Raw genomic sequence first — 143,616 nt, forward strand, 5'->3', positions numbered from 1 at the left:
TGCCAAGATGAGCTTTCTGAATCAGAATATCCAGGGCAGGGGTCTCTCTAATAAACTCCGCAGGGATTATAATGGATAGTAGCCAGGTCTGGAAACATTTGACATGGTCAAATCTCAATACTTTTCCTAGGGAAGTTGAGGCCCAAAGGGGCCTTGAGCCTCACATGAATAGACATAGAATAAGAAATCTTATCTTCTGACTTGCAATTCAATGGTCTTTCCATACCAAGACAAGGATCTTGCAGGCCTCAAAAGAGGTGCCCATCATTTATTTATTTTAATTTCCTTAAAATCAGAGTTACCAATAAACGCAGTTTAAGACTCAAATACAGATAGTTTTACAAGGCTTGTATGAAAAACAGTTCTTTGCCCGGCTCTGCCATCTGCCCCTCCCCAGAGGCAACCACTTCCAACTTTATCCAGCTGCTTCTTTTGGTGTTTACTCCCACCCATGGCATTGTTTGCATTTTCATAATGAGTAACATGCATTGCTTTGTTATTTTTACTTGGTTTTAATAATACCATTAGGATGAGTTGCCAGGTCTGGCCCTGGACGGGGATGCGCAGGCATTGGGCAGTGCTCAACAGTCACTGGGCACAGGCCACCAACTCCTCCAGGGCTTGCTCTCGGTGGTTGCCATGTACCAGCAGCACCTCCTTGATCCGATCCTGCTGGAAGCCCATGTCACTGAACTGTTCCCAGAGGCGTAGGAACTCCCCTGCCTAGGAAAGAGTGTCAGAGGAGGGCGCTGGGGGCTCTGCAAGGGTAGCCTCAGCCCTGGGGAGCCCCCATCCCAGTGCCTGCAGTGCCTGGTCTCAACAAGCTATTGTCCCCCCAGCCAGGGACCTGACCCTGGGCAGCACCTTCCTCTCCCAAGGAAAGAAGGCCCAGCCTGGCCATGGGCTCTGGGGTGGGGGCAGGAAGAAGATGGCTGCACAGTGTGCCCAGAGCATGTGCAGCTGGGGCTGTCTCTGTGCCCCAGACACAGCCGGGACTCGAGATGCAGCCTCTGCCTTCCTTCCTCCTTTGACCCTAGTGCTCGAAACTTCACCTTTCCACCCTCTCTCCTCCTGGGCATGTTGCCCATGCTTTTGTCCCCCTCTGCCCCTGTGAAGAGCTGCTCTGCAAGTTGTACACAGGACTCCAAGCATCCAGCAGGCACTTAGAATTTAATATTGGGCACAGCCCTGTATGCATTCTGGATGGGTGGCAAACTCCCTGATTTCAAGCATCTTGGCACTGCCTGTGGCTGCTATCTGGGTGTCTGACAGAGTGGGCATTCAGTAATACTTGTGTTGATTTAGTTAAATAAAACAAGCCCCTGCTCCTCTTGGCCTCCTGTCTCTTCCCCACCTTTTCTGGTTCTTCTGTTCCTCCTGCTTTAGCTCCTTCCCCCCGGGAGTGAGCAAGCAGACTTTTTCCTGAGGGGCCCACAGACTGGCTCTGTACCCTCGTCCCTCTCATCCCCTGTGACCCTGGCAGGAGGCCCTGCTGACCTGCCTCTCGGAGAACTGGAACATCTCCATGGCTTCCTCCACCAGGCCTTCCTCATAGCCCTGACACAGCAGCCGGTCACAGGCACTGAGGTAGCTGAGAAACTGGGCGGGAAGGGGGCAGAGAGGGAGGGGTGGTGAGAAGAGTGGCAGGGCAGCAGGTGGACGGGCACTCCAAGGGCCTGAGCTCAGGGCCAGGCTAACTGGGCAACCCACCTCGTGCAAGGTGGCTCCAGAGACCTGTGAGCCAACAGAAAAGGAACAGAGGCCTCTTCTGACAACCTGGGGACAGGTAGACACTGGGTCCTTACCAAGCTAGGGGCTGCAATCCAGGAAAAGTCCTATCAGGGTGGGATAGAGTGTTCCCAGAACCTAAGTGGGGAGCAGGACAGGCTTCAAACAAAGCGGTGTCACCTACCACCCCAGCATTCCTACACACCTGCACCACGCACCCTCCCTGGTGAGCACTCACTTATATGAAGGTACCTGTTTACCCATCCACACTTGTGCACTCCCGCCCCTCCCCCGGACACATCTGACATATGGGACTCTGTGAGCACCTATTGTGCAACAGTCCCATCCCAGTGCTGGAAAGAGGTGCAGAGAGGATCCCATAGGGCTGAAAACCTGTTAAAGTCCTCAGGGGCTACTTTACCCTTATAACAAGCTGCCTCCTTGCCAGGACTCAAAGCCCTGCTCACCTGCCCACAGCCTCAGCTCCTCCCTCACCCCTCCAGGCCTCCGCATATGCAGCCCCCTCAGCCAAGCCCAGACGCTTTCCCCTTCCTTGTCCCTCAGTCCTTGTCCCCTGTGCTTCCCCCGTACAGCACATCTCACTCTGTAATTGCTTCCCTTAAGCTTCTCATCTTTCTCATCCACTAACTTCTCCTTCTACAAGGGAAGGCTTATTTTAGTCTTATTCACCACTGTATCTCCAGCACCCAGTATGGCAGGAGAAGAAGCTCAATAAATGTATGCTGTGTTTATAAAATGAAGAACTACATTAAGGAACCCACAGCTTAGTGGGGGAGATAAACCAGATACGGGACAGTATCAGTGCCAGGCACATCAAGGCAGGATTTATAGGCAGTGGGTGCCAAATGAAGTCTCCCGACTGTAAGAATTATGGATATGTGAGGAAAAGGAACTGGTTTCTGCAGACCTTCAGAGCTAGGCTGAAAGCACAGATCATCTAGACTAATCATTTTCTAATTGTTTTAGCTCCTAAACTATTTGCCCAAGCATAAGGAAGCTTCAACAGGAATAGGATAAGATGAGAGGTGCTTTGGGAGAAGTGGGGCCAAGAGGCCTGGGAGCCTAGAGTCCAGCACTCCTGCCTGGACATCTAGACCTTGCTCTGAGGATGTTTTGAAAAATCACTCACCCAAGACCAAGTTAAGGAAGCTGAAGTCCAGGTTAGCAAGGTGGCTTGCCCAGGGTCCCAGAATTAAGGGCCAGGTCACTCACCCAAGACCAAGTTAAGGAAGCTGAAGTCCAGGTTAGCAAGGTGGCTTGCCCAGGGTCCCAGAATTAAGGGCCAGGTCACTCACCCAGCCTCTCAGTTAATACCTTGCCCATCAGAGGGATCAGCTACTAGAGGATGGGCTTTGAGCTGGCTTGATAGAGGACAGGATTTCTGAAGGGGAAACCTTCACTTTCAGGAGGGCAGGCAAGGCAGATGATGGGTGCTTCCCTTACCTGTGGCTCACCTGCAGCAATGGTTCTCAGGAGCTTTAAAACTACTGATGCTGAGGCCTCATAGCTCCCAGGTTATGATAAAAATTGGTCTGGGGATAGCCTGGGCATTGGGATTTTTTTATAGCTCTCCGGGTGATTCTAATGTGTACCGAAGAATCACTGAACAGGGACAACTGACCTCAGCCCATACCACGTCTGGATATCAGAACTATCTGCAGATGGTTTAAAAATATAGGCCCCTGGGCCCACTTTGGATCCACTGACTGGACCCTTCAGGAGAGGGCCTGGGAGTCTGCATTTTAAAGATTCTGCTGCTTAGCCTTCTGGCAGGAATGAAGGAGTGACAGACAAAGCTTATCTTTTGTGTCTCTTTTCTCTCCCTGACTTTAACTGCCCTGTCTTCAATACCTGAAGTCCTCCCTCCCAGGCCATCTGATGTTTATCTTGGCCCAAAAGGATTTACTGCAGTGTGTCCTTCAATGGGAGAAGGAATCTGACCGCACAGGAGTAGAATTTCACAGAATGAAAGAGATACTTATTTGGTGGGAGAGGAGAGATGAAGTCATCCAAAGGCCCCTTGGGCCTACCCTTCAGGCCTGACACCTGACTGCCTGCTGGAGAAGAAGACCACCCAGAGATCCAGGGGACCAGCCAGGTGGTTAGTCTATATCTGAAAACATAGTGTTCCCAATGCAGTGAAATCTGTCCAGCCCACCCACTGGGAGCCCAGTACCCTATGCTAACTCTGACTAATCTTCAGACCTCCACCATGATGGTCTGAGACTTCTGCCTTGTCATAGGGCCTGTAGGCACTTGAAAGGCATGTCAGAGCCCACTATGGACCTGGCCCCTCACAGCCCTCTTGGCCAATTTCTTGGCTTTTCAGTGGCAGCTGAAGGAAGGTAAGAGCAACTTTAGATCTGCTCTTAAATCTTGTATCAGCCTGGAATGCTGTCCTCGGAGGTTCTCACACAGAAAATGAGAGGAAAAAGCACTGCACCACCAAGATTCAGAGTTAGGCCAGTCTGGCCTCAACCTTGTTGCTGCCATTGACTGGCTATATGAACCTCTCTGGTCTCAGATTCCTCATCAAGAAAGTAATAGCAATCAACTGGGTGCTGCAGCTCATGCCTGTAATCTTAGCACTTTGGAAGGCTGAGGCAGGAGAATCTTTTGAGGCAAGAAGTTTGAGACTAGCCTAGATGATACTGAGACCCCCATTTCTTCCCAAAATTAAAACATTAGCCAGGTCAACCCTTTGGATGGCTCAAGCCCAGGAGTTTGAGGTTGCAGTGAGCAATAATGATGCCATGGCACTCTAGCCCTGGCAACAGAGTGAGACCCTGTATCAAAAAAACAAACAAACAAAAAAAAAAAACAAAACAAATTGGCCAGTTACAGTGGCTCATGTCTATAATTCTACCACTCTGGGAGGCTGAGGTAGGTGATTGCTTCAGCTGAGCTCAGGAGTTCGAGACCAGCCTGAGCAAGAGCGAGATCTCATCTCTACTAAAAATAGAAAAACTAGCCAGGTGTGTTATGGTGGGCCCCTATAGTCCCAGCTACTCAGGAGGCTGAGGCAAGAGGATTAATTAAGCCCAGGAGTTTGAGGTTGCTGTGAGCTATGATGCCACAGCATTCTAGTCTGGGAAACAGATGAGACTCTATCTCAAAAAAAATAAATTATTTTTAAAGTAATATTAACCTTGCATAATTGAGAAGACCTAATTGTAGAGTCTCATTACAGGGGGAGGGACTGGTGTGAAAAACTGTATAATAAATGTTAGCAACCCCTCCCCCACTCATTTTAGTTACATGGGGGTCACTATGTTGGAAGTTTTCCTTCAAAACAGGGCATGAGCCATGAACCCAGAGTAGAGCAGAGGCAGGAGTGGGTGGGCAAAGGGGCCAGGTACATTTCTCCACCTCACCCCAACCTGGAAGCAGCACATCCTGCTTTGGCTCGTTTCAAGATCATTGTCCTTCTGCCATTCCTCCCCCAAGAGCAGGAGCTGTGGACCTTAGGGATCTACCATTCAGCAGTCATCAGTGATTATGGAGAAGGTATACAGCCCTTTGATGGTGGGTAAGGACAGAAGAAAGAGGAATAAATGCCAGCTACCCTGGGACTCTTTCCAGCCACAAAGAGTTCTGATGTTTAGAAAACACCACAAAGGGGATGTTACATTCAGGTGGAGTGATGGAAGTGCAGGCAATGGCAGTCAATGTCGCCTCCAAACCTCTCTGCTTACAGTCCTCTCATGCCTTCCTTTTGCCTACTGGGACATTTATCGGATTCTCAGCTCAGCCTTCAAGATACATTGGCCCTCCAATTCCTCTTGTCTTATTTCACCCTAGCCTGCCTCATGCATCTTCTCCTCCAGCAAGACTGGTCAGATCAGAGGCTCCTAAATACTTCCTTCCTGCCCCTTTGTTCACACTGTCCCTCCTGCCTAGAGTATCTCTTCTTCCTTCAAAGTCAGATTTTATATATTCTGGAAGTCCAGCTCAATGCTTGCCACTTCCAAAAGCACTTTCTTTTCTTTTTTATCCAGCTGCAGGAATGTGGTTAATGAAGCCTTTTTTTTTTATTAATATTAAATCATAGCTGTGTACATTAATGCGATCATGGGGCACCATACATTGATTTCATAAACAGTTTGACACATTTTCATCACAATGAAGCCTTTCTTGATCACTAGAACCTTTTTGTAGTAAATTGAGAATGACCAAGAATTATTTGAAGTCCCTCCCATCAAGAGGTGGAGTCTATTTAAATCCGGAAGCCAAGCAAATGACTGTAGTGGTGAACCCAGTAATCCCAGCTACTTAAGAGGCTGCGTGGGAAGATCTTTTGAGTCCATGTGTTCAAGACCAGCCTGAACAACATAATAAGACCTCGTCTCTTTAAAAAATAAATAAATCTGGGATGGTCCAAGACTTGCTTTGATCAATAGAATAGGGTGGAAGTAACTACGTAATTTCAGCCTAGGCCTCAAGAGGCCTTGCAGTTTTCACTCTTGCATGCTTGGAACTAAACGGGCTAGTTTGTTGAAGATACATGGCCCAGGCAACAAGTGTCACCAACCACCAGACCTTGAGTAAGGTCATCTTAGACCATTTAATCCCAGTTGAGTCACCAAACCGTACTCACATTAGAGACCCCAGGTGAGATAAGCTCCAGTTTCAAGGTCACCTAGCTGAGCCAACCCCCAAACTGCCAATCAAGAGAATCATGAGCAAAAAGTGGTTGTTGTATTAAGCTCCTAAATTTTGGGGGTAGTTTGTTATACAGCAATAGATGACAAAAATACCCCTGTTGCATTCATACCCCTACTGCTTCTCCACATCTTGTCACTAATGCCTTTTTAAAGGCCTTTTGGGGGTCCTCATTCCCCTGCAGATATGCTAACATTCTTTGCTTATATTGGGGGAAAAAGTCTGCTTTCAAATATTGGAGTGGCTTAGAGTGCTACCCTTTCAGGCCAACTTGAGTGTCCACCATTCTTCCAATAAACTCTTTGAGAATAGAACCTGGTAGACTCTGTAATATACTTTCCATATACTCATTTATTTAAAGATTTTTGCTTCAAATGCTGAGAGAGCTGGGAGATACCCTTCAGAGATTTCCTTAACGCCACAGATCCACTTCTCCCATGCAATACCTTGTTGAGGCAAGGGTGTAAGGGTCTGACCATCTCAGCCAACCCAGGGCAACTCTGAAGGGCCAGAGATGTTCCAGAGCTGTGGAGGTGGCTGATGCTATCACTGGGCCCGCATTACTGCTCAACATTTCCCTCTACCTACTCCTGCTTTATCCCATCCCTTCCACAGGGTTGATCCCAAGGACCTCCTTTCTTTTTTTTTTTTTTTGTGGTTTTTGGCCGGGGCTGGGTTTGAACCCACCACCTCCGGCATATGGGACCAGCGCCCTACTCCTTGAGCCATAGGCGCCGCCCCCAAGGACCTCCTTACTAAATATCCTGTATGCCAAACTCCATCTGAATCCGTTTTCTGGGGAACCCAACCCACAACACCAGTTTGTATGTACCTCGGTTTTCTCAATATCACCTAGTTGTATATAAATACCCAGAAAGTACCCAATAAATATTCTTGATTAGATGAGTGGACAGGTAAATGAAACAAGAAAGACATGGATGTAGATATGAATAAAATTATTCAATGAGGGAAGTGGTTAGAGTGGCACCATCCAATATGGTAGCTACTAGCCACATGTAGCTATTTGAATTTGAATTTAAATCAATTAAAATTCAATAAAATATAAATTCAGTTTCTCAATCACACTGGCCACATTTCTAGTAACCACATATGGCTAGAGGCCACTGTTTTGGACAGCATAGATATAAAATATTTATCTCATAACAGAAAGTTCTATTGGGCAGCTCTGGAGAGATTTCTTGGCTATTCAAAGCTCCAGCTCCCCTGTATCTGGGGCAGAGGTCAGGACAGGAGTAGAATACTAATACTCCTCAAGTGGGCATGGGGATTCCTGATAAAAAAATCCTACAGAGGAGGAAGCATTCAAGTCTAGAAACTTACAAACCCTAATGATTAAGGCCAGGCTAAGGTTCTCTAAGAGAAGAAAACAAAACTTCCAGTTAAAGATGAAAACCATATGATCACTTACTTGGCTCCAGTTTCACAGCCCCTTGGCTCTGGGTGCCCCACTCACCTGGCCCAAGCTCTGTCTCCCTGTCTTCTGCAGAGCCACAATGGCCCTTTGCAGAGGATATCCCAGGGCCACCACTGGCCCAATGAGGTCTTGCTCCTCCTGGCTCAGGGCCGACAGCAGGTCAGCTGCAGTATCGGGGTGTGATCTGTGTTGAGAGGCTGGGGTGCCTTCCCAAGAGGTGGCAGGCAGGTGTATGGGCTGAGGTACTGAAATTCAGACAGGCTGGACATGTCAGTTACCAGAGGAGGGATACCCAGTTGGGCTGGACATTTAAAAGGTAGCTTTGTTTACCCCTTTCTACACAGAGTAAGGAGCTGATATCGTAGAGGGTTGGAGTGGTGTAGACCCTGCTCTCCACTGTTGCTCAATTTACTCATCTACAGAATGAAGGCAACCAGAGAAGCCACCTCACAGGACTGGTAAGGTCCCACACCTCCTGGACCAACTCTATTTGTCCTCGGTTTTGATCCCCTCTCTTCCAATAGTGTCTGGCAGGAAATCATTGTGCTGCGAACATTCCTTTACCTAGCCTCCCGCTCCCTCAGCTTACAGCAAACCTCTCCCAAAGGGACTCTATAGAGTTCAGTAGCTTTCATTAATCCAACAGACATTCATTGAGCACCCCCTACAGGTTAAGTCTGCTGGGGGGTGCTCTCGAAACAAACAAATTGCGATCCAATCCCTGCCCTAAAAGAACTCAAGTTCCATTGGAAGAGACAGACTGGATAATGACAATGCTTGTGACACACGTCCTAAGAGAGGCAAGGGAGGCACGGAGGGAAACAGAGGGAACTGGGGCATCTGAACAGGGATTACTTCAGGCAAAGGTCTGCGGGAAGGACGGAAGGGCGTGCAGAGTCCTCACCGCGACTGTGGGCTTGTGGCTTCGCAGCGGGGGCATGGCACCGGCCGTGGAGGGCCGTGGGGGCGGCTCTGAGGCGCTGGGGAGCTGGGGCGCGGGCCCGGGTGGTGGCGTGGCTCCGGAGCACAGGCTAAGCGCCCGGGGACCGCGGAAGCAGTGCAGGAGCGCGCCGGGACGGGCAGCCAGCCTGCCCTCGGAGAGCCGCCGCCGCGCCCCCGCCAGCTCCGACCTCAAGGTGCGCAGCACGTCCAGGGAGCACAGGCGATGGCCCCGGACGCCACCCGCTTGGGAGGCGGGGTGGGGGCTCCAGGGGCCCGGCTCTCCCTCGCTGGCAGAGGAGGCTTCTTCATTCTCGTCGTCGTCATCCTGCTCCTCGTCTGGCCACTCTGGGGGCCCAGCTTCTGGGTCTTTGATTGTAACAGGAGCAGGCGCCAGCCGGTATTCGGGACTGACCAGCAAGAGCCAGGCCGGAGGGGCTGATGCGATCCCCAGGTCACCGCACTGGTACGGGCAGGATCCCCGGACCGCGGCCTCCACCCAGAAGAGCGCCCTCCTCTCCAGGCTGAAGTCATGCTGCGGAGAAAAGGCAACGGCGATTTGGGGAACCTAGTTCAACCGGAGACTCCACAGGTCGGGACAATTTCCGATTCTGAACCCTGGGTATCCATCACAGCCCACCGCCGACACCACCCTTTGGTTTTAGCTAATCCCGTGGCCCATTTGTATCAATAACAGTTAATGGCAAACTCTGGCATGAAATACAAAGTGAGGAATTAGTAAATGCTATGAAATCTAGTGAAATCCAATATCTAACTCACTTTGTCAATGTGTGGTTGAACAATAAACAGCTGCTTTAAAATATTCTTCAATAAAACTTGTACTTAGCCAAGAAGCTTTCACCTGACCTCAGCACCTGGTCAGTCCTGGAGCTCTGTGCAGGCAGACAAACCTCCCTATAAGTAATACCTGTCCTGGGCGGCGCCTATGGCTCAGTGAGTAGGGCGCCGGCCCCTATATGCCGAGGGTGGCGGGTTCAAACCCTGCCCCGGCCAAACTGCAACAAAAAAATAGCCGGGCCTTGTGGCGGGCGCCTGTAGTCCTAGCTGCTCGGGAGGCTGAGGCAAGAGAATCGCTTAAGCCCAAGAGTTAGAGGTTGCTGTGAGCCGTGTGACGCCACGGCACTCTACCCGAGGGCGGTACAGTGAGACTCTGTCTCTACAAAAAAAAAAAAAAGTAATACCTGTCCCCATACGCTTTGCTGCCATGTGAGGTTACTTTGGGGCCCAGGAAATGTGATAATTGCTAACCACTGTTGAACTCTACTTAGTTTGTTCTAGTGTCATTCCTATTTTCAGATTAGGCAAATGAGGATCAGAACTTTTTTTTCTTTTTGTTTTTTAGAGACAGAGTCTCACTTTATCACCCTCAATAGAGTGTTGTGACATCATAGCTCACAGCAACCTCCATCTCCTGGGCTTAGGTGATTGTCTTGCCTCAGCCTCCCAAGTAGCTGGGACTACAGGGGCCCACCACAACGCCTGGGTATTTTTTGGTTGGAGTTTGTCCAGGGCCAGGTTCAAACCCACCACCCTCAGTGTATGGGGCCGGTGCCCTACTCACTGAGCCTCACTGGGCCTGAGGCTCAGAAAATTTAATTTGCTGGACAGGTTGGTGTTGGGTGGCTGAGCTGGTCTTCTGTCCACAGTACTACTTTCTCCATCCACAAATATCAGGCCACCTAAAAAAGCAATCTGGAATCCACATAACCTAACTTGAGAGTTTATACATGAAGCAAAAATAAAATATTCTTGTTTCCTACTTTAAAATTAAGAACAGAAAACACAAAACTCCATTGAAAATATTTTTAAAGGGCGGCACCTGTGGCTCAAGGAGTAGGGTGCCGGTCCCATATGCCGGAGGTGGCGGGTTCAAGCCCAGCCCCGGCCAAAAATCACAAAAAAAAAAAAAAAAAAAAAAAAAAAAAAAAAGATTTTTAAAAATTTAAAGGCAATTTTCTCTACCATCAGCTAAAGAGAGAGATGCTCTGAGAACTGGTGTTTGGGGTGAGGGACAGGTGACAATCTCAGAACTATTAAGGCATACCTGGAGAGAAAGAGCCCAAGAAAAAAAGAGATATTCAGTGGGTTTAGAGGAATAAAAAGATACGATTCAATAAAATACCAACACTTGATTTTGGAACTAAGCAAGATGATTCTAAAGTTCATGTGAAAAACAGGAATAGGTAGAAAAACTCTGGGGACAAAAGTATAAATGAGGGTAGGTGGCTGTACTAGCTGTTAAAATATGTTATAAATCCTCAATAATTAAAACTAGGGTACTGGCAAAGACAGATTAAAGGTACATAATAGAAAGTCCAGAAATAGACCTTAATATATGGGAATTTAGTAAATAATAAAGGTAGCATCTCAAGAAATAGGAAAAGAAGTGACCGGTCAATAAATAATATTAGCTAGCTAGAAAAAAATATTGGATCCATTCTCACACTATACAAGGAGGAATTCCAAAAGGATAAAAACTTTAAATATATGATGCGAAACCATAAAAGTACTAGGAAAAAACAAGAGAGAGATCCTTTATAATCTCAGATGGACAAAGCCTTTCTTACCTTGGATCAAAATCTAGAAGCCATTTAAAAAAAAAAGATAATTTTACTACTACTACTACTACACACACACACACACACACACACACACACACGGTCTGTGGCAAGGCAAATACACCCCATAAGGTCAAAAGACAACTGACAAACTCACACTCATATCACAGACAAAAGACTGACAAACTAACACTCATATCTCAAAGAACTGACTTCACTAATATAGAGAGTGCTGAGAAATAGATAAGAAGAAAACCTACAGCTCAATAGGAAAACGGGCAAAAGTATGGCAGTCCACAGAAAAGAAAATACAAATGGCTTTTCAACATGTGAAAAACTGCTGAACCTCACTCATCAGAAAAGAAAGGCAAATTAAAACTACACTGATCCTGAATGAAGGACCAGAGATAGTAAGAGAAACATAAAAAAGGAAAAAAGAAAATAGAAAAAAATTATAAAAAAGAACAACGAAGAAAACAACCTACCCTGAGGTTGCCTACCTTTTGCCCGTCTTTGTCTAGTCCAGTGGTTCTCAACCTTCCTAGTGCCGCGACCCTTTAATACAGTTCCTCATTAGTAGCAACGAAAATAATTTTATGGTTGGGGATCACCACAACATGAGGGACGTTATTAAAGGGTTGTGGCATTAGGAAGGTGGAGAACCACTGGTCTAGTCTGATGACGCTTTGTTAGGGAGTCTGGGAGGAAAAGGTCCTCTCGTAACACTGGTTGGAGTGTAAATCAGTATACCCCAAGGAAGGCAATTTGGTGATGTACTCAAATTCAAAAAGACACTAGCATATGGTCATTAGTTTCCTGCAGCATTATTTGTTATGTCAAGACTGGGAACAACAGGGATGTCCATCAAGAGGGAACTAGTTCAGTAAAGTATTGTATGTATATCAATATAATGTAATACTATGCAGTGAAAAAAAACTGAAACTGCTTTCTATGTACTGATAAAGATCTTAAAATACATTAAGTAAAAAAATCAAGAACTGTATATAAAATATTATCTTTTATGTAAAAAAGAAGGAAATGGTTGTATTTGATTATATATGCATAAGAATCTCTGGAAGAATATATTAAAAATGAATAACAGAGGTCACCAGTGAGGGGGTGGAAGTGGGGAACATAGTGGATGGGAAGATATCACAGGGAGGCTTTTCGAGTAAACCAAGGACATGCAAACCGCATGTGGGAAAAACTACCCTTACCCTGTTTTTGTAAATAAAGTTTTATTAGAACACAGCCATAACCACCCATTGTGGTCATATTGTCTATGTCTCTTTCTCCCCACAATGGGAGAATTAAGTCATCACTACAGAGTTTTTTTTACCATTTAGACCTTAACTAAAAATGTTTGTTAACACCTGCTCTACACCATTTTGAGATATATACATTTGTTTTATATTATGTTTTATGTATGTATGTATTATATATGCTATATATATGTTTTAAACAAATTTATGGCTTGGTGCCCGTAGCACAGTGGTTATGGCGCCAGCCACATACAAAAAGGGTGGCAGGTTCAAACCAGGCCCAGGCCAGCTAAACAACTGCAACCAAAAAATAGCCGGGTGTTGTGGTGGGCGCTTGTAGTCCCAGTTACTTGGGAGGCTGAGGCAAGAGAATCACTTAAGCCCAAGATTTTGAGGTTGCTGTGAGCAATGCCAAACACTCTACCGAGGGCGACATAGTAAGACTCTGGGAAGGCAACAGGGTGGAGGTAATGAACTCGGGCTTTGGGATTTGACAGACTAGTGTTGGAATCCTCTGTCTGTGTCATTCCTAAGCCTTGTAGTTCTGTGGGTCACTTGGGTGGGAGCTTTGATTTCCTGTGCTATGATATAGGAATACTTAGCTTTAGCTAAGAGCATCATAAAAAAGAGAGAGAACAAATGTATGCAGAGCACCTAGCACAGGCTGTTCCATAGTGGGTAATAAATGGTAACTGTTGTTTTTCCCTTTAGGCCACTGTATGTTCATCTGACAATCTAATTACCATCTTTAACATTGTTGCTGTAACATAATTTGCATATCTTGCAAGTTCCAAATGCTAGGAATACATCCTGGTGAATTTAGAGGATTTACCAGGGAAGGCTGTAAATCATACACGGAGTCTTTTCTATTTGTTGGTTTGGCCCAGCAGTAAAAGAAGTGGAGTCCTAGGAAGAGCCAGGGTCAGCATGTGGGGATGGCCTTGGCAGAAGGGTGTCCCTTTCTGCTTCTAGGAGAGGCAACCTTCAGAATAACCTCTTAAGTGTGGCTTGAGCTCAACAGGGAGGGAAAAGCTGTGATAATCCAGCTCTACTGCAGGCTTAGTAAGGCAGCTCCTCTTCTGTGCCAGAGTGAGAGCCCACAGCACAGGCTACCAGGGGAGAGTGAGAGCTCCTGCCCTACAGAGCGTGGGCCCCTAAACCTTGTGCTCTGAGCGTTACGAAGCTTTTTTTCAGTTCTGGAAACCTTCGACCTCAGGAGCCTCAGTGCAACTCTGTGGTCTCTAGATGAAGCAAAACCATGCTGGTGTTCTCCTGCACCACCAGCTACTCAGGCCCCTCTGCATACCCCTCCCCAGCCCTCTCCTTCCAGCTATCTGCTTTCTGCTCTGACTTACGACTTCCCTGCACCCTCTCCCTTATCCCCCCCCCTTTTTTTTTTGCCTTCAAACCTTAGCTGTCCTGTCTCTCTCATATTCTGAGTCCTACTCTTAGCTAACATGAAATGATGTGGTGTCAGGAACTGCATTTTAGTCTTGTCATTGCCACTAACTTTACTTTTTTGAGACAGCAACCTCCAACTCCTGGGCTTAAGTGATTCTCTTGCCTCAGTCTCCCAAATAGCTGGGACTACAGGTGCCCACTATAATGCCCGGCTATTTTTTGGTTGTAGTTTTCATTGTTGTTTGGTAGGCCCAGGCCGGACTCAAACCCTCCAGCTCTGGTGTATGTGACGGTGCCTTAGCCACCACTTGAGCTATAGGCACCAAGCCATTGCCACTAACTTTAGAAAAATCATTTCTCTTCTGTGTACCTCAGGTTCCTTATAGGCAAAATGAATGAGAGTCAAACCAGATTCTCACATTTTTCTATGAAATAGCTTGGAGACAATGGAGAGTAAATTCACAAGAGTCTGAGGACCCAGCCAGCCCCAACGGGCCAACACCAGCTCCAATTCTTTGCTTTTTTAAAATCATGCAAATTTTGCATCCTGTCCCATGATATATAAATGAAATAGCCCCCCCACCTCAAATCTTCAGGTAAACTTGACCCTCCAGGAAGTTTAATTGCATTTATTCTGAGGTTACTCATGATAGATGACATACCCATGAAATATGCATATCCCAGTGGGTGGGCCCCAGAAGGCATGAGGTGCATCAAGACTACCTCCAGGGCAGATGAGCTGTGGGTCATGGAATAGTAATCTCTTCTAATGTGTCTTAGCCCAAAGTAGTAATTCTAATGGTGAAATTTTAGACTTGGCAGCAGGTTGGAAGAAATGAATTGGAGCATCCTTGCAACGACTTTCAGTCATTTCACATAGGCAGCCTCCCAATTATCCTAGGCTTAAAAACAAGACCCACTGAATAATCCTCATCACCCAGCCACCAGCCTTCTCCACATTTTCATCTACTGTTTCCAAACTCCATAGTCTATACCAGGGGGGTCCTCAAACTGCGGCCCGCGGGCCACATAAAGTGGTGTGATTGTATTTGTTCCCATTTTGGTTTTTTACTTCAAAATAAGATATGTGCAGTGTGCATAGGAATTTATTCACAGTTTTTTTTTTTTAACTATATCCGGCCCTCCAACAATCTGAGGGACAGTGAATTGGCCCCCTGTTTAAAAAGTTTGAGGATGCCTGGTCTATACAATAGCAGGCCTAGGAAATCAAGGAACAAGAACCCATGGGGCTCAGCCTCAGACCCACAGACCCAGCAGGTAGAGAGACACACTTACCATAGAACCGAGCAGAAGCTCCCCGCAGGCCGGGACACTGAGCTCTGGCTGAGGGAGAAGCTCCGTGTCTATCACAAAGCCCTTGGGCACCTTGAAGGGAACACCGTCAAGGGCATTCATTCTGTCAGAGGACTGTGGAGATAGATGGCTGAGCAGGCCTTGGGTAGGGTGCCTGGTGGCAGGAAAAGATTGTCAAGTTCTGAGGACCAGGCTCAGGCCTCAATGGCCTCACTGCTCTTCTGTGTGTTTACTTAGCTGAGCTCCAAACAGGTGGAAAGGAAAAGTGAGCTAGTCAGTACTGCATAAGGGAGATAATTAATAAAAACAAGAGCATTCACACTGACAGAAATCAACAGTTTCATTGTTTTTCAAAATGTCCACAGCACTTGTCCTAAAGCATTTCATCAAAAGAGTTGTCACCCAAATGTTTAAGAAATAAATAACATTGGCGGTGCCAATAGCTCAGTGGTTAGGGTACCAGCCACATACACTGAGGCTGGTGGGTTCAAATCTTGCCTGGGCCAGCTAAAGGAACAGTGACAACTGCAACAGAAAAATAGCCGGGTGTTGTGGCGGGTGCCTGTAGTCCCAGCTGCTTGGGAGGCTGAGGCAGGAGAATCACTTAAGACCAAGAGTTGGAGGTTGCTATGAGCTGTGACCCATGGCACTCTACCCAGGGTGACAGCTTGAGACTCCATCTCAAACAAACAAAAAAAGAAATAATATCAATGTATATAATCTCTTTCAGAGAACAAGAAAATAAGGAATATTTCCTTTCTTCCTTCCTTTGTTTTCTTTCTGTCTTTTTTTAACATAGGATCTTACTCTAAGTCTAGTTGTCCAGCTGGAGTGCAGCAGTATGATCATAGTTCACTATAACCTCAAACCACTGGGTTCAAGGGATCTTCCCACCTCAGCATCCTGACAAGCTTGGACTGCAAATGCACACCCTATCTGGCTTATTTAATTAATTAATTTATTTATTTATTTGGACAGAGTCTCACTCTGTTGTACAGGCTAGAGTGCCATATTATTAGCCTAGCTCATAGCAACTTCAAACTCCTCAGTTCAAGTAAGCCTCCTGTCTTAGCCTTCTGAGTAGTTGGGACTCTAGGCGCCTCCTAGTTAATTTTTCTATTTTTAGTAGAGACAAGGTCTTGCTCTTGGTGGTGTCAAACACCTGACCTCAAGAGATACGCCTGCCTCAGCTTCCTAAAGTGTTAGTATTACAGGCATTAGCCATCATGCCTGGCCACACCTGGATAATTAAATGGGATCTTGCTATGCTGCCCAGGCTGGTCTTGAACTCCTGGTCTCAAGTGATCCCCTAGCTTCAGCCTTCCAGAGTGTGAGCCTCTATGCCCAGCCTGGAATAGTTTCTAACTTTTTGGAGTTTAGCATAACCTTGATACCAAACTTGCTAAGAAAATTAGAAGCCAATTTCTTGTGAACATAGATGTAAAAATATTAACAAAAATAATATGGCTCATGCCTGTAATCCCAGGTCTTTGGGAGGCCAAAACAGGAGGATTACTTGAGGCCAGAAGTTTGAGACCAGCCTGGGCAACAATATTCTGTCTCTAAAAGAAATAAAAAAATAAGCGGGGCATGGTGGCACACCCCTGTAGTACCAGTTACTCAGGAGACTGAGGCAGGAGGATTGGCTGAGCCCAGAAGTTGAAGGCTGCAGTGAGCTATGATTGTGCCACTGCACACCAGCCTAGGCAAAAACATAAATAATAATTATCTAAAAATAATTATTATTATAGATAGAATAATACAAACCTGACAAGCCGAGTTTATTCTGGGAATGACAGTTTGGATTAACACTCCAAACTCAGTCAATGAGAATAAAGATAAGTATCAGTAGAATAAAAATGAAAAATTATATAGTTATATTAATACATCTCCATAGATACAAAAACATACTTAATAAAGTAAAATGTCTACTTGTGACTTTAAGAAACAATAAACAAATCCTTTTGGCAAATTAGGAATACAAAAGAATTTCCTTAACCTACAAAAAAGGGTCTCTAAAAGTCCTATGGCAAACATCCCAGTTAAATGAAATAGTGAAAGATATTCCCAAGATTGGAAATGAGACAATGATATTCCTGTCATGTCTTCTATTCAACATTGCACTGGAGGTACTGGCCTGTGCTAAAAGGGAAAGAACATAAAAAACAAGGATTGGAACAAACAGAGATAAAACTACTATTTATAGATGACATAATTATATATGAAGAAAATTCAAAAGAATCTATGAATAAAAACTCTTAGAATTAGTAAGGTAATTTGCTAAAGTCATTGGATACAAGATCAATATTAAAAATCAATTATAGCTCTATATAAACAATAAACCTTATAAATATATCCTTTAAAAATCTCATTAGATATTGAAATTTTAAAAAGATATGGGGGCACCTGTAGCTCATTGATTAGGGCGATGGCCACATGATCCAGGGCTGGTGGGTTCGAACCCAGCCCAGGCCTGCTAAACAACAACAACAAAATAGCCAGGTGTTGTGGCAGACTCCTGTAGTCCCAGCTACTTGGGAGGCTGAGTCAAGAGAATTGCTTGAGCCTAAGAGTTTGTGGTTGCTGTGAGCTATCATGCCACGGAACTCTGCTGAGGGTGACAAAGTGAGACTCTGTCTTTGAAAAAAAAAAAAGTAAAAACAAAACATAACAACAAATCACGAGATGGGGAAAGATATTTACAGTACATCTATCTGAAAAGGACTTGCATCTAATACATGGAAAGAATTTATACCAAAAGAAATAGGCCTGGAGGGCAGCGCTTGTTCCGGAGGTGGCGGGTTCAAACCTGGCCCTGGCCAAAAAAAAACCAAAAACTGCAACAACAACAAGAAATAGGCCTGCAGCTGTGGCTCAATGCCTGTAATCCTAACATCTTGGGAGGCTGAGGCAGGAGTATTGCTTGAGGCCAGAAGTTTGAGACCAGCCTGAGCAAAAATAAGATCCCTTCTCCACAAAAAATTGAAAAATTAGCAAGGCACTGCGGCAGATGCCTATAGTTCCAGCTACTCTGGAGGCTGAGGCAGGAAGATTGCTTGAGCCCAGGAGTTTGAGGTTGAAGTGAGCTATGAGGGTGCTACTGCACTCTAACAGGAGCAACAGAGGGAGACTCAGAGTAAAGATGCAAGCACTTCACAAAAGGGTATATTCAAATAGCCAATACATGATAAGTTAACTTCATTAGTCATCAGGGAAATGCAAGTAAAACAATGAGATACTACTATACACATATACAACCATAAATGGTTATTAAAACAGCGTTGATGAGGATGTGGAACATCTGTAACTCTCATACACTATTGGTAAGAAAGCCAATTGGTATCAATCAACAGTATCTACTAAAGCTAAAATATATACAAGAATTAAAAACTTGGCTTGGCACCTGTCGCTCAAGAGGCTAAGGCGCCAGCCACATATACCTGAGCTGGCAGGTTCGAATCCAGCCTGGGCCCGCCAAACAACAATGACGGCTGCAACCAAAAAATAGCTGGGCATTGTGGTGGCGCCTGTAGTCCCAGCTTGGAACTTGGGAGGTGGAGGCAGGAGAATCACTTGACCCCAGGAGTTGAAGGTTGCTGTGAGCTGTGGTGCCATGGCACTCTACCCAGGGTGACAGCTTGACGCTCCGTCTCAAAAAAAATAAAAATAAAAATAAAACCTTGCCAGGTGCAGTGGCTCACACCTTGCAGTTAGGCTGCTGAGTTGGGTGGATTGCTTGAGCTCACAGGTTCGAGACTAGCCTGAGTCAGAGTGAGACCCCCATCTCTATGAAAAACAGTCAGGCATTGTAGCAGGCGCCTGTTAGTCCCAGCTGGAGTCCCAGTCCTCCCTACTTGGGAGGCTGAGGCAAGAGAATTGCTTGAGTCCAAGAGTTTGAGGTTGCTGTGAGCTGTGACACCACAGCACTCTACTGAGGGTGACAAAGTGAGACTCTGTCTCAAAAAATAAATAATCAAATCAAATCAAATAAAAAGAATTAAAAAGTCATTCATATATCACTTCTTGGCCTTTTGGCTGAGCTCAAGCACAGTACTGTTCTTACTTCAGTAATACACAAGCCAGAAGTTTGATTTTTGATACTTTAAACCACATTAAATATTGAGCCTGTTGCATTGAAAAAAAAAGAAAAGGAAAGCCAGGTGCAGCCAGAATCACGCCTGTAATCCTAGCACTCTGGGAGGCCCAAGTGGGTGGTTTACCTGAGCTCCCAGGTTTGAGACCAGCCTGAGTCAGAGTGAGACCGCATCTCTAGAAATTGGCTGGTGTTGTGGCAGGTGCCTGTAGTCCCAGCTACTTGGGAGGCTGAGGCAAGAGAAATTGCTTGAGCCCAAGAGTTTGAGGTTGCTGTGAGCTGTGATGCCACAGCACTCTACCGAGGGCAACAAAGAAAAAAAAAGGAAAAACTCATTCACATAGAATTTAAGCTCTTGAATGCCTATAATATATAATTAAATCTAGACTCCTGGCCACAGTCTGGTATTCTGCAAACAATCAGGATTTAGCAGGCAGTGCCTCTGGCTGAACACAATCTGTCACCCCTGCCAGGATGACACAAAGCCCAGCTTCTAAGGTCACTGTGGTCATCCTTTTCCCCACATGAGAACACCATGTGGAGAGGAAGTGTGAGTAATCTGAGTGCAGAGAAGTCAAATGAGGGCAGGAGGAGGGTAAATCCCTTAATTCCCTCCTCTTCTCCCCCCATCTGTCCAGTCTTGGCAGTGTCTTACTGTGTATAAGATTCGAAAGGCTTCTCCACCCCATGCCTAAAGCAGGTGTCACTGTATATCAGGAAGCAGCTTTTTATGTTGCCTTCATGATACAGGACCAGACAGGTTCTAGCGTAACCAATAATTAATCTGCCCCATCAGCCAGTTCTTGTACAGGGGACGTTTGAGGGTGTTATAGGAGATACAAGAAAGTTCAGTAAGTTTTGGCATTCTCGGATCTATTATTCACATTTTCAGCTATCATTTGAATTCTGAGTTATGGGGAAAGGCCACAGTTCTATTGAGACCAAAGATGAATTGCTCATCTACTTAGCAGGTATAGGGCACCCTTCTCCTCCATCTTCAACCCAGAATCTGCATGTTAATAGGACTTCTTCACTCAGCCCTATTCTTGTTTTGGGGATAACCTAAGGATTTGGGGGTTTTGGCAACATCTCTCTTAAGAACAGAAAGGGCTACAGGGAAAGGTGCGATCTAATTAGAGCATGTTTTAACCATGTGCTAAGTACAAAATGAGAGGTACAGAGCATTAAGTAATAATACTATGTATTCTCCAGAGAAAAGAAAAGAAGAGAAAAGAAGTGCTCTAGTCTTAGGGGGGGTTGGAGAAACTTCAGGAAACAGATGGAATAGTCTATGAGGGAAAGAGTCAGATGGACAGCAAGACTCTATCTAGGGAAGAAAAAACTTGAGCAAGGGGGCAAAGGCAGGAACCTACAGGGCAGAATGAGGGGGTGACATCTGCTTGCCTCAAGTAAATGGTCTGCCAGGAAGAAGTCCGAGGTAAGCCTGAAAGGGTAGATTGGGGTAGAGCTGGGAAGGACTTTGAGCTTTCCACTGAGTGCTGACTATTCAGTAGGTGGTAAAGAAAGCTTGAAATAGGCCTGAGGGTGTAGGGTGGGGTGGGAATATTAAAAAAAACAGGTGGAGCATGCTTCCGCAAACTGTATATAACTCAGGACTTCTCAAACACCAGTCCATGGGTCTGTGCCCATCTGGCTGCATCTGAGCTTGGGCATTGGGAGTGGAGTGGAAGTTGTAGTAATTGGTCTAGGTGGGGCCCAGGCAATGGCATTAGTACTTTCTAGATGACTTCATCCTTACTCATAGCTTCAATTACCTACCAATGATTCACAAATTAAATTCTGCAGTTCTCTTCTGAGATCAAACTCATAAACATAAATGCCTACAAGGCATCTCTCTCGAGATGTCTCAAACTCATCACATGCATAGTGAATTGATTTTTCCCTCTCCAAAACTGCTCCTATTCCTCAGGGTTTATCTCAAGGAATGGTGACATTGAAGTAGGTGCATGAGGACTCACCTGCACACACACACAAACACACACCTCTCCTTTTCCACCACCCATCTCAAAGTGCGCCTCCTCCCCCTGTCCCCTGTCAAGTTTTCTCTCTCATATCTCTGGAATCCAGCCATTTCATGCTATCTCCATCGGAATCCAAGCCCCTATTATCTCTTGGCCAACTGGTCTCTTTATATACTCTATTACTATAATTCTGTTCCACATGCCAAGGCAAGAGTGATCATTTCAAAACACATAACTAAGCCACTTCCTTGCATAAAACCCTTCAATAGGTTCCTGGCTACTTTCAGAATAAAAATAAAACTACTGAAGCTTTTGCAATGTCTCATCCCTGATACCTCTCCTCTGATCAACTGCCATCATGTCTGGGCCCACCACAGAACCTCTGTGTATGCTATTTCAGATACTATGTTCTTCCTTGTCTCTTCCACAACTAATTGAAAGCTGTTCATTTTGCAGAGCTCAGCTAAAACATCACTTTCTCAAAAAAGGGCAGCACCTGTGGCTCAGTGAGTAGGGTGCTGGCCCCATATACCGAGGGTGGCGAGTTCAAACCCGGCCCCGGCCAAACTGCAACTAAAAATAGCCAGGCATTGTGGCGGGTGCCTGTCTTCCCAGCTACTTGGGAGGCTGAGGCAAGAGAATCACTTAAGCCCAAGAGCTGGAGGTTGCTGTGAGCTGTGATCACAGCACTCCACCAAGGGCAGCACTCCACCAAGGGCAGTTTTTTTGAAACTCTTGTCTCAAAAAAAAAGCTTTCCTTGACACCCAAACTTAATTAGGTTTACCTAGCACAGTGGCTTTCAGGAATTTTTCTTTTTTTGGGACAGAGCCTCAAGCTGTCGCCCTTGGTAGAGGGCCATTAACATCACAGCTCACAGCAACCTCCAACTCCTGGACTCAAACGATTCTTCTGCCTCCACCTCCCAAGTAGCTGGGACTACAGGCACCCACCACAACACCCGGCTATTTTTTGTTGCAGTCATCATTCTTGTTTGGCGGGTCTGGGCTGGATTCCAACCTGCCAGCTCAGGTGTGTGTGGCTGGCACCGAGCCAGGAGTATTTTTCATTTTGGGGACTATAGGTGTATACTACCACTCAAGAATTTTTTTACTGTGACCTAACATATGTGGCATGAATAATGATGAATCTCACCACTACTATACGTTACATAGGTATTTTCTACTATATTAGGTTTGGGAAAAAAAAATTCTAATTGGGCGGTGACTGTGGCTAAAAGGAGTAGGGTGCCGGTCCCATTTGCCAGAGGTGGAGGGTTCAAACCCAGCCCCAGTCAAATAAATAAATAAATCTTGCTGCTCAACATTAAAAAAAAAACCAATTAAAAAAATTCTAATTCATAATCTCATAAAATTATGCCTTTCCTTTAAAGCATTCAGCATACTTTTAATGATTGTTGGATTCCTCATAACCTGTATTTTCAGTGAGGTTAGGGAGTATTTGGCATTTTGCTTAGCTTCAACAGGAACTTAGTAAATACTTGGACAATGAAAAATATACATTGGTTAGTGCGTACTTTTCCTTGTAGCACTTATTACAACTATAACTAATGACTAATTATCTGTATAATCATTAAGTTTCTCTACTCTAGACTCAAACTCCACGGGGCAGGAATCCTTTTGTTTTTTTCCTTTTTATGTCCCTAGCATCTAACTGCAGTACCTGGAAAATGGCAAATAAAAAATCATTTCCCAAAAAGCAGTTCAAATCCTGGTGTCCAGATTCTGGTAAGCATGGATTTAAAGTTGAGCAAAGCATCTATTGTTCTGCACAGTCATGCACTCTAAGACCACATGCCTCAAAGACCTCAATCTTTGCTTCAGAGAGTATAAGAAACCAAGTTTATTCCAAAAGGCAAAAGGAACCAAATTCTTCATGGGTGGCCAGAGGTAGCAAGTCAGGAACTGCTGTGTGGACTCTTGTAAAGGTAAAATAGCTCATTATACGGGAATAGTTTACTGGTTCTAAGCATTAAGAACAATTTTAGTTGGAAGTATCATATTTAATCACTATTGCCTAAATCACTACTAATACTTCATAGCATTCACATTCCTTTTATATTCATAGCATATTTATACTTGTTTAAATGGAACAAGATATACTTTGTACTTACCTTGCAATTTGCAGAACTTCCCCGTGGACAAAGCACGTAGAAATGAATTGCTTCAACAGATGGTATAATCCTAGCTAAGCTTCTTGCGTGAATGGCTTTCGAGTGGTTAAGTTAGTTAGCTTGTGTGGGCAGCAAATTCTTTGACATCATAAACTTAGCTACTTGGGCTAAATACCCTTAGCACTAATATTTAACATAACTAATCTCTTTTTCTCATAGCTTTCTAACCTCTCCTGTATTTACCTAATGTATTAAAAATATACGCTTTTGTTAGAGTTTTCCACAGTACAGGGCTTTTCTTCTAGAAAATAAAATAGTCTTACACATAGGATGTGGTTAATCAACATAATTAGTTAACTTTCTGGTTAGTCTATGAATGCTTTTATTTCTCTGCTTTTATTCTTTCATGTTCAATATATAAACAGTGCAGGTAAATGTATAAAAAGGACATGATTTAGAAAAGAGCTAGACTCATCAGAATTGGAGTTCCTAGTTCTGTTAACTGAAAGGAATAAGAATTGACCAAGAATACCAAGCACTCCTATTGTGAGGGCTGTATGTAGTCTTATAAATGGCTTTTCCACTGAAGAGGAACCAGCACTTATTGGAGATTGATTCTAGGTCTGGGGCAGGAAATATACTTGATAAGCTTGGAACAAAATATTGGGATTGTGTGGAAACTCAGGAGCTGAGTTGAAGACGCTCCCATTGGCCAAAGATGAGACAATCAATAAAGGTAACAATGGCCTAAAAAAAAAAAAAAATACAAGATACAAGGTCATAATGATAATTAAAAACAAAATCCATTGCCTACCTTTAAAGAATGGCAGGGAACCAGGTCATTATTTTGAAAATTAGCAAATAAAAGGAATTAAGTATTTATCTCTTACTTTTTCTATATAAATTGTACTCCAGGATAATCACATAGCTGATGGTTAGTTTATCTTCTTAGAATTATTTCAGCTAATAACTGAAGAATAACAATTAAACTCTATTTTTCAATCCCCCAGGGAATTCATGAATCTAGGTCTTATCAGTGCCTGCTAACACCACAGAAAGGGACAACCAAACATTAGTACCTCCTGAATGGACAGACACATCTGTGAAGTATTTGTACCAGAAAATTCCAGCCTAAGGTGGGGGACCTGTGGCTCAAAGGAGTAGGGCGCCAGCCCCATATAGCGGAGGTGGCGGGTTCAAACCTGGCCTCCGGCCAAAAATTGCAAAAAAAAAAAAAAAAAAAAAAAAATTCCAACTTAAATGTTATCAAGCTTCTAGGTCAGTGCTCTACAATGGAAACAGAACATGAGTCACATTATGTAATCGCTCATCCCAAACTAGTCACATTTCAAGTGCTCAATAGCTGTGTGTGGCTACCATATTGGTTTAAACACTAACTTATAAAATGGGAATAGACGGATACAGTATCACAAGGATGCAATTGGCGACACCAAGCCTGTGGGAACCCTTCAGGACAGCGGTTCTCAACCTGTGGGTCACGACCCCTTTTAACAATGAAACTACATCACTGGAGAACCACTGCTAGGAAAACTATTTTGTCAAGAAATGAATTGCAAGAGGAAAAGAAAGAGCAACAGAGTACGAGAGGGCACAAGAGGCAGCAGGAAGGGGATCTGGAGATCATTAGAAATTTAATACACGTCAACCAACTACGTATTCATTGTATTTAGATTAGGACTTGAACAAAATGTAAAGGATTTATGAGATAGGGAAATGTGAACAATGACTGGGTATTTGTGATATTAAGGAGTTATTCATTTCTTTAGATGTGATAATGGTCCTGTGGTTAAATTTTTAAAAAAAAACATCTATAGTGGTGGACATAAAGTTTGTGTTCAATTTAAAATAGTTGAACATAGTAAACTGCACATAAACTTTATGTTCACCCTGTATAGATTAAATAATGTCTGGAATTTTCTTCAAACTAATCCAAACTAATCCAGGGTGAATGGTAGATATATAGATAAAGTAAGATTGGCTATGAGTTGATAATGATTTGAAGTTAAATGATGTATGTGGAAAAAGTCATTATACTCTTCTCTTTACGTTCGAATATATTTGAAATTTTCCGTAGTAAGTTTAAAAAGACTGGGGGGGGGGGTAGGATTACAATGACATTGCTTACATTCTTGAAAGTTCAATTCATTAAAGACACCATTAAGTCTCTAAATCTGTAGAGAACCAGTGGCTACTGCCACTACCACTATACACAGGCAATAAACCAAGAAAAATTTACAAAACAAAACCCAACCAAGTAACAAAAATAACATTTATTTTATTAAAATCTTGCAGAGGCCAAACAAGAGGGAAGAGGGACTGATTTTTCCCCACCTGTGGCTAACTGCGACTGCCTTCTCCTTAGGTTCTGCTGCCTGCTGTTTTCCTCAGTCTCTGCATCACACTCCCTTGTCCCCATCAATGCAGATGCCTCAGAGGCAAGGCTGTCTGACACCAAATGTACATCATACAATTTATCTCTTTTACTTCTACTCTTACTGCATCTCATCAGACAGTAAATGGTCATGATTCTAGTATTCTAGAATACAAAAAGGCACACAGGACTGTGGGGTTACGTGAAAGTAATCATATCATATTTTAAGATTAACTCAAACATACATGTGGCTCTCATTCTTGTTAACTCTATAAAGCATAACGTATGAATTAAACAATGCAAATTAAAAGAAAAGAACAAAGACATTTAGTATCCTGCCCCAAGAGCTTCCAAGTACATTTGGAACACAGTAATAACGAAAATTGATGGTCTCCCTTCTTGCTTAACAGAACTGGATTTTGCAAAGTTTGGTGTTCAAGATTCACCTTCCTGTAGCTAATCCCTATTTAATCAATTTGAATTTTGGAGTGAAAATTTGTTTCATCAATATGAAAGTAGTATGTTAAATGATTTGAAAGGCAACAAATTGGGGACAAAGGCTCAAAGCAAAAAATAAAAATGATTTTTATTATCTTTTTAGCAATATAAATAATTTGCAAAAACCAAATCAAAACAGAAAACAAAAAATGACATTATGATTGATCATCTCCAAGCATGACAGCATTTATTATTACCGAATATAAAAAATAAATTTTATTATTTTCACTTGTTTCTTCCCTAGCTTTGACTACCTGGATGCTTTTGGAAGAAAACTCCCTAGACTGGCTCCTACAACGTGACTGAGTGAGGTTAAGATCCTACTGCCACAGAGAAAACAATTTCTATCCTCAGGGATTCTGAATAGCTAGACCCCTACGAACTTTTAAAAAGCAGGGGCTTTCATTAGGATCCTTCTTTTTTTTTTTTTTTGTAGAGACAGAGTTTCACTTTATGGCCCTTGGTAGAGTGCCATGGCATCACACAGCTCACAGCAACCTCCAACTCCTGGGCTTAAGTGATTCTCTTGCCTCAGCCTCCCGAGTAGCTGGGACCACAGGCGCCTGCCACGCCCGGCTATTTTTTGGTTGCAGTTTGGCCGGGGCTGGGTTTGAACTCGCCACCCTCGGTATATGGGGCCGGCACCTTACCGACTGAGCCACAGGCGCCGCCCTCATTAGGATCCTTCTAACATGGAAAAATAAAGCCATTGTCCATTGAAATATCCAATTCAGGTATAGGTACTCTTCAGATTTTTGAAATTCACATGAATACTAAAATTAGGCCACCATCTGTTCTGGCAACCCAGCCTGTAGCTACTGCCATCTTCCTAACTAGCAGCCCTCCAAGCTGTACCAAAACTGAGATTAACAAAACCCAAGATAAAGCATTCTGACCTTTCCTCCTGAGGAAAGGGCTCTTTGGGTAGGAAGGGTAAGGAGGTTTTATATCAGGCTTGCTTTCACACTTGTTATTGGTGGAAGGGTTGCTAATCAGTATACAGTAACTATCTGAAAGAACTGAGCGTACCCCCCCCCCCCACCACGCAAGGAAGTTAGAGTAAGTTAACAAAGTCATTCTACACTGAGCCCCTTAAAACAGAGGCAAATCAGTGGTAATAACCTCAGTTCACCTAAATCTTTTCCTGAAGAACCACATTAATCTCTTGATTCAAGAGGCACATCTGGCCAGCACAGAGCAGATAATTTCAGGACAGGACATAATTTCAGGACAGGACAATGCCACATGGAGTTTAGAAGTTGCAGTTTAGTGTACAACACAAGATGGCAGCATCACTAGTGTTTACAGCTGGAAAGAGCGTTGGATGGACCACATTCCTGGAGCATCTTTACTAATGGAGCTTAATAGCAGTTGCCCAGATGTCGTTGCTGGGGAGCGGGGGAAGGACCCATCCTTGGGGAACGAAGTTGCCTTTGGGATGATCAGATGGCACCAGGTATTGATCCCAGTCATGCCTTAACAAGAACATTGTAGAACAAATGTTTATTTCTGTTTTATTCCAAACGAGATGTGCAGCAATTAAGTATTCTATTTCTAGTACTTAGTTTTCAAATGACTGACATACTAATTTGCTATAGAACCTGACTTATAGAAATGATGCAAAAGATATTTCTTAAACATACACATAAAGGGGAGGAAAAACTCTGAAGCATTTATAACTTTATGGATAATTAAATAATTACATAGTCAACCCTCATTTTTAGCAGAATCTGTATTCGTAAATTTACCTAGTCATTAAAATTTACTTGTAACCCACAAGTCATTACTTGTGGCGCTTTTACAGTCACTTGCAAATGTGCAGAGTATTAGAAAATCTGAGTCATCAAAACGCACCTTCTCAGCTGAGGAAGACAACACTCAGGTCTCTTGTTTTAGTTCCTAGTGCAAACTAGTGTCCTTTTCAGTCTATTTAGTGTCATGTTTTTCACATTTTTGTGCTTTTCATCCATGATTTCACTGTTTACAACAGCCTGAAGTGTAGTGTTCCTAAGTGCAAGAAGGTTGTTTGCTTAGCGCCTGTAGCTCAGCAGCTAGTGCAGTCAGCCACATAGACTGGGACTGGCAGGTCTGAACCGGGCCTGGGCCGGCCGAACAATGACAACAACAATGACAACAACAACAACAACAACAACAACAACAACAGCAGCAGCCAGGGGTGGCACCAGTGGCTCAAAAGAGTGCAGGGGTCCTCAAACTATGGCCCGCGGGCCACATGCGTTGGTGTGATTATATTTGTTCCTGTTTTTTTTTTACTTCAAAATAAGATATATGCAGTGTGCACAGGAATTTGTTCATAGTTTTTTTTTAAACTATAGTCCAGCCCTCCAATGGTCTGAGGGACAGTGAACTGGCCCCGTTTAAAAAGTGTGAGGACCCCTGGAGTAGGGCTTCAGCCCCATATGCCAGAGGTGGTGGGTTCAAACCTAGCCCCGGCCAAAAATTACAAAAAAAAAAATTAGCCAGGCATTGTGGCAGGGACCTGTAGTCCCAGCTACTTGGGAGGCTGAGACAAGAGAATCACTTAAGCCCAATAGTTTGAGGCTGCTGTGAGCAGTGACATCACGGCACTCTACCAACGGTGACATAAGACTGTCTCAAAAAAAAAAAAAAAAGGTTGTGATATGCCTGTGTACAAAATGTTAGATGAGCTTTATACAGGCATGAGTTAAATATTGTAATATAATTGTGAGTTCAATGTTAAACAATATACAGGGTATCCTAAAAGTTGCCCTACTTAGAGAAGATGAGAAATTGTAACTAAATGTAATTTTATGTGCAAAATATATAAAATACTATAAAATATTCTATACAGGTGGTCATGTCTTTATAAAATCTAGTAATGAATATTTTGTAAATAAAGGCACATTTAGCTACAATTTTCCATCTTCCCTATGTATACCAACTTTTGGGACATCCCATATATTGAATGAGGTATCTTTAAACAGAAATATACCTAAAACAAGGTATTAATCAGATGACAAAAATGTTGTGACCAGAGGCTCGCAGGAATGTACCTAACTCTAAGTTTCCTTTAGGAGTGATGGGTCCATATTCTGTAATTCAGGGTTTGTAAGGCCATTACAGAATACAGCTGCCATGAAAATGAGAATCGACTGTATTTATATTTAAAACTAAAACTTATCTATTAGCCAAAAATAAAGCTTTTCCTAGAACATAAACTTGGTATGCTAAAGAGCATTCTTTCATGAGAATCACCAATTACTGGGGTTTGGAAGGGACTTCAGAGGTCACATTGTTTGGTGATTTTTATAAACCATAAAGACCCCTAAGGCCCCAAGTGTATGTTTGTGGGGAGTCTAGAAACAACAAAGTGCTTCCAGGCCACAAGAGATTTAAACTACCTGGGGAGCCCATTCAATTTGTTATACATACTAATTTCCCAAAAGCAGAATTTGGGAAGAGTGCTCCTGCTAAAGTTTGAAGGTCACATCCTAGTCATCAACTTTATTTTACAGATGGGGAAAGAGAGATCCAGAGAGCTGAAAACTTTACCCAGCTCATTAGTAACTGCAGATTCAGATGAGACTCCTTGTTCCCAGGTTTCTGGGCTTTGACTTATAAAGAGCTTAGAAGTCAGCATGGTTCTCAAACAGTTTCCATAGCAGGGACACAGGGGAAGGTTTTCCTTTCCTGGGTCTGTTTAGTATCAGATGACAATGTGGCATAGGAAGCCAGTGCTTTAAATCAAGAGAACAATTACAACATGAGATAACAGAAAAGGGCAAGTCACAGCCTGAGTTTCAGTTTCTTCACCTGTTAAAATACAGACATCTATATTTTGGATAAAACAAGATGTAGGTAACAACCTCAAAACTTGGAAACGTTATACCCATAAGGAACTGTTAAAAAGATACAGTAATACACCTCAACAATATAAGCATTTCATCAAGTGCTTCTTGCACCTAAGGGAAAGGTGACACCGACAGCCAGTCCTTCTGACCTTATCTGGATGAGTGAAGGCAGGGAGTGCTCAGCTTGGAGGTAATACTGTCGGAAAGGCTGCAAGAGGTGAGCAAGTGGGAACTCGTCTGAAAAAGAAAAGGTACAATATGGTGTCATCATACTTGGTATCTAGAGTATGATACAGGTAAGGGGACTGAGCCTATGATTGTGACAGTATGATCAAGTACATTTCATCTGCATCCATGAGTTCCACAAATCTCAAATCTGAAGGTGTCATTTATTGCCTACCACTTCTTAGCTTAAGCTGAGATCATCCATGATGAGAACAGTTGTCAATCTAGTATTTTCCTTTTGTCTACTGGTTACAGAGAAACTTACCTGGATCCCCAAATAACTTGGACTCGATTTCACGTTTCTGAAGTAAAAATTTCTCTTTTTCTTTTCTCTGTTTCTTTTCTAATTCTCTTTTCCTCTCTTCCTCTTGTTCTCCTTCTAACATAACCCTGAGGGCTCTCTCTTCAGCTTCATACAGTTCAGAGCGTTTTTTAATGAGTTTTCTTAGGCGCTGAAGATGATGCTCAAAAGTCTCATCTGCTGAGGCTGGAGGACAGACACCTGCATAAAAAGAGCCAAGTGGCATTTTAGATAGAACTTGTTCTTATCCTCAAATGCATGTTCTAATGAGCAGACTCAAAGTCCCATCTATTGGCATAAATTTGCTTAGAATTTGGAAATTCTGCCCAATCTTTAAGACTCAATCTGATCTTTTCTTTTTTTTTTTTTTTTGAGACAGAGTCTCACTTTGTCACCCCCAGTAGAGTGCCAAGTGTCATACCTCACAGCAACTTGATTGGGCTCCAGCCAATTCTCTTGCCTCAGCCTCCCGAGGAGCTGGGACTACAGGCACCCGCCTGCCACAACACCCAGCTATTTTTAGAGACAGGGTCTCACTCTAGCTCAGTCTGGTCTTGAACTAGTGAGCTCAGATCTGCCTGCCTCAGCCTTCTAGAGTGCTGGGATTACAGGTGTGAGCCGACATGCATGGCCAATCTGATCTTTTTCAGTCTACAATTACTCTGCCCCTACTCCAACTTTCCCTAAGTCTTCCTTCTGGATCATACCACTTAATTTCTTTTTTTTTTTTCTTTTTTTGGAGACAGAGTCTCACTATGTCACCCTCAGTACAGTGCCATGGAGTCATAGCTCACAGCAACCTCAAACTCCTGGGCTTAAGCGATTCTCTTACCTCAGCCTCCCAGGTAGCTGGGATTACAGGCGCCTGCCACAATGCCAGGCTATTTTTTTTTTTTTTTTTGTAGTTGTCATTGTTGTTTGGTAGGCCCAGGCTGGATTCAAACCCTGCCAGCTCCAGTGTATGTGGCTGGCGCCCTAGCCACTGAGCTACAGGTGCCAAGCCACACACCACTTAGTTTCTGACTTTGTTTCCAATGGATTTGATTCTCCACTTAGGGCAATGAGCTCACTAAAGGAAAAAACTTATCTTAACTTCATTGGGAAATTCCCTTGGTATCAACTTCTCGACCTAACTAATACACAATTCTCTCTCTGACTGAGTCTGAAGTTTGGGAAGGCAAACTTGGATGGTGAGGAAGAAGTATACTTAACCACATTGACCTTACAGTCTGCTGCTGACAGCAGGGTTGACCAACTGTTTGCCTGCTTTTAGCACTAAAAACCCCATGTCCTGGGAAACCTCAGTCCCAGGAAAATTCAGATGGTTGTCACCCTGATTAGATGTGAGGTCAGCTAACAGTACTGCCAACATGGCTAAAGCCACAATTGGGAAAATTTGATTATAAGCTGGTTATTAGGTAATAATGAAGAATTACTGCTTTGTGTGTGTGTGTGTGAGTGAGTGAGAGAGACAGATAATGGCATCATAGTTGATTGTGGGTATTTATTTATATTTTGGAGACAGAGTCTCATTTTGTTGCCCTTGGTAGAGTGCTGTGGCACTGTAACTCACAGCAACCTCAAACTCTTTGGGCTCAAGCATTTCCCTTGCCTCAGCCTCCTGAGTACCTGGGACTACAGGAGCCTTTTACAACGCCCAGCTATTTTTAGATAAGGTCTTGCTCTGGCTCAGGCTGGTCTTGAACCTGTGAGCTCAGGCAGTACACCCGCCTCAGCCTCCGGGAATGCTAGGATTACAGGCGTGAGCCTCTGTACCTGGCCTGATCGTGGGTGCTTGGGTGTTCTATATTTTTGCATGTGTAAAATTTTCCATAAAATTTCATAAGGAAAGAAATCTAAATTTAATGAATACTTAAATGGACTACAGTTGGGCACTCACTACGGTGATGCTGAAGCTGCTAGGTGCTGAAGCTGAAGTGATGCTGAAGCTGCTAGGTGACTGAATGCAAAGTAATGTGGATGTGATCTGGCCAAGTGCGGTGCGAATCCTAGCACTCTGAGAGGCCGAGGTGGGTGGATCGCCTGAGCTCACAGGTTCAAGACCCACCCTGAGTCAAAGCGAGACCTCACCTCTAAAAATAGCCAGATGCTGTGGCCGGCGCCTGTAGTCCCAGTTACTCAAGAGGTTGAGCAAGAGAATTGTTTGAACCCAACAGTTTGAGGTTGCTGTGAGCTATGATGTCATGCTCTAACAAGGGTGACAAAAGTGAGACTCTGTCTCCCCCTCCCCCCCAAAAGTTGATGTGATCTATCCTGTTAGTCCTTGAGGACTGATTAATTGATTGACTAATTTCTTTATTTAGAGACAAGGTCTCACTCTCTCTCAGGCTGTAATACATAGCTCAGTGTAGCCTCTAACTCCTAGGCTCAAGTGATCCTAAGAAGTTGGGACTATAAGCTTGCAGAGCCATGCCCAGCTACTTTTTAAATTTTTTGTAGAGATGGGATCCTGCTACATTGTCTAGGCTGGTCTCAAACTTCTGATCTCAAGCAATCCTCTCGCCTTGGCCTCCCAAAATGCTGAGTCCTTGAAGATTTTTAAAGGAAAATGTATTTATTACCCAACCATTTTAACAATACCAGCTACAACAATGGTTCTCAACTGTCCTAACGCCGGACCCTTTAATACAGTTCGTAGCAAAGAAAATAATTTTATGGTTGGGGGTCACCACAACATGAGGAACTGTATTAAAGGGTCGCAGCATTAGGAAGGTTGAGAACCAATGAGCTGCAAGGAAGAAAATTCCCACTACTATAATCATTTATTTTCCCATGTTCTCTTGTTGTCCATATTCAACATAATATGGACGTAATGTCCACATCCCCATGTTGATTCTCTACATTCTTTTCCAGTCTTCATAACTATTTAATAGCTCTACCCTATTTCATCAAATCAATGTATCATAATATATATACATAAGCTCTCTACTCCTGGACACTTAAGCTATCCCAAATGTCCTATTACCATTTATTACTACAATAAATACTCTTAAGCATGTTATTTTTTTCCTTCCTATGGATTATTTCTATAAGGAAAATTCTCATGAGTGAAAATGTTATGGATACTTTCAATATTACCAAAATGTAGCACTAAACTGCTTCCTAAAAGACCTATACATTTCCACAATTCCCTAACACTTGACACAGAGAAGATAGTATTTCTTTAATGAATAAATTATTTTCAACAGGGTTTTAACAAATTATGCTGCCACCTGTAAAGTACAATATTGCCAGCTTTTAACATTAAATTTTCAATTTTGGCTGCAAAATGGCACAAAACAATGGTTTCAAGTTTCTGTTTTATAGTTCTGTCAATTGTGAAATTTTAGTCAGGAAGTAGAATTCTTTTCTACTTCAACCACTACAGCTGAGTGGTTATGGAACTCTCTCATTTTCACCTTTAAGGCTAATATTTCTCCGTTACCATTTTCTCGTAACTGCCTTATTTGAACAAGTTTACAGTCATTCATTCTCAACTATGGAAACTCTAAAACTCAAATTCATCCAAGCATACATGATATTTTTATACAATGACAAATTTAAGTTTTCACTCTGCTGCTTGGTAATAATTTCATGCTTTTGTTTTATTTCTTTACCTTTACAGATAGTAAATATTTTAGGATTTGTTAAGCCATTCAGTCTCTGATATAACTACTAAAATATGCTGATACAGCAAAAATACACAAATATTCCATCAGCCCTTAGTGGGTACAGATCCAATGAGGAGATGTGGCTTGCTCCCATCTCAGACTGCTTGGACTGGGCCACCCATCCATCTCTCCCTAGTCAACTTATTCCCTTGGAAATGGCACTCCTTACCCAGTCTTCCTTTTGACCCCACGTACTGGCACCATCTAGGTTCTCCCCACCTTTACCACTCACTCCCCTAGACCTGCAGCTCCTAGACATCAAGGCCTTCACCTCTATTCCTCTTTATCCACAACATACCTGGGGGCCTTGTCCAGTCTTTGGACCTTTGCATGATCAGAAAAATACTTTCCACCTCCGAAGTCTTCATCACAGCTCACAACTTCAAACTCTTAGGCTTAAGTGATTCTCTTGCCTCAGTCTCCCAAGTAGCTGGGAATACAGATGCCTGCCACAACACCTGGCCACATTTTTGTTCAAGTTGTCATTGTCGTTTAGTGGGTTCGAACACACCTGCCCTGACGTGTGGCCGACTCCCTAGCCACTGAGCTATGGGCACCGAGCCACACCTCTAAAGTCTTAATTATTCTCTTCTCTTACTACAACTTTCTCCCTTTCAGTTCTTTTAGTTCCTTCTACCCAAAGTCCTATTTGTCAGCTTCACCAGAACTTCCAGATCTGATATATCAGATTCTATCCTCCTTCCATTTCTTCTTCCAAAGCTGTGGTCATCCCATAAAGCAAAATCCCAACAGCACTATGCTCTGTGCAGACCTGCCAGCTGCAGAGTGCTCCTAGAAGAAGTCATTTGACGGTGTGGACCGGTACCAATTTACAGGTATGTCAGCTGGACCCACTACACTGCCCTGCAACCATCTCCATGGGTTTTAGGTTGGCTCTGATCCATTCTTCATAGCAGTTATTTCAAACCTTCTCTGCTCTCCTGAAGCCCTACTTTTCTACTAATGCTTGGCAAACCACATAGCCTGTTTTCCAGAGAAAACAGTTCAGCAGGCCAAAAATCCCTCAACTTTCTGCTTCACTATCATCTCATCAACTCATCCGCATCACTATCCTCACCTCCTTCATTTTCATGCTTGTGGAAGATGGGTCCTTCTCCACCTCAATCAATCCCTCCACCTGGGATCTGAATCTCCACCCTTATGTGGGACCATAAGCCATCGACTATCCCTCCTGCTTCTCTCCAGCCCTTCCCCTTCTACTCATTCCTTCCCTTAGCATTTGAACTTGCTCAAGTTTTCCCCTATCATACATAATACCTCTTACCACCACTTCCACCACATACTGCTTGATATCGATCTTGCTCATTTCTTTTCATCACAGGCAATCTCTTGATAAGTTGCATTGTTTGCTTTTCTTATCTCTTATTCTAGTCTGGCTTCTACCCTCTTCACTCCACTGAAATGCCCTAGCATAAGTCACTAATGACCTGCTGGGTAATTCTCAGGGATGGCCTTTATATTACTTGATAATAAAAATAGTAATATGAAACACACATGTAGCATTTACTATGTACTGGACTGTTTTAAGTACTTTAAACACATTTCCTAATTTATTTATTTATTGAGACAGAGTCTCACTATGTCACCCTTGGTAGAGTGTGGTGGCGGTCACAGCTCACAGCAACCTCAAACTCCTATACTCAAGCAATTCACTTCTTTAGCCTCCTGACAGGTAGCTGGGATTACAGCTATTTTTTAGAGATGGGGTCTCACTCTTGCTCAGGCTGGTCTTGCACTTGTGAGCTCAAGCAATCCAACCCACCTCAGCCTCCCAGAATGCTAGGATTTCAGGCGTGAGCCACCACACCCACCCCTTACCACATCATTTTGCATTCAAGTCAATTAACTCCACAGAGGATGCTTATTTATTTTTTTTTATTGTTGGGGATTCATTGAGGGTACAATAAGCCAGGTTATATTGATTGCAATTGTTAGGCAAAGTCCCTCTTGGAGGATGCTTATTTTTATAGATCATAATTCTGTAATTTCTTCCTTCTTTTGGATCAAAATGAAGAAGTCCAATATTGAGAAATGTTGGACAATTCACTTGGCAGTTTACTGAGCAATCATCTCACAGAGAATGTGGAATGAAAGAATATTAAATAGTAGCCCTCAGGTTCTGCTTTCTGGTAAGAGAGATGGGTAGACACAGCAGACACTAACTCCCCTCTAGGACTTACAAGTGCCCTAACAGTACCGAGGTCATCTGATTCTGAGGCCTGAAAATTTGAATTAGCCACTCTGAAGGCTGGTGAGGAGAAGCCAATCACTTAGCTAGTGAAGGAGCCTGAGTGAACACAAAATGGTCACGTTCCAACAAAATTTCATTAAGGGTTTAAAACAATCAGTTTTGGCTGGGTGTGGTGGCTTACACCTGTAATCCTAGCTCTCTGGGAGGCCAAGGTGGGAGGATCCCTTGAGTTCAGGAGTTCAAGACCAACTTGAGCACGAGCAAGACCCTAGCTCTAATAAAAATCCAGAAGTTTGAGGATGCTGTGAGCTGTGATGCCACAGCACTCTACTGGGGCAACAGAGTGAGATTGTCTGAAAAAAAAAAAAATCAGTTTTCATTTACATTTTAAACCACATAGGGAAAATGATTTGCTAGAGTGGCATTTGCTAATTTGGGTACTCTTAAATATCTCTGCTGAATGCCAAAAGCCTACAATCTACTACTAATAAATAAGGCAGCAGTATATAGTACAATTCAGGTGCAAGTAAGAAAGAATAGGTCACCTTAGCCCAGACCCAGGAAGGATGAAGATGTTGTATCTGTGTTTGGTTTTGAAGGATAGTGAGATCTTAAAATGGCAAAGATGAGACTGAGGGCTCACAAGAGTAAATATCTAGACAGGCAAATGGAAAACACAACTGGGTGATGTCTAAAAAACCAGCATGGCTGGAACAAACATTTGTGATGAGGCTTAGACTATTTGGCTATGGTATTCAGTGTTTTCTCCAGAAGCAAGAGGGGACCAGTGAGGTCTACTGAGTCTAAAAGTGACATGCAGGGAAGCTAGAGATATCCATGCAGTCTACAAGGCACTCTCTGCTCTGTCCAACAACTGATACCTTTCCAAATTGTAGTAATTCAGGTTTAAAATGTATCTGAAGGAGCATGTAAGTTTTCAAAACTATCTGGTACATCAAGTAAGGTAGGAAAGCTTTTAGCTTGGTGCATGGGCAAAGTTGACCAACCACAGCAAGCACATTCAGAAAAGTGTGCACAGGAATGCCTAAGGTAGGAACAATGAATCAAGAGGAAGACAAATGCAATGGGTTGCCACATCTGTCTCTCTTTCTAACCCTGGCTAACAAAGGCTAAACATCTGAGGCTTCCTGCTTCAAAGCTTTTGAGCTACTGCTGACAAGCCCAGTTATACTGCAGGGTGAACACAGTGAGGTTTCAAATACTTTTCCTTCAATAATATTTGAGGTAGGGAGGCACCAGGATAGAGAAGAAATGCAAACCCCCAGTTACCTTTCCTTGCTGCAGCCTCTTTCCTCAGTTTCCTCAGTTTCTCCAAAGCCCGAAGAATGTCTACCATTCTTTTGGTGTCTGCTTGCTTTTTCCTCACTTCAGATAATACACCATCAGCAGCAGCTTTGAGTTCCTGCTCCTGGAGGAGAAACAAAGTCCCTGAGACCTAGTATTAGGACAACTTCACAGTAGAGAAAAGCTTCCTGGTGGTTACATTTCAAAGAATCAGGGATAAGAGAGACGCTACTGAATCCGTATCTCTTATTTCCAGGGACTTACACAACTCCCCTCGTCCCTTCTACTGATGGTGCAACACTCATCTTAAAGGAGTACGTCTCCTCTCTAAAGGTTCCACATGAGCACTGCTTTTGTTTCTTCCTGAGTGTTTCTCAAAGTATGGTCCAGGAAATAGCTGTTTCCAATTTACCTTACCTTATTTAACTGGGACTCTTTTGTTAAAAATGCAGATTCCCAATGAACATAAGAACGGGGTTGGAAAGGCAGCTAACTCTCCAAAGGTCTCTTAATGACAACCTATGCATAGTAGAAAAGTAGAAAAATAACTAACTGGGAATGGTGACACATGTCTGGAGTCCCAGCTACTCAGGAGGCTGAGGCAAGAGGATCACTTGAACTCAGGAGTTTGAGGCTGCTGTGAGTTGCAAGGATGCCATGACACTCTACCTAGAGTGAAGGAATGAGATGTTTAAAAAAATAGAGAACTTTAGACAAGAGGATCCTCTCTACTACCTATAGTAAAGATATTGGAGACAGAGTCTCATGAGGAGTAACTTGAGGAACTGGGTTATTGAGTCTACATGTGAACCAACTCAAGAGAGTAGGATAGTGATCTTCATTTTTATTTATTTTTTGAAACAAGAGTGTTAGGATTACAGACCTGAGCCAATGTGCCTGGCCCTAAAGTTCTCTCTTCCATCTGTCAAATAAGTGTCTCATAAGTCCACCATTACAGCCAACACAAACCTACTTGGATTACTCTCTCTGCCTGGAAGTGTGCGTGTTGCCGTCACCTGGCTTTGATATTTCCCTCAGCTCAAATGTCATTTTAGCATTAAGAAACCTTTACCCCAGTACATCAGATATCTCTTCTTTGGGCTTCTATAGCACCTACAGTCGAAATCCTAACCCATACCGTGCTTTACTGACACAATCTGCCATGGGCCTCTAAGCCCCTTAAGAACAAGACTGTATCATAATCATTTCTGTCCCCTCCATCCAGTGCTAGGCCCAGCACAAAACAGGCCCTCATTAAATGTCTGCTGAACTATCCCAAATTCCTCAGGTTAGTGTTGCCTTTCCAGGCATTCTCTTTTAAAACAATGATATTCCTGATTGTGCAATGACAAGGTTTCCCATCAATATACATCTTTACAGCAAAGTTATTTTAGACTCCAGGGCAGTAGCAGACAGAGACATTTGCTGACTGTAGAGAGGGGAGGGAGGAACTACGAGAACTCCAGAGGCACTCAAAGTCAACAAGAATAACTTAAACAACTATTGGAACAATTTTTAGTTTCACCCTGGCCCTACATAAGAACTTGAGATCAATAGGCTTTGGAATCAGACAACTTGGGCTCATATTTGGAGTGAAACTGCCCTAAAGTAGTTGTATGATTGTTGGCAAGTTAAACCCTCCTTGCCTCAATTTTCTAATCTGTAAAATTGGGATGATCCCTTCTACTTCTCTGGGTTGCTAAAAAGATTAAAGATCTGGGCAGTGCCCATAGCTCAGTGGGTAGAGCGCCAGCCACTTACACTGAAGATGGTGGGTTCGAATAAGGCTAAAGAAACAAGGACAACTGCAACAGAAAAATAGGGCATTGTAGCAGATGCCTGTAGTCCCAGCTACTTGGGAGGCTGAGGCAAGAGAACCCCTTAAGCCCAAGAGTTGGAGGTTGCTGTGAGCTGTGACATCACGGAACTCTACCCAGGGCGACAGCTTCTCCAAAAAAAAAACAAAAAGATTCAAGATCTGGTGTTTCCAACTTTAGCATAGCTACTTTATAAAAAATGCCCAGCTGTTTACAAGTTTTAAGCCATATACCTCCAGGTTCTGCATGGTCACTTGAGGCCAGGAGTTTGAGACCTGCCTGGGGATCAATATAGGGGAGCCTCCATCTCTACAAAAACTTAAAAATTAGCCACAGTGCTGTAATCCTAACACTCTGGGAGGGCAAGGCAGGTGGATTACTTGAGCTCAGGAGTCAAGACCAGCCTGAGCAAGAGCAAGATCCCGTCTCTATTAAAAATAAAAAAACTCGCCAGGCATTGTGGTGGGCACCGGTAGTCCCAGCTACTGGAGAGGCAGAGGCAAGAAGATTGCTCAAACCCAAGAGTTTGAGGTTGCTGTGAACTGTGATGCCAGGGCACTCTGCCCAGGGTGACAGAATGAGACTCGGTCTCAAAAAAAAAGCAAAACTTAAAAATTAGCTGGGCATGTTGACACACACCTGCAATCTCAGCTAACAAGGAAGCTGACATGGAAGGATTGTTGGAGCCAGAAGCTCCAGACTTCAACAAGCTTGGTTGCACCACTATACTCTAGCCTATGCGGCAAACAGAGCCTCAAGCTGTAGCCTCAAGCTGTTGCCCTGGGTAGAGTGCTGTGGCATCACAACTCACAGCAACCTCCAACTCCTGGGTTTTAAGCAATTCTCTTGCCTCAGCCTCTCAAGTAGCTGAGACTACAGGTGCCCACCACAACGCCCAGCTATTTTTTTGCTTGTAGTTGTCATTGTTGTTTGGCAGATCCAGGATGGATTCAAACCTGCCAGCTCTGGTGTATGTGGCTGGCGCCTTAGCCACTTGACCTACAATCGCCGAGTCAAGACTTGTCTTTTTAATACCACCACCACCACCTATCAGCCAATGAGATTATATATATATCCCTTGGGGAAGGGCCCCCAAGCTCTCTATATTTTGTATTCTTCAAATCACCTAGAGCAGTACAAGATGCGAGGACCCAAACAGTTGTTAGTCTTGAAAGTTACTTTAAGTGGACAGAAGTTGGAGCAGGAGAGGAGCCCTGTTTTTCCTGCAACGCCACCGTATAATCCTGTATTTTTATGTTTACAAGAGTTTACAGTGCATCCGAAGCATTTGTTTTGCGTGTCACACATCACCAACACGCAAATAACAGAGAGGTATGACGTGGCAAAGCTATCTATCATTTCATTTTACAGCTAAGGAAACAGAGGCTTAGCCTGGGAAATGGCAGCTTAAAAATCTCACGCAGCTTGGTTCCAACCATCTCATCCCTAACCCTAGGCGCGTTCCTCCATTCTCACCCGCTTCTTCTCCTCCACCTCCTGCACACACTTGACCCTCCAGCGGTCAATCTCCTGCTCGCGTTCCGCTGCCCGCGCGGCCTCCTCCTCCCGCTCGGCCTCCCGTTCCCGGGCCCTCTCGCGAAGCCTCAGCCGGCGGCGCCGGACCCTCTCCAGCCTCCGCCGCGCCTCGCCCAGGTAGGCGGCCTGGGTCAGCGGTTGCAGCCGCTCGGCCAGTTGGGCACGCAGCGGCGCGGCTTGGGCGTGCAGCAGGGCCCAGGCGGCGCCGTCCGCCTCGGCCTCCCGCAGGGCCTGGCTCAGGCCGCGCAGCCGCCGCACCAGGCGCAGTACCTCGCGCACACGCGCGCGCACTTCGCCTAAGCTGGGCCCGGCGTGAGTGCGCTGCGGCACCCGGCAGGCCCGTCGCGGGGTCCCGAACACCGCCTCCAGCCACTGCCGGTCGCGCAGGCGCTGGAGGACCGCGTCCCCGAGCACGTCCGACGGCGGCGGCACCTCAGGCCAGCGCGGGCTCCATGGTGGCCCTGGGCCAGGAGGCGGCGGCCGCGGACGCTCGCCGGCGTCGGTCCCCGGGAAGGGCCGGCACTGGGGCTGCGGCGGAGGCAGTGGCGGCGGCGGCACCGGATAAAAGGCGCCGCCGCCGCCTCCACCGGAGGCTTCCGCGGGGGCGCGGGGCTGCAGAGACAGCGGAGGCTGGAGGAAGGGGGCGGAGGCCCCCGGAAAAGGGCCGGGCCGCTGGGGAAGAGGCGGCGGGAAAGCAGTGGAGGGCAGCGGCGGTGGCGGACAGCTAAAGGGAGCGGGAGGCGGCGGCTGCGTGGGCGGTGGGCCCGGGCGTCCCGGGGCGAAGAAGGGAGGCAGAGCCATGTTCTCCGCAGAGGTGCTCTTGAGAAACCACAGAGATCTCAGCGGCTCTTTAGGTCGGAAGTGACGTGTGACGACGCGCAACGTCAGTACACACGCCCCGCCCGAAAGCCCGGTGCGTAGCTGAGCATTGGTTCAACCTTTAATCCGTCAATTCGTAAATACTGTTATTTGGCGGTGGGGGGGGGGCGCACACCTATCCCCCTCCCTCCTCCCCTCTCTCCGGTCCCTCATTCCTCCTCCTCCCGCTTTGAATAGAATTGAGTTTTTCTCTTTATGTGGGCGAGTATTAGATCATCTACTGGCTTCATATAACAATTGAGTACATTGGATATTTGCTTTTCCATTCTTGTTACACTTACCTAAGAAGAATGTGTTTCAACTCTATCCAGGTTAATGCAAAAGATGTAAAGTCCCCATCCTTTTTAATGGCTGAATAGTATTCTAATATATATAAAACACAGTTTGTTAATCCATTCCTGGGTTGGTGGGCATTTAGGTTGTTTCCACATTTTGGCAATTGTAAATTGAATTGTGATAAACAGTCCAGGGCAAATTCCTTATGATAAAATGATTTTTTTTCTTTTGGGTAAATGCCTAGTGATGCGATTGCAGGCTTAAATGGGAGGTCTAATTTGAGTTCTTTAAAGATTCTCCATATTTCTTCCCCAAAAGGTTGTATTAGTTTGCAGTCCCACCAAGAGTGTAAAAGTGTTCCCTTCTCTCCACATCCACGCCAGCGTCTGCAGCTATGAGATTATAAATACTGTTTTTACTGAGCATCCTAAGTGTAGAGTTGCTTGTTCCTCCTACAGAGAGACTAAGAGATACAGATATTTTCTTCATGAAATTACCTATCTAGTAAAGAAACCACATTAATCAGGTACTCGTGCAAATGTGGAAGTGCAATGGTGAATATCTGGCAAAGAGGTTGAGGAAGGTTGCAGAATTTGAATCTTCAGCTAAGAACTAAAAGATAAATGTGAGTTAGAATATTTAGAAGGAAGCACAGTCCAGATAGGAACAATATGTGCAAAGGTCCCTTAATAGACAGGAATAGTCTAGTGGGAGGACTGACAGAATGCTAGTTGTGAATGAAACATAGAAAGGCTGAGGGGAGTTGCATGATCCTGGGGAGAGGGACAGAAGCCATAATGTCCAGGGTCTCATATCTTAAGAACAAGAAACTATTGGCTTTAAGCAGGAGATGAAGGGTAAGCCATGCCACATAATTATATTTTTAAAATTAAACTCTTATTTTGAGACAATTGTAGATTCATATGCAATTGTAAGAAGTAATACATGGAGATTCTGTGTACCTTTAACCCAGTTTTCCCTATTAGTAACATCTTGCAAAACTGTAGTACAATGCCACAACCAAGATATTGACATTGATACAGTCAACATACTGAACATTCCCATCACTGCCAAGATTCCTCATTTCCCCTTTTACAGTCACACTTTCTCCTTAACCACTAGCAATCGCTACTCTATTTCTGTAAATTTTTTTGGTGGCTCACACCTGCAATCTTAGCACTTTGGCAGGCCAAGGGGGTAGGATTGCTTGAGGCCAGGAATTCATATCTGAGCAAGATCAAGACCCTGTCTCTACAAAAAATAGAAAAATTAAGCAGACGTGGTGGTGTGTCTGTTTTTTTCTTGTGTCACCCTTGGTGGACAAGAACCTCAGCAACCTCAAACAAACTCTTGAGCTCAAGCGATTCTCTTGCCTTAGCCTCCCAAATAGCTGGAACTATAGGTGCCTGCCACAACGCCTGGCTATTTTTTGGTTGTAGTTGTCGTTGTTTAGCAGGCTCGAGCTAGGTTCAACCCCACTGGCCCCAGTTGTATGTGGCCAGCGCCCTAATCCCTGAGCTATGGGTGCTGAGCCGTGGTGGTGTGTTTGCAATCTCAGCTACTTGGGAGGCTGAGGCAAGAGGATCACTTGAGCCCAAGAGTTTGAGGTTATTGTAAGCTATGATGACACCATGGCACTCTGGTTTGGGTGACAGAGTGAGACCGTCTCAAAAAACAAAACAAAACTATATTTCCTAATTTGCATGTTGCTGACAATGCAAATTTAGACCCAATGGACTAGTTTTCCAAGTTGCAAACTCTTAGAAGCACACTCAGTGAGATGTGTGGAATTTGTTCCCAATGAAACGTATTTCAGCCTTGATGAATGCATGGTGCCTTATTTTGGTTGTCACAGGTGCAAACAATTTATTCGAGGAAAGCCCATTCCTTTTGGCTATGAGTTTTGGTGTGGTGCAACATGTCTGGTCTACATTAGCTGGTTTCAGCTATATCAGGGTAAGAATCCAAATACTAAACGTGAGGAATGCAGAATTTGTGTACTACTTGTTCTTCAGTTTAGTGAGACACTTACAGAGGCACACCCTGGAGAAAACCATTTTGTATTCCTTCACTTTTTCACCAGTATTGCACTTCTTGATAAGCTCACTTCAGTGGGACATCAGATAACAAGTACAGTGGGAAAAAGACTGCATTGACAAAATTTCATTGGAATCACAGGTATTTCTGAAGAAAAAACAAGGCACATTCTATTATTAAATTGATGGCAAAGGCAACGTTGTCTGCAGATGGAACTTAAACAGTATTGCCACTTTTGCCTCATCTGGTGCTGGTATCAATTCTGTCTTGTCAATTGCTATTCCCAGAAACAGAAAAAGAAGATCCAAGATCAGCAGCCAAAGATGATCAAAGTGTATAACCATTTCATGGGAGGCATAGCATAGACAGCTAATGGCAACATTGGTAAGTATTAGACATCAATCCATGGAAAGACATGGTATTAAAGTCCTCTTTTGTTCTGTTAAAATTGTTCTTACAAAATGCTTGGCAACTGCATGAAACATAAGAAGCCAATAGATTCTCTGGAATTTTTCTCGACATGTGGTATGCCATTATCTGGAGACCCCTGGTCATCTTCTAGAACCTAGCCAAAGAGGACGACCTTCTCAGAAGTGTGACATTGACTAACATTATGACGGCATGAATCATGTGATAGTCAAACAGGGAAAGCAAACTTGGTGTGCTGAATGTCATAAGAACACCACTTTTTGGTGTGAAAAATGTGCTGTTGCCTTACATGTGAAGTGTTCTGTTGAGTATCACACTGTCCTAGGTGTCACCACCTCTTGAGATAAGAAACATGATTTATACATTATGTACAATGTATCCCTAGCTTTTGCCTAGCGTTCCATTTTTGGGACACACCATAACAATGTAATATAATAAATTTTTTTCTCTTCAAATTCTTGTTCCTTGAATTTTTCTGGGTAACATATATGAATTTCATAAAAAAAATGAAAAAATTTCATCCTCCAGCATAAATGGGTTAAACCCTTCTAATAATGCTCCACTTTCTGCAAAAAATTGAACACACAAGGCGTTCTATTGTTTAAAAATATATGGAGCAGGCCCAGTGCAATGGCTCACACCTGTAATCCTAGCACTCTAGGAGGCTGAGGTAGGTGTAGTGTCTGAGCAAGAGGGAGGCTCATCTCCAAAAATAGCTGGGCATTGTGGCGGGGGCCTGTAGTCCCAGCTACTCAGGAGACTGAGACAAGAGAATCACTTGAACCTAGGAGTCTGAGGTTGCTGTGAACTGTGATGCCATGGCACTCTACCAAGCACAACAAAGTAAGACTCTATCGCAAAAAAAAGAAAAATAAAATAAATATATAAAATTATATATATATATCTATATATATTTATGGAGCACCAAATATACAAAGCACTATGGTAAGTGCTGGTAATAGACTTAATAAAACAGTCTTGATCTTCACCCACTAGGGTGAACTTACAGTGTAGTTGGAAAGATAAGTGACTAAGCCTGGGAGATTTGATATAGGACAGGAAATAACTACAAAGGTTGGGTGACAAAGTAGGTAGATTTATAGATGGTAGGTTGATGGGTTCTATCTGATGAATTCTCAATGAAATATGAAGCAAGGTCTTTAGCTGGATGCAGAAAGGAGACTATTAAATGGTTATTTCAGAGTATTAACAGGAAGTCATATTTGTTGCTTATCTCTCCCTATTTTGTTGTTTTATACTCTGAGATTTTAATTCTCATTATTCTTTTCTGACATAGTCCTACATTTTCTTACAGACCCATCTGGGCCACTACCTTCTATACCACCACACCTGAAAGCCATCTGACCCCACTATTAAAATGCACTGAAATGTGTTTGCTTCCTCTATCAGACTAGTAAGCTTCTTGAAAATCCTGATCTGTATCCCTAGTGTCACATTCTGTGAGGGACATTTAAGTAAGGATTTTCATAAATATTTAATAAACTGTAGAATCTATAATTAGAAGAGTTTATTAGAGGCATGGGGAAATATGAAGGATTACCTCTAGAATAAAACAGATTAGATGGCATCTGTGCCCTTTTAAAAATGACACTGCTTTGGGCAGCTCCTGTGGCTCAAGGAGTAGGGCGCTGGCCCCATATACCGGAGGTGGTGGGTTCAAACCCAGCCCCGGCAAAAAAATAAATAAATAAAGACTATTAAAGGCAAGAAAATAACAATAAAGCTTATTTAAAAAATAAAAATAAAAAAATGACACTGTGGCTGTCCTTGTTGCTGTCACTGTAGAGTGCTCTTGCACCGGTGCCGTATGGACACATCACCACATTGGCTTTCATTTAGACCTCTTGTTTTATTCAAATGCCAAAACATAAGTTTCAAGATACAAATTGTAGTTAGACTAAGTTGTGTTTGATTTAAAAACATTGATTATGCTTTGTTAACAACTTCCAAAACCAAACGTAAATTGTTGTGACTAAAATGTCTCCCAGTCCATTTCTGGAGGATTACCCTCAACATACTTAGAAGCTATTCTGATTGTCACTCTACAAAAAGGAAAATGATGCTATATGAGATAAAGATAATGAACAAAGTTACAATATGAAAGACTTCCTGAGAAGATCTTGAACCAACATTAGGAAGACCAAGAAGGATACCTGTTTCTGTGCCGTATTGTAGCAACTAGGCTTAAATACTCTATAATACACATACAAAGTGCATTTACGGTCCTATCCCAGACATAAATAGGTTCCTTACATCCCTTTTTTTACATCATAAAAAGCCCAACTTTCAACAGGATTTAGAATTTGCTAATAGCTTTAAGTTCTTTTCCTAAGAAAAAGCAGGTAAAAGGAAAACTCAAGAATCTATAAAACAAAAAAATACTTAAATATACTCTGATTTATAACAATTATAAATGAGACTGAACTGAATAATACAGAAATCTGTATCATTACAGAGGAAAGGAAAAATGTGTAAAAGATACCCAAACCCAAATCTTAGTAATTATGGAATCAAATATTCATTTTTAAGTCCCAAATTTCCCCTCTTTTTTGTTTTGCTAAATAATGAAGGTTAATAACTTGTATGTTAGTGTGACACATTCACTTTGGCAAATAGCAAAACAGATTTTCTTTAATGTTCTATGAAGCCAAAGAATTAAACTGTTCAGCACCAAAAAACAAAACAAAAAACTAGCTCTTTAGGTAAGTAAACAATATTAGGATAGTTTATTTAGGTCAGCACATGGCTGTTGCTATGACTGATACTGCATGCTATTTATAGAATTAGATGCATAATCTTTTCCTGAAGATTTAATTCCATCTATTCACTTCCATCCATTCACTCATGGTACCAAAATGGATCAAAGATGGCAAATAAATCAGACAAGCTAATAAGAGAATGTCGCCTTTTTTAATAATACCATTTGGGAAGTTAGTGTTATGCATCAGCAAGTAAGACAAAGAATATAACTAAACAAATCATCAGAATATGTTTCTTTAGGGTTATTTTTTTATGAAATTTTTAACAACTTGAAAACTACCTGGTCCAAGTTTTAAGATGAATAAATTCTGATATTTTCAGGAAACAAACTTAAGTAGAAAAAGGTAACACTAAAGAATGGTATCCCAACATTCATTTTTAAAGAATTTATTTTCCCATTTGTAGAGTAACATTATTGTAAAACCCAGTTATTACAATACCTGCATTGCTTGAAAGAATTCCTAAGAATTTTGTTAAAGCATATTTTTAAAAAACTGAACCAAAATAACGTACATTTCTGAGCAATGTATCATTAAAGTCCACCTAATGTCCTCTGTATAAATCAATGTGATGTTACAATAATATACGTGATCTGATTCTTATCCCAAAGGCTTCTCTGACCATGTATGATAGCCAGACAGATCCAAATGCCTTTAATATCAGACTGCAGAGACAGTTATGATCCTAAACAAAAGAAGGAGGGAAAGCTTTCTATACAGGAGAGGAATCTGACAGTTTAGCTGTTTGCAGCATCTGCTTGGCGAGGCCATCCTTCTTCTTCAACCCCAGAGTCATACTCCTCTTCAGAGGATTCTTTTGTTGGAGCCCTATAATAAAAAGCCATGTTTATTTCTTTTGCAAATAAAAATTGGAGATAAACATGATTTCTAGACCTAAAATAGTAAATGAATCCTCATGGCTAAAAAAGCCCCCAATTGCTCAGTCTGTCCCTGAACTGCTCCTTCAAAAAGAATTCTTTTTAAAGCCAGCAAAATAGAAAATATTCAGAGCATTTTAAATATTAAATTTGCATACTGATTTAATATGACAAACAGATTACACAACCAAGAATTGCAAATAAATTTCCCAACGTTTTCCTGTACAGATTACTAAATTAAATGAACAACAAGGCTTCAATTATGAAGGCTTAAAATCCTTTTCTCCAAAAAGTAAAGTAAAATCTGTTTTTGCAACTCAAATGTATTAATTAATTTAGCATATGTATATGATAAAGAAACTGACTTCTGACCAAGTTTGACCTGATTCAAATTAATCAAAACTATGATTTAGATGATAATTCCTTTTAAAGTCACACATCAATGTCATTAAACAATAAAAGATCATATCTCTCTAAATAACCAAGGCTGTTCAAAACCAATCAACTGCCTCTAAAGATTTCCTGGAAGATAAGTAAGCATAAAACATAAACTTTGTGACTGAGTTCAACAGACACCTAACTTCTGTGTAGATAACATTACATTAATAATATCAAGCCCTGGCTCAGCACCCGTAGCACAGTGGTTTATGGCGCTGACCACACACACAAAGGCTGGTGGGTTCAAAACCAGTCCAGGCCAGCTAAAAAACAACAATGGCAACTGCAACAACAACAAAAAAATAGACAGGCATTGTGGCAGACGCCTGTAGTCCTAGCTACTTGGGAGGCTGAAGCAAAGGAATCACTTAAGCCAAGAGTTTGAGGTTGCTGTGAGCTGTGATGCCACAGCACTCTACCAAAGGCGACATAGTGAGCCTCTGTCTCAAAAAAAAAAAAAAAATAATAATAATAATAGTATCAAGCCCTGTTCAATAAATACTTATTGAATAACTTAAGGTTAGTAAACTACAGCTTGCAAGCCAAATCTGTTTTTGTAAATAAAAATTTATTGGAATACAAATATACTAAGTTACATCTTGTCTATGGCTGCTTCTGTGCTATGAGGATAGTACTGCATAGTTGGAATACAGACTTTATGAACCTACAATATTTATCTAGACCTTTATGAGAAAGGGAATGAATGAATGATCCCTGGAATGAATAAAGTGCAAAAGATGTGCAAATTTATCAACTGGTATGATAGTACTGGGAGAAAAAAATCATGATAAAAGTTTTAGCCTTATGAAAGATATAAAAAAGTCATTCATAAATTTAGAGAATTAGCAGTGAAATTAATTTTAATCCCACTTATATTATTTTCTGTCTCTTTTGATACTTTCTTTTAGAAGAAAAAAGTAGAGAATGATTTTGAAGAGGAATTTTCAAAAAGGCTATTATTTTATAAACTCAAATTAGACTTTTCTACAGAAAACTTAAGATTATTCTTTCCCTTACAAACGAAAGAATTTTTATGCAATTTAAAATGACACACCAATAACTCATAATATTAAGAAGCTGATTTCCTTAAATTTTAGATATGTTCTGGCTTAAAAATATGCTTTTCTGTGGTGGCTCACAGCTGTAATCCTTGAGGTCTGAGCTCACAGGTTCGAGACCAGAGCGAGACCTCGTCTCTAAAAATAGCTGGGCGTTGTGGAGAGCACCTATAGTCCCAGCTACGTGGGAGACTGAGGCAAGAGAATCGCTTGAGTCCAAGAGTTTGAGGTTGCTGTGAGCTGCAAAGCCACAGAACTCTACTGAGTGTGACAAAGAGAGACTCTGTCTCAAAAAAATAATAATAAATAATATGCTTTACCGAATGTATCCTGGTTCCTTTTTTCCTTCTACCACTTCTTTATCAACCTCCACACAAATGATATCAGAATTAGGGACTTCAAACATTGGTTCTAGTAACAGCTTTTCCTAAAGAGATAAAAAGTAATCAATCACATGGAAAACAGGTTACAAACCAAATTCTATAAATCACCAATTGAATCCATTCACTCAAGAAGTATTATCTAGTCTCTACTATACACTAGGAACTGAATGTTGAAGTCAATGTAAAAGCTTTTTTTTCTTTTTGAGATGAGGTCTTGCTGTATTACCCAGGCTGATCTCAAACTCCTGGGCTCAAGTGTTCCTCCTGCATCAACCTCCTGAGAAGCTGGAATTGTAGGAGTAAACTATTGCACCCAGCTCATATTCTATATAGTAAAATAACTTTAAATTCAAAGCAGTCCTTCTATAAGGGAAGGCTATTGTCAGCAGTGGTATCTTTTTTGTCAACATGTACATACAAAAAGAGTGTATTTTCAGACTCGAATGTTACTCAGAAAAACTTTAGGATAAAATACGGTACTTGAAATCTGTATCATGATAAATTGTAGTCAGTATTTGTACAAGTCTTTTCTCATCTAAGCTATGCAAAGGAACTATCACAGGCAACAAACAAACAAGAATGGGACTTTTAATGTCTGAGAAAAGAGCTCCAGGGACTATGTAGCATTTCCTGAAATTCTCCTTCCTATAATCCTGATTTTCTATTTCATTAATTATACTATGTGTATGTCTTTTGTTGCCAACACCTTCAATTTCCTTTTTGGAAAAAAAGCAAAGAAACCACCAAACTCACAAAAACCAAGAAACAACTTCAGACCAAAAATCACATATACACATATATAGGGGAAATGAGAGATTGTAGCTATGTACCTTTATTTACAAAATAGTCACTACAAAATCTTACAAAATATCTTTCTACATGCTGATATATAAATATAAAAATATTAAATATAAGATAAAATGTAAGTTTGTTAATTTTCCTATGTATGGCAACTTTTGGGACACCATGTATTTCCAAAAGAAAAACAGGGAAGCTTAATAATCTCAAAACACAGGCCAAGGCAAGGTACAGTGGTTCACACCCATAATCCTAGCACTCTGGGAGGCTAAGGCAGGTGGATTGCTTGAGGGTAGGCGTTCTAGACCAGCCTGAGCAAGAGTGAGACTCCAGCTCTACTAAAAATAGCTGGGCATTGTAGTCAGCACCTGTAGTCCCAGCTACTTGGGAGACTGAGGCAAGAGGAACTCTTGAGCCCAAGAAACTGAAGTTGCTGTGAGCTATGGTGCCACAGCACTCTACCCAGGGTGACAAAGTGAGATTCTGTCTCAAAAAAAAGCCTCAGATCAAGAAATAATCTAAAATTCTTATAAATAATGCCAACTTACCATTATAGACCGAAGGCCTCGTGCACCTGTTTTTCGTTCTAGTGCCAATCTGGCTATAGCTTTCAAAGCATCCTCAGTAACATTCAGCTCACACTACAAATACATTAAAAATAAATTAGAACTGAGATAATTTTTTATAGTATTTTCATCATATAACCATATAGCATTTGATCTATTAGCTACTACTACTTATCACCACTGATGGTCGTCTTAGAATCATAGAATTTTAAAACTAAAAGGAACCAATACCCTAACATCATAGCTAAGAAAATAAGTTTCAGAGGATTAAGTAAACTGACTCAATAGGACTAAGAAATATAGGCAAGGTCAGAATCTCTATGTCTTGCCTGACCCTACATCTTTTCAGACTGAAGTATTACTTATATAGACTTTATTACCTTCTTCCTAAAAAATCTTCACTGGGTCTCTACAACTACATTTTAAAGAGTGTTACTACCCCTCTTTCATTCCACATAAAAAGGTAAAACTTCTGACAAGTCTCTTTAAATTACCACAAATTTCCTAATAGTAGAGTTCAAATATTGAGAATTTAATGTACAAAAAAAAAATCAAAATACTTTGAAACAATAGATTTCATAACACCTTGCTATTTAATAACTTTGGTTATTAATTTCTACATCCAGAAAATGTAATATTTAAGTAAAGTGTCTATTTCTCATGGCATTTTAGAACATTGCCTTCAAATAAGCACGTTTCAGGGCCAGGCACAGTGGCTTTCGCCCATAATCCTAGCACCCTGGGAGGCCAAGGCGGGCAGATTGCTTGAGCTCAGGAGTTTGAGACCAGACTGAGCAAGAGTGAGACCCCGTCTCTAAAAATAGCTGGGCATTGTGGTGGGCACTTGTTGTTCCAGCTACTTAGGAGGCTGAGGCAAAAGGATCACTTGAGCCCAAGAAACTGAGGTTGCTGTGAGCTATGATGCCATCACACTCTACTGGGGGCGACAAAGTGAAACTCCGTCTCAAAAAAAAATTTTTTTTGTAAATGGTCTACCTTAGCGGTAAAGATGAAGACAATGTTTTGGTGGTGGAGACGCAGACCAATTAGGCACCAAATGCATGGGTCAAGGTGAAGAATGATAAAGGGGTTTGACTTTAGGCAGTGGCAATGAAAAGGAGACTGATATTTAGAGACACTAAGTTCATAAAACCCAAACCATTTGCTGTCTGACTGGATGTGTAGGCTAGAGTGACCTCCAGGAGTCTGGCTATAGAGATGTAGATGTGAGAACTAATAAAAGTTTATGTAGAAAAAGGTATATAAAAGTGTGTGTCTCAACAAAAGCATTTAGAATTTTTTTTGAGACGGAGCCTCAAGCTGTTGCCCTGGGTAGAGTGCCACAGCATCACAGCCTCCCAAGTAGCTGGGACCAAAGGCGCCAGCCACAATGCCTGGCTATTTTTTGGTTGTAGTTGTCATTTTTGTTTGGCAGGCCTGCTGGATTCGAACATGCCATCTCTGGTATGTGGCTGGTGCCTTAGCTGCTTGAGCTACAGGCGCTGAGCCAGCATGTAGAATTTTAAGGCTGAAAGGACAATCCTGTATGTCTCACTTGAAGGGACTGGGGTAGGTTGATGGAATAGTTTCTCTCTATATACATATATACCTGGGCTTTATGCTATAATGGTGACTTTAATGCAAAAGAAATAAAGGCAAATTCTGATGTAATGCAATGTTCCTTCCTTGATTCCTAGATCTGTATTTAATGAGGAATAGACTGGTATTGTAGATAAGCAGGACACCTTTTCAATTTGTCAGGCTAATTTATGTAGAATTTCAATAGAAAGAAAATCATAATGAACTAGGTATAGAAAATAAAAATCTAACCTTATCCATGCTGAATAAGGCCTGGTACTGAGGAATAACAGCATTACGTGGCTCAGTCAGTATTTGTACAAGTGTTTTCTCATCTAGACTATGCAAAGGAACTACCACAGGCAACCGTCCCACAAACTCAGGAATCATGCCAAATTCAATGAGATCTCTGGCTTCCACGTGACGTAATAACCGATCTTTTTCTTCAATGTCTTGATGAGTATTTGATTCTCCACTTCGATTAGCAAGGTCTGCAGCAGCTGCAGCCCTTCTGCCTTTTCCCAGATTAGAAGGTGTTCCAAATCCAAGATACTGCCAAAGAAATGATGCATAAAATGATCAGTCTATTATCAGTCACATTTTACAAAGCAAGAAAACAGGCTTAGAGATGAAATACCTTGACCAAGGTCTTGTTTCTCTAAGTGGCAAAGCCAGAATTTGAACTCATATCTGTCTGCCTTCAGAACTGAGAACCTAATGACTATATAATAACCAACCCTCAGAGAATGAATTCTAATAAAATTAGATAAGAACAAAAAAAAAAATATGAAATTCCCTGCAACTCAGATAATGATGCATCAGGGTTCATCCAAGACTTTTAGACAAGTGTGGCTTCTAAAAGGTTTAAAAAATATAAAAACGGAGATAGGTTTGGTTTTTTCTTTTTGTAACCAAAGACAATTTTATAATACTGTGAACTAGAGTAGTGTCTTTGGAATAAGTAACCGTATGAGAAAATTATCCAAAATGTCTTAAGTAACTACTGAACATTCTACTAAAATCATAATTTGGGGTTGTACACATCAGCCTATGAGTTAGATAATTAGATTTTATATAGAACTTATAAAGATGACATCAAAAATCTTAACTTTGCAGAATAAGGGTAGAGATACAAAGGTGTATATAAAGGTATATCTTGCTTCAATCAACATGTACCTCAAGGATCTGAAGAAACAAGTCTCGGTCCCAGGTAAAAGCAGGGCTTGTAAGAATGCTTAAGAAACATCTATAAAACTGGGAGGGATCACAATCTTTCCCCCTAAACCGCAAAACGCTTCCCTCCCCTATGTGAATGTCAGCAGTGATTTAAGATGGACTCTATGAGCAGAAGCAATGGAGATTAGCTGCTTATTGGGCTCCGGGGAATTTGTATCTCTACCCTTATTCTGCAAAGTTAAGATTTTTGATGTCATCTTTATAAGTTCTATATAAAATCTAATTATCTAACTCATAGGCTGATATGTACAACCCCAAATCATGATTTTAGTAGTATGTTCAGTAGGAGGAATGAATAGAAATTTAACTGATATTGCATCTATCTCAAATAATAAAAGAACTCCTCAGATAAAATATTAAATTGAACTCATCAAGTTAAACTTGAAAAATGCCTATATAGAGAGATAATATTTAGAAATCTTCTAATTTACTACTCTGAAATTTTTTTAAACTAGGAAAACAGTTAAAACCACACTTAATGCCACCTACAGGTCTTGGAAACTGTGATTTTAAGGCAAAGATGTATAGCAGATCCATGAATAATATCATGTCCTTCTAATGTCAAGGAGAAAAAAAATTGGTTTTGTCATTCATCATTTTAATTAAAGTCACAGTTTCTACGAACCTACCAACAATGTTAAGTGAGGACTTACTACTGTTATGTTTTGAATCTGCTCTGAGAAAACCAAATTCCTAAAAATCCACGAATGAGAGCAAGCAGATAGGAGAAAAAAACTGATCCTTTAAAATGTTCTCTCTCCTTCTAGCAACCCCTCACAAAAACTTACCTTTTCATTTTTCCTCCTGCTTATGATTCTGTCTAAACCATTGAAAGCACCAGATGCAACAAACAGAATGTTTGTTGTGTCAACTTGTACTGTTTCTCCACGTAGCTTTCGGGAATTCTTTTCTGGAACATTGACTATTGTGCCTTCTAGTAGTTTTAATAAACCCTAAATAAAGAATGAATGATTTATATGCTCACCATATATTATAATAAATCGTATTATTTATTATATTTATTTTAGATAATGGGATTCAATGGGGAAAATAATATGTGATTATGGTCAATGAACATAATTAATGAAAACCCTCATTTCTATAACTAACATGAAAAATCAAATGCACTTAACACATTAGTAATTAATAAATTTATTTGAAATGATTACAGAACTCCTGAAACATCATAGCTTAAGAAACAGTAAACCTAAGAGGTTTGTCTGACAGTAAAGACCTAACTCTGACATAAAGACAGAATTATGACAGGGTAAAAGAAGAGAACCCAAATGTGGTGAGGACATTCAAAATTTGGAGGTAGCTGAAAATTTGAAAATGTCTTTTATGTAAATTTAAATTCTATTTTACTTCTACCTGCTTCCTTAGTGCAGCAAGCAGCACTTCAGTCTCATAAATTCTATTCTACTCTTCCCTAAACTTTGAGAATACCTATATTTCAAAATGCCTTATTAAAAAATTTATTGAGTAAATTTTGTTAAATGTTATCATACCTATGTCTCTTTCACTTTCAAAGAAAGTGAAGAAAGTGAAGTACTAAACATACTTTAGTAGTTTGTTAATAATCAGGTACCATTAAAAGGTCAAGCTGTTCAACAAATTATTGTGATTTCAATTATGACTCTACAAGGAATGAAACACTATTTTATTTTTATCTTCTAACTAAATGGAAGGAATAAAAAACATGTACATAGTTCATTCATGTCTAGTAAGAACCAGAACTTTCTTCAAGAGTCTTCTAGAAATGTTTAACTGGGCCTTTGAGGAATAAAAACAACAAAGATTAAATTTCATTTTTTCTGTTCTTCAAAATATTTTTAATTTCCTAAGCAAGGTAATTTGTTATTGAAAATCATCAACAACTCTCTTTGAGGATCTGACCTATTTTAAAATGGTATGTGAAATTTGGGGTAGGAGAAATAAACAAAATAGAATCTAATTGAATGTGAAACCAAACGTACAATATTTGGGAGAGGTTGATGTATTCCTTTTAGTGGGCTTGAACAAAATATTCAACTGCTTACTTGCTGAACGCCTTCTCCACCTACATCCCGTAACTGATGAATGCCTGGCACACTGCCAATCTTATCTACTTCATCCAGAAAGACAATTCCTATAATTTAAGGAGGATTCTATTTATAATATGAAAAAGACACAAGATAGCTTCAGCTTTAAAAGACTTGACAGCTAGAGAGCAAGGTTATTCAATCTTTCATACTTAACATATGCAATGGCTCGATATTATAAAAATGCACTCCTACCTCTCCCATTCATCATTTTGTACAACTTTTTAATAATTTATTTTACAGAATATCACTTAGGTATGATAACCAAATCTCTTTGACAACCGTTTCCTATACCATTAAAGTATCAAAGTTCTTAATAGTGTGAAGCAGGAGATATACAAAGTACTAGTACTGGCAAAGCTTACTCTTTTCTCACCCTACACTCTTGTCTTAAAGCAATTTGAACAGGGAGCTATCAAACTTTTCATGTAAACAAGGACAGATGACAGATGGAGAAAAAAGAAATGCAGTATCTATAACACACTGTAGGTCAATAGGCTAAATGGTTTCTAGACTCATCGGGCATTCTCCTGCCCTTGTCCCCACCTCACCCATTCCCTAACCCAAGCATTAGGAAAGGAGACTGGAGTGGTTATGGTCAATGAGCATAAATAATGAAAACTCACATTTCTACAACTAACATGAAAATCTAATGGCCATTAATAGTTCATATATTTGAGTTAGAATTAGGAAAACAATGGTAGTATTAAGGACCTAATGGAAGAGAAATTTGGTGTCTTTTCACCCTAGCAGCCACCTTATGACAGTTAAGGCAAAGCAACATTTCTGGCTCTTAATCAGTATACTAGAAATTATGTAACATGGGTATTTATATATAATTGCAGAATTTTAGTCCTTGACTCAAGAATTCTATTATCTCTCGATATTAGACAAAATCTGGGGACAGACAGGCTATGCTGAAAACATACCTTGTTGTGCCTTTTCTACGTTATAATTGGCATCTTGGAGCAGTTTGGCAATCACAGACTCAATATCTTCACCTACATATCCAGCCTGAGTCAAAGTTGTACAATCACAGATAGCAAAAGGGACATCAAGGCATTTAGCTAAAGTCTGTGCCAGCAGGGTTTTACCTACAAATAGAAAGAGTAACTAAAAGTTTATTAAAAACATATTGGCTTAATTTTTCAACAAAAATGCAAAATAAATTTGAGTAGTATGTAATAAAAAGTTCTTAACTGTTACACTCTTTTTCTACTCTTATCTAGGTCTAGTTGTTTATTATTTTATTCCTGTTCAGATGTTGTAAATTGGCCTGAAGGGCAACACCAATGCCTAAAATTTAGCATGAAGCCTATTCAGGAACACTGATAATGTATCCCAAAGTAAGGTCAGAATCCAGGCCCGGCGCTGTGGGTCACACCTGTTATCCTAGCATTCTGGGACGCTGAGGCAGGTGGATTGCTTGAGCTCACGTGTTCAAGACCAGCCTGAGCAAGAACAAGACCTTGTCTCTACTAAAAATACAAAAAACTGGCCAGGCGTGGTTGCTCATGCCTGTAATCCTAGCACTCTGAGAGGCTGGGGCAGGTGGATTGCCTGAGCTCAGAGCATTGAGCCCAGCCTGAGAAAGAGTGAGACCACACCTCTAAAAATAGCCACATGCTGTGGCAGGTGCCTGAGGCTGAGGCAAGAAAGTACTTAAGCCTAAGAGTTTGAGGTTGCTGTGAGCTATGATGCAACATCACTTTACTGAGGGTGACAAGTAAGACTCTGTCTCAAAAATAAATAAATAAAATAAATGAATGTGGGTGGCACCTATGGCTCAGTCGGTAAGGCGCCGGCCCCATATACCGAGGGTGGCAGGTTCAAACCCAGCCCCGGCCAAACTGCAACCAAAAAATAGCCGGGCATTGTGGCGGGTGCCTGTAGTCCCAGCTACTTGGGAGGCTGAGGCAAGAGAATCGCCTTAAGCCCAGGAATTGGAGGTTGCTGTGAGCTGTGTGAGGCCACGGCACTCTACTGAGGGCCTTAAAGTGAGACTCTGTCTCTACAAAAAAAAAAAATAAATGAATGAATAAATAAATAAAAACTGAGGCAAAGTTGCTGTGAGCTATGATGATGCCATGGCACTCTACCCAGAGTGACAGCTTGAGACTCTTTCTCAAAAAAAAAAAAAAAAAAAGCAAGCCAGAATCCCCAAATCATTAAGATATAGGTTACAGAATCATTTATATTCTATTTTTTAAAATGAGTAATAAATTTTCTCAGAAAGGTATTTACCTGACCCAGTTGGTCCAAGCAGCAAAATATTACTTTTTTCAAGTTTTATGTCATCATGAGAAGAATCCAATACTTCACCTCCTCGTTTTTCCTGAGGTATCTGTTGATTTACTTGTTGCTGCATTGATGCTCCTAAAGCATTACCATGTGGGCTAATTCCAGCAATCTGAAGCAATTCTGAAAAAATGCCAAAGGAATTACTTGAGCATGATTTAAATTTACTTTAAAAAATACCCCATAAGGCTTGGCACCTGTAGCACAGTGGTTACAGCACCGGCCACATGCATGGAGGCTGGCGGGTTCGAACCCAGCCTGGGCCAGTTAAACAACAATGACAACAAAGAAAAAATAAATAGGGAATTTTCCAGAACGCTCGGTGGGAGGCAGAGGAGCGGCGGCTGCCCGAGCAGTGCACAACTAAGCGCTCCTTTCCGCTCCACTGCGTGGGCCTCTGCCCTCTCACCGGCTGTAGAAAATGGTGAAAGAAACCACTTACTATGATGTTTTGGGAGTCAAACCCAATGCCACTCATGAAGAATTGAAGAAGGCATATAGAAAACTGGCCTTGAAGTACCACCCTGATAAGAATCCAAATGAAGGCGAGAAGTTTAAACAGATTTCTCAAGCTTATGAAGTTCTCTCTGATGCGAAGAAAAGGGAATTATATGACAAAGGAGGAGAACAGGCGATTAAAGAGGGTGAAGCAGGTGGTGGTTTTGGTTCCCCCATGGACATCTTTGATATGTTTTTTGGAGGAGGAGGAAGGATGCAGAGAGAAAGGAGAGGTAAAAATGTGGTACATCAGCTCTCAGTTACCTTAGAAGATTTATATAAAGGTGCCACAAGAAAACTGGCTCTGCAAAAGAATGTGATTTGCGACAAATGTGAAGGCTGAGGTGGCAAAAAAGGAGCAATAGAGTGCTGTCCCAATTGCCGAGGTACTGGAATGCAAATAAGAATTCATCAGATAAGACCTGGAATGGTTCAACAAATTCAGTCTGTGTGCATGGAGTGCCAGGGCCATAGAGAACGGATCAGTCCTAAAGATAGATGTAAAAGCTGCAATGGAAGGAAGATAGTTCGCGAGAAGAAGATTCTGGAAGTTCATATTGACAAAGGCATGAAAGATGGCCAGAAGATAACATTCCATGGTGAAGGAGACCAAGAACCAGGATTGGAGCCAGGAGATATTATCATTGTGTTAGATCAGAAGGACCATGCTGTTTTTACTCGACGAGGAGAAGACCTGTGCATGTGTATGGATATACAGCTGGTTGAAGCATTGTGTGGCTTCCAAAAGCCAATATCTACTCTTGACAACCGAACCATAGTCATCACCTCTCATCCAGGTCAGATTGTCAAGCATGGAGATATCAAGTGTGTGCTAAATGAAGGCATGCCAATTTATCGTAGACCATATGAAAAGGGTCGCCTAATCATCGAATTTAAGGTAAACTTTCCTGAAAATGGCTTTCTTTCTCCTGATAAACTCTCATTGCTGGAAAAACTTCTACCAGAGAGGAAGGAAGTAGAAGAGACTGATGAAATGGATCAAGTAGAACTGGTGGACTTTGATCCAAATCAGGAAAGACGGCGCCATTACAATGGAGAAGCATATGAGGATGATGAACATCATCCCAGAGGTGGTGTTCAGTGTCAAACTTCTTAATGAGGCCAGTGAATGACACTCATGCTGGCATTTTTTTGCAGTAACGAATGAGTGAAGGACTGTAATCATAATATGCTCACTACTTGCTATTGTTTCTGTTTTAATATTCAACTATAGTAGTGTTTTAAAGGTTAAATGAAGAATAAATGCAAATATAAAAGCTCTGAAAAAAAAAAAAAAAAAAAAAAAAGAAAAAATAAATAGCCAGGTGTTGTGGCAAGCACCTGTAGTCCCAGCTACTTGGGAGGCAGAAGCAAGAGAACGGCTTAAGCCCAAGAGTTTGAGGTTGCTGTGAGCTGTGACACCACAGCACTCTATGGAGGGTGACATAGTGAGACTCTAAAAAAACAAAACAAAACAAAACAAAAACATAAAACCCTACATGGAAAAGTAAGCATCTATTTTGAAAAATTCAAATATTTGACATTCTGTCTTACCCCCCAAAGGAAGAAAACTCAGCTCATCTAGTGACAAAGATATACACTTGATGATTATACAAGAAACCTCAAAGAAGATAACCCAACTATAGCACAAGACTATGGGGAAAGGGCCAAGGAAGGGGAAGGGAGGGGGAAGGTTTTGGTGGAGGGAGGGTAAAGGATGGGGCCAAATCTATGGTGCATCTTAGAATGGGTACAGGCGATTGCACTAATGTACACAGCTATGATTTAACAATAAAAAAAAAAAAAAGAAACCTCAAAGAAGAAATGGATCCCTCTCACCCTCTTTATTTCTGTAAATGTGTAAGAAGAATACTCCACCTAATGGAAGACAGCACTGGGAGAACAGTGCTAGGAGTCAGCTTTAGGTTTAGGCTTTCCTTTTGTCTCTAGTTGTATGACTTAGCTTAAGTCATGTAAACACTGTGTTTCTGTTTCTTAATCAATAAAATAGCCAATAATACTTCCTATTAATTTCAAGAACATGGTTGGAAGGTATAAGAATAAAAGGCCGTTGATTTGGAGGTACTTTAAAAGATAAACAAAAGGGCCAGATGCAGTGGCTCATGAGTTGGAGACCAGCCTGAGCAAGAGTGAAAATCACCTCTACTAAAAACAGAAAAACTAGCTAGGTGTAGGGGCAGGCATTTGTAGTCCCAGCTACTAGGGAGGCTGAGGCAAGAGGGTAGTATTGCTTAAGCCCAGGAGTTTGAGGTTGCTGTGATCTGAGGCCACAGCGGCACTTTATTCTGCCTCAAAAAAAAAAAAAAAAGAAAAGAAAAACAAAAAACCAAGATAAACAAAAGCACATATATTTTTTTGAGTACAAAGGAAAAGCAGCAGGACTGTAGAAAAAAGGGAAAACAATGAACTGAGAATTAGGAAACTAGGGTTCTAGCCTCAGTTATGTTTCTGCCTGGTTATGGGACCATGGTTAAGTCATTTACCTTTCCTAAAATTGCTTCTTTACCCATAACATGAAAATGAGACATATGACCTTCACATTCTCTTCCATATCTAAAAATGATTCTGTGAGTCTATCACAGAAACCAAATATGGCAAATATCAGTATCTCTGGCCCTACATGAATCTGTGATTTTCTTGGATCTCAATGGCTCTTTCTAGTCCTTTACTAGAGACGTAACACTTAACTAGATGGCACTGACATTGCTGGTGAATTATATCAGTTTATCAGCTGGGTCTCTGCAAAAATAAATCTTTATTCTCATTTTCATTGGCTCAGGGAAAAAAAATGAAATAGTCTTTCAAGAAAGAGTAACCAGATTTGTAAATATCCAGATTGTTCCTGGTTCTCAGCATTTGAGGTTTTTGTGATCATATCAAACTTGTTTATCTTTTCTGGATTTATTTTTGGGTTGTTTCTAAGAAATGGGTAAAGAATGGCCAGGCAGTCCCAATACTCTGGGAGGCCGAGACTGGTAGATGACCCGAACAAAGGAATCGGAGACCAGCCTGAGCAAGAGCAAGTCCCTGTCTCTACTAAAAATTGATAAACTAGCCAGATGTTGTGGCAGACACCTGTAGTCCCAGCTACTCGGGAGACTGAGGAGTACAGCTTGAGCCAAGAGTTTGTAGTTGCTATAAGCTATGATGGTAGGGCACTCTACCCAGGGTAACAAAGTGAGACTGTCTCAAAAAGAAAAAGAAAACTTAGTCTGCTATCCGAGACTAGTTACATTGTCATTAGCAAGTTTTGTGTGTGTGTGTTTTTTTTTTAAATCTCACCAAATCTGGTTAGGAACCTGTGACAATACATGAAGGGGCTTTGCTTAAGCTTAGCTCTTCCCACCAGGAAAAAATTATTTAGACAGAGTTTGGAATAAGTGAGGCTAGCAGGCCCAAGGCTTGCTTCCCTCTTTCTGACACCCACACACAAGATTTAGATTAATAATTTGAAAAAAATTGAGAGGCATAATATTAACTATAGTAGTCTCATGATATATGTATTTAACTTACTCAATGATTCAAGTTAAAAAAAGTAAATAATTTAAAAGATATAGGTAACGTACATCATTCTATTCTCTGAAGATGTGCCCCAGAGTAAACTTGAGATGACTCTCCTAATTGTTCATTTAGTTCCTATTCTTGCATATCTGTCCCACTGTGTAAGCAGCTCTCTATAATGAGAAGCACTACGAGCAAGCAGGCTAGTATGCTTTGCACAAAGCTTGCCAGCTTGTAGCCATGGACAAGTTACTTAAAATGTCTGTGCTTCAGTGTTCTTATCTGTAAAATGAAGGTAAAAAATAATATTTTCCATCTCACAGATTTGGGATTTTGGAAACATTAAATCAATTAACATATATAAAACATTTAGAAAAGTGCCTGGCAGATAGTTTTACAAGTGTTAACAGAAGAAACTACAATTATTATTGTTATATTTCTAGTGCTTAATTATTTGTACAACACAGCCCTTAAATCAAAGTCAAATACATCACCTGATGCTCACCTTAAGAAACAACATTATGTTCCAATAATGGGGGGAAAGAAATAGTTGTGTCAATCTTTCTAAAAGTTGTATGCTGGTTTCTAATGTGTGATTTCTAAAGAGAGTTAAAAAATAATTTTTTTGGCCAGGGCCGAGTCTGAACCTGCCACCTCCGGTATATGGGGCTGGCGCCCTACTCCTTTGAGCCACAGGCGCCTCCCCAAAAATAATTTCAATTATATATAATTTGGGTCTAATGCCAAAAGTTAGGTCCTAACTTTAGGACCTGAAATCCCATATAAAACAACTAAACCACAGAAGACCATAAATTATATTTAAGCTTTTGAAATATTTGTTTCCAAGTCATCAATATAATTACAAATTGCTTTTACCTAAGTTCTTTAATATTGTTAACGTTGGCTTGGCGCCCATAGCTCAGTGGTTAGGGCGCTGGCCACATACACCAGAGCTGGTGGGTTCGAACCTGTTCTGGGCCTGCTAAACAAGTGACAACTTCAACAAAACAATAGCTAGGCATTGTGGTAGATGCCTGTAGTCCCAGCTACTTGGGAGGCTGAGGCAAAAGGATCGCTTAAGCCCAGGAGTTTGAGGTGGCTGTGAGCTGTGACACCATGGTACTCTACCCAAGGCAGTGAGACTGTCTCAAAGAAAAAAAAAAAATACTGTTAACATTTTAAGTTACATCACTACATATATGACATGTCTTTCAAAATACTCACTATAGACTTTCTTTACTAATTCACATTAGTTTCACTAGCTATAAGCTCAAATTTATGAGTATGATATTGACTGAATATTTCTATATATATTTATTTTTATTTTATTTATTTATTTATTTATTTTTTGCAGTTTTTGGCTGGGGCTGGGTTTGAACCTGCCACCTCCAGCATATGGGGCTGGTGCCCTACTCCTTTGAGCCACAGGCGCTGTCCTTCATTATAGTTTTGATAATAAAATAAAAATTATACATGTCCCTAAAGTTTATTATTTAGGCCGTACATGCTTATATGTAATCTAACTGTTTCATTTTATTATTTAGGCCATACATGCCTATATATAATCTAATTGTTTCATTTATTATATTTCTCAATTTTACTATGCATGGTATAATCAGCATTAAAAATTTAAAAATAACTGAAGATAGTTTTATTACATGTTATAAAAGTCATGCCAGAGTTGGTAAACCAATTACATTCTCATGGCTCATCCTATATATATGACACACTTCAAATAGTAGATATTTAATACTCCTTGGTGCGGTGGCACCTGTGGCTCAGTGAGTAGGGTGCTGGCCCCATATACGGAGGGTGGCGGTTTTGAACCCGGCCCTGGCCAAACTGCAACAACAACAAAAAAAAAGTTGGGTGTTGTGGCAGGCGCCTGTAGTCCCAGCTACTTGGGAGGCTGAGGCAAGAGAATCACCTAAGCCCAAGAACTGGAGGTTGCTGTGAGCTGTGACGCCACAGCACTCTACTGAGGGTGACAAAGTGAGACTCTATCTCTAAAAAAAAGTACTCCTTGGTGCAAGGGCAAATGTAAAAGTATCATACTTAGCCAATTTTCTTTTATTATTTCAATTATTAAAACAAACAGCAATGTGAATTCTTCTAAGACACCCTGGAACCTTTATTCTCTGTGCAGCAACTATGTCTACCTAACAAAGGAGTGCATGTAAGAAATCAGAATGGCTACCGTCCTTTGTGTATCAAGTCCTTCCACACCCTCCATCAGACCATGTAATATTTACAGAGGTAATTCAGGGCTGGGAACAATGAATTAAGGCTTATTCATGATTTGGAAGGCAATATACTTTTCATAAATACCAAGAAAGAAGAAACTCTGGTTTCTGGCAAAGAGTAACTAGAAAATAATATGCCTTGCCTCCCCAAAATTCCTATCACTTACAAGCAGGCCAACTCTAATTATAGTTTGGCAAAAAAAAAAAAAAGATATAAAATGCATCCTATAGATTTAAAGAACCATATATTCTATTAATGTCCATATTCATAGTGGGAAACTATATATAATACTTGATATTTCCCTTAAGTTAGGCTTTAAGAAGTATCACAACAGAAAAGATAAAATCAAGTATCTGAAATAACCCAACATACACAAATGACACAAATTAGTTACAAAAAAACTATTCCAAAGTTATATGTACCATGTATGAGAAACATATTTAGATAATATATATCTTTCTTGGTAATACCTAAGAAAATAAATACATGTCTACTATTATTACTGCTGACACTTCACTGAGGTCAATGTCAAAAGAAAGAATGATTACAGATGAGGACCTGAGTAGACATCACTTACTTGTAAATCTGTACTCATCCTCCCGTCTTCTTATTTCTAACTCTAAGAAAAGGATGAAAATGGCAACATGAAAATATTACACATTTGTTTGGTTTGGGGAAACAAACAATAAGTATCACACTTCCTGCTCTCTTCAAAATATATTTAAAGGATATGTTCATTAACATTTTTTCAGCTTTTCACATTATGAAATATATATGCTACATCCTTTCTATATTAAAACAAAACCATGCTCAATGATGGTTGTCCAATACTGACATTTGTCAAATGCAAAATTACTATCTATTTTAAGAAAAGAATATAATTTAAGTCTTCCATAAGAGTTAAAACCCCCCAAGGGTGACGCCTGTGGCTCAAGGAGTAGGGCGCCGGTCCCATATGCCAGAGGTGGCGGGTTCAAACCCAGCCCTGGCCAAAAACCACAAAAAAAAAAAAAAAAAAAGAGTTAAAACCCCTCATATATTAATATCATAACCATTTGCTCTGTCTGCACTAGAAGATCTTATGTATTGATACACTGCAGGGACCAAAAATCATTCTGCTCCATGATTAGACAGTGCTTTTGAAAAAGTTAGTTTAAAAATGAAGGTTCCAAGACTTCCATTAGTTATGACTTACACTTTCTAAAAATAAAGTAATTGATGCTATCACATAACTATTTTGCAGTAAGTTCAGCAAGTGAACGAGTATCCTCATAGAAATCAGTTATATGTTTAGTAGCTACCAGAGATAACCAAAAGATAGTGTAGTTTTATAAATTTGAGGATTTAGCAAAACTTCAAATTGTACAATGACTAAAAGAATCTATAATAGATTGTGGGCCTAAATCAGAAATCAGGGCTATCTGGTCAACTTGAAATATTTACATTTTACTTATTCACAGATTTTTTAAAAATATCATTCTATTAATGAAACACATAATTGCCCACAATAAATTGAAATTGTAGTATATTGGTATATTAGAATCTATCATTAATTGGAATTGCACTTTCAATTACTTACAAATTTTCCTTTAACCTTGCACTCTATAGCTAGGGCCCGAAGAGGAAAGATGGCTAGGCGTGTTAATATATTAAAAGTTAGCACCTCTACATATCTCTGACATAGGCGAATGAAATTCTGCATCCTGAACCCAAAGAGAAGAACTCAGAGTTGTACAGAACATGCAGTCATCTATCCATGGGGATCTAGTGGTAAAGTCTATAATTCAAAGATATTTCAATCTCTACTTCAGTGGCTTTCAAACATTTTTTATAGAGATCTTCAATAAGAAATACTTATTACTTTGTGATTCAGAACCCATGAACACATAACTAAAAAGAGAAGTTTTAAGAAACAATGTTTACCTTAATCACAAGTAAATGTACTCTGGTATTCTCTATGTATACCTATTAAATATTTTTCAGGCTCAGCACCTGTAGCTCAGTGGCTAGGGCCATATATCCCGGAGCTGACAAGTTCGAATCCAGCCCAGGCCTGCCAAACAACAATGACCACTACAACCAAAAAATAGCTGGGCATTGTGGCGGGTACCTGTAGTCCCAGCTACTTGGGAGACTGAGGCAAGAGAATCACTTAAGCTCAAGAGTTGGAGGTTGCTGTGAGCTGTGACGCTACAGTATTCTACCCAGGGCAACATAGTGAGACTCCATCTCAAAAAATAAATAAATAAATAAAATAAACAAACAAACAAATAAATATTTTTCAAAGAAATGCTAGTTGGCAATCTACCAGAGTGATTTCATGACCCCCTCTCATGGGAAGTGACCTCCACTTTGAAAAATGCTGCAGTAAAAGTATTTTAAAACAAAAGCAAGGAGTTAGTTACAAATAAATTATGTCTAAGCATAGTAATCTTTATTTAGGTCAACTATCAAAACACTAACCTCTAGGTGTTAATGACGTCTGCTTCTCAACTTCTGCTTGCTGTCTCAAATTAGCTGGGATATTATTATATATTCTCTTATAATGATTGTACACAGCAACTGAAAGCACCTTCTTAGCAAATGACTGGCCAACAACATACTTGTCGAGGTAGTTGTAAATCTGAAAAATGATTAAGTGTGAGTGATTTACTATGAGCTCTGATAAACATACACATTAAGAAGTTAAATACTGAAAATACCTGCTTACAGTTTTAAATTTGAGCAACAACTGTCATTAAAAATAAAATGACAAGGGCATAATATATTATATAGCAATGATTCAGAGGCCCTAAACACTAAATGAACAAAAACATAATTCATTTGTTTTCCTTCTTGTGGTATGCTAGGTTCTGTTCTATAAATAATGCAATTGATACTGTTTTTAAAGTTAATATTAAAGTCTCTTACACATGCCACCATGGGTCTAAAAGTATCATCATTAATATAGATCATTAAAATAAATCCTTCCTATACTTAATCATGTAAATAATATTCTTCACAAAGATAACATATTAGAAAACTAACCTTTTCAGAAACAGGCATTATACAAAATCAAAAGCCATTCTATAGTTGGCAGTGGCTCACGCCTGAAATCCTAGCACTCTGGAAGGCTAAGGCAGGAGGACTGCTTGACCTCAGGAGTTCCAGACCAGCCTGAACAAGAGCAAGACCCAGTCTCTACTAAAAATAAAAAAAAATTATCCAGGTGTTGTGGTGTGCACCTGTAGTCCTAGCTACTTGGGACGCCAAGGCAGGTGGATTGCTTGAGCTCAGGAGTTTGAGACAAGCCTGAGAAAGAGCAAGCATCTCTAAACTGTAGTCCCAGGAAGATCCCAAGAAGATCACTTGATCCAAGAGTTTGAGGTTGCTGTTAGCTGTGACTCCAGGGCACTCTACTAAAGGTAACAAAGTGAGACTGTCAAAAAAAAAAAAAAGTAGGGCGCCGGTCCCATATGCTGGAGGCGGCGGGTTCAAACCTAGCCCCAGCCAAAAAAAAAATAAAAAAAAAGTAAACTATACTAAGCTAAAAACTATACCTTCTTGGGGGGTGGAGGTGGTTTCTGTTGGAATGCCAATTTTACAGCTTCGGCTGCTGATTCAGGTTCTTTAATTATGCTTTTCTTTGAGTCTGCTTCAGATAGCACAACAAAAAAATGATGACATTTTTCACACTTGACAAAACGTGTGGATGCTGTAAAAGAAAACAGAGGTCAGTAGAATAAAATAAAAAACGTCAGTAGCACTTAACATATAAGACTCACTATAATCAAAAGCTCTGCACTTGACAAAAAGCAGAATTACAGATTGCTCCGCTAGCCGTACAGCCTCACTGACACTCCAAGTATACTACAAAGATATAGGAGTTCAGTAGACTACCTTTTGTTCATTTCCTCTAGTTTCTTTCATTTTGTGACATACTTAAAAGAATGATTGAAATTCTTAAACTTTTCATTCATTAGAGATAATTTTACAAACCATTTTGAGAATACTGATTAGTCATATATTTTACTGAAATACCTGAATAAACAAACTATAAAAAAAGTACAAATAGGTTAATCTATTTTTCCAATATTTTATTATGAAAAATTTAAAAAATACACAGAAGTTAAAGAAGAAAATCTGTTTCAATAACTAAAAATGTAAAAAGGTATATTCTTTAGGTTCTCTCAAATCTATGAGTATTTCAAAATTCTGACTTGGTAAATATATAGTTATTTCATATCTTCCTTGTTTCATCTCTAACTAATTCACTAGTCCCTATTTCTATGACCAAAAAACCACTAAGAAACAAACAAAATAATAACTTCTCAGTCATACTGATTTGATTTAAAGGTAATCATACAAAGCCTGGGCCCAGTGGTTCACTCCTATAATGCTAGCACTTTGGGGAGGCCAGGCAGGTGTACTGCTTGAGCTCAGGAGTTTGAGACCAGCCTGAGCAAGAGTGAGGCCCCATCTCTACTAAAAATAGAAAAAAGTGATGATACATGCCTATAGTCCCAGCTACTTGGGAGGCTGAGGCAAGAGGATGGCTTGAGCCCAGGAGTTTAATGTTAACTGCTGAGAGCTATGATGATGCCACAACAGTCTGCCCAAGGTGACAGAGTGAGACTTGGTCTCAAAAAACCAAAACCAACCAACCAAAAAAACCCCAACTTGTGGATAAATTCTAATAGCAAACTTCAAACTGTAAGAGGCCTCATGTATGTTCAAGAAAGAGACCAAGTTATTCCAAATGCCTGCAATTAACACAAGCCCAGATACGTATTTACCATTTCCCATCATTGGGAAAGATGGTCAATGCCTTTATGAGGCACCATTTTACAATTGCTACTGGTGAGAAACAGGGCGAGGATTAAAGGGCAAAGATACCTCCAATCTAGTTCAGGCTGTGTGACAGGAAAATCTGGCCCAAGAACAAAATATTTCTCTAGGAAATTAGGTCAAAGGGAAAGAGATTAAACACCAACAAATCATATCCCTTTTTGCTTTACTGTTGAAGGATTGCTTAAATTCAACTGGAATTTACAATTTTACACTGAATCAAGTTCAACATATACTCAAGTTCAAGGATTTGACTTGTTTATCAAAATACTACCTTGGGAAAAAATTACAACTATTGCAATGCATATTTTTTTTTACTCCTAAAATTAAGGGGCAAAGATCTAATTTTGTTAAATTACCAGGGGATAAATAGACCTCTTCCCTTGAAATGATTACTTCACCTAATCTATACCCTTTATATAAAATACATGGCCTGAAGGCTCGGCGCGGGTAGCACAGTGGTTATGGCATTAGCCACATACACTGAGGGTGGCGGGTTCGAACCTAGCCAGGGCCAGCTAAATAGCAATGACGATGGAAAAAAAAAAAAAAAAGGGCAGCACCTGTAACTCAGTGGGTAGAGTGCTGGTTCTTTTTTTTTTAATTGTTGGGGATTCATTGAGGGTACAATAAGCCAGGTTACACTGATTGCAATTGTTAGGTAAAGTCCCTCTTGCAATGTCTTGCTCCCATAAAGTGTGACACACACCAAGGCCCCACCCCCCTCCCTCCGTCCCTTTCTGCTCCCCCCCCATAACCTTAATTGTCATTAATTGTCCTCATATCAAAATTGAGTACATAGGATTCATGCTTCTCCATTCTTGTGATGCTTTACTAAGAATAATGTCTTCTACTTCCATCCAGGTTGATACGAAGAATGTAAAATCTCCATTTTTTTTAATGGCTGAATCGTATTCCATGGTATACATATACCACAGCTTGTTAATCCATTCCTGGGTTGGTGGGCATTTAGGCTGTTTCCACATTTTGGCGATTGTAAATTGAGCTGCAATAAACAGTCTAGTACAAGTGTCCTTATGATAAAAGGATTTTTTTCCTTCTGGGTAGATGCCCAGTAATGGGACTGCAGGATCAAATGGGAGGTCTAGCTTGAGGGGTGCTGGTTTAAATTTACACTGAGGGTGGCTGGTTCCAGCCCGGTTTGGGCCTGCTAAACAACAACAACTGTAACAAAAAATAGCCGGGTGTTGTGGAAGAAAGACTACCTTAGTTAAAACCTTTTTGTTAGATTGTTTAAATGAAAGTTCCTCACAATTCTGTACAAGGCCCACCATAAAATCTCTAAACCACTGCAGAGAAGTTTAATTCCAACCCCAAGAGACACAGCAATATAGTAAGCCATCAAAAAGTATTATACTCAAAGACTATCTGGGACAGAGCACAGTGGCTCACACCTATAATCCCAGAACTTTAAGAGGCCACGGTAGGAGGATTTCTTGATTTAGAGAGAGGCCAGGAGTTGAAGACTAGCTGGCACAACAGCAAGACCCCATCTCTACAAAAAATAACAAAATTAACCAGGCATGGTGGTGGCATGAGTTAGAGTTGCAGTGAGTTATGAAGATGCCACTGCACTCGAGCTCTGGTAACAAAGTAAAACTCTGTCTCAAAAAAAAAAAAAAAAAAAAAAAATTTTTTTTTTTTTTTAAGTATTACACACATAAAAATAACTAAAGGCTCTACCAAAAATAAAATTCATGGCTTGGCGCCTGTAGCACAGTGGTTATGGTGCCAGCCACATACACCCAAGGTGGCAAGTTCGAACCCAGCTGGGCCAGCTAACCAACAATGACAAATGCAACAAAAAATAGCCAGCTCGGTGTTGTGGCAGGTGCCTGTAGTCCCAGCTACTTGGGAGGCTGAGGCAAGAGAATCACTTGAGCCCAAGAGTTTGAGGTTGCTGTGAGCTGTGACACAACAGCACTCTACTGAGGGCAACATAGTGAGACTCTGTCTCAAAAAAAAAAAAAAAGAAAAGATAAAATTCATATGTGTCAAGTTATTTTTTTAAGTGGGTCAAACAAAACTAAAAAATGCCACATATTCTATAAGTCCTATAATAAAAAATGTCTTAGATATTATTTCTAATAATTATCATCAATTTGATGATTTTCTTTCCTTTTTGAGACAGAGTCTCACTATGTTGCCTTTAGTAGAGTGCCATGACGTCACAGCTCATAGTTACCTCAAATTCTTGCGCTTAGGTGATTCTCTTGCTTCAGCCTCTCAAGTAACTGGGACTACACCCACCCACCACAATGCCTAGCTATTTTTTTGTTGCAGTAGTCATTGTCATTTAGCAGGCCCAGGGCAGATTTGAACTCGCCAGCTTCGGTGTATGTGGCCAGTGCCCTAACTACTGAGAATGGGCACTGAGCTTTATTTATTTATTTTTTTTAAACAGAGAGTCTCACTTTGTCACCCTCAATAGAGTGCTGTTGCATCATAGCTCACAGCAACCTCAAACTCTTGGGGTCAAGAATAGCTAGGACTGGGCGGTGCCTGTGGCTCAAGGAGTAGGGCGCTGGTCCCATATGCCGGAGGTGGGGTGTTCAAACCTAGCCCCGGCCAAAAACCAAAAAAAAAAAAAGAATAGCTAGGACTTCAGGTGTGAGCATTGCGCCCAGCTAGTTTTTTCTATTTTTAGTATGGAAGGGATCTGGCTCTTGATCAGGTTAGTCTCAAACTCTTTAGGTTCAAGTGATCCTCTCCCCTCAGCCTTCCAGCCTGCTATGATTACAGGCATGAGCCACCATGCCCAGCCTTAGTTTTTGTATTTTTAAATAATTAGAGAAGGGCCTGTAATCCTAGCACTTTGGGAGGCTAATGAATGGATTGCTTGAGGGTAGGAGTTTGAGATCAGCCTGAGAAAGATCCAGACCCAGTCTCTACCAAAAACAGAAAAACCAGCCCGGCATTGTGGTAGGTGCCTGTAGTCCCATTTACTTGGGAAGCTGAGGTAAAAGAAACTCTTAAGCCCAAGAGTTCAAAGTCAGGGTGACAAAGTAAGACTCTGTCTCAAAAACAAAACAAAACAAAAAAACTCTAGGGAAAAAAAATAAATAGGGAAAAATCATGACAATGAAAGTTATATGAAATTCAAACCTTGGCTGGCTCAGTGCCCGTAGCACAGTGGTTATGGTGCCAGCCACATACACCAAAGCTGGCAGGTTCAAACCTGGCCCAGGCCAGCTAGCCAACAATGACAATTGCAACAAATAATAGCTGGGCGTTGTGTAGTCCCAGCTAGTTGGGAGCTGAGGCAAGAGCATTGCTTGAGCCCAAGAGTTTGAGGTTGCTGTGAGCTATGAAACAATGCCAGGGCACTCTATTAAAGGCGACAGACTGAGACTAAGTCTCAAAAAAAAAAAAAAAGAAAAGAAAAGAAAAATGAAATTCAAATCTCAGTGTCCACATTCAAAGATTTATTGGGATACAGCCACACTTATTCATTTACATTGTCTATCACTGTTGCTGATTAGAAGAGTTACAACAGAGAGCATATATACGGACCACGAGGCCTAAAATAGTTATTTGTCCTTTTACAGTAAAAGTTAGCTAACTCCTGCTATATGACATTTAAAAAGAAAGAGCTACCCAGAAAGTAAAAAATACTTGCAAATCATGTATCTGGGTAAGGGTCTGTATACATGTATAAGGCCAGACACAGTGGCTCATGCCTATAATCTTAGCACTCTGGGAGGCCGAGGCGGGTAGATTGCCTCAGCTCACGGGTTCAAGACCAGTCTTAGCCAAAGCAAGACCTCATCTCTAAAAATAGCCAGGCATTATGGTGGGCGCCTGTAGTCCCAGCTACTTGGGAGTCTGAGGCAAGAGAATCACATGAGCCTGAAGAGTTGGAGATTGCTGTGAGCTGTGACACCATGGCATTCTACCTAGGGTGACAAAGTGAGACTCCATCTCAAAAAAAAAAAAAAAAAAAAAAAATTACATGTATGAAGAAGTCTTCAACTCAACAATAAAAAGATAACTCAATTTAAAAATGAACAAAGGAGTTAAACAGACATTCCTCCAAAGAAAATATACAAATGGCTAATAAGCATATGAAAACATATTCAACATCATGGGTCACCAGGGAAATGCAAATCAAAATCACAATGAGATACCACTTCACAACTACTATGAATAAAATAGATAAGTGGTGAAGAGAAAGTGGAGAGATTGGAACTCTCATACATTTTTGACTGTAATATGGTATGGCTGCCATGAGAAACAGTTTGGCCAACTCTGTAAAAACTAAACACTTACCATATGACCCAGCGATTCTACTCCTAAATATATACCCAAGAGAATTAAAAACGTATGTCCATACAAGAACATACACAAATGTCACAACACCATTACTCAAAATAGCCAAATAGTTGAAACAATCCAAATGTCCATCAAACAATGGAGTGTTTTTCCGCCATAAAAAGCAATGAAATACTGATACATGCCTTAACACAGATAAACCTATAAAACGTGCTAAGTGAAAGAAGCCAGACACAAAATGCCACATATTATGTAATTCCATTATAAGAAATATCTAGAATAGACAAATCCACAGAGACAGAAAGAAGTTATTGGCTGCCAAGGCTAAGAGAAGAGGAAGGTGCACAGTGACTAAGGGTAGTGGGGTTTCTTTCTCTGGTGATGTAAACTGTTTTGGGATTAGTGGAGACAATTATACATGTAAAACTCAGTAAATATATTAAAATCGCTGAGGGTGAATTGTATGGTATGTGAAAATCTCAGTAAAAATAAATTCTAAAAAAGAAAGGACTAGGTCCGTATGTACAGTCGTCCCTCAGTATACACAGAGACTGTTTGCAGGACTGTCCCACTGTGTCCAAATCCACACACATTCTAGTCCTGCAGTTGGCTGTGCAGAACTTGCATATACAGAAAGTTGGTTCTCCATATATGCAGGTCATCTGCATTTGGTTGAAAAGCTGTATATAAGTGCCCAGTTCAAACCCACCTTGTTTAAAATTCAACTGTATTAACATACATAGCTTTCAAAATATTGCTTACTGAAAACAATTTGCAAAAATATGAATAATATATCACTTATACTTTTAAAATAATCATATGTTAAATAAAAATAAAAAAATAGTCATATGTTCAACAAAGATACACTACAGAAACTGTAGCTTTATCTATAAGGTTCTACTCTTTATAAAGGAAGACATGCATTCCTCAAGTAATTAAAAATATAGTAAAGCCTCCACAGTTGACCACCGCCCTACATTGACCACCTCCTTTAGTTGACTTAATTTTCATAGACCAGACATGCGCCATATGTAAGTGGCACAGTAAGGCTAGTTCCTTATGCTGATTACCTCTGTATATTGACCAGTTTCACAAAGTCCCTTGGATGGTCAAATTACAGAAGTTCTATTGCAATTAAAAATCCCAAAAGGCCATTCATAAAAGAACTACAAGTGACAAAAAAAAAACAAAAAAAAAAAACAACCCTAAGACATTTATAAACTAAAACATAAATAAATGTAAATACAAACAAAATACAGGTTGAGTAGCCATTATCTGAAATACTTGGGACCAGAAGTCTTTTGAAGTTCAAACTTTTTTGGATTTTACAACATTTACTGAAATATATACCAGTTAAGCATCCCTATCTGAAAATTCAGAATCCAAAATGCTCCAATGAGCATTTCCTTGTTGGTGCTCAAATAGTTCTAGATTTTGGGGCACTTCAGATTTTGGATTTTCAGATTAGGGATGCTCAACCTGGAAGCAACCCCTTGTTATAGGTAGGCAAAATCAAGGGAGGAAAGGCTTAATGTACTGCTGGGGCCTGCAAGTAAAGCTCACATTTATCTAAATCAGTCATTTTCAACCAATGTGCCATGAAATTTTTTAAAGGATCATTAATTAAATTATTTTCAGAAGTTCAAAGCAAAGTACATTTTTAAACTTTTTTAAAAAGTATGCTCTTTTCTTTATTTTATTTATTATTCCTTTTTTTTTTTTTTTTTTGAGACAGAGTCTTACTCTGCTGTCCTGAATAGTGCTGCGGCATCCTTGTTGCTCACAGCAACCTCAAACTTGTGGGCTCGAGCAATCCTCTTGCCTTAGCCTCCTGAATAGTGGGGACTACAGGAACCCACCACAACGCCTGGGTATTTTTTTTTTAAGAGACAGGGTCTCACTCTTGCTTAGGCTGGCCTCGAACTCCTGAGCTTAAGCAATCCAAACCACCCGGATTGGTGTAAGCCACTGTACCAGCCTGACTGCAGGGTTAACACTTGGTCCGGTTTTTGTTTGTTTGTTTTGTTTTTTGAGACAAAGTCTCAAGCTGTCACCCTGGGTAAAGTGCTGTGGAGTCATAGTTCATAAGCAACCTCAAACTCTTGGGTTCAAAAGATCCTCTTGCCTTAGTTTTTCTATTTTTAGTAGAGATGAGGTCTCGCTTTTTTGCTCAGGCTGGTCTCAAACTTGTGAGCTCAAGCAATCCACCCATCTCAGCTGCCCAGAGTGCTAGGATTACAGGCGTGAGCCACCTCACCCGGCCTGGTCTGATTTTTTTATTGTTGTGGTTTTAAGATAGGGTCTTCGCTCTGTCACCCAAACTGGAGTGCAATGGTGGAATCATATTCATTTCACATCTTTAGAATCTTATTAATCTAAGGAAGGAGTTTGAGAATCTCTGTTTAATAGTTGGCTTCAGTGATTAATATCATCTGACAAATTTTGAAAACACTGCATAAAAGAAAAATAAATTTAATAAGTAGATAGTTTACCTCTATAGAATCTCCAGTTGTCGAAATGTTAAGGGATAAACATTTCTGAACAGCAAATCTTTACTACTAAGTGACCTTAAATGAGTTACTTAAACCCACTAAGTCTCACCTTCTTTATTTATAAAAGTGAGAATACCCCTTGTCCTGACAAAAATAAGGTAGTAGAATAAAATTATATATGTTAGCATTTATTAAATTTTAGTTTCTTTCTCTTTCTACTGTAAGAAATTATTCTTAAAGTCTGCAAAGTTAGAAATCTTTCTCTGAAGGGAAAAAAAAGGAAAATTTTTGACTAAAAAATATATATGACACTGGCCCTTATAAGTTGAGCAATTCTCAGTCTTCTCAGAATTTTATTATGTCACATCAAAGTTGTCTAGTTTTATCATCCAGTTCTACCACTTTCAGTTTATATTGTGATTCAAATAAATTTTTGTTCAGACTTGACCCTTTTTTTTGGTCACCCTCAGTAGAGTACCATAGCATCACAGCTCACAGCAACCTCCAGCTCTTGAGCTAGGGCGATTCTCTTGCCTCAGCCTCCCGAGTACCTGGGACTACAGGCATCCGTCACAAAGTCCGGCTATTTTTGTTGCAGTTGCCACTGTTGTTTTAGCTGGCCGTGGCCGGGTTCAAACCCATCACCTCGGTATATGGGGCTGGCGCCTTACCCACTGAGCCACAGGCGCCGCCCAGACTTGACTTTTTTTTACAACCTTTACTACGCAAAACCATGAAGAGAACCTCTAATATTCTAGTATGGAATTGAGCTACTTTGAAGTCCTTCCAAAATATAAAAACATGCTACCAATAGTACTTTTTCATATGGCGGCCAATTAATGGTAAAGGTGAAATTACCACTAAATTCTCAACATTAGGGCTAGGATATGGAGAATCCTCTCCAGTTAATCATTAGAAACTGAAGTCCTTGACAATCAGCCCTTTCACAACTGGATTATATAACAGGGTGTCCATAAAGTTCATGTGTGATTTACTATGTTAAACTATTTTAAGTTGCACGTGAACTTTATGTCCACCCTGTAAATGAAGACTGACATGATGGTACAATATAATTTACCCTTGAGTCATTAGTATTAATTCTAAATCATGCAGTCTGATTATCTATTTGGTTCATTAAAGAAAATACCTACAGCAGCATCTTTACATTTCAGAGTTACTGACATTAACAGCAAAAGTAGGATACTTGATTTTTCCCTTCTCTTAGGGTCTGAATTATTAATAATTACAAGACTCTTCCCATAATTGCATAGTTACTTCCCCTAGTAAGCACTCAGAGAAGAAAATTATCTCAGTATTTGAATGACTGACCTTCCCAGCCATATGAGATGCTCAACAGGTATTTCAAGAATGTAGTAATAAATATAGAATAAGAAATCTTGGTTCTCCTACAGCCCAATAATCACACACAATAACTCACAACATCCAAATTTGAAATAAACACATGTAAGCAAAATAGAGCAACAAACTTTGCTTAAATTCCCTCTCATACTACAGTGCAATTATTACCAGTACTGAGAACTTTTAGTATGTGGTGAACATAAGAATCATGTAAATTCATGTAATTTATATTTTTATATAATATGCAAATTTATGCCTACATAAATGTATGCATTATATATTTTATACAAGTATATATTTCTTTTTTTTTTTGCAGTTTTTGGCCAAGGCTGGGCTTGAACCCACCACCTCTAGCATATGGGACCAGCGCCCTACTCCTTTGAGCCACAGGCGCTGACCTCAAGTATATATTTCTGTGCATTTAATGATTTATAGAAAATGTAGGGAAAAAGAAGAGTAGAAGTATTAATACTTACACACGAAGGTCTCTACATGCGTGCACAAGTCACCACATTTAGGACAGCGCAGCTGGTTTCCACCTTTCCCAGAATTCCCAGAGCCTGACTTCTTATTGCTTCCCTCACTCACTGATTTCTAATGTTTGTGAAGGAGAAAAACAGAGTGTCAGTTATTAGTTTCAGGCAACCATTTTATATGTAACTTAAATGCAAACAGTATTGTTTGTAATTAATCTTAACAACTTTTTAAATGTCTAGAATGAAATTATTAGTATTGTTTATATCTATTATCACTGGTGTCCAATGATTTTACCACAAAAATCTAATCAGTTCTAGTAAACACATATTTATCTGCAGTCCTCCTTTACATAGTATGTGCCAGTATGTGTAACGAATAACTTTCAGAGCAGGGCACAGTGGCTCATGTCTGTAATCCCAGCACTCTGGGAGGCTGAGGCAGGCGGATTGCTTGAGCTCAGGAGTTCAAGACCAGCCTGAGCAAGAGCAAGACCCCCGTCTCTAAAAAATAGCCAGGCGCTGTGTAGTCCCAGCTACTTAGGAGGCTGAGGCAAGAGAATCACTTGAGCCCTAGAGTTTGAGGTTGCTGTGAGCTATGAGGCAATAGCACTCAACCCCTCAGGGCAACTGAGTGAGACTCTGTCTCCAAAAAAAAGGTTTCTTTCAGTGACTCAATGAGCACTAGGAAAAAAAGTTACTAAAGGCAAAAAACTACATTTCAATGAAATTGAATTAGTCGTTGTTATGGCAGGCAGTGACTCAACAATTTTATATTCTACTTTTCTCTCCTCTGAAATGGGAATAATTTTACCTACTTCAGAGAGCTGTCATTAGGATTAAGTACTGAACAAAGTGCTTTGCCAACTAGGGCCTGGCACAGTGGCTCATGACTGTAATTCTAGTACTTTGGAAGACTGAGTGAGGCAGGAGGATTGCTTGAGCTCAGGAGTTCGAGATCAGCCTGAGCAAGAGTGAGACCTGTCTCTACTAAAAATAGAAAAATTAGCTCGGCATTGTGATGAGAGCCTGTAGTCCCAGCTACTGGGGTAGCTGAGGCAGGAGGATCGCTTGAACCCACGAGTTGGAAGCTGCTGTGAGCTACTTCTAGTCTGGGCAGCACAGCGAGGTTCTGTTTCCCCACTCCCCCCAAAAAAGGAAAAAAAGGAAAAAGAAAGTATCTTGTATTTTGTTTAGTTGGCAGGGTTGTCCAACCTTTTTTCTTTTCTGCCACACATTACAAGAATAAGAACGGTCTTGAACTACACATTAAATACACAAAAACTAACAAAAGCTGATGAACATAAGAAAAGGTCTATGTATAATTTTTGATATCCCCCACTGAAGATAAGCAAGAGTCCACAAATAATCTGTATGCAGCCCATGGGCCACAAGTTGGACAACCTGGTAGCACATAATATTAACTCAAGCGTCAAATTCACATAATGAAAAAAATTCATGAGAGGTCACTGACCCAATACAACCACCAATCATCTATTTACATGCTATAGAGGAGCCCAACATTAAATTATACCAGAAATCCCAGATTTTTAAGTAGACGATAAAGTAGAGTTTACACTATCATGAGTTATATGAGTTGTACAAAAGCCGGAAATGACAATTATTCCTAATTTAACCCCACTGACTACACAGATTATTTAATGACACATCTTTACTAATTTAGAATGTTAAAAACTTTAATTCCTGCTAAGTGTAAAGCTTATAAAAATATTTCATGTTCAAACCAAAACACAAAATTACATAAAATTCTCTAGCTTATTCTATATATCTCATATTTCCTACATAAAACATATAATTATGCCAATAAGATACATAGTACTACTACTACTACATTTAATTATTTAAAGGAAGAAACTCAGGCGGCGCCAGTGGCTCAGTGAGTAGGGCGCCGGCCCCATATACCGAGGGTGGTGGGTTCAAACCCGGCCCTGGCCAAACTGCAACAACAACAAAAAAATAGCCAGGCATTGTGGTGGGCGCCTGTAGTCCCAGCTGCTCGGGAGGCTGAGGTAGGAGAATCGCCTGGGCCCAGGAGTTGGAGGTTGCTGTGAGCTGTGTGATGCCACGGCACTCTACCGAGGGCGACAGAGTCAAACTCTGTCTCTACAAAAAAAAAAAAAATTAATAAAATAAAATAAAATAAAGGAAGAAACTTAGAGGGCAGCGCTTGTGGCTCAGTGGGTAGGGTGCTGGCCCCATATACTAAGGGTGGTGGGTTCAAACCCGGCCCTGGCCAAACTGCAACAACAACAAAAAAATAACTGGGGGTTCTGGCAGGCGCCTGTAGTCCCAGCTGCTCGGGATGCTGAAGCAAGAGAATCGCTTAAGCCCAGGAGTTGGAGGTTGCTGTGTGCTGTGACACCACAGCACTCTACTGAGGGCGATAAAGTGAGACTCTTGTCTCTAAGGAAAAAAAAAAGGAAGAAACGGGCGGCGCCTATGGCTCAGCCGGTAAGGCGCCGGCCCCATATACCGAGGGTGGCGGGTTCAAACCCGGCCCCAGCCAAACTGCAACCAAAAAAAAAAAAAAAAAAAAAAATAGCCGGGCATTGTAGCGGGCGCCTGTAGTCTCAGCTACTTGGGAGGCTGAGGCAAGAGAATCGCCTAAGCCCAGGAGTTGGAGGTTGCTGTGAGCTGAGTGAGGCCACGGCACTCTACCGAGGGCCATAAAGTGAGACTCTGTCTCTACCAAAAAAAAAAAAAAGGAAGAAACTAACATCTGCGTATATGCGCCAATAAAGATAAAATAATTACCTTATTTCCATCACCAGAACCATCTTTACTTATCCCATCTTTTGAGGCAAAGTATGCTGGTGTTTCTGTAAAGGTTCTAAGAGGAGCCCTTCGCAGAATCTGAGTTTCAAAGGTCCCAAGCCTTCCTAAAACTGATATATGAATGCGACCACAAGAAATACCTGAAAATAAAAAGAAATATAGTAGTCTACACATCAAATATTGACATGCCTCAATAAATCCCCTGAAAATAAAAATCCCTTGAGTAAAAAAGGAGGTTGAAAAAAGCTATAGTATTCACAGCGGTAGCACAAACGGATAGAGAAACAGTGACACCATCAGAGGCAATGGCCTCTCAAAAATAAGCAAGGTGGCTGGGCAAGGTAGTTTACATCTCCCAGCACTCTGGAGGCAGAGGCAGGTGGATTGCCTGAGCTCACAGGTTTGAGACCAGCCTGTGCCAGAGCAGACCTTGCCTCTAAAAACAGCTGGGTGTTGTAGGGGATGCCTATAGTCTTAGCTACTCCTTAGGCTAAGGCAAGAGAATCACTTGAACCCAAGAGTTTGAGGTTGCTGTGAGCTATGACACCACCACACTCTACCCAGGCCAACTGAGTTAGACTCTGTCTCAAAAAAAAGAAAAATTAAGTCCCTCAAACAACTCAAAAGCAATTTCGGTTATATAACTCCAATTTTCTGACACGGTTGTATGCACTGTTAGAACTAGTTTCTTTAGTTATTTATGACCCTAGGTCACCCATTCCAGTGCTACTAAGTACAAAAGTGAATCCACCAAATTCTTCAGGAAAGATTCAAGTAAGTGGAACCAAATTCTCCCATCTGTATATAAACTGACAAAGAACACAAAAAAATGATTGAAGGTTTAAGACTATCCCAGTCCCTAATCTATACAATATAAACATTTTGCTTAACACTAAATTTGAAAACTAATAAAATCTCTAAATGGGGAGGTCATAGAAGTTCAGACCTTATAATTCTAGCATTTTGGGAGGTCCAGGCAGGTAGATTGCTTGAGGTAAGGAGTTAGAAACCAACCTGAGCAAGACTCCATATCTATTAAAAATAGATAAATTAGGCCAGGTACTGTGGCTCATGCCTGTAATCCTAGCACTTGGGAGGTCGAGGCAGGTGGACTGCATGAACTCACAGACTCAAAACCAGCCTGAGCCAGTGCAAGACCTCGCGTCTAAAAATAGCTGGGTGCTGTGGTTGGTGCCTATAATCCTAGCTACTCAAAGGCTGAAGCAAGAGAATTGCTTGAGCCCAAGAGTTTGAGGTTGCTGTGAGCTACGATGCCAGGGCACTCTACCCAGGGTAACAAAGTGAGACTCTGTCTAAAAAATAATAAAAATAAATAAAATGACTTTTTTAAAAGTTAAAATATGAAAGCCTATGAATGATAATGTAATAAAATAACATATTTAATCTATTTAACAAGTATAACTTTTTTAAAACAGGCATCATTCTATTAAACAGAATGAATGTTCCCGAAAAATATAACTTTTTTTTTTTTTGAGACAGTCTCACTTTGTTGCCCCTGGTAGAGTGCCGTTGCGTCACAGCTCACAGCAACCTCAAACTCTTGGACATAAGTGATTCTCTTGCCTCAGCCACCCAAATAGCTGAGACTACAGGTGTTCAACCACAAGACCTGGCTATTTTTTGGTTGTAGTTGTCATTGTTGTTTGGCAGGCCCAGGCTGGATTCGAACCCACCAGCTCCGGTGTATGTGGCTGGTGCCCTAGCCACTGAGCTGCAGGCGCCAAGTCAAAAAGTATAACTTTTAATGGAACCATTATGATGTATTCACAAAATAAATGACAACCGTAAGAACACTTAACATAAGGTTATTTGTTCTTGTATATTTAGAACAAAACTTAACCTTGTAAAGTGTATTATTAAACAATATTATTCCCATTTACTTTACAATAAAATAGATCATAACTCTATAATAAGATAGAGGATCTCTCTCACCCAGGAGTTTGAAGTTGCTGTGAGCTATGCCGCCACTGCACTCCTACTCAGGGTGACAAAAAAGAAAAAAAGAGGCCTGGCGCCTGTGGCTCAAGCAGCTAAGGCACCAGCCACATACACATGAGCTGGCAGGTTTGAATCCAGCCTGGCCCGCCAAAATGACGGCTGCAACCAAAAAATAGCCGGGTGTTGTGGTGGGCGCCTGTAGTCCCAGCTACTTGGGAAGTGGTGGAAGGAAAATGGCTTAAACCCAGGAATTGGAGGTTGCTGTGAGCTGTGATGCCACGGCACTCTACCCAGGGCAACAGCTTGAGGCTCTATCTCCAAAAAAGAAAAGAAAAGAAAAGAAATTAAAAAGATCAACAAAAAATAAGTCCTTTTTAAAAATGCTCAAAGAAAATTATCCTCAAGACTTTCAAGCTCGGTGCCTGTGGCTCAAGCGGCTGAGGTGCCAGCCACATACACCTGAGCTGGTGAGTTCAAATCCAGCCTTGGCCCACCAAACAACAATGACCGCTGCAACCAAAACATAGCCGAACGTTGTGGCAGGCGCCTATAGTCCTAGCTACTTGGGAGGTGGAGGCAGGAGAATCGCTTGAGCTCAGGAGTTGGAGGTTGCTGTGAGCTATGGTGCCACAGTACTCTATCCAGGGCAACAGCTTGAGGCTCTGTCTCAAAAAAAAAAAAAAAAAAAAAAAAGACTTTCAGAGAAGGCTGGACATCGTGGGTCATGCCTGTAATCCTAGCATTATGGAAGGCCAAGGAGGGAGGATCCCTTGAGCTTAGGAGTTTGAGACCAGCCTGAGTAAGAGTTAAGACCCCAACTCTACTAAAAACAGAAAAAAACCCTGGGCATTGTGGTGGACACCAGTAGTCCCAGCTACTTGGGAGGCTGAGATAAGAGGATCTCTAGAGCCCAAGAGTTTAAGGTTGCTATAAGCTGTGACACCACAGCACTCTACCCAGAATAAAGGAGACTGTCTCAAAAATAAATAAATAAATAAATAAAATGAAAAAGACTTCCAGAGAAATAAAAATTATGAACATAATCCTTCTCAAGTCTACTTAAATAGAAACAAAAAATTTACAGACATTTCTAAGACTACTGTGATTTGTTGCTGACAATAATGGAAGGAAAAGCTATATTTCAATTAGAGATTAGTGAAAATAAAGTTCACAGACTCTCTGAATTCTATCCATGGACCCACTGGGGGCCTGTGAAGGTCAGGTGAAGAACCTCTGAAAGCCAAGAAAAGGAAGTATTTTTTGTAAAGGATATTTCACAAAATTAGTTGGCAACAACTATACAAGACAGTTAAACTATTTACAAAACTTTATTATACAAATAAAGTTTTCTGAGTTTCAGAACAACTGTTTTTAAAAAGAAATATTAGGGGCGGTGCCTGTGGCTCAGTGAGTAGGGCGCCGGCCCCATATGCCGAGGGTGGCGGGTTCAAACCCAGCCGTGGCCAAACTGCAACAAAAAATAGCCGGGCATACTATGCAGCCTTAAAGAAAGATGGAGACTTTACCTCTTTCATGTTTACATGGATGGAGCTGGAACATATTCTTCTTAGTAAAGTATCCCAAGAATGGAAGAAAAAGTACCCAATGTACACAGCCCTACTATGAAACTAATTTGGGACTCTCACATGAAAGCTATAACCCAGCTACAACTTAACAATAGGGGGAAGTGGGAAGGGGGGGGGGTGGAGGGAGGGGGATCGGTGGGATCACACCTGTGGTGCATCTTACAGGGGTATTTGCGAAACTTGGTAAATGTAGAATGTAAATGTTTTGGCACAGTAACTGAGATAACGCCAGAAAGGCTATGTTAACCACTGTGATAAAAATGTGTCAAATGGTCTATGAAGCGAGTGTATGATGCACCATGATCATATCAATGTATACAGTTATGATTTAATAAAAAAGAAAAAATAGCCGGGCGTTGTGGCGGGCGCCTGTAGTCCCAGCTGCTTGGGAGGCTGAGGCAAGAGAATCGCGTAAGCCCAAGAGTTAGAGGTTGCTGTGAGCCGTGTGACGCCACGGCACTCTACCCGAGGGCGGTACAGTGATACTCTGTCTCTACAAAAAAAAAAAAGAAATATTAGAATAAGATACATCCATGTTAGGGTTATTAAGAATCAAGAGCATATGGCTCGGCGCCTGTAGCACAGTGGTTACGGTGCGGTGCCAGCCACCGGGTTGAACCCAGCCTGGGCCAACTAAACAACTGCAACAACAATAAAAAAAATAGCCGGGCATTGTGGCAGGCACTTGTAGTCCCAGCTACTTGGGAGGCTGACATGAGAATCTCTTAAGCCCAAGAGTTTGAGGTTTTTGTGAGCTGTGATGCCACCAATAGTTTGAGGTTGCCATGAGCTGTGATGCCACAGTACTCTACCGAGGGCGACATAATGAAACTCTGTCTCAAAAAAAAAAAAAAAAAAGAGTCTAAGAATCAAGGGAACAATTAATTCAATTTTTATTTGTTTAGCAGATTGAGGCCGAATTTGAACCCACCAACCCTGGTGTACGTGGCCGGTGCCTTGCGCCATAATCACTGAGCTACGGATGCTGAGCCTAATTCAATTTTTAAATACTTGACTTCCTATACTGAGTCTTGAAGTAAACATTGTTCAAAAGTATAATTTAGCTTAAAAGATAAACCATTCCATCTTTTCAAAATAGAACGAAAAAACAAATTAAAAATGATCTATTTTAGTGACAATATTTAGGTGTGTAACAGTTGATGAATGGCAAATCAAGTTAAATGCTCAAACACTTGGCCTCCCACACAAATTAGAAAAATAAATTCAACAAAAACACAAATATGCCCCAAAGTGAAATGTTTCCTCATTATGAGAGACTGATAAAAAAAAAAAAATGCTGATTAAAAAATGTTTTGCTAAGGGCCAGGCACGGTGGCTCATGCCTGTAATCCTAGCATTGTGGGAGGCTGAGGTGGGTCAGCTGCTTAAGCTCAGGAGTTCCAGGTTGATATGAGCTATGATGCCAGGGCACTCTACCCAAGGCAACAGAGTGAGACTCTCTCAAAAAAAAAAAAAAGAAGAAGAAAATTAGGCGGCACCTGTGGCTCAAAGAAGTAGGGCACCGGCCCCATATGCTGGAGGTGGTGGGTTCAAACCCAGCCCTGGCCAAAAACTGCAAAAAATAAAAAAATACAAAATAAAATAGAAGAAAACAGAACTTTAGAGCAGCTCTGAAATCATCCCTTATATTCTTCATACTCACTATACAGAAAACTTAATTTTTAAGAAAACTATTTGATGAAATTCTTAATTCTACGTTCATAAATAAGAATAATAAACTTCTAGCCTAAGTTCAATCCTGATTTTCCTCTTTTCCTTTCTCTTTTTTCTTTTTCTTTTTGTAGAGACAGTCTCACTTTATGGCCCTCGGTAGAGTGCCGTGGCCTCACACAGCTCACAGCAACCTCCAACTCCTGGGCTTAAGCGATTCTCTTGCCTCAGCCTCCCGAGTAGCTCCTTTCTCTTTTTTCTATGCATCTTAAATAAAAATAACCCTCCTTCCTGTCATTAAGTCCTTAAAGAAAATATCACTAATTATTGTATATCTATGCATAGGTTCTACTGTAGAAAATAAATATTTTCAGGGTTCAATCTTAGCATGGTGATAAAAAAAGAAATATTCATATTTCACGTAAGTAAAGCTTAAAAATCTTAATGTGAATACCGTGTACTATTTCACTGTCATGTAAAATATCAATTATATAATGATGCTGGGTTCTATCTCATATTTGAAGCTTAATTTACTCCTTTACAGTGAAAATGATACTTCTCTGTCTCTGAAAACCCTTTGCAAACATTAAAATTGATATGCAAGTAAATAATTCTTAAAGCATTAATTTGTGTTGATTTACCCAATCATAAATATATTTCAATTTTAAAAGGTTATTCTGAGAAAAAGAAAAACTGCTTATCTCCTATAATTCATAAAATTTTCAGGGACTCTTGGCTAGAATAGATCAAGAACTTTCTCAAAGAAGTCTTCCCTGTGTGCCAAAGAGAACACACAAATACTTAATGCACTCCCAGAAACTGTATTATTCTTTTTTGCTTTATTAGATTTAAACATGAAGGTAAGGACTTATTCACCACTCCAGCTCTAGCACCAAAACTGGCATATGGTGGGCCCTCAACAAATATGTCAAATAAATGGATTAAAAATCTGTCACTTACTTGGCTGGGTGTGGTGGCTCATGCCTGTACTCGGAGCACTCTGGGAGGTTGAGGCAGGAGGACTGCTTGAGCTCAGGAGTTCAAGACCAGCCTGAGCATGCATCATGAGCATCACGCTCAGGCTGGTCTTAAACTCCTGAGCTCAAGAAGTCTTTATATTTCAACAGCCCGACTCCTACTCACAAGCCTTGTGGCAGATACCTATTGTCAAAACTACTTGGGAGGCTGAGGCAAGAGAATCACTGAGCCCAAAAGTTTGAGGTTACTGTGAGCTAAGACACCACAGCACTCTACTGAGACTCTGTCTCAAAAAAAAAAAATCTGTACTTTATAGTGTTTGCAAATCAAATTATTGGAATCAGGACATTTACTTCTTGAGGTTTAACAATGTTTTAGGATTAAATTTACACCCTTACATTTATCATTTTACAAAATGCTTCTGCCCACATTACCTCATTTAATCCCTCACAGTAGTAATTAGCTGTTAGGTTATACACTTAGTAAAGAATAACGATTTTATAATTAACCTACAAGTAAGAGGGAGCTTTTTTTATTTATGTAAGGGTCACAAGCTGATAAGCCAAAATAAAACAAACTTGTCTAGAAGTTAGTGATTAAAACAACCTCTGGTCTCCTAGTCTGACCTGATATTCATAGATTTGGGGAAGAGAAAGATGGTTTTCTTTCCGGAATCTCTTGGCTGGGGTGTCACTGGTTTCACAGTTCCTGATAAACAGCAAAGGTAAACAAAACGCCACTCTTAAGAAATCATCTCTAAATGTCAACTTGGGAAAGCCAGTAAACTACTGCTGATACACCCAAGTACTTCAAAAAGAACTACGGGAGTTTTCCCAGTCTCCTCGTCTGCTTTCTAGCGATCCCCCGAAGTTTTCCCGGCTCCGGGAAGTTCTGTGAGCCCCGTTTGTGTCTTGGAGACAGCTGCCGCACAATGACAGACACAATGACAGACACAATCTCTCGCGGCTTGCGTCTGGGATCGCCGGCTGAGTTCCCAGAGGTAGCGGGGAACCCCAACAGTGACAGTTCCCCCCCCCTCCATTCCCCGACAGGCCGATAAGGAATCCAGTCAAGTTACGGAGAACCTCAGCCGTGGCAGGCGGCGGTCCCCAGCAGGGCTAAGTGGCATCCGGTGACAATTTTAACGAAAAGGACATTTTGTGCCTCTTTCTGAGTTTCTGCGAAGTGGCCACATTACAGCCCCAAAGTCCGGAGGCCTGAAAGCGAGCTCAAGGTGTTTACTTCAAATTTTAGACACAACTGCTCCAGAGTTTGGCAGAACCCCATCCCAGCGGGAGGGAGCGTGTTAAGTGAAGCGCCGCGCATTCCCCCACGCCCCTTCCAGGGGATAGGCCTCGTGCCCTCCCCAAGGTCCCCCGATCAGCGGGTCCACTCTCCCAGGGCTGAGGGCCCAGAAGTGGGGCTATTTGTTACCTCTCTGCGCGGAGGCGAATGAGGAGGTAATGAGCCGAGCGGCCGCCGCACCGCACGTACAAGCGCCGCAGCTGGACATCTCCACGGGCCTAGGCCGGGGCTTCGCCCCCCGAGGATCTTTACGTTTCAGCAGCCCGACTCCTACTCGCAAGATGTGTTTTCTTGGTTCTGAACCCTCCCGCTGGCCCTAGGCCGAGAGCAGAGTTCACTAGCCAGGCCTTCGCGCTCTGGGTGCCCCACCGCTGTCTACTCTCTAGAGCAGACTCTTAACCCCACTCCCTTCCCCTCCTTCTCCTCCTCCCCCCACCCCCCCTCCTACCGGGCCCGGGGAGCCTGCGCGCGCCTGCGTCCTAGGCCCGGGAGGGGGCGTGGGCACGCGCCGCGTGGGCATGCGTATACACCAACGAGAAGCAAGAAGAGGTGGTAGTGACTTGGGCACCAATGAGAGAGCTACGGCAAGCGGCTAGCCCCAACTAGGACGACTACAGGTCCCGACACGCAATTTTTCTGGAAGACCCTTTTTGGTAGGGTGAAAGGTTAGCGCGAGACGCGGAGAGATGCATGCTGGGAGTTGTGGTCCCAATCAGTCATAGTTAAGCTATTCTGCGGCCAATTTCCGTCGGGAGAAGGGTTGATCAAAATGAAAACAAGTGGGCAAGGCACGGAGGCTTATGCCAGTAATCCTAGTACTCTGGGAGACCCAGGAGGACGGATCCTTTGAGCTCAGAATTTCGAGACCACTCTGGGCAAGGACGAGATCCTATCTTTACTAAATATAGAAAAACTCAGCCAGGCGTTGTGACCGGCTACTAGTAGCCCAGCTACTAAAGAGACTGAGGCAGGAGGATCGCTTGAGCCCAAGAGTTTGAGGTTGTAGTGAGCTATGATGATGCCCACACTGTATCCAAGACTACAGAATAAGACTCTCTCAAAAAAAACAAAAAAACAAAACAAAACATAGTGGCTTAGCTAGTTACAAGGGGAATCTGTAAAGTAAGTTGGTCACCACTACATTCTTAAGCTTGACTAACTTCCTTCCCTCCTGTTTCCATATCCTGTGTTCCTTATCTTCTCCTTATCCTTAGTTTCCTAACTATTAATGTGGAAGTAGTATTTTACCTAGCTCTCTGAGCAACAATTGTTGGGTAGGGAGAGCTCCCTCTCCTTCCTCTCCAGGCCTAGTGGTGATAAAGTTGCCAGTTGTTGCTAGTCCCTGGGTGCTTTACAGTCTTTTGAAGGTATTCCTAAATCTGATAACACTCTGGCAAACAATTCCTTTAATAAGCCTTTCTCTGTTACCCTTTGAGCCCTTTGCAGGGCCTGCTTCCTCTGCACAGGTAAACAGATCGCTGCACAAGATAGAGGATGGTGACAGAAGAATTAAACCCTTCTACTTGGGTTGGTGAGGGAACCAAGTAGAAAAACCTTCCCTTCTTCCTCCCCATGTCACCCCAAGACCAACCAGAACAGTTCTGCTTGTATCTGTTTTATTATTGGGGTTTGTTTGAAAATAGAGTTTTTCTGCATTAAAACAATGCTTGAAATTCACCAAACCTTGGACAAACCTCCCCTTTTAGAAATGAGCCAAGAGAGTCATAAGGATCCTAACACCCCACTCCCACCTTCTCTTTCAATTATATTCACATTTACTTCTTATTATGGAAATAAAAGAAGTAAATTATTTTATTTTATCCATAAAATCTATGGATCACTATAAAGAATGCTTAAAAAGAGTGTAATCAAGGCTTAGCAGGAAACACTGCTTTGGGAAGCCTTCCCTTTCTGTGTCTATCCTAGGGAGTTGACTTCTCCTGTCAGTCAACAAATATTTATTGAGCACTCACTGGTATTCATTATTTTGAATAAAATGTTCTTTCTCTCATGGAACTCCCATTCTCGCAGGGAAGGACAAAATAGTAAATGAAAATATATGCCAGTGGTATGATGATGTAGGAATAACCTCTTATTATTGTGCAATATATCCTTACGTTATTTCCAGAATGATTTAACACATAATATTATTTATAGGTTAATGTTTTGTGTATTTAGCTTTGCATTCCCCATTGGATTATGATCTCTTCAAAGGCAGATACTTCATTATATACTTGGGCTGATTCATAGTAGGAATTCAGTGAATGCTTGATGAAGTACTTACCTTCCAACAATCTTTTGCTTGGCAGAAACCTGGGAATTTGTCTTCATAAAATCCTACACATACGCAGAGCAAATTGCAATTGACCAACAGATGATTGTTAATAGACATAAATTATACAAATTTATACAATGATTAATCCAAGTTACTGACTGCCCCAGAACCAATTCCAACAGATTGCCTGATTAGCATAATATAGACTTTGCCCTAGAAAGTACAAAACAGAGGGACGTCTACATAACTCAGTTTAACTTTTTCTCAGCAAAGTGAACAAGGGTCATGTGGCTTTGACATCAGGCAAGTGATGGTTTCATCACACAGGCAACAGAACTTTGGTAGTTAAAATTCATCTCCCTAAAACTGCTCTCTGAATCAAAATTTATGTGAAGTATATGGATCAGCACCCAACAATCATGGATTGGGACGCTAACTTTGTGTGCTAGACTCTTTGATGGTATAACGCTGGAGGACTTATGCCATGGAGATAAATGGATTATACTTGTACCAAGACTTCTCAAGTATTGAGATGTACCAAGAGTTCTCAAGTATTTGAGTAGAGATGAGTGTCAAGTTTAAACAAAATAACATCTGTGTTGGGAATGGTTCAAATGTTAGGGATCGTTCTTTAGGAACCACTTCGGCTGTCTGACAAAGGAGTATTTTACAAGTGTTATGTTCCCTGACCTGAAAATCACAGGTTGAGACAGTGTTCTTGCTCCAAGTTGTATCTGGGTAGCATGAAATGGAGCACAGCTTAATGTCTGGGCAAAGAGTGATGGGACTCCAGTGGCCTGCTAGGACTTCTCTGTTACTTGGCACTGTAGAGATAATCTCTGAGCAGGTTCCTATCAGCTATCCTCTCAAATTCTGAATTCAGAAGCACAGAGCCATTCAAGATTTCCCCTGTGATAAAATGGATCCTCTAACAGGAAACTGATGGCAAATACCTGTGGTCAATTTTTTTTTTTTTTGAGATGGAGTCTCACTCTGTCACTCTGCTTAGAGTGCTGTGGCATCATAGTTCACAGCAACCTTGAACCAAGACTTCTCAAGTAGCATTTGAGTAGAGATGGCTGTCAAGTTTAAACAAGTTTCTTGGGTTTAAGTGATCCTCTTGCCTCTGCCCCCCAGTAGCTGGGACTACAGGTTCTTGACACAATGCCCAGCTAGTTTTATATTTTTTAGTAGAGATGGGGTCTTGCTCTTGCTCACGCTGGTCTCCAGCTCCTGAGCTCAAGCAATCTAAACAATCCACTTGCCTCTGTCTCCCAAAGTGCTAGGGAAAAAAAAAAGGACTGAGAAACAGAGTCTCAGTCTGTCGCCCTGGGTAAAGTGCCCCTGTGAAATAGCTCACAACATCAAATTCTTGAGCTTGATTGATTATCTTGCCTCAGCCTGCCCAGTAGCTGGGAGTACAGGTGTCCTTCACTATGCCTGACTACTTTTTCTTTCTTTTTTTTTTTTGAGAAAGAGTCTTATTTTGTGTCATAGCTTTGCTGTGTCATAGCTCACAGCAACCTAAAACTCTTGGGCTCAAACTGTCCTCTTGCCTCAGCCTTCTGAGTAGCTGGGACTACAGTGGCCCACCACAGGGTCTCTCTCTTGCTCAGGCGGGTCTCAAACCTGTGAGCTCAGGCAATCCGTACACCTTGATCTCCCAGAATGTTAGGATTACAGGCATGAGCCACCTCCTTCAGCCCAGATAGTTTTTCTATTTTTAGTAGAGATGTAGTCTCACTCTTGCTCAGGCTGGTTTCAAACTCCTGAGCCCATGCTATCCACACACCTTGGCTTCCCAGAGTGAAGACATTTCTTTTTCTTGACTAAACACTTTTCCTTCATATCAGTAAACATTGATTGCCCCTGGCCAGATAGAAATGCTTTCAAAGCCAGTTTTTTGTTTTTGTCTTTGTCTTTGAGATAGAGTGTCACTTTGTCACCCTTGGTAGAGTGCCATGGCATTAGTCTAGTTCACAGCAACCTTGAACTCCTGGGTTCAAGCAATCCTCCTGCCTCAGCTTCCCAAGTAGCTGGGACTACAGGCATGAACCACCACACCCAGGTAATTTTTCTATTTTTAGTAGAGACTGAGTCTCACTCAGGCTGGCCTTGAGGGTTCTTCCTGCCTCGTCCTCCCAGAGTGCTAGCTAGGATTACATGCATGAGTCATTGCACCTGGCCCATGTCCCTAGTTTTATCTCATTCTCATAACCACCTAGTGAGGTATTGTTATCATCAGCATTCCAGTTTTACAGTTGAGAAAATTGTGACACAGAGGACTTAACTGATTGCCCAGGGTCACAGCAAAACCAGACATCAAACCCAAGTCACCATATAGTTTCCATTTCTTCCTTATAGCCTCCTCCAAAAGCTGGCAAGATTTTAGAGTTCTTCAGAATCTCTGCTCCCTATCCAGAAATATCTCACCTCAAGGACTAAAAAGCCCTTATTCTATTAAGGCAGTGATCCACCATCCTTCCTTCTCTTAGATTACTTGGGTACTTGGGTACCCTAAATGTCTGGATTGTAGGGGGAAAAAATAATTACTTGAGGTATTAGTTAAGTACACCTGGCCACCTCCTCTAAGGGTTTTGATAAAATAGTCTTAAGTGGGAGTCAGGAATCTATTATTATTGCAAAATGGTAGAATCAGGAGCTGGTAAGTTTTTTTTTTTTTTTGAGACAGTCTCATTATATCGCCCTCTGTAGAGTGCTGTAGCGTCAGAGCTCACAGCAACTTCAAACTCTTGGGCTTAAGCGATTCTTCTGCCTCAGCCTCCCAAGTAGCTGGGACTACAGGTGCCTGCCACAATACCCGGATATTTTTTGGTTGTAGTTGTCATTGTTGTTTGGCAGGCCCGGGCTGGGTTTGAACCTGCCAGCTCCCGTGTATGTGACTGGTGCCCTAGCCAGTGAGCTACAGGCGCTGAGCCTATGGTAAGGTTTATGTGCAGGAATAAATAGGGTATGTTTCCACTGTGGTGACGGAAGCCTGTGCCTTTATTTCTCAAGGTCTCTTTTTTTAGGGTTCCCTCCAACTTCCACCACTTTTTCCCTCAGGGAGCCACTGTCCAATCTTGGTATTGTGAAGAGATCAGGGAGGCTACAAGAAGGTGCTTATCCTCCAGGGCCTGTCCTTGGGGGTTGGAGGTGACCTCAGCATGAGGCCCTTCCTTGTCTTTCATCCTGATGTTCAGGAAGATGGTCAGCAGATGGCACTAACTCAACACAGTGTCCCTCTTTGAATTTTGGGCTATAATTCTTCAAGCCAATCTAGTGGAATTTTTCTTTTTCTTTTTTTTTTTTTTTTGGAGCTGGAGAAGGGTGTTTATTTGGGCTTTATTCTCAGGGGGAGATGGCACTGTGCGGTCTCGATGATGCAAGTTGTTATGTGACCTGTTGGGGAGGGAAGGGACAAGGGAGAGGGAGCAGAAAACGAGTTTTCTAAGAAAGGAATCTAATGAGTGCATGGCGTGTCCGGTTAGCATGAAGAGAGGTTTAACACTGCTGCTTTCTCTTCAAAGCCTCCACCAGGTCATTCTTCAGAGCTTCTTGTTTTGATTTGTCTGCAAAAGTCTGCACAGACCTCAGCCCATTGACGATGTCCTTTGTTTTTCCAAAGTGGATCTCATTCAGCGTACTTCTGATTTTATTTTCCATATCCTCTACCAGGCGCCCAATATTGGCTATGTGTGGGGAGCAGTCGCTCACGGTTTCATCTTTCTCCATCTATCTGGTAAGGCTGCCTCCGAGGTTCATGGTGCCAGAGCCGGATTTGTTGGTCTGCAGCCACAGCATCACCGTGGAAGTCAACTTGTAATGAGTGGTACGACCACTGGACTTCTCCTGCACCTCCACCACATGGATGGAATCCCAGCAGCCTTTGATCTTCTTGGATCCATCTCCAGCCTTCTTTATGAGGATGACTCCAGCAAAGCCATGATCCAGATCCCAGAGGTAGACAGATGAGACGCCACCTTCAAAATACAGGTCTCGGTACTGGTCAAAGGCATTGTTGGCTTCTACCTCCAGCTTTCTCAGTCGAGCAGATGGCATGGCCCCATCTTCCAAAGGAGGGTCATACTTATTACTCCATGGTGACCTGTAGGAGTCTCCATCTCTGTTGTAGTCACACAAAAAGTAATCCTTTCCCACCACCTTGTCTCTGGCAATTTTCAGGGGCTGGTCAACAGAAGACAGGAGATCTTCACACAGACCCGGGACCAAGTCGATCAGGTCGCTGAGGTTCTTCTCAATTTGCTGTGGAGGCAGGCACCTCATTAGGTCCAAGGCACAATCCAGCTGATGATCACTCACATCCTTTCTGTGTGTCTTCTCTCCAGTACGTGGCAGGATAGGTTTCTCAGGGCTCTGCACTCTTCTCCGCTCCTTTCCGCTCTCAACTCCTCTCTGAGCTTCAGAGTCCTCAACTAGATGACAGGAATACCGTCATTGAAATAATAATCATGGGCTGAGTGTGGTGGCCTCACCTGTAACCCCTGCACTCTGGGAGGCCAAGGTGAGAGGATCACTTGAGCTCAGGAGTTTGAGACCAGCCTAGGCAATATAGTGAGATTCCTGTCTCTACAAAAAAAAAAAAGAAAAATTAGCTGCAAGTGAGCTATGGTCATGCCATTGTACTCCAGCCTGAGTGACAGAGTGACAGAACCAGTCTCTAAAACCAAAAAAAAAATTTTTTTGAGACAGAGTTTCACTCTGTTGCTCTAGGCTAGAATGGCATCACAGCTCACAGCAACCTCAAACTCCCGGGCTCAAGTGATCCTCCGGCCTCAGCCTCCCAAGTAGCTGGGACCACAGGCACCCGCCAGAACACCCTGCTAGTTTTTCTATTTTTTTAGTAGAGACAAGTCTTGCTCTTGCTCAGGCTGGTCTCCTCTAGTGGAATTTTTCATGTGTCAAATCTTGAAGACAGTCCTAAGAAATAGTTATTCCTATTTTTACATGGCACAGATGTCAGGAGTTACAAGGATTGGTATGAAAATCCTAGCTGGGTCACTTACCAGCTCTGTGACTTCTTGCAAGTTACTTAACTCCATAAGTGTGTTTTTTTCCAACTATAATTTGGGGTGCTCTCAACCTACTAAGGTTAATGTGCACAAGAAATGATTCTTTGGCACTTACTTTAGTAAGTAGGTGCTTACTAAATAATAAAGATCTTTTTTTCCCGTGTAATGTTGTGATTTATGGCTTTCCCTTTATGCCTTTAAAAAAATTCCTTTTTAACTTGTACTGTTTAGCCAGATGGTTAAAGATCTTACCCTACTCCATTAATACTTTAGTGTTATGAGGAACTTGCTTGATTTCAGATGAAAAACTTAAAAAGAGATGAAAGAGAATATAAACTCTTGATTTATAAGTCCTTTTCAAGTTGCGATTCACTTGCATTAACCATAATATTAGATAATAAAAGTGATACTTACTTCGGTAACAATTATTGTCATTTAGTATTTGCTAGCAATATTTACTTATACACAAGCATCCACTGGGCTAGGGATGTAAAGTAGTACCCATGGGTAAATTATAAAATAATGAGGAAATGTGGAGAAAAGGCTTCCACGCCACCAAAATAGATATTGTGTTGGCACTTCAAAATTCATGTACTTTACTCATTCCCAGGCCTTCAGAATCTCATTCTGTAAGTCTCTTTACTCATTTAAATACTGATTTGGAACTTATTTTGTGTCTGTAATCACCATAAGTATTAGTTAAACTCAGTAGTTAAAAGATTTTCAGATTGGATAAAAATAACTAAAATCCACCTATAAAGCTGTTTAAAAGAAACACATCTTTTAAAAATAACAGAAGGTTAAAAGTGGAGAAGTATAAAAGGAGGCCAGGTGCGGAAGCTCACACCTGTAATCCTAGCACTCCGGGAGGCCAAGGCAGGTGGATTGCTTGAGCGAAAGGAGCAAGGTCTTTCTCAGCCTGAGCAAAAGCAAGACCCATCTCTACTGAAAGTAGAAAAACTAGCCAGGCATTGTGGTGGGCACCTGTCATCCCAGCTCCTTAGGAGGCTGAGGCAAGATGATCAGTTGAACCTAGAAGTTTAAGGCTGCTGTGAGATATGATGCCATGGCACTCTAGCCTGGGGCAACAGAGACTCTCTCTCTCTCTCTCAAAAAAAAAAAGCAGGCTTAGCTCCTGTAGTATAGTGGTTACCGCAACAGACACATACACCAAGAGTGGTGGGTTTGAACCTGCCCCGAGGCCAGCTAAACACAATGACAACTGCAATAAAAAATACCTGGGTGTTGTGGCAGGTGCCTGTAGTCCCAGCTGTTTCGGAGGCTGAGGGAAGAGAATCGCTTAAGCCCAAGAGTTGGAGGTTGCTGTGAGCTGTGACACCATATTACTCTAAAGGGAAACACAGTGAGACTCTGTCTCAAAACAAACAAAAAAAGGAAAGAAAAGAAAGCAGTATAAAAAGATACCCTGAGCAGGCTCAGAGCCTGTGGCTCAAGCCGCTAAGGTGCCAGCCACATACACCTGAGCTGGTGGGTTCGAATCCAGCCCGGGCCCGCCAAACAACAATGATGTCTGCAACAAAAAAACAGCCGGGCGTTGTGGTGGGCCCCTGTAGTCCCAGCTACTTGGGAGGCGGAGGCAGGAGAATCGCTTGAGTCCAGGAATTGGAGGTTGCTGTGACCTGTGATGCCAGGGCACTCTACCCAGGACGACAGCTTGAGGCTCTGTCTCAAAAAAAAGATATCCTGAGCAAATACTAAAAGAAAAGTGAGAGCTATGTAATTAGATAAAATAAGCTTTCAGACAAAATGCATTAAAGGAATAAAGAAGATAACTACCTAATGATAAAAAAAAAAAAGTCAACTCTAGGAAAGGCACCCCCCCACCAAAAAGAAAAGATTCAATTCACAAGAGGCATGAAAATTCAGTACTTAATATGCACTCATTAAAAGAGCCTCAAAATGTATAAACCTCAAATTGAGGACACACTGGGAAAAATTGCCAAGTGCTCCTTCTATTCGAAGATTTCAACACACTCCTTATTTCTGAACAGAGAACAATTATGCTTGAGTTAATGATCCTATATAGAGCACTGCACAAAATGATTAAGGAACATATATTTTTCCAATTACACATGCATACAGCAAAAATTGCTAAGTTATGAAGTTATGAAATAACTACTAAGTCATAAAACAAGACTCCACAGATTTCAGAGAATCAGTATCATAAAGATCTTTGTTTGATAAATTTAAAATACCCTCATGTTTGCAGATAAAAATCCCTAAGATCTCAGAACCCCACAATGATGTGCTCTCTATAGCCTTACAGTATTCATCCTGTGGGATGTCTCCCAAACTCACAAGGACTCCCCTTCTTTCAGAATTACTTCCGCCTCCCTAGCAACCTTGACTGTGTAATAGGACTGCCCTTTGGGCCCCACCCACCAGCAAGGCCATAGTTGATTGGATTAGAGGTGCCAGCTGGGCCAACTAGAGTCTTTCTCCAAGGAATCTGATGGGGTAATAGGATTACCCTTAATTAAAACTGGACCAATCAAGTTTGGTTTCCAATGCAGAGCTCTTCCTTGGCTTGAGGGAATGTTGGAGTGGGACGTCTTCTGCAAACCAAGAGGAACAGACAACTTATCTGTAAGAGGAAACAACAGTTCCTGAAGAGAAGAGAGACCACACAGTGAGAAGGAGAAGCTGTGAGACAGACTGATCAGAGAGACGGACCAGAGAGAGAAATAGCATCTGAGAAACAGAGCATGTAGAGCAAGGTGGAGTTAGAGACTGAGAGAGCAAAAAAACCACTGAGTGTGAGAGAGGTTAGGAGAATCAAAACCAGAGTAAGTGACAACCTGGATTCTGATGACTCTGCAGTTCCTGATTCCAGTCCTCCTGGAGGTTAGCTGGCACCCCAGTTATTATACTTACAATCGGAAGACTTCCAGTACACAGTCTCATCTGCACTCTTTATCTCTAACCAATCCCTTTGTCTAAAACCCGACTTATTCCTGCACTGCCTCCAATTTTGCTTAAGTCCTCTCAATCCTTTAAGACTGTGCTTGTCTGGATATCTTGGTGACATTTTTCTCTATCACTCTAAGCTGAGCACTCTTTGGGAAATTCCTGTTTGTAAGCAGAAGCAGCCTGACGGAGCCCTGTATCTTCCTTCCTGTGCCCTTCTTTCCACCATCCAGTGTCCATCTTCACACAATTCACACCCAGGAATGGGATGATCAGCTCGTGAACAGGCTGAAACCAAAACTCCCAAGACTTTTCTGCGATAAACATTTTGTCTACGCATTGTGCAGTCTCCCACAGGAGAACACCTACTGAATCCGAGGTGGTTTGGTGAGGGAAAGGCATCCTGGGAACTATGCTCTTAGCCTGACTGAAAACCAAGGAAAAGACTTTAAAGATAATCTAGATTCTAAGGTAGAACAGCCCGTTTGTTTACAGGTGAGGGAGTTGAGTTCCACTTCCCTGTGAGTTGGAAGGAGACTGCTGGTCAGGTTGAAGCATCATGCTTCTTAGTCCCTGAATGGCTGGGGTATCCCTGCTGCAGATAGCTGCACGCTGACTCTACAGAGGCAGTCAGACTTACAAAGTGATGAGAGTTGCTTGCTGGGAGCAGTGGGACAGTAGTTAAGTCTGGAAGTGGGTCAAATTGCAATCACAAAGCCACGAGGACTCAGTCCTGTATATGCTAGCTTTCTCTGTAGTCATGGGGGTGTGGTGCTCAGCCAGAGACTTTCTAATTGATTACAAACCGAACTCCCAGAAGCTGGGCAGATGATAGTACAAATCTGGCCTAGGCCAGAGGTGGCTAATGGAGCTGGACTGGGCTGGCCAAAGTATCAGGGAAAACTTTTTGTCCTGATCATAAACAGTGCTCTCTTCTCTCCCTTAGTCTCCTTGGCCTGTTTCTTTCCTGACAGATTCTGGAGGTGTTGGGATAAAGGAGTGAGTGAATCGCACCCAAACCCACACCCGACTGCCCTGACTACTGATGCCTCTGAGATTGCTCTGGCACCACCCACTGGCCTCTGATTTATCATTTTAAACCAAATACTTTTTCCAAAAACAAAACCATGCCCCTTTGGACCAGTTGCTTTACTCCAAGGACACGGGCTATTACACACAACAGGGATCTGGAAAAGCTGAGCATCTTTAGAACAGTTTAAAAAAAAAACAAAACTCTGTGATTTCTGAGTGAGGTCAGCCAGCCCAACTGGAGATGGCAACAAGCTAATTGGGAGGAGCCAAAGGACCACTTGGCCAGCTTGTGAGGTCCTTAGCCAAGCCATTGTATAAGCTCCACGGTATTGGAAAGAAAAAAAAAATGGGACATGTTTTCAGTCTTGCTCAGAAGCCCAGAATATGCTCACAACTCCAGGAATCTCTCCTTTTCTCTACACATGGAAAATATGATCCATGAGAACAAACTTGATTGCTGGAGTGCATGCCTAGTTGCCCCGCCCTGTAACTTAGCGGGGGCAGGACTCACACTACCTTGGGACCCCTTTCCCGAGTCCCCTCTTGTCCTCTGAGCAGTTAGCTCACTTTAATGGTTAAAGGATAGGACAGTGGCCTCAGAATCAAATTATAGAATGTGCATTTATTGACAGGTGCCCTCAGCTACACTGGGATTCTAACAAGAACACAAACAAATGTAAAAGAAAACAAACTAATACAATTAGCAACCTAGCATGATTATGGATATCAGGAGATGCTCTTTCCAGACAGTAGAGGAACTATGATTACCCTACATTCAATAGTTTAACTTTGAATTCTAATTCAAATTCAGCAAAGAAATAAATAAGTTATTTACATTTCAAGTAAAAATATTGTATTTTATTTATTTTACCACCGTTTAAATGTATGAACTGTGATTGAGGCCTTGCTTACGTCTTGTGGAGCAAAGCCGAGACGTATGCTTTATGTTGGTTATTTGATCTTCAGCATCAGATTATCATTATGGTAGGGGTAGGCAAAAACATGCTAAAGGACAAGGAAGTACATTTGCATTAATGGCATTACATGAACAATGAAAGCTGCAGGGTTTTACCAGTGGCCAATTTCATGTTTTTCTTTTAAAGAATAGCACAGAGGGGCTTTATTTTGACATCTGGGGCTCGTCAGTATCATGGGACAATAACAGTAAATAAAGGCATGAAAAACAAGCAAACTGCACCAAAACAGATGTGCTTAAATTAACCAAGTGACAATCTGTGCATCAGTCTCACAATGGCTGTCACGTGAGGGGAGGAGACGAGTATGAAGTACCACAAAACTTAGTTGCCCAGGGACTGTTGAGTAACTCCAGGAAATCTCAGAGAGGCCATCTCTCTGCGCCAGCGCTGGCCACCTCTGCTTCCCTGCTGCTGCCTCCTTGAGGGCACTCTTCCTTGGGCAGTACCTGCAGAAGGGGACCGGACCGGGGTGCTTTGAAGGTACTGGAAAGCACTCTGCCGACCCACCTGCCTCTCAACACAGTTAAAAGTGAGGGCTACTCCTACATTACTCTTCATGATTCTGGAAGAGCCATCAGATGTGCCATCAAAGCACCGGCCAAGTGCGATCTCCTTGGCTGTGTGAGGGTCCTGGTCAGTGACAGTGTAGATGCCATAGTTGTGGCCCAGAGGGTCCAGGGGTGCCAGCATAGTGTACTCACTGGTGTCATTGTTAACTGCTAGTGGTAGGTGGTTGACTAGGTACTCATGCAGCATGGGATTCACACTGGATCGATGGCAGCTGCCCTGGGGGATGACCTTCACCAGTGTGCGGTCCACGCGGTCCTGGTCATAGAGCATCCCACTGCACTTGAACTCTAGACAGGCAGCTGAGACGTTGGGCCGGTACCTGTCCCGAGTGCTCCTCACATCCCGGATTCCATACAACTTCCCCACCGTCCGCCGGTGGGTGCCCCCCATGTTGCGAGATCGCACATTCACCTCCACTGGTCCCACTATCTTCACCTTAATGTAGCAGGCCCTAAACTCCATCGGCTTAGGCCACCATGCCAGGTAGTCTTCTGTCCAGCTCATGGGATCATCCTCATTGAAAGGGACTGTGTTGTAGTCATACCGATCCCCCTCAATCTGGTAGAAACGGAAGTGGGCTGCACTGGGTGGTGCCTCTTCACATGCTCGGAGGTTCTCAAAGGCATAAATGGGCCCATTGCTTTCTTCAGCTGAGTTAGGCGTTGGCTTGGCTATGCTGATCTGGAAAGCTGTCTTTTTAACCCGTGGGTCCTCATGATCTGTCCGACGATACTTGAGCTTGTTGAGGTAGGGCCAAGGCACTCCAATTGCATTTGGATTGAATTTAGGAGAAGACTCCACTGCTTCCAGTTCCTCCCCAGCCAGGCTTGCTAAGACATAGGCAGAGTAGGCATCTGGGGACTGGTCGTCACAGAAGGCAGGCAAACAGGCACCATTGGGGCCTGTGATGACACTGTCAAAGCGGCCCCAGGCCCTGGGGTTGGAAGAGAAGCCAGCTCTGGGCTCCAGGTTGATCACAGAGACTACAACCCCCTGGATCTGTTCACTGGGCAAGAACCTCTCACTCCGGTATGCCCTTACCTTGATAAAGCACCTCCTGCTTTCAGGGACATCCAGGTTAAAGAGCCTTCGCTCACGGATCTCCATGTTGCCCACCAGGAATGTTCTCTCTTCCCTTTTGTTCCTCCTTTGGCTTTCAAATTTGAAATCACTTTCTTCCTCCCACAGCCCTGTGTCTGGGTTGAGTGACCAGAGTTTCATGGTGGGTACATGCTCTGGCATCTTGACCTGGGTTGAGTCAAGGTGGACCTTTACCTTGCCAACATTAAGTGGCTCTGAGGTGACCTCATCTGTGAAGTCCACAGAGAACATGCCATATGTCCGAAGGGGAAAGGTGTCTCCTTCATCATTGATGAAGTTCAGGTCACTCTGGGTAGCTGTGGCTGTGGAAATGTCCCGGGGATCCAGGAAGGTGACACTGGCCTTTACTTTTCCTGTGTAGGGCTCCCCATTCTGCCTGTAGAAACTCCTGGATGGGATCTCCAGTTCACCCATGGGATCTTCACCAACCACCTCCCCCAGGGGGATAATGTTTGTCTCCATAGCCTCCAAGGTGATAGACTCTTTCCGCCGAAGCATTTTGATTTCATGGAACACTGCGCTCCCCTTCTTGTTGAAGGGCAGCACTTTGGTGGTGTTGACGAACTTCTGCAGCCTGTCCACAAATGTGAGCACCAGCCTCTCAGTGTCCTGGGGGACATGGAGGGTGAAAGTCCCTTTGTAGCCAGTCATACTCACACGACTGTTGCCCATGTACACATGGCCGAAGCGCATGGGTTCCCCATTGTCGGCAGCACTGACATGGCCCCGCACAATGCTCTGGGTCTCCGTACACCGCTGGCAACTACACTGTGTAGCCACCTTGGTGGGCAATGTGTAGCCACTGCACTGGATCTCTTTCTCCTCTGTTTTGGAGATCCCACAGCAGTTCTCCACAGCATCCTGGCACCTGATTCCATTATCCTGCTTTCCTGCACAGATCTTGATAGGGCAGTGGCCCACGTCATAGTAGTAGGAGTTGGTGGCATTCTGGAAACAATCATGGGGCAGCCGGATGAGGTAGCTGTCAGGGGTTGGGTTGCAAGGAGTCTCATCAGGTGCTGCGAAGAGAAATGATGTGGCTATTAAAATATAAGTTCACATTCCACACAAAGAGTGCCTCAACTTCACCTCTCTAAGGTGCTCTATGGTTTTCAAAGGCCTGTGTATCCATAACTGATTCTCACAGAACTCTGTGAAGGAGATGGAACAGCTATTACTAATCACACATTATACACAGTGGGGGAAAGGGTTGGTTGCTAAAACCACCAAAGTAGTGGTTTTACCTCAATGGAGGGGTCTTGAAAATTTGTGAAGGCATTTTGGATTACCACCAAAATTGGGGGTGCTACTGGCATATCATGGGCAGGAGTCACTGATGCTCTACCTACGTCCTGCAGTGCCTGACACTGTTCTGCATAAAGAATTTTTTTGCATCCTGAGTGATCTTTACGTATCACAATAGACATTAATGTAAGTGAAACTTATTTAAAATGATTAGAGCCTAGTAATTTTTATTTTTTTGAGACAGAGTCTCACTCTGTCATCCTGGGTAGAATGCCATGATGTCATCATAGCTCACAGCAACCTTGAACTCTGGGGTTCAAGGGATCCTCCTGCTTCAGTTTTTCTATTTTTAGCAAAAACAGGGTCTCACTCTTGCTCAGGTTGCTCTCGAACTTCTGAGCTCAAGCAGTCTACCTACCTCGGCCTCCCAGAGTGCTAAGATTAGGTGTGAGCCACCGTGCCCAGCCAGAGCCTAGTAATTTTTGCATGGTTTTAACCATATACTGAAGTTTTCAAGAATGCACCTACCATATGAATGAACTAAGACTGTACTTTATTTAGCTTGGAACAATAACCAGAATTTGTCCCTTATCTCAGGAAAATCACATCCATACAACAACATGAGCTAAAGACCATGAATGCCAAAATGGCACTTCTGTATCTATCAGCATTTGTAGCTGTCACACTTATAGTGACTCTGGATTCAAGTGCAAGTGTATAACCTCTTGGTTTGTCTTCTTCTATCATTGTGCCAAAGCATTTAGATATTGAAATGCATATTATTCTATATTAAAGTTTTTAAAAACTTCTCTTTTATGTTATAATTAGAACCATGTGCATATAAATTTGGGAATTATATGTGGTTATTATTCATAAATTTAACTTCAGAATAGTAAAGCAGTATTAAAAAAATAACTGTAGCAATGGCTCCCGCCCATAATCCTAGCACTTTGGGAGGCTGAGGCAGGAGGATCCCTCAACCTCAGGAGTTCAAGACCAGCCTGAGAAAGAATGAGACCCTGTCTCTACTAAAAATAGAAAAAAAAAAAAAAAACAAAAACAGCCAGGCATTGTGGTGGGCACCTGTAGTCCCAGCTACTCGGGAGGCCAAGGCAAGAGGATCTCTTGAGTCCAAGAGTTTGAGGTTGATAAGACCTATGACACCATGGCACTCTATGCAGGGTGACAGAGTGAGACTGTCACTAAATAAATAAAATGAATAAGAAATAAATAAAATAGGGTGGCACCTGTGGCTCAAAGGAGTAGGGGCGCCAGTCCCATATGCCGGAGGTGGTGGGTTCAAACCCAGCCTCGGCCAAAAACTGCAAAAAAAAACAAAATAAATAAAAGAAAGAAAGAAATAAAATACAATAACTGTTGTAGGAGACCAAGTACCAGGCTTATAGAAGAGGCCACTGGTTCTTAAGGAAGGCCCTGGGAGGGAGACAATCTGCTAACTAGCAGATGTTTTGCAGCCCAGAGACAAGCCCCCAAGCAACTGCATGTGTCAATGATCACTCGTTATCAAGCAGGTGTTATACTTTGGACATTTGTGGTGCAACTGGGTGGGAGTTGAGCCAGTGGGGAATGAGCACATAGCGATCATTAAGCACCTAGCTCCAGTACGTGGGCCCCCACACCTGTTGTATAATGCTTCAATAAAAGGCCACAACAGAGGTTACTTGGGGCTCTCCCTGCACCTAAGGAAAGTCTACCTCTTGCAAGCATATACTTTTTTTTTTGCAGTTTATGGCCAGGGCCGTGTTTGAACCCTCCACCTCCTGTACATGGGGCTAGTGCCCTACTCCTTGAAAGCATGTACTTCTAATCCTGTTTTTACTTGCACGGTGATGGGGTGCCACAGCAGGCACCAACAAACTGTAACAAACCCGGCTGGTGTAATGGCTTGGGACCCACTGCTGAGAGGTTCCACTTCTCCTCTGCTGAGATCCAGGCTGCCCTGTGTCCTGTCTGTCCTTATTACAATTTTCTTTGAGCCTGTGAAATACTCCAGAATCTTTCTGATAAATTCTTTCTTCCTCTGCCTTTTGTTTTGTCTAGGCTACTTACTAAAATGTCTTCCTTCCCCTTCATTTTCCAAAGACAGGTTCCTAATTGGTCTTTGGTCTTGAATCTCTCCCTCTCCAGTTTGCTTCTTGAAGCAAGCTCTGAGTCACCTTTCTCTAAAACTCTCTTGGTAGAAAAACTTGCTCCCCCTTCCTATCAAAGAGAGAGAAAGAATAGTTTTGAAGGGAAGAAGTGGAACCAAAAAAGGGGGCAGTTTTCATTTGTATTGTGAAATGTGAAAATAAAATTGTTAACTGTTTTAGTTAAAAAAAAAAAGAACCCTTGGTTCCCCCTTCTGTACCTTTGTCGACACTAACTCCTCAATCTGGAACACCTCCACCTTCGTATACACAATCCCTGCCTGTTCTTTAAGGCCAGGGTTTAAGACCAGAGAATTACCTGGGGAGCTTTTCAACTATGCATGCTTAAGCCACGTCTCAGGTCAATTAAATCAGACACTCTAGGAGTAAGACTGAGGCATCAGTATTTTTCAAAACTCAGCAGTGCTAATTGGCAGCCATGACTGAGAACTATTATTTAAGCCCCAGCTGGAAAGCTGTTCCCTCAAGTGGTCATCTTGTTAACTTCCACTTGGAAGGTATCTATCTATCTCTCAGCTTTTAGGAATCTACTGCCTGTTACACTGTTTCAGCTGCATTTTTTGTAGCTTTACTTGTCCCTTACTATGTATTTACATTTCTTCACCCCTCCACAAATTATGGCTCTGTGATGGTAGGATTTGGACCTATGGCATCTTTGTGGCCCAGTCGGCATGGCACCGTGCACAGCACAGAAAAATCCAAGCTCTGACTGCACGGCTATCTCACTGGGGTGCTCAGCCAGCCTTCTGCCACCGCAGGATGGCCAGAGACCCAGCAGGCTTACCTATGACAGTCAGCTGGACAACCTGGGACTTCACAGCCCCAGCATCACTCTGGGCCTTGCAAAAGTACTCCCCAGCCTGGTCCTGCTGTAGTTTCCTCAATACCAGTTTGCTCTCATGCTTGTAGAGGGAGGGATCCAGCAATGTGTCATTGTGATACCTACAAGGGATGGAGGGACAGAGCCTGAATGGAGGGCAAGTATCCCTGGGCACAGTACCAGGAGCAAGCAGCCAGGGAAACAGATGGCAGATGGGTTCCTTCAGATGCCAATATCACCTTTGACTCTGCTTAGCCAAGAGCACTGATTGGCCTGGCAGTCAAGGGACTTGGTTCTAACTCCCACCCTCACCATGTACCTGGCTGGGGATGATTTGGACAACTCATCTCACCCCTCTGAACTTTAACATTTCTTTTCTTTTCTTTTCATTTTTTTTTTTTTTTTTGAGACAAAGTTTCATGCAGTCTCCCTGGGGTTGAGTACCATGGTGTCAAAACTCACAGCAACCTCAAACTCTTAGACTCAAGCGATCCTCTTGCCTCAGCCTCCCAAGTAGCTGGGACTACAAGTGTCTGCCACAATGTCCGGCTATTTTTAGAGATAGGGTCCCAGCTCAGGCTGGTCTCAAACTCCTGAGTTCAAGCAATCTGCCTGCCTCGGCCTCCTAGAGCTCTAGGAATATAGGTGTGAGCCATCAACACCTGGCCAACTTTAATTCTTTAATCTATAAAATGGGAGTAATGATCACTAGCTAACCTCAAAGAATTGTTAGGAGAGTGTCTGTAAAATGTTTGTGAAGGGTAAAGGACTCACAGCCATTAGGGATTCTAACCTTGTTTGCCTTTGTTGAGCCTTGTTCTGTGTCCTGAGGATGTATGCAAGTCAGGACCCTAAGCCCAGAAGGACTCTGGGTGATCCCAGGTTTGAGTTTAAATGAGAAGGCTTGCTGGCTCTCTTTGTATCCCCAACCCTGCTAGCTCCCACTTAGAAGTTCCAACATCTGGGTCCTGTACCAGTGCCTTCCTTGTAACTTTATTCTATTGGTTATTGTTTTTATTAAGTCCAGATTCCAATGCAAGAAAGCCCTAGCTTCCAAGAGGAGAACAGGGAAAGGGAGCTGGCAGAATACGCACCAGAAATAGTTGTCTGGTCTAGGTTTTCCCATGGCCTTGCAGCACAGGGCCACACTCTGCCCAGCTTTCCGTGCTTTTTTCTCAGGGCTCTTCACCATGTATGGCATCTCTGGGACAGAAAATGAGAAATAGTGTTTTGGGGTTTCGTTCTTTTTCTTTTTTCTTCTTTTGTGACAGGTTCTATAAAACTTTGCTCCTTTAGGGTCGCTGATGGTATGAAAATTATCTGTCTTCATCCCTACCTTCAGCCCATCTCTAAGGGTCCTAATACCTAGGGGAACTGATCTAGAGCAGAATCTACTCCCTTCACACACTCAGCCTGGAACCTGATTCCATGGCCTGTTAAGTAACACCTGGGTGGACCAGTGGAGAACCAAGAGGACCTGTGCCAGCCAAGATTCCTAAGCACTACCATTGGAACAGAACCAACCATTTTGAATAGTGCAGTACTTATGTTCTACTGCCCCTAGCAGACTTTTCTGGCCATTTTCTCCAAGCCTCTCTCTCTGTGACTCCCAAACTTCACAACGTACTATAATTGACTGTTTTAGATTAGCAAATGGCCAGGGAAGACCTCATACATTTGAGGGAGCATGCCAGATCAATATCTGGGGCAAGGGGCAAGTACACTCTAAACAGAGTACTTTTAACAAGTGCAAAGGCCCTGAGGCTGAAGTGTGTCTGTGTTTAAGAAACGGATAGGAGCCCACTGGCTGGAGTAAAGTGATTTGGTGTTGGGGGAGTAATAGGAGAGAAGAGCAGAGGAATAATGGGGAGCCAGATAATATAGGCCCACATGAACCATCGTAAGGATTTTGGGTTTTACTCTGCCTAAGCTGGGAAGCCAGCTTTCAGCACTGTAATCCTCTTATTTAAAAGTCTGGACCTCCTCACCAGCCCTACCCCAGAGAACTTAGTTACCTGCTTTCATGAACTCTGCGTTGATGGTGGCTGCTTGCAGGTTAGTCTTGGGCATTGTGAGTATGATGGGGGCAAACTTGGCCTTTGTGATTTTCAGTGTGCTTTTGCCATCAGGACACAAGCCAGGGACTCGGAACCTCCCATTGCTGTCTGTCTGGGTCAGCAGCTTAGGCTTCTTGGTCAGCAGGTAGACAGTGGCCCCTGAGGCTGGGGCATCTCCAGGGAGGGACACAGCCCCATGAAGGATGAAGTCTTGGCACATGCAGGCATCACAGTCAGCATTCACCTGGCCCATGGGGCAGGTCAGGTTACAGGCTGTGGGACAAAGGGCCACATCAGCAGGTTTATATGGATTCTGGCCCTCCTTCTGCCTCACCCCAGCCTGTGGACTCACGTATGCTTCCCCTCCACCTTGGCCTTTGTTACTCTTCCTTATCAGCCTGCATGACTAACTTCTACTCATCCTTTAAGACTTAGCCCAGAGCAGGTGTGGTGGCACGTGCCTGTGATCCTAGCACTTTGGGAGGGTAGACTGCTTAAGCTCAGGAATTCAAGACCAGCCTGAGCAAGAGTGAGACCCCGTCTCTAACAATAGCCAGGCGTTGTGGTGGGTATCTGTAGTCCAAGCTACTCAGGAGGCTGAGGCAAGAGGATTGCTTGAGCCCAAGGGTTTGAAGTTGCTGTGAGCTATAATGCCATAGCACTTTACCAAGGGTGACAAAAGCAAAACTCTGTCTCAAAAGAAAAAAAAAAAAAAGACTTAGCCCAGGGCATTTCCTCTAGGAAGCTTTCCTGGATTCTGCTAAGATATGATAATTGCCCCTGCTCTGTGTTCCTAGTTTATTCTGCATATCCCCTATCAAAACAGGGAAAATATGCCCCGTTAGTACTTGGTGAGTGAAGGAGTCCCTCAGTCTTACACTAACTCTCTAATCCACCCTTCTAGGCTACTTCAGCCCCACATCCCACGCCCTGCCCAGTGGTACCTGTACAGGCCTGGCTTATGCAAAGCTGACCCTCCTCAGTGGCCTCACTGCACAGCGACACCGTCTCTGCCAAGCAGGTGCGTGTGCGGGTCTGGACTCCAGTGTGACCACAGGCAGCTGAGCATTTGCTCCAGGGAGACCATGGGCTCCAGATGCGTGCTGAGTCTCGGCGCAGGGACCCTGCAAGGTGGGAACAGCAGACAGTCTGACTTCCCAAGGGGACTGTCAGGAAATCTGATGCCGAGGTTGTGTCTTCTCCGGGAGGAGAGACAGGGCCTCAGTTTACATCATAGATGTCATTGATATTTATATTTACTGCAATGATTATTTTCCAATAGATGGAAGTCAAAAGTCTTAAGGAAATAGTGTCTCTAATTTGCATAAAGGCCTTCAGAGGGGTTTGTTGGCCAAGCACTGGGACTTTGCTATGCTGTCCTCAGGTGTGCACAGGTGACACCATCTTTCTTCTTTACTATGTGCCCCTGTGGAAGGGATCTTTGGGAAGTAAGGGCCTGGGAGCTGCAATGACTGCAAGAATGGGGGCTTCACACCTTACCCAAAAGACCAGCCTGAGCTCCCACTTCAGGTGACCACCACTGGTGCCTGGGCCTGGGGGGATCAGGCTGCTTGGACTAGTAGAACCCCAAGGAGGAGTGTGCCCATCCAAGAAGAGAGCAGGCCTGGCTCCCAGCATCTGTATTATCCATCTAATCAGGGGATGTAAAGAGCATGGGCTGTGCAAACACAGACTTCATTCAAACCCCAGCTCTTCACTTACCAGCTGTGAAATCATGAGAAGTTACTTAACTTCTCTGAACCTCACATAACTTGTCAAGATAAAGATCCCTCAAAGGTCGGCTGCGAAGGTTGAATAAGGTGGATAATTAGCACAATAGCTGGCACACAGGAGCAATAAGAGAAACTAATACTTAGTGAACATTTACTGGGGTTAAGCTCTCTACATTCATTACCTCATTTATTCTTCAAATAACCCCCTAGGAAGATTTACCCCTGACTCTGTTTTACACCTCAGAAACCTGAGGCTGAGTAAACTTCAGAAAATTTGTCTAGGGAAGACGGTTCATATGGTGGGCTTGGGATTCAAATCCTGCCAGCCCGAGTCCAGAGCCCGCTTTGTAGTCTTCACCACAGTGACACTTGAATGCCATAAAATGGGTTGAATGGAGGGTTCTCATAAACCCAAAACACTCCTGGGAGTGTTCTGGCACTAATGAGAAGACTTGGTTGTAATTAGAGTGTGTATACATGTGTGATGTTCAGAGTCCCAGTGGTCAGAGGCAGGTCCTAGCCTCATCCTGAGCAGAAGTCAGGGGTGGGATCTGTTCAGGCTCACCTGGTGGGCAGAGGAAGCGCACGGTGTAATTAGAGCAGTTCTGGCCTGGCTGCTGCTCCCTGTTGAGGCACCAGAAGCCCTCTTGAGGACTTTCATGGACCACCTGGCCAGTGCTGCCTGCAGGTGTCCAGTCAGTGGTCCGAGCCTCTAGCCACCAGGGACGGGCACATACACGATCCCCATAGTAGAAGCGAATGGCATCCAGCCGCTCGTAGTCGCCCTCCCCACCTGGGTGGTCGACGTTGAACCATGTTGTCCACTCGCCAGTACCTGAGAGACAGAGTCGGGTTGGAGAGTAGCTGCGCCCCAGGTGAGCTCCCGTTCTCCTTTCCTGCTCAACTCCTGGGAGTCATGGAGTCATCCCTGATACCTCTCCCCTACGCCCAGTCAGCTTCAGGCCCTGTCCTATTTCTGTCTGCAGCATCTCTCCCATCACCCTACACCCCACACTACTGGGGCCTCCACTCAAGCGCTCATCAGCCGGGTTGAACCATGTCAGGTACTCCCTGCCTCGTCTCTACCTGCCTCAAGGCTCCCCCTTAATCTCCTGCTCACTCTTCCCTAATACTACATTCAAGGTGAGTTTTCTTTCTGCATGAGGCTGGGACCATGCCACTCCCTGGCTTTAAAACCCCTTAACCAGGCGGCGCCTGTGGCTCAGTGAGCAGGGCGCCGGCCCCATATACCGAGGGTGGCGGGTTCAAACCCAGCCCCGGCCAAACTGCAACAAAAAAATAGGCAGGCGTTGTGGCGGGCGCCTGTAGTCCCAGCTACTCGGGAGGCTGAGGCAGGAAGATCGCCTAAGCCCAGGAGTTGGAGGTTGCTGTGAGCTGTGTGACGCCACGGCACTCTACTGAGGGCAATAAAGTAAAACTCTGTTTCTCCAAAAAAAAAAAAAAAAAAAAAAAACAACCTTAACCAGGCATTCAGGGCCCTGGTGAGCCAGTCCCCAGCTATGGCTCCATTCTCATCCCTCCCCTCCCTCCTCACCATCCTGTGCTCTGGCCCCAGCAAGCTCCACAGAATCTTGCAGTATACCAGCTAGCTTCCTGATTCTGGCTAAGCACCATGTAAAAGTGGGTTTCCCTGGAACCCTGACATCATGCCCTGGCTTCAAAGATTCACTTGGCAAGTTCAATAAAGATGCCCTCTGACCACCCCTTCCTGATCCAGCCACAGCTCACTCTCCAGGGGGTCAGCAGGCTTGGCAAAGACTCTGGAGGTCCTCTTCGCAGGCTGGACTCTTCTGACTGAGTGGGTGAGTATTGTCTGCCTCCCTGAGGGGCAGAAGAAGCAGCTAAGTGAGAAACCAGGACTGAAAGTTACAGGGGCTTCTTAAGAAGCAGGGGAGCAGTATGATGTAGTGGGTGGTGCGTGAGCCCTTGGTAGGGGTCCAAATCCCACTCCTCTACTTGCTGCCAGACAACCTGAGAAAAGCTTTTTTCTATGAGTTTGTTTCCCCATGAAATACGGATGCATTAATAATCACCATATCATAGGATCCTGGTGCTACTCAGGACAGTAAAGAAGGTAAAAGGGACGTGGCAGGTGTGCATGCTCAGTGAATGGTAATTCCCTTTTCACTCTTGTTCTAGAAGTGGCTCATCAGATGCTGCTGAGCAGCCACAGGGCTGAAGCTCTTGCTTTGGCATGTGGATCTATCCTTGGCAGAACAGAGCTTTCTTTTCCTCTTCTATAAAATGGAGATATTAGTTCCCACCTCACAGGGTGATTCACTTGGCATAAGGATTCCATGAGATAAAACGCGAACATCTCTGAGGTACATGCAGATTGAGAGTGTGGGCTTCTGAGGCTCTGCCTTCCTCTGTGTCCCTAAGTCACTTCACCCATTGGACCCCATGTTCTCTCATAAAATGAGGACAGGACAGGTGCAATGGCTCATGCTTGTAATCCTAGCACTCTAGGAGGCTGAGGTGGGAGGATCGCTTGATCTCAGGAGTTTGAGACCACCGTGAACAAACCAAGACCCCATCTCTGCTTAAAATAGAGAAATTAGCTGGGGATTGTGGTGGGCACCTATAGTCCCAGCTACTCAGGAGGCTAAGGCAGGAAGATGGCTCGAACCTCAGAGTTTGAGGTTGCTGTGAGGTAGGCTGAGGCCATGGAACCCTAGCCTGGGGAACAGAGTGAGACATTGGTTAAATAAATAAATGAATAAATAAGGATAATAATAGTTCCTTCCTCAGAGGATTGTGGGGATTAAGTAAACCCATTCATAAAAAATACTACCTGTTTTCTCGAAAATAAGACATCCTCCGAAAATAAGACCTACTCACAGGAAAGATAAGACATCCCCTGAAAATAAGACCTAGCACATCTTTGGGAGCACAGCTTAATATAAGACACTGTCTTATTTTCAGGGAAACAGGGTAGCTCGGCTCAGTGCCTGTGGCTCAAGCGGCTAAGGCTCCAGCCACATACACCTGAATTGGCGGGTTCAAATCCAGCCCGGGCCACCAAAACAACAATGATGGCTGCAACCAAAAAATAGCCAGGCATTGTGGCAGGCGCCTGGAGACCCAGCTACTTGGGAGGCAGAAGCCAGGAGAATCACTTGAGCCCAGGAGCTGGAGGTTGCTGTGAGCTGTTATGCCATGGCACTCTACCCAGGGCGACAGCTTAAGGCTCTGTCTCAAAAGAAAAAAAAACCTAGGGCAGCACCTGTGGCTCAGTGAGTAGGGCGCCAGCCCCATATACCGAGGGTGGCGGGTTCAAACCCCACCCTGGCCAAACTGCAACAACAAAAAAAAATAGCAGGGCGTTGTAGCAGGCACCTGTAGTCCCAGCTACTCGGGAGGCTGAGGCAATCGCCTACACCCAAGAGCTGGAGGTTGCTGTGAGCTGTGATGCCACAGCACTCTACCGAGGGTAACAGAGTGAGACTCTGTCTCGAAAAAAAAAAAAAAAGTTGGGCAATGCCTGTGGCTCAATGGAGTAGGGCACTGGCTCCATATGCTGGAGGTGGCAGGTTCAAACCCAGCCCCGGCCAAAAACTGCAAAAAAAAAAAAACCTAGCTCATAGTGCATGATGAATAAGTGTTAGGAACTCCCTTTAGCTCAAAGCCTGGCACAATAGATGGCTATTTACCTCCCTTGGCAAAGTTCTGCTTTGGGAATCACTTTCTCCTATAAAAAACTCATATGGTCTAACTGGGGCATTGCTCCTCAATTTTTTGACACCAGGCTGGCAAGGTGCACCCAAGGATGGGTTCAGGGTTGTTAGGCCACAGGCAATGCCAGCCCTACCCACCCTGGAGGCTGAACTGGGGGCTCCAGCCTGGGAAGAAAAAAGGAGAGCAGAGTAGCTAAAGCTTTGACAGGCAGTTAGCTCTCGAGCCAGGAGCCAAATCAGAATTCTCTATGCTGCTTAATTGGGGTGATAGGAGCTCTTTTAATCAAACTAATCTGATTTCCCCTCAGATGGCTGAATGTTAATCATCTTTTCAGATAGCAGCTGTCAGGGTGGAGAGAGCAAGGCAGGAGGCAAGCAGACACTGAAGCTGGCTAGAGAACCAGACAGCTTTTGTTCTCACATCTGTGGTTGCAAATCCTGCAGGGCATATAGTTTTCAAAGAGGGTTTTGAGCATTTTTTTCCTTTACCTGACTTTGTGGTTAGAAATCAGGACAGGAAGGAGAGGTGGGAGAGAGCATTCAGAGTAGTGCTGGGGGCTCTGATGCTTTGCTTAGATGCCTCAAGAAGCCAGCAGCTCTGCCAGACAAATTCTTCTACCTGTTCCTTCCAAAGTGCAGTGTTACCAAAGGATGTGGTTAGAGGACAAGGAGAACAGAAGGTTTCTGGTGTGTCTGTGAAATTTGGCTGCAGCATATAAACAAAATTGAGCTATAGGTTGGAAGAATTTTCATAACACTAAAATAAACCAAACTCCAAACAGGATTCTGAGAACTCAGTGATCCCCCTGCAATTCTCTTTTGTTTTGGCTGCTAGGAAACTCAGAGCTAAATTCAGTACTCAGGGGCAGCAACCTTCTTATCTTTTTTACTCTCCCTGAATAACTGTTGTCCCTGTCATCATTTACAAGGTTCTGTCCTATGCATTTTAATATTGGGAACTATCTCAAGTTCAGGGGCAAAATAAGCAGGGCATAAATTATGAATAAATCCATAAATTGGCCTCAGGTCTTAAGGCCATTGCTGTGTCTTAAGGCAGATGCATAGTTTAGTCCCAGCAGACGTGATTTCACTGTGGCAAGTGGAAGCTAGCAGATACTTAGCCTATACCCAACACAGAAGTGACTTCCAGGATCAGGAAGGAGAACACCCAGGCCTTGGTCCCCACCATCTTTCCCTCAGACCCCTGGGGAACGTGGCAGGAGGTGGATCAAGGTGATTCACAGAGTCAGCTGTCTCTAGAATGTGATCCCCTGGGAAATTTCTCAGATCCAGTGACCTGAAAAGAAACAAAGCTTGTTAGGTTCCACATTTCTGGGTCACCTCTTATGGCTCGAGCAGATGTTTTTCTTGACCTGTCAAGGATGGAAAAGTGCACAGAATAAAGCCTTGTGGGAGTGATTTGTGAAACTAGGCAGATCGGGAGGTACAGAGGCTTGGAATCTGAGTTCAAATGAGGCACACCTGGGTCCCAACCCTGGGTGTAAGCTTCAGATGGAGATGGGGCACAGGGAGCGTCGGGGTAAGAGGGTTCTTGTCAATGAGAGTCCAGGCTCACTGGTAGCAGCCTCTAGGTGACTCACTTGTAACATCAGGACTTGGGGAGGCATTTGCCTTGCTATCCTTCGGTGGGCTTACACTCTTGCACAGGGAGCTACATACTAAGGCGGTGAAGCTCTGGCCCCAACTCCAGTGGCCCCTCATGGGGCGGGCTGGAGGGCCCAGATGCCTTGGACACACCACCTCCATGAACACATTCCCAGATGTGCACGGGCTACAGCTGGAACACATTTCTGGCCTGTTAGTTTGGGGCCTGGCTGGGAGTTACTAGAGCCAGGAGACAGCTGAGGAGAGCAGAGGGGATGCATTGCAAGAGGCTGGGGCTCCCCAACAACTACTGAGAGTGGGTTAGGTGGTATGGGAGTGGGGAGGGAAAGCAGGGCTGTCTGTGAGGGCAAGGAAGCACAGGGCGTGGCACGTGGCCCAGGCTCCAGCTCAGCAAGACATGTTTATCTCTCCCCAGAGCTCCATCCAGTCCAGAATCTGACTAGTTCTGGAGATTCAAAAGTGGTTCCTTTCAACTCCAAAGTCTGGGGTGTGGTAGGAAAGGGAAGATTCTTCCTTTGTGGGGAAAAAGACCCTCAAACACTTGGATATCTCAAGGGAAGAACAAACCAATCCCACATTGCAGACCATGCACCCCTCAAACCACTAGCCCCCATCGTAGGTGGAGAACCACCTGTTTCTCAGATGAACCAGCAAAGTCATGGGAGACCCCAAAGGTCTACAGCTAATGCATGCCTGAGGCCGGAGGAGAGAGCCGAGCCATCCACAGGCCTGCACAGTGCTCAGCCTGAGCCTGCTCCAGTGCCGTCTGAGAGACTAAGGTGGCCTGGGACACCTTGTGGAAAAACCATTTCCCATCTGGCGGCCCACAAACGTTTCTCAGCATCCCGGTCATTTCCTCGCATAGGCCCTGTCGGCTAGGCTCTGCATCCCACGCTCCTCAGAACTCTTGGACAAAGCAGACTGGCTGGCAGCGGCGGGGGGTGGAAAGCAGGGTGCCCAGAGGTATAGCGGCTCTAAGTGGAACCATTTGGGGGTTCCTGAACTCAGGTTGGGAAGGGCAAGGAGTTTGGGCCAATGGTGGGGAGGAGAATTTCAAAGCAGGAAGGAAGTCTTCTCTGTGGGAGATAAGAGCGGTCAGCCAGCAAAAAAAAAAGAATAGGAGAGGTCAGGAGAGGACAAGAGGGGTTGAGTTCAGCAGGGGGGTGCAGGAGGGATTGAGTTCAGCAGATGTGGGTGAGGGGAACAGGAGAGGAGCTCACCAGCGTCCTGAGCAGGACTCCTTGGCTTGGGGTCCAAGTCTTTGCCTCTCCAGCAGTCCAGCCTCCAGCCTTTTATAGCGCAGCTGGTGGCTCCGCCGGTGGCAGCCAGCCAGGGGAAGCGGCAGGGAAACCAGATCTGAGCATGAGCCACCCCCTCTCTTCCCCACATCCCCTGCAGCTCACAGAGGCCAGGGTTTTGTGTCCAGATCCTTAGGGGGAGATGCTGCAGGGCCTGGTGATGGGCCAGGTGGGCAGCTGCGTGGGTTCCACAGGCCAAAGCAGACAGACCAATGCCAGGAGGTGGGTAGGTGCTGGAGCAGCCCTGGAAGGGGCCAAGGGGAATTCTGCATCTGGGCAGCGTATCATGGCTCAGAGGACCGTGTGCTCTGGACCAGGCTTTGCTTGCTGCTCCCCCACGGTCCCCTGCCCATGCAGAGAAAGGAGTTTGCTGGTCTTAACACATATTCCAAACTCTCTCAGGCACACAGACCACCTTGGCCTCTCAGTGGAGTGTGTCTGGTCTGAGTTGGGCAACTCCTCAACTTCTCCAGCCTCTGAGGGAGCATTCAGGGAACTGAGGCACCAATGAATGGGGGGGCACAGGGTGTCACTTGGTGAGAACAGCTCTTTCTTGCCCATCCCCAATTCCATCTGGAAGTCTGCCTATACAAATTGGGACCCCAGTCTCCAGGGTGTGGACTCCTCTGAGACCCTGCCAGATGCTCCCATGTGTACGTGTGTGTGACACACGTCTGACTTCAGGTATGGGCACCCAGCAGCATATCCACAGCCAGCCTTACCCACAGGTGGTGCAAGCAGCTGCCTGTGCTTTGGGGTTTCGCACCCTGCCCCCGTGTCCCCTCCCACATGAAGTTGTTTGTTTCCATAGGCAGTGACTGTCTAATTTTAGCATGCATTAGATTCACCGGCAGGGCTGTTAAAACAACAGATTTCTAACCACACATGTAGTTTCTGATTCATTTGGGCCTGACACTTTGCATTTCTAGCAAGCTGCCAGGTGATATATTGATGCTGCTGGTTCATGGGCCACATTACTAGTCAAAGGATAGAGTTCCAGTTGAAGGAAGAAAAGAAAAGAGTGTATTAAGGACTTGCCTCATGTCACAGGCTTATCCAACCTGGGATGGGCTCCCTGCCTCATGTCAGCACCTAGGAATGGAGGCCTGGCCCTGTGGCCATCTATACCAGGGCCAGTTCATTTTTTCCAAATACATACCCTCTTTTTTTTTTGAGACAGAGTCTCACTATGTCTCCCTCAGTAGAGTGCTGTGGTATCACAGCTCACAGCAACCTCAAACTCTTGGGCTGAAACAATTCTTTTGCCTCAGCCTCCCAAGCACTATAAGCACCTGCCACAATGCCTGGCCATTTTGTTGTTATTGTTCTTGTTGTTTGGGTGTATGTGGTGTACAGCCCTGGTGTATGTGGCCAGTGCCCTAGCCACTGAGGTATAGACACTGAGCCATACACACCCTCCTTGAGCTGTTATTTGGGGCAGGCTCTATACAGGGCAGTAGGAAGCCACAAGAAAAGAAATGTGCCCTTACGCTCAAAGAAAAGAGCCTCAGCCAGGCACAGTGGCTCGAGTCTGTAATCCCAACACTTTGAGAGGCCGAGGCAGATGGATCGCTTGAGCTCAGGGTTCAAGACCAGTGTAAGCAAGAGTGAGACCCCTGAATCTACTAAAAATAGAAAAACTAGCTGTGTGTTGTGGTGGGCGCCTATAGTCCCAGCTACTATTTGGGAAGCTGAGGCAAGAGGATTGCTTGAGCCCAAGAGTTAGAGGTTGCTGTGAGCTATGATGGTGCCACGGAACTTTACCCAGGGCAAAAGAGCAAGACTCCATCTCAAAAAAAAAAGAGAGAGAGAGAAAAGAAACTCATGTGGAAATTGTCCCATAGTGCAACAGAACAGACCCGGAGAACTCTGTGTGTGTGTGTGTGTGTGTGTGTGTGCCTGCCTCTCCCTGTGTGTATGTACCTGTGGATGTTCTGTATATGTCTTGTCCTTTCCGTGTGTCTGTGTAAGCAAGGGAGCTCTGTTTCCTCTGAGCATCTCCCTGGACAGGACCTGTTGGGGTGCTGGGGAAGAGAGTGTGGCTGGAGAAAGGATGGTGAGCAGCAATAGCTCCCAGACAGACATGGGGCACAGATATGATTTGCTTTCTCCCGTGGAACCTGGTTTCACTCCAGCCCCCAGATGTTGGCCCATAGACCTTGTAGCTGGCCCCAGTCTGGTCCAGTTTGTCAGAGCCAAGCCATGAAGCGGCTTCAGCCATGGCTTTGACAGCAGATGTCTGAAGTGAGTGAGGCCCATGTGAACTCTGCTGGTCCCAGGCCTACACAGACAGAGGCTGAGCCACACGAGCCAGATAAAAGAACAGGAGAAAAAAAAGAATTTGGGGATCCAGAAGCCTAGTCCTGGCTCTGTTGCTGATTCTGGCATGTGACCTTGGACTAGCAGTAACCCAAGCAACTCTGTGCCTCGGTGTACCCACTTGTATAATAGGAGTTTGGGCTGAGTGAGCTTACAGGCTCCTGTCAGTTCTGGGATGGAAAGGTTTGAAAATATACAGATGCTCTTCAGCTTACAATGAGGCTGTGTCCCAAAAACTTCATCATAAAGTGAAAATGTCATAAGTGGTTTTTTCTTTCTTTTTTTGTTTTTGTTTTTTGGGGTTTTCTTTTGGAAACAGAGTCTCAAGCTGTCACCCTCGGTAGCGTGCCCTGGCATCATAGCTCACAGCAACCTCAAACGCTTGGGCTCAAGCAATCCTCTTGCCTCCGTTTTTCTATTTTTAGTAGAGACAGGGTCTCGCTTTTTGCTCAGGCTGGTCTCAAACACATAAGTTCAAACTATTCACCTACCTCGGCCTCCCAGAGTGCTAGGATTACAGGCATGAGCCACTGCACCCAGCCAAAAGTTTCATAAGTTGACAATGCACTTAATCCACCTAACCTATGAACATCATAGCTTAGCCTCACCTATCTTAAATGTGCTCAGAACACTTGTCAGATGGGCAAAATCATCTGACACAAGCCTAATTTATAATAATGTGTTAGGTATCTCATGGAATTTGTTGAATACTGTACTAAAAATGAAAACCAGCATCATCATATGGGTTCTTGAAGTAGGCTTTCTACTGAATGGGTATGGCTTTCACACCATCATAGAGCTGAAAAATTATAACTCAGACCATTTTAAGTCAGGGACTGTTGGTCCTGACAGCAAACAGCAGGGAGGAAGAAAATGGAAGAAATGACAGCTCCACGGATTCTGGCCAGAGCAGAGACCAGAGAAGCAATATGACCACTGAGGTTGGGTGAGGACACCAACGTAAATGAGAGGAAAGTAGGGGTAGGTAAACCAGAGGGCCAGAACACCAAGGCCAGGGTAATCAGCTACTCTCTGAGGCCTTCACTTTATAGAACACTAGGGCGATAAAAGAGGCCTCCCTATCTTCTCTTTTTGTAGTGGAAGGCAGGGAACCCTATGGAGGAAGAGTCCGGCAAAGTGGAGCCCTTTTAGGTCAGCATTCCTGCCCATGTCTCTTTGCTCAGCCCAGCGCTCACACCGAGGCCCCATTTACCTAGCTCTAAGTGGCCAGTGGGTGTTGTCATGGTTGTGCAGGGCTGAGGGACTGTGAGCTGGAATCTCTGGGTTCCACGTACAGCCTTGCCATTTGTGTCCCTCTACCTCATCTCCTACTCCCCCCCATATTCCCATCAGAGTCCTTTCCTTGTCTCCCCAGTGGGACTGAGCTATGTGAGCTGCATAGTGCTATATGTGGAGAACATGAGCCTACACGGACCCTCTCCTTCCAGGACTCCTCTGAGGGAGAGGCTACTGCTGTCTTCAGCCAGGAGCCCAGAATAGAGAGAGCTTGGGAGGTGGCCATAGGTCTAGACTATTCAAGGCCTGGATGTGCCTCAGCCACAAGTGGCCATCTGGAGTTTCTTCAGGCCAGGAAGGTCTAAAGCAGCTCCTAGCCCTTTCCTGGAACACACTGGAAACCCACCAATAGCCCCAACCCCTGCCCAGAGGATCGAGAGGCTAGGAGGCTAATTTAGCCATGCCACCTGTGACCCAAGCCTATGGCCAGGGGTCCCCACCCTGCTGTGGGGAAAGGAGCTCGGGAACAGTGTGAGGGGTCTGACCTGATCCTGGTGGCTCCAGAGGAGGATTCTTTGTCTCTAATGCTCCTTGGACTCCCCGCCTTTTTCCTGTGGCTGCCCCTGTGGCCTGAGGAGGCTTTGCATGTTTGGGTGGGAAGAGGATGATCTTGGGGACCTTGGCTGTAACTGTCAGGAGATGCCTGAGAGTCCAGAGACCCAGAGTTCAAAGTAGTGAGGTCCTCCCCCTCTGAGAAAGTTGCTCTCCTCCCTCTCCTGGGTACAGTCTGTCACAGTCTTACCTCTCCCTGTGCCTTTATAATTCTATTCCCCAGGTTACCATCTTGAAATACAGTCCTTCTTCCTCACCAGTGTGAATATCCCCATCTTTCAAAGCCCTGTCTCGGTCTCCTCCTTACAGCCCTCTCTAACTATCCAGACCCATCTTGATTGTTTCTTTCTCGGGTCTTAGATAGTAATGTTCAGTCACACATAGGTGGTACTCTGTAATTTGCAAAGCACATTCATGTTGATTGTCTCATCTTCAGTTTTATAGCCAATCTGTGAGGTGGAAATGATCATGCCCATTTTACAGAGGGAGAACTGAGGCTCAGAAACATGAAGTCATTCAGATATAGTAGGTCTTCAGCTCCAACTTGCCGCTGGGAACCAGGGATCTAACATAAACCTTGTCATGGGACCCTCTGCTCGGAGGAGCCACCATGGAAATCACACTCCAAGAAATATGTCCACTAGAGCTCTCCATCCTCTGGTTGCCACAGAATCTTCCTTTAGCTTAAAACAGGGTCTCCTCAGTGTCTCTGATGAATTCTCCACAGTCAGAACATTTTTACGCAGAGCAACTATGGTGCTCACTGTACTTACCACAATGTGTTTACAAACCCCTTAAAGTCCCCAGTGTGTTCACCGCTGACTATGGAATTCTTACTATGTTACCGTGATGTTCAACTAGCTTACCATGGCATGCTCACTGTTCATAGTGTCCTCATAACACTTTGTCTTTTCCTTTTTTTTTTTTTTGAAAGGAGGTCTCACTCTGTCTCTCAGACTGAAGACTGAAGTGCAGTGGTGTGTTCATAGTTCACTGCAACCTTCAACTCCTGGGCTCAAGTGATACTCTCAACCTCAGCTTCTAGGGTAGCTAGGACTATAGGCACCTACCACCATGCCTGACTAATTTTCATTTTCTAAATTTTCTGTAGAAATAGGGTCTTGCTATGTTGCCCAGGCTACTCTCAAACTCCTGGCTTCAAGTGCCTCGGCCTCCCAAAGGACTGGGATTACAGGCGTGAGGCACCATAACCAGCCTTCACCACATTTTTATAGTTTGCTCACACCCAGTGATGTTGTAGCATTGATTGCATGAACCCATGAGTTCATATCCTATATGTGGACATTGCAGTATCTGTGCGGTGCCCCCTGTATTTCCCACAAACATCCACATTCACAATTTTGTATAGGATTAAGGAGTATACACTCACCAGAGTGTCATCTCAAGAGTGCTCACAGTCCCCTAACTTTTCACACTCACCATGATGTGTGTGCCCTTGTTCTAAAGCACAAGCTCACTCATACACCTACTAGACTCTGCTGCTCTGCTTCCAATGACCCACGGTCTCTTTCCATGACTCCCCCCAGGAAGTCCCAGGTGGCTCTGGGTGTGGTATGGCTCTAGCTCTGACTGAGATGCTGCAGCCCAGAAGAGCCTGCAGCAATGATGGGGGCAGCCTTGGGAAGGGATGAGGTGAGGTGGATGCTGGGTAGATGCCCTGTCCGGAAGGGAGACTGTATGTTCTCCAGAAACATTGCTATTTTATTGGCTAGAAAGAACATCTGTGGAAAGTTAAGTGTAAGGAGCCTCTCTCTTTCCAAGCAGAATCATTTGCCCACACAGCATCTGGGCCATAAGGGACTCACTCCCTTCTCCGGGTCACCTCCAGGACTCTAGCACAAGGAAGGGAAATTGGAGGTTAGAAAGATTGGGCTGTCTCTTGGTAACCAGGCTAAGACAGATGGCATGAGACAGAGGGATAGAAGCAGACATCTGACCTTGCACAGACCACTCTTAGTCGGTTTGCCTTTGGTTCCCAGAAGCAAAGCAGTCTTCAGTGTGGCCGAGTCAGACAATGTTTTCCCTACCAGAAAAGAGCTTTGGGGACAGAATGTTGGCCAGTGACAGGGAAAACACAGAAAGATGAGAAAGAATTTGAATTCCACCCATAATTTCTTTCTTTCTTTTTTTTTTTTTGAGACAGAGCCTCAAGCTGTTACCCTGGGTAGAGGGCCGTGGCATCACGGCGCACAGCAACCTCCAACTCCTGGGCTCAAGCGATTCTCCTGCCTTTGCCTCCCAAGTAGCTGAGACTACGGGCACCCACCAAAATACCCAGCTAGTTTTTGATTGCAACCATCATTGTTGTTTGGTGGGCCCAGGCTGGATTCGAACCCGCCAGCTCAGGTGTATGTGGCTGGTGCCTTAGCCACCACCCACAATTTTAAAAAATTAAAATATAATTTTCATGTTGGAAAATTTAACCTGTTTGAATGTACAGTACAATGATTTTTGGCAAATACACACAATCATGTAACTACCATCACAATCAAACTATAAAATATTTCCATTACAGCTTCACACAGTGGCAAAATCATAGCCAGTGAGATTATCCAAGGTGCAATTATTGCTAATTGAAAACTTTTCCCAATACCCCGCCATGACAACCTGAAATACAGTGGGCATTGGAAATTGTTGACAGTCTATATGGAGACTGGAAAAAAACAAATTTCATGACCTCAGAAGTTTCCTTTGTAGTCCACTCCTGTCTCATCCCCAGTCACTGGCAACCACTGATCTTTCCCTGTAGTTTAGCTGTTTTGAGAATGTCCTTAAATGGATCACAGTGTATAAGCTTTTGGGGTTTTTTTTTGTTTTTGTTTTTGTTTTTAAAGACAGAGTCTCACTTTGTCACCCTGGGTAGACTTCTGTGGCGTCACAGCTCACAGCAACCTCCAACTCCTGGGCTTAAGCAATTCTCTTGCCTCAGCCTCCCAAGTAGCTGGGATTACATAGGCACCTGCCACAACACCCGGCTATTTTTAGAGATGAGGTCTTCCTCTGGCTCAGACTGATCTCGAACCCATGAGCTCAGGTAATCCACCTGCCTCAGCCTCCCAGAGTGCTAGGATTATAGGCGTGAGCCACTGTGCCTGGCCCACATGCACTTTATTTTTTTTTATTAAATCATAACTGTGTACCTTGATGCATTTATAGGGTTCAATGTACTGATTAGATATACAATGTGAAATGCTTACATTGAACTGATTAACACATCCCTCACAATTATATTTGTTTCTTAATAGTTTTGAAATGTACCACTGCATCATGTACATTAGGTGAAGTCTTCCCAAATACCCTCCCCCCTCCTCCCTCCCCCTTCCTCCCCACTCTCCCTCCCTCCTTCTACTTTCTGGACTATAGTTTACCATTTGTATGAATGCGTAGGTGCTTATATATTGATTTCATAGTAGTATTGAGTACATTGGATAATTTTTTTTCCATTCTGAGATACTTTGCTAAGAAGAATATGTTCCAGCTCCATCCCGGTAAACACAAAAGATGTGAAGGCACCATCTTTTTATGGCTGCATAGTATTCTTTGGTGTACATATACCACAATTTGTCAATCCATTCATGGGTCCGTGAATACTTGGGCTGTTTCCGTGTCTTGGCAATTATGAATTGGGCTGTAATAAACATTATGGTGCAAATGTATTTTTGTTGTAAAATGATTTTTGATCATCTGGGTATCTACCCAGTAGAGGAACTGCAGGATCGAATGGTAGGTCTACTTTTAGTTCCTTGAGTATTCTCCAAACTTCTTTTCGAAAAGTTCATATTAGCTTGCATTCCCACCAGCAGTATAGAAGCATCCCCTTCTCTCCACATCCACACCAACATCTGTAGCTGTGGGATTTTGTGATGTGGGCTAATCTTACTTGAGTTAGATGATATCTCAAAGTGGTTTTGATTTGCATTTCTCTGATAATTAAAGATGATGAGCATTTTTTCATGTGTTTGTAGGCCATGAGCCTATCTTCTTCAGAGAAATTTCTGTTCAAGTCTCTTGCCCACATAGAAATGGGGCTATTGGGCAGCGCCTGTGGCTCAAGGAGTAGGGCGCCGGTCACATATGCCAGAGGTGGTGGGTTCAAACTTAGCCCTGGCCAAAAACCAAAAAATATATATATATATTAAAAAAAAAAGAAATGGGGTTATTTATTCTTTTCTTATTGATTAGTTTGAGTACTCTGTGGATTCTAGTTATCAAACCTTTGTTAGAAGCATAGCCTGCAAAAATCTTCTCTTGTTCTGAAGGTTGTCTGTTTCCTTTACTTACTGAGTTCTTGGCTGTGAAAAGCTTTTTAGTTTGATCAGATCCCAGTAATGTATTGCTGGTGTTGCTTCAATTGCCCAGGGGGTCCTCCTCATAAAGTATTCTCCCAGGCCAAGTTCTTCAAGTGTTTTCCCTGCACGCTCTTCTAGCATTTTTGTAGCTTCATATCTTAAGTTTAAATCTTTTATCCAGTGAGAATCAATTTTTGTTAATGGTGAAAGGTGAGAGTCCAGTTTCAGTCTTCTGCAGGTTGCCAGCCTGTTCACCCAGCACCATTTATTAAATAGGGAGTCTTTTCCCCAATGAATGTTTTTGATAGGCTTATCAAATGATGATAAGTGTCTGGGTTCATCTCTTGGTTCTCTATTCTGTTACATACATCTACCTCTCTGTTTTTGTGCCAGTAGCACATGTACTTTATGTATTCTAGATACAAGTCCTTTATCAGATATGTGTTTTGAAAATATCTTTTCCCAGTCTATCGCTTACCTCTTCCAGTTTATCAATTTTTTGTTTTATGAATCATGCTTTTGGTTCAGATCTAAGAAATCTTCACTTAAACTTCAGTTGCAATTTTCTCCTATGTTTTCTTTGAGATTTTTTTTAGTTTTAGATTTTATTTTTTAGGTCTATGATTTGTTTTGAACTATTTAAATAAATCATAGATTTATTTTGAAGTCTATGATAGTTTTTGTACATTATGTAAAATATGGGTCAAAGTTCATTCTTTCTTTTTTTTTTCTGCATGAGGGATGTCAACTTCTTCCAGTAGTACTTGTTGAAAAGGTTGCCCTTTCTGGGCGGTGCCTGTAGTTCAGTTGGCAGGGCGCCGGCCACATATATCAGGGGGTGGTGGGTTCCAACCTGGCCCAGGCCAGCTAAAACAATGACAACTGCAACAACAAAAAAAATAGCCAGGCATTGTGGCGAGCGCCTGTAGTCCCAGCTACTTGGGAGGCTAAAGCAAGAGAATCACTTACGCCCAGGAGTTGGAGGTTGCTGTGAGCTGTGACGCCATGGCACTCTACCCAGGGTGACAGCTTAAGACTCTATCTCAAAAAAATAAAATAAAATAAAATATAAAGAAAAGGTTGTCCTTTCTCCATTGACCAACTCATTTTTTTTTTAAACCATGGCTCCACTCTGGGAGGCCAAGGCAGGTGGATTGCTTGAACTCAGAAGTTCTAGACCAGCCTGAGCTACAGTGAGACCCCAGCTGCCAAGTGCTAGGATTATAGGTCTGAGCCACCAGGCCCAGTCTCAACATCATAATTTCAGAGACTCCTCTCCTAAGAAGAGAAGGGGTTTGCCTGGTCCATTCATGCAGGGAGATGTAGAGCCAAGACTGGGGCCGAGTCTCCTGTTTGGATCTAGGCCCCTGCCTCCACTCCAGGAGCCTCTTTGACATGTCACAGAGCTGAGAATCCAGACGGCTGCAGTCCCACCTCTGAGTCTGATGAGGGAGGCATCTGGCTCCACCCTGAACACCGAGATGTCTTCCCTGGATGATGCAGCCGCAACCCCGACAGCTGGGCAGTTCTGGATCAATTTAGGGGGTAGATCCTGCCCTGCTTGCAGGAGGAGCGTCCAGAGACTCTCAGACACCACCCAGGTGTTCTGCTTCTGCATGTGGCTGGGGTTGCAGGCAGGGGAGGGCAGGTAGGCATGGCCCAGCCACTCCAGCTTAATCAGGGATCTGAGAAGCCTCAGGGTATACGACAGCAACCCAAGGGGGCAGTGCCTGTGTCCCTGGAGCAGTGTGGACAGAACTCTGTGCATTTGCAGTGCAAGTGGTATGTGAGAACATGTAAGCCTGACTGGGTGTGTCAGGACAAGTATATGCCCAAACCAAGCTCTGATCCCCACATGCAGTGTGATTTTAGGCATTTGACATTCCCTCTCTGTGCCTCAGTTTTCTCCATTGTAAAATGAGGGAATTAGATAGTCTCTAAAACTTACAACAGAGGCACCATAGTGACAACTGGGACTTTCCTGCCCCTTGAAATCCAAGTGATAATTGCTTTGAACTCCACTGTCCCAGGTCCCTTCCAAGGTTCTCATTCTCTCTCTCTTCCTCCTTCCCCACTTCTCTCTGAGATAAAGTCTTGCTCTGTCACCCAGGCTAGAGGGCAATGACACAATCATAGCTCACTTCAGCCTTGAAGTCCTGAGCTCAAGTAATTGTCCAGCTTCAACTTGCCAAGTTTTAGGACTACAGGCATGTGCCACCATGCCCAGCTAATTTTTTTTTTATTTTTGTAGAGAAGGAATCTTTTTTTAAATTATTACATCATAGCTGTGTACATTAATGCGATCATGGGAGACCATACACTGGTTTTATAGACTGTTTGACACATTTTCATCACACTGGTTAACAAAACCTTCCTGGCATTTTCTTAGTTATTGTGTTAAGACATTTATATTCTACATTTACTAAGTTTCACGTGTACCCTTGTAAAATGCATGGCAGGTGTGATCTCACCAATCACCCTCCCTCCACCCATCCTCCCCCCTCCCTTCTCTCCCTCTCCCCTTTCCCCCTATTCTTAGGTTATAACTGGGTTATAGCTTTCATGTGAAAGCCATAAATTAGTTTCATAGTAGGGCTGAGTACATTGGATACTTTTTCTTCCATTCTTGAGATACTTTACTAAGAAGAGTATGTTCCAGCTCCATCCATGTAAACATGAAAGAGATAAAGTCTCCATCTTTCTTTAAGGCTACATAATATTTCATGGTGTACATATACCACAATTTATTAATCCATTCGTAGATCAATGGGCACTTGGGCTTTTTCCATGACTTAGAATTATGAATTGAGCTGCAATAAACATTCTGGTACAAATATCTTTGTTATAATGTGATTTTTGGTCTTTTGGGCATATACCTAGTAGAGGAATTATAGGATTGTGTAGAGAAGGAATCTTACTGCATTGCCCAGGCTGGTCTTGAACTCCTGGTTTCAAGTGATCTTCCTGCCTCAGTCTCCCAAAGTGCTGGGATTACAGACAGGAGCCACCTTGCCCAATCCAAGGTTGTGTCTCTCTCTCTTCTTTTTTTTTTTTTTGAAACAGAGTCTCACTATGTCGCCCTCAGTAGAGTGCTGTGGCATCACAACTCACAGCAACCTCAAACTCTTAGGCTTAAGTGATTCTCTTGCCTCAGCCTCCCAAGTAGCTGGGAGTATAGGCGCCCGGCACAATGGTCAGCTATTTTTTTTTGTTGCAGTTGTCATTGTTGTTTAGCAGGACTGGGTTCAAACCCACCAGCCTTGGTGCATGTGTAACTACTGTGCTATCAGAGTCTCACTTGGCCACCCTGGGTAGAGTGCCGTGGTGTTATTATAGCTCACAACAACCTCAAAACCTCACTCTTGGGCTTGAGCTATCTGCTTGCCTCAGCCTCAAGTAGCCGGGACTATAGGCACCCACCACGATGCCCAGCTAGTTTTTCTATTTTCAGTAGAAATGGGGCCTCAAACTCCTGAGTTCAAGCTATCCATCCACCTCAGCCACCCAGAGTGCTAGGATTATAGCTGTCAGCCACTATACCTGGCCCAAGGTTGTCTCTTGATCTCAGTAAGCCTCCTCTGCTCTGGGCCTCCTGCATTTTGAGTTCAGGTTTTCTATCCCATCCCACATCAATTTCAATATGAAACTCATTCCTTTTAGTCCCCACAATAAGCAGTTATGCACACTGAGCTTTCACGTGTTATTGGATTTGATCAAGGGGGCCACCTCAACGCCGGCTCCTCCATCCTCTTCCTCTCCCATCACTGCTCCTAACACCCACCTTCAGACCCTTCTCTCTCTTTTCAGTGGAGCAGCTTTCCCAGCTTCGGGAGCCCTGCATATTCCCAGCCACCAGGGGCCTCATATAATAAGCCCTAGTTCTTATTAAAGCATTTCTCTTGCATGAACAGCTCTCTCTCACTGAGAAGAATTCTGGCACTTTCTCTACTACCTTGTGAGTGTGCTTGTACCTTGGTGGGTATGTGGTGGGGACAATGGGAAAGGGAGCCCCCATGGGGAGGATGAATCCATTTGCTTGTGGAAATCTTTTTACTGTCAGTGTCTCTCTTTCCAAACATGGAGAGATAACTCCTGAGAACACAAACCCAGCTTTGTGCAAGTTCTTATAATATCTATCTGTAGCAAGACTCAGCCCAAGTACCATCCTCTCTGAAAACCCTTCCTCCTAGCTGCAGGCTGAGCTTGCTGTCCCCTTTCTGTCATCCACAGTCCCTGGATGTTAGTCCACCTGCACAGTGCTTGACATGTTCTATCAACATTGTCTGTTTTCTTGCCCTACCCCATCTCTGGTGAAATCCTTAGAGGACAGGGACCATAGCTCACCTCTCTCAGCATCCCAATACCCAGAATGTTCCAGAACCTATGTCTGGTCTGGGCTGGCCCGGCCTCACACACTCCCAGTTAGATATTTTACCTCAATATCCCCACATTCCTATACCCCCTGCCCTCTCTGGAATGTGGGTAAACCAAATCTGATACACCCACAGCGCTTTCTTCTTGGGGTCATTACCCCAGGACCTTCTTCTGGCTGGAGAAAGGCCTGCCATGGCCCTGAAGATGGAGGCAGCCTGGGACGCAGGGTGGGGGCAGGCCCCTGGCTGACCCCCACCTTGACCTCCACTGCAGGGACATCTCTCCTGTATTTTCTGGCCCTGGCATGAACCTTGTTGGCGCCGATGGACTTCTAATATTTTCCATTCCTGGCTATGAGACAGCATTTCACCTCAAAAATGCTTCCTCCCCCTCACCAAGGGCGTGTCTTTTCAGTGAGAGGAACCAACCCAAGGCTGGGTGTGGAGGTGACCCACCCATATCATGGTGCTTGGAGGAGCCATAGCCCAGCCCTAGAGGAAGGGGAGGCAGAAATGTCTTCCCAGCCAGTGGCGTGAGCTCTCAAACCAGCCTGGGGCTCTATGGCCCCGTAAGGAAGCCCGGATCCAAGGCAACAAGGCAGGGGGCCACCTACTCTGTGAACTTGAGACTCAGCCCCCGGCCTTCCACTTGCCCTCTGACCTGAGCCATGTAGCTTCACTTCTGACCCCCACGTCCCCTCTGGACGGTGGTAACCACAGAGCCAGCCCTTCAAGGCCATTGTGAGGCTCCAGTAATGCTCATCGAGACCAAGCCCTGTCCACCCTCGGAGAGTCTGATTAATTGACAGGGAGGGACTTGGAGGTTGGTGTGTTTTCAAAGCTCCCCAGGTGATTCTCATCATGGCCACAGCTGACAACTACTGCAGATGGGAAAGTGCTTTCTAAGGTGACTCTGCTTTGATGATCAAGGGCACCACACCACCCATTTCCCCAAAAATATGACCCTGGGATGCCTGAAATCCCAGTGACATGAGGTGGAGGGAAAGCACCTTGAAGGAAGGTGAGAGGCCCCAGGTCACCTCTGTGACTTCAGAATTCCCACCTGCCCACAGCCAGATGCCTCAGAGCCACAGCTCTCTCCCAGGCCAGGACGTGACAACCCCTAACATGCCCTGGTGACCCTTCTGCTGGGCAGACCAGGTCCTCCCGGTGAGCACCTGGCCTTGGGGCTGACTAAACCACTGGTCCTGATCCCTGAGAGTGGGCCGTGGGGTCAAGGTCGCCCTGCTCTGGTCACCTCCCTCACTGCACGTGGAGGTGAGGGCAGCAGTCACTAGAGAATTAAACGTGCGCAGAGCCAGCGCCTGTGCTGGGGGAGAAGGGGATGTTTGGCGCCTGGTGGGGAGAGCAGACATCTGCTTTCCTCCTCCTGAGGAGAGAGGATTTGCAGACGGTTCCACAGCCCAGGGGGAGGAAGGCAGCCGGCGAGCCAGGCACCTGGGGAAAGAGAGCAGAGAGCAACACCACTGGCCGAAGCCTCTCAGTGACCAGGCGTCCACGTGCCCCAGTGCCATGTCCCGAACTTGTCATGTTCTGCAGGGGGAGGCACAGCCCTGTCTGGGGGAGCTTTGCCCAAAGGCCGGGCCCCCAGCAGAGGACCGGAGCCCTCAGTGCCCAGAGCCAAGGTTCTTCAACAGGCAGTTCAGGGGCCTGGGGCTGGAGACCCGGTGGGAGACTCCGGCCATGGAAAAAAGTGGCTGTTTTCCTCAGGTGATCTATGGTTGAGAACCAGGAGCTCACTGAGACACTGTTCTTTGGGCTCTTCTCCCGGACCTGTGCCCCAGGCTCCTGGCCCTAGGTAGGGATGCAGAGGGAGGGGGCTATAGGGAATGTGGTGCAGGGTCACAGGGGAGTCCAGAAGAGAGGGGGCTATGCGGCACCACCACCCCAGGGTAGCGTGGTGCCACCTAGGTTCATTTTCCCATCTGAGGGCACACTGCAGGGAGAATACATTAGAAAGAGTGGCCATGGGGAGGATCCAGGTCTCCTGAGCTGGGCTGTGGCCTCCATAGAAACATCTACAGTCTCAGCAAGGCCAGAGAAAAGAGGAAACTCCTGAGCCAGAAAAAAACTTTAGTCTAGATAAGTCTGTGCCCAGTCCTTGGTATCTAACGTGGAAAATGCATAGGCTTTGCAGCCAGGCAAACTGGGATTAAACCCGCCTCCTTGTCTTCGCTGCATTCCCTTATTCATCTACAAGTATTTCTAGTTCTGCTACTTACCAGGCCCAGAGCTAGGTGCTGGCAATACAGGAAGAACAAAGCACGGTCCCCACCCTTAAGGAACTCAGACCGTAGTGGGAGAGATGGACCCATGAGCAGAGCACTGTAAAACACTGAGGTAAAAGCAGCACCGATGCACGCACGGATTAGTGTGGAGCCCTGCTCTGGGCCCTTTCAGGACATCTCTCCAAGGTGGCTCTCAGGGAAAGCTTCCTAGAGGAGAGTCAAATGTCCTGTTTTTGTTTTTGCTACAGAGTTTCCCTCTGTCATCCTGGCTAGAGTGCCTGGCCTCAGCCTAGTTCATACCAACCTCAAACTCCTGGCCTCAAGCGATCATCCTGCCTTAGCCTCCTGAGCACCAGCACACCCAGATAATATTTCTATTTTTAGTAGATGCAAGGTCTCTTGCTCAGGCTGGTCTCAAACTCCTGTGCTCAAGCTATCCTCCCACCTCAGCTTCCCGGAGTGTTAGGCATGAACCACTAGGGGCATCTGAGTTGAATATAAAAAATGAATGGCCATAGACAAAAAGAAAGAAGGAGGGCCCTCCAAGCAGAGAAGACAGCATGAGCCAGACCACAGTGTTGTGGGAATCAGAGTTGCTGCAAGATGAAACATGTGTCTGTGTCTTTTGGGGGGTTCTTAGTTGAAAGCAAAAGAAACCAACACTGGCTAGTTTTCTTTTTGGATTTGTGTGTTTGTTTGTTTTCAGAGAGAATCTCACTCTGTTGCCCCAGGCTAGAGTGACATGGCCTCAGCCTCACTCCCAGCAGCCTCAAAGTCTTGAGCTCATGCAATCTTTATGCCTCAGCCTCCCAGAGTGGTAGGATTACATATGTGAGCCACTGCACTCGGCCAAGAGACAGTTTATAAAAAGAATGAAGTCTGGGCACAATGGCTCACACCTGTAACCCTAGCACTCCGAGAAGCCAAGGCAGGTGGATTGCTTGAGCTCAGGAGTTTGAGATCACCCTGAGCTAGAACAAGACCTCGGCTCTATAAAAAATAGAGAAACTAGCCAAGCATTGTAGCCGGTGCCTGTAGTCCCAGCTATTTGGGAGGCTGAGGCAAGAGGGTTGGTTGTTCAAGCCCAAGAGTTTGAGGTTGCTGCAAGCTATGAAGCCACAGCACCCTACCCAGGGCACTCACTCAGAGTGAGACCTGCCCCCCCACAAAGAAAGAAAAAGAAAGAGAAATGTGTGTGTATGTATATATATATATAGACTGAAAAATGGCTCTTGGACTTGGTAACTGATCTGTTCTTGGTGGTTTTAGAAAGAAATTACAGTGACATGGCAGAGGCTGAAGCCAGCCTGCAAAGGACGAGGGAGGGGGGTTGGGAGATGAGGAAGTAGAGACAGTGTTATCTACTCTATAGAGAAATTTGGGGGAAAGAGTGAAGTGATTACAAGGCAGCCAGAGAGGGGAGGAGAGGACCCTTTTTAGACTGGAGGAGAGATAAGGAAGTTGTTGTGCTGTGGAAAAAGAGCTAATAGAGTTACAAATGTAGGGGTGAACAGAGGCTGATGGAGCAAAGTCTCAGAGTTAGTGGAGGGAATGTAGAGGTGGGCAGCTTTTTCCAGCAGGGCTAAGCAAGCTAGCCAGTGTCAGGAGCAGGAAATGCAGACTATAGAGGCAATACAGGGACAAACTGTGCCCAAGAGGATAGAGGTGCAGGGATCAGGGTACTGAAGCAGGAAGGATTCAAATGTCCCATCAGCAGTCCAGACTGGGGAAGAAGGAAGAGGGTTGGGAAGGGGCAGAAAGACTGGTCTCCAGGAAGCCAAAGAGGTAAAGGAGAAGGCATAGAGGGATCAGGAGTGCCTCAGTAGAAAGGTACAAGACGGTGCTAGGGAGTGGGACTTGACATTTAAGATTTCTGAGGAAGAGCACCTTATCCCAATGATTTAACCTCACCATGCCTCAGCCTCCTAGTTTGTAAAGTGAGACTATAAATTCATATCTATATGAGTAAAAGCATTTTTCCCTCTCTAAGGGGAGGGAAAACATAGCATGTAAGTATAATATCTGGGATGTGCCAGATGATGTTTGTGCAAAGTCCCAGATGAAGGACCACATCGTGGAAGGCTTGTCACTTCCCTATGGACCTCAGTTTCCTAATCCTTACTGATCACATGATCCATCAGTTACTGAGAGAGTTATGCTAACACCTCCCACTGTAGTATGAGTTTGTCTATTTTCGTTTTACTTTCTTTGCTTTTTCCTTTTGTGTTATGTATTTTGAAGTTATGTTATTAGGTGTATGTAAATATAGGATTAATTCTATCTTACTGATGAACTGGACTTATTTTAAAAGTGACCCTTTCATCTCACACAATGCTTTTGCTTAAAAGTCTATTTTGACTACAATTAACACAGATATATTAGCCATATTTGGTTAGTATTTGAAAGATTTTTTTCCATTCTTTTACTTCAATTTTTTTTTATTATTATGTTTAAAATAAGCCCCTAATGAACAGCTCTTAACTGGATTCATTTACTTTATCTAGTCTGGTAATCTTTTTTTTTTAACTGAAACATTTAATCCGTATTTATTTATTTTGAAAAAGTCTCAGGCAGTCACCCTAGAAAGAGTGCCATGGCGTCATAGCTCCAACCTCCAACTCAGGCTCAAACGATCTTCTTGCCTCAGTTTTTCTATTTTTAGTAAAGATGGTGTTGCTTTTGCTCAGGCTGGTCCTGAACTCCTGAGCTTAAGCAATCCACCTGCCTCACCCTCCCATAGTGCTAGGATTACAGATGTGAGCCACCACACCCGGCCCCATATATATTTATTAAAATACTTAAATATGCATGTGCACACACAGATTTATTTATTTAAATGCTATTATTTTGTATTTTCCCCTCCTTTCCTATGTTTCTTTTTCTATTATTCCTTATTATGTTTTTCTGATTCCATTATTTTCCTTTACTAATTTGCAAATTACACCTTTTTTGCTAATTTTAGTGGTTGCACTAGAAATTTTTTCTTTTTTTGTCTTTTTCTGAGAAGAAAAGAACACTAGAATTTTTTTTTTTTTGAGACAGAGTCTCACTTTGTCACCCGCCGTAGAGTGCCATGGCATTACAGCTCACAACAACCTCAAACTCTTGGGCTTAAGCAATCCCAATTGCTTTAACCTCCTGAGTAGCTGGGACTACAGGGGCCCACCACAGCACCCCGCTATTTTTTAGAGGCAGGGTCTTGCTCTTGCTCAGGCTGGTCTGGAACTCTGTAAGCTCAGGCAATCCACCTGCCTCGGCTTCCCAGAGTGCTAGGATTATAGGCATGAACCATTGCACCCCGCCTAACATAGAAATTTTAATATGCATTTTTGTCTAAGTCTAGAATTGATAATCTCCACTTGTTCTCAAATAACGCAAAAACCTTAAAACTAATTCTGACCATCCCTATCCTAGCATATATACTACTGCTATTATGTATTTGAATTTTGGGTTTTTTGAGTCTCACTTTGTTGCCCTCTGTCGAGTGCCATGGTGTCACAGCTCACAGCAACCTCAAACTCTTGGGCTCAAGTGACTCTCTTGACTCAGTCACCCAAGTAGCTGGGAATACAGGCGCCTCCACAACACCCGGCTATTTTTAGAGATGAGGTCTCACTCTTCCTCAGGCTGGTCTCACACCTGTGAGCTCAAGCAATCCACCCACCTCGGCCTCCCAGAGTGCTAGGATTATATGTATTTGAATTTTTATCTTGTTTTTTAATCCCAAAGGCATGGTTATTATTGTTTATACACTATCTCTTTAGATTTACTCACATATGTACCATGGTCTTTGCTCTACATTCCTTCCTGTCTCTCATTTTTTCCATCTGGGGTCATTTTCTGCCTGATAGTGACAAATACAGTTTTTGTTGTATCATGTCATTCTTTTTTCTTTTTTTTTTTGTAGAGACAGAGTCTCACTTTACCACCCTCGGTAGAGTGCCATGACATCATAGGACTCACAGCAACCTCCAGCTCTTGGGCTTAGGCTATCCTCTTGCCTCAGCCTCTGGAGCAGCTGGGACTACAGGCGCCCGCCACAACGCCTGGCTATTTTTTTTGTTGTTGTTTTAGTTTTGCCGGGGCCGAATTTGAACCCACTACCCTCGGTATATAGGGCCGGCACCCTACTCACTGAGCCACAGGCGCCACCCAATGTTGTTATTTTTTCTTTTCTTTTTTGAGACAGACTCTCAAGCTGTCACCCTGGGTAGAGTGCTGTGGCATCACAGCTCACAGCAACCTCCAACTCCTGCGCTCAAGTGATTCTCTTGCCTCCGCCTCCCAAGTAGCTGGGATTACAGGTGCCTGCCACAACGCCCGGCTATTTTTTTAGGTTGCAGCTGTCATTGTTGTTTGGAGAGCCCAGGCTGCATTCGAACCGCCACCTCAGGTGTATGTGGCTGGCGCCTTAACTGCTTGAGCCACAGGTGCCAAGCCGTTATTTTTTCTTACTCTTAAATTTTCATTTCACTGGTTTTAGAATTCTAACTTGACAATCATTTTCTCTCAGCACGCTAAAAATACAATTCCACTCTTTTCAGCTATTGAAAAATACTCTAGGCTAATTGTCCCTACTTTGAAAGTCCTAAATACTTACTCTGGCTTTGGTATTCTGAATTCTCACTATGATGTATCTACAAGGGGGTTTCTTTTTATTTAACCTTTTGGGGTTTCCTGGGATTTTTTAATGTATAGGTTGATGGACTTCTGGATGAGTCTCAGCCACTATTTGAGTATTGCCTCAGCTCCACACCTGTGGCTCAAGTGGCTAAGGCCCCAGCCACATACGCCTGAGCTGGTGGGTTCGAATCCAGCCTGGATCCGCCAAACAACATGACAGCTGCAACCAAAAAAAAAAAATAGCCGGGCGTTGTGGCGGGCGCCTGTAGTCCCAGCTACTTGGGAGACAGAGGCAGGAGAATCGCTTGAGCCCAGGAGTTGGAGGTTGCTATGAGCTGTGAGGCCATGGCACTCTACCCAGGGCGACAGCTTGAGGCTCTGTCTCAAAAAAAAAAAAAAAGTATTGCCTTGTCTCTTTATGTCTCTCCTCTGCTGGAAACTTCTAATTGTACGTATCTTAGGTCTTCTCACTCTATCCTCCATGTCTTTGAAACACTCACATTTTTCTGTCTTTTTATTTGTGCTACGTTTTAGAGAATTTCTTCAGGTTTGTCTTCAGCTCTAATTTTATTCTGTCCCATATACTCAATTTTGTCTAAACACTACCATTGAATTTGTGGATTTAGTTATGATAGTTTAAATTTCTAGATAGACTTTCTATTTGGTCCTTCTTCCAACATACTTGGTCTCTCATCTGTCTCTTGGTCTCTGCTCAGACTTTCAAACTTCTCTTTTACTTGTTAAGTGTTTAACCAAAATCATTTTGTTATCGGAAGTCTATGCAGATTTATTTCCACTGTCTATAGTTTCTCTTAACATTTCATGATTTTTCAGCTAGAAGCTGCTTATTTCTTTGGAACTTTATTTGTGGGAATTCCTTGAAGCTTGGGATGAAGGTGGGTTTTCCAAGAGGGTTTGCATTTGGTTCAGCCAGATGCTTCTGGGCAGTATCAGACTGGGCACTTTTTAAATTAAATGCTTGACTTAAAATTTTCCGACCACCCAAGTAGTGTAGATATGGCCTTCCAATCCATGTAGGGATGGGGTATGGTTATAGGTTCTCTGGGGATCTTGTATTTTCTCCTGAGAAAAGGGAAGTGAAGGTAGGCATTTTTCTTTTTAGACTGTTAGGAAGTGGTGGTGTTTATATTGTGTAATAGTTGATTCACTCACTAATGTCCCAATCTTAGGTTTATCAGACTCCCCACCTTAAAGGGGCCCTGAGTTTCTCTCAGTAATATGCTGGGACTTGTTCCTATCAGCTCACAAGAATCAACTATAGTAAAACCCCCTCCTCATTGACCACATCCTTAAATTGACCTAATTTTCATAGATCAGACATGGACCACATGTATACATTAGTATAGTAGGTCTAGTTCCTTAATGTTGACCACCTCCATATGTCCACCAGTTGGTTAAAGTCTCTTGAGTGGTCAACTTACAGAGGTTCTAATGTATTTTCCATGCCATGCCAGTTATTAGTATCATTAATAGCTTGAAATCCACAATGGGAACTTCTACATAGTGGAAATCAACACATAATTAAGAACAGGGTGCTGGGCAGCACCTGTGGCTCAGTGAGTAGGGCGCCGACCCCAAATACCGAGGGTGGCGGGTTCGAACCCTACCCCGGCCAAACTGCAACAAAAAAAATAGCCGGGCATTGGAGTGGGTGCTTGTAGTCCCAGCTACTCGGAAGGCTGAGGCAAGAGAATCGCCTAAGCCCCAGAGCTGGAGGTTGCTGTGAGCTGTGATGCCATGGCATTCTACCGAGGGTGACAAAGTAAGACTCTGTCACAAGAAAAAAAAAAAAAAACAGGGTGCTTTATTTTGCTGGAGAGCCAGTTACTAGCATACCACTGATTCTCTCCCATCACCCGCTTCCATAAGACTATGAACATTTAAGTTTAAATTTATTGAGTTAGCCAGATGTGGTGGCTCATGCCTGTAATCCTAGCACTCTGGGAGGCCAAGGCAGGTGGATTGCATGAGTTCACAGGTTTAAGACCATCCAGCACCAGAGCAAGACCTCGTCTCTAAAAATAGCTGGGTGTTGTGGCGGGTGCCTGTAAGTCTCAGCTTCTCAGGAGGCTGAGACCAGAGAATCACATGAGCCCAGGAGTTTGAGGTTGCTGTGAGCTATGACACCACAGCACTCTACCAAGGGCAACATAGTGAGACTCTGCCTCAAAAATAAATGAATGAATGAATAAATAAATAATTTACCGAGTTAAACACACAAAATTATCAATTTTCAATCCTGCAAGATGATAAATTTCTAGAGATCTGCTATACAACATTGTGCCTATAGTTAACACCAAACTGTACTTTATTTGGGAGGGGGAACAAAGTCTCATTTTGTCCCCTGGGTGGGTAGTGCCATGGCATCATCATAGCTTATAGCAATCTCAAATTCTTTTTTTTTTTTTTAAGAGACAGAATCTCACTTTATCGCCCTCAGTATAGTGCTGTGGCATCACAGCTCACAGCAACCTCCAACTCCTGGAGCTTGGGCAATCTCTTGCCTCAGCCTCGGGAGTAGCTGGGACTACAGGCGCCCACCACAATGCCTGGCTTTTTGTTGTTGTTGTTGTTGCAGTTTGGCCAGGGCTGGGTTCAAACCCGCCACCCTCGGTAAATGGAGCTGGCGCCCTACCCACTGAGCCACAGGTACCGCCCAGCAATCTCTAACTCTTAAGAGTGCTCAAACAGGGCGGCACCTGTGGCTCAGTGAGTGGGGCGCCGGCCCCATATGCCGAGGGTGGCGGGTTCAAACCCAGCCCCGGCCAAACTGCAACCAAAAAATAGCCGGGCATTGTGGCAGGCGTCTGTAGTCCCAGTTACTCGGGAGGCTGAGGCAGGAGAATCGCTTAAGCCCAGGAGTTGGAGGTTGCTGTGAGCTGTGTGACGCCACCGCACTCTACCGAGGGCCATAAAGTGAGACTCTGTCTCTACAAAAAAAAAAAAAAAAGAGTGCTCAAACAATCCTCTTGCCTCAGCCTCCCAAGTAGCTGGCACTACAGGCACCTGACACCACACCTGGCTAATTTTTCTGTTTTTAATAAAGACAGGGTCTTACTCTTGCTCATGCTAGTCTTAAACTTGTGAGCTCAAGCAATCTACCCGTCTTAACCTCACAAAGTGCTAGGAATATAGACATGAGCCACCATAGCCTGCCTGAAGTATACTCTTAAAAAAATGTTAAGAGGGTAGATCTCATGTTATCGGGGGTTTTTTCCACAGTAAAAAGTAAAAATAAAATGAAATATGTGCTCAGGGCAGAAGTCTATTTCATTGCTCAACTTACCTTTGGATTCTTGAACTTTTTGGCCTAAATATTCCTCATTTCCTTGCCAACTCATCAGTGTGTTTTTAAGGTTTTTTTTTTCCCTTTTACTCAGAATTGTTTTTTCAGAAGGTTTTGTTTAGGGTACCTCGTCTACCTTATTACCAGAAAATGAAATGTTCTCAGGATCTTAACCTAGACAATGAGATAGTTAGACTAGATTAGTAGTTATTAACACTTTTGGGGCACAGACTCCTGAGAATCTGATAGAAGTTAACACCTGGAGAACTCCTCAGGAAAATACACACACACACAGAGAAATGTATGTTTTGGCGACCCTGGGCCAAAGATTAAGAACCCCCAGTGAAATGAATGCTCTCTGAGGTCCCCATCAGAGCTAACTTTTGACAGTCCCACCATGATTTTTTGCCCTGAGTAGAGAGTTTCCAGGAGTCTCCCCTTGGGTAATTATGAGGAACTCAGACATTTAAGTTTCTAAATTGGGGCTTGCAGAACTCCAGAACCTCCTGGGGAAGGAAAAACTGAGTGTCGTCAATTAAAACTTTCACAGAGCTAAAACACAGTCAATGTTTTTTCAACCAAACCTCTCCACATTTATTCATTTAATAAGTATTTATTGGACCCCATTCCAGTTCTCTGCTGCTGCATAATATATCATCCCCTAACTTAGTGGCTTATATAATTGATAATAACAATCTTTTTTTTTTTTTTAAATCTCAGTGGTTCTAGCAGTAATTGGGCTCAGCTAAGTAGTTCCCACTCGGGGTCTCTCGTGTGGTTGCAGTCAGATGGCACCTGAGGCTGGAATCATCTCAAAGCCTTTCTCAGTACATGTTTGGCAGTTGATGCTAGCTGCAGGCTAGGATTCAGTGGAGCTTCTGGCTGTCACACCTACATGCAGCCTCTCTATGTGGCCTGCGCATCCGCACAGTGTGGTAATTGGGTTCTGAAAGGGAGCATCTGAAAAGAGAGTGGAAAAATAAATTAATAAAAGAAAAATCACAAGTATAGTCTAGCAAGGGGAAGGAGGGAAGGCACTTGACAGGTTCTTACCTAAGGTGCACAACGTGAGGGTGTTCAACACACCCCCGGGGTGAAGGGCTCAATTACAACTTTAACTTTACCTTAGAATTGAAAACAATGTAACCTAAACATCGTACCCTCATATTAATCTGAAATTTAAAAAAAGAAGGCTCAGCCCCTGTAGTCAGCCGCTAGGGCACAGGCCACATGCACCAGGGCTGGCAGGTTCAAACCCAGCCTGGGACAGCTAAACAACAATGACATCTGCAACAAAAATAGCCGGGCATTGTGGCAGGTGCCTGTAGTCCCAGCTACTTGGGAGGCTGAAGCAAGAGAATCACTTAAGCCCAAGAGTTTGAGGTTGCTGTGAGCTGTGATGCCACAGTACTCTACCTAGGGCAACATAGTGAGACTTTGTCTCAAATAAAAAAAAATAATAATAAATAAAAGAAAAAGAAAAAGAAATTAATAAATTTGAATGAAGGAATGAGCCAGGAGAGAGCCATATCACCTTTTATGGACTAGCCTCAGATGTCACTTAGCATCCTTCATGCCACATTCTGTTCATTAGACACAAGTTACTAGACCAGCCTACTTTTAAAGGAATGTCAATTAGACTCTACCTCTTAAAGGGAAGGATGTCAAAAATTTGAGGACACGTTTTAAAACCACGACATACTTCTTCTGTGTCAAGCACTGGACAAGACACTTAGGATTGAGTGATGAATAATACAAACCCTGCCCTTATGGTGCTTACAGTTTAGTGGTGGAAATAACAAAATAGTATTAAAATATGTACAGTCACGAAGTTTGATGGTGCTGCAAAAGGTGAGTCCAGGGAGCCAGAATTCATGTCACACGTTATTATGATCTAGGCCAGGGAACCAAGGAAGAATCTCTTGGAGAAGAGACATGTGGGTTGAGATCCGAAGCACCATTGGATAATAACTCAATGAAATGGGTTGAACAAGAGCCTTTCAGGCAGAGGGAACACCAGGCCAAGGCCCTAGGGCAGGAGGAACAGAGGCCTGAGAGGCAGCCAGTATGTCTGGAACAGCCAGCAGGGACAGGAAGTGTGAGGCATGACACAGGCATGACACAGAGGTGGCAGGGGCCAGGCCCTGGGCACTGCAGGCCAGGTGTGGGTATCAGTCTCCCACTTAAAAGCCGTGGGCAGCTGTTCAAGGGTGAAACAGGGAGAGTGATGTGAACAGATTTGCAACTTAAAGATCACTTTGGCTGCTGTGTAGATGACCTCAGCCAGATGCTTAGTCAGGAAGGGAGGGCGGGGGGAGCCTCCAGTCTGCAGTTCCTCCCCACCCCAGGAGACTCTCCCACACAGGCCCAAGCCAGCTGCAGCCTTGGCCCCACACCTCCCGGCCTGGAACTCCAGGCTGGGCTTGTGCCCTCTACACTGGATGTCCTCAGTTTCTCCTCCCAGACACAGGAGATCCTGCCCTCTCGTATTACATACTCAGAGAGTCACCCCTTCAGACTGTCAGTCACTTGGTGTAGTGAGTTGAAAAGTGACCCCCAAAAGACATGTCTACATCTTAATCCTATAATCTGTGAATGTCACCTAATTTGGGAAAAGGTCTTTGTGGATGTAATGAAATAAAGGAGCTTGAAATTAGGAGAACATCCTGGATTATCTGGGTGGACCCTAAATCTTATGACAAGTGCCTTTTTAAGAGTGACACAGAAGGGCAGTGCCTGTGGCTCAGAGGAGTAGGGCACTGGCCCCATATGCCAGAGGTGGCGGGTTCAAACCCAGCCCCGGCCAAAAAATGCAAAAAAAAAAAAAAGAGTGACACAGAGGAAGATTTGATTTGGACAGAAGAGGAGGCAGTAACGGGACCATGGAGAGGGAGATTGGAGTGGTGTGGCCACAGGTCAAGGAGTGCCAACAGCTGCCAATGCTACAAAAGTCAAGAACAAAATCTCCCC

At 43.2% G+C, this 143,616-nt stretch overlaps 5 protein-coding genes, 1 non-coding gene and 1 pseudogene across 8 annotated transcripts; 2 read left to right on the forward strand and 5 right to left on the reverse strand.

Annotated features, from left to right (window-relative positions):
- Window positions 1-502: 502 nt before the first annotated feature.
- Window positions 503-24,634, reverse strand: UBAP1L (ubiquitin associated protein 1 like). Its single transcript, XM_053593223.1, is given in 7 exon segments — window positions 503-723; window positions 1,498-1,599; window positions 7,886-8,037; window positions 8,040-8,091; window positions 8,751-9,320; window positions 15,324-15,621; window positions 23,549-24,634. Coding segments are annotated over 6 exon segments (1,131 nt in total). The 5' UTR covers window positions 15,444-15,621; window positions 23,549-24,634; the 3' UTR covers window positions 503-588.
- A 2,218-nt stretch (window positions 24,635-26,852) lies between these two features.
- On the reverse strand, window positions 26,853-42,284 carry PDCD7 (programmed cell death 7). 2 transcript variants are annotated; one of them, XR_008380558.1, is made up of 6 exons: window positions 41,279-42,284; window positions 37,971-38,109; window positions 30,762-30,998; window positions 30,421-30,508; window positions 29,973-30,157; window positions 27,780-27,913 (listed from the first exon to the last, which is right to left on the reverse strand). XR_008380558.1 is itself a non-coding variant. In XM_053593220.1 (5 exons), the coding sequence occupies exons 1-5, from the start codon at window positions 42,137-42,139 to the stop codon at window positions 27,790-27,792; spliced, it is 1,449 nt and encodes a 482-aa protein (XP_053449195.1). In that variant the 5' UTR covers window positions 42,140-42,283; the 3' UTR covers window positions 26,853-27,789. The 2 variants fall into 2 exon arrangements, 1 of the variants encoding a protein (XP_053449195.1); XM_053593220.1 differs by lacking the exon at window positions 29,973-30,157 and having other exon boundaries at window positions 26,853-27,913; window positions 41,279-42,283.
- A 5,822-nt stretch (window positions 42,285-48,106) lies between these two features.
- On the reverse strand, window positions 48,107-89,466 carry CLPX (caseinolytic mitochondrial matrix peptidase chaperone subunit X). The gene is made up of 14 exons (XM_053593209.1): window positions 89,186-89,466; window positions 81,537-81,697; window positions 78,765-78,882; window positions 68,857-69,011; window positions 67,781-67,940; window positions 65,895-65,936; window positions 59,000-59,176; window positions 57,685-57,849; window positions 56,714-56,802; window positions 55,463-55,627; window positions 53,691-53,990; window positions 51,843-51,935; window positions 50,434-50,540; window positions 48,107-48,567 (listed from the first exon to the last, which is right to left on the reverse strand). Exons 1-14 carry the CDS (start codon window positions 89,262-89,264, stop codon window positions 48,477-48,479), a joined length of 1,902 nt encoding a protein of 633 aa, XP_053449184.1. The 5' UTR covers window positions 89,265-89,466; the 3' UTR covers window positions 48,107-48,476.
- On the forward strand, window positions 59,359-60,832 carry LOC128587272 (dnaJ homolog subfamily A member 1-like). Its single transcript, XM_053593233.1, has one exon. The coding sequence runs from the start codon at window positions 59,946-59,948 to the stop codon at window positions 60,666-60,668; it is 723 nt and encodes a 240-aa protein (XP_053449208.1). The 5' UTR covers window positions 59,359-59,945; the 3' UTR covers window positions 60,669-60,832.
- Window positions 89,467-94,539: 5,073 nt separating the features above from the next.
- LOC128587271 (F-actin-capping protein subunit beta-like) lies at window positions 94,540-95,672 on the reverse strand (annotated as a pseudogene). The gene has a single exon (XR_008380559.1). The product of XR_008380559.1 is annotated as an F-actin-capping protein subunit beta-like (transcript).
- Window positions 95,673-101,432: 5,760 nt separating this feature from the next.
- Window positions 101,433-117,731, reverse strand: CILP (cartilage intermediate layer protein). Its single transcript, XM_053593204.1, has 9 exons — window positions 117,540-117,731; window positions 115,822-115,990; window positions 112,745-112,837; window positions 111,561-111,830; window positions 110,207-110,386; window positions 109,221-109,535; window positions 108,300-108,408; window positions 107,170-107,327; window positions 101,433-103,991 (listed from the first exon to the last, which is right to left on the reverse strand). The coding sequence occupies exons 2-9, from the start codon at window positions 115,880-115,882 to the stop codon at window positions 101,623-101,625; spliced, it is 3,555 nt and encodes a 1,184-aa protein (XP_053449179.1). The 5' UTR covers window positions 115,883-115,990; window positions 117,540-117,731; the 3' UTR covers window positions 101,433-101,622.
- A 6,587-nt stretch (window positions 117,732-124,318) lies between these two features.
- Window positions 124,319-124,458, forward strand: LOC128589286 (U4 spliceosomal RNA). The gene has a single exon (XR_008380888.1). It is a non-coding gene; the product is annotated as a U4 spliceosomal RNA (small nuclear RNA).
- The last annotated feature ends 19,158 nt before the right edge of the window (window positions 124,459-143,616 follow it).

The sequence above is a fragment of the Nycticebus coucang genome, chromosome 6 (assembly GCF_027406575.1).
Source record: "Nycticebus coucang isolate mNycCou1 chromosome 6, mNycCou1.pri, whole genome shotgun sequence".
Classification (NCBI taxonomy): domain Eukaryota; kingdom Metazoa; phylum Chordata; class Mammalia; order Primates; family Lorisidae; genus Nycticebus; species Nycticebus coucang.

Coding starts and splice junctions, on each gene's coding strand:
- LOC128587272 (XM_053593233.1), top strand. CDS start 59,946: ATGCAAATAAGAATTCATCAGATAAGACCTGGAATGGTTCAACAAATT.
- CLPX (XM_053593209.1), bottom strand. CDS start 89,264: ATGTCCAGCTGCGGCGCTTGTACGTGCGGTGCGGCGGCCGCTCGGCTC. Junction 81,698..89,185: donor ATTCGCCTCCGCGCAGAGAG/GTAACAAATAGC, acceptor TTTTATTTTCAG/GTATTTCTTGTGGTCGCATT. Junction 55,628..56,713: donor GTGGAGAAGGCGTTCAGCAA/GTAAGCAGTTGA, acceptor TTCTTTATTTAG/GGTTTATTAAAACTACTAGA.
- CILP (XM_053593204.1), bottom strand. CDS start 115,882: ATGGTGGGGACCAAGGCCTGGGTGTTCTCCTTCCTGATCCTGGAAGTC. Junction 111,831..112,744: donor GCCTGCTGACCCCCTGGAGA/GTGAGCTGTGGC, acceptor TCTGTCTCTCAG/GTACTGGCGAGTGGACAACA. Junction 103,992..107,169: donor TGTCCAGCTGACTGTCATAG/GTAAGCCTGCTG, acceptor TTCTCTTCGCAG/CACCTGATGAGACTCCTTGC.
- PDCD7 (XM_053593220.1), bottom strand. CDS start 42,139: ATGGCTCTGCCTCCCTTCTTCGCCCCGGGACGCCCGGGCCCACCGCCC. Junction 30,999..37,970: donor AGAGGCTGCAGCAAGGAAAG/GTAACTGGGGGT, acceptor CTTTTTATGCAG/GTGTCTGTCCTCCAGCCTCA. Junction 30,509..30,761: donor CAAGTTATTTGGGGATCCAG/GTAAGTTTCTCT, acceptor TTTCTTTTTCAG/ACGAGTTCCCACTTGCTCAC.